At 32.8% G+C, this 144,179-nt stretch overlaps 9 protein-coding genes and 1 long non-coding RNA gene across 12 annotated transcripts; 6 read left to right on the plus strand and 4 right to left on the minus strand.

The window, feature by feature from the left end:
- Positions 1-6,879: 6,879 nt before the first annotated feature.
- LOC140183168 (secreted RxLR effector protein 78-like) lies at positions 6,880-7,254 on the plus strand. The gene has a single exon (XM_072231192.1). The coding sequence runs from the start codon at positions 6,880-6,882 to the stop codon at positions 7,252-7,254; it is 375 nt and encodes a 124-aa protein (XP_072087293.1).
- Positions 7,255-24,450: 17,196 nt separating this feature from the next.
- LOC112789569 (strigolactones hydrolase CXE15-like) lies at positions 24,451-31,405 on the minus strand. Its single transcript, XM_025831520.3, has 2 exons — positions 30,460-31,405; positions 24,451-25,000 (listed from the first exon to the last, which is right to left on the minus strand). The coding sequence occupies exons 1-2, from the start codon at positions 31,134-31,136 to the stop codon at positions 24,694-24,696; spliced, it is 984 nt and encodes a 327-aa protein (XP_025687305.1). The 5' UTR covers positions 31,137-31,405; the 3' UTR covers positions 24,451-24,693.
- An 8,731-nt stretch (positions 31,406-40,136) lies between these two features.
- Positions 40,137-44,555, plus strand: LOC112789570 (uncharacterized). Its single transcript, XM_025831521.2, has 5 exons — positions 40,137-40,587; positions 41,379-41,535; positions 42,554-42,604; positions 42,722-42,814; positions 44,104-44,555. The coding sequence occupies exons 1-5, from the start codon at positions 40,430-40,432 to the stop codon at positions 44,161-44,163; spliced, it is 519 nt and encodes a 172-aa protein (XP_025687306.1). The 5' UTR covers positions 40,137-40,429; the 3' UTR covers positions 44,164-44,555.
- A 773-nt stretch (positions 44,556-45,328) lies between these two features.
- Positions 45,329-50,225, plus strand: LOC112789571 (condensin complex subunit 2). 2 transcript variants are annotated; one of them, XM_025831523.3, is made up of 14 exons: positions 45,329-45,779; positions 45,877-45,981; positions 46,424-46,541; positions 46,766-46,839; positions 46,917-46,977; positions 47,066-47,266; positions 47,367-47,665; positions 47,787-47,931; positions 48,026-48,282; positions 48,373-48,403; positions 48,541-48,683; positions 48,863-48,973; positions 49,193-49,440; positions 49,848-50,225. In XM_025831523.3, the coding sequence occupies exons 1-13, from the start codon at positions 45,498-45,500 to the stop codon at positions 49,385-49,387; spliced, it is 2,022 nt and encodes a 673-aa protein (XP_025687308.1). In that variant the 5' UTR covers positions 45,329-45,497; the 3' UTR covers positions 49,388-49,440; positions 49,848-50,225. The 2 variants fall into 2 exon arrangements, with proteins under 2 accessions (XP_025687308.1, XP_025687309.1); XM_025831524.3 differs by having other exon boundaries at positions 45,357-45,779; positions 46,772-46,839.
- Positions 50,226-52,729: 2,504 nt separating this feature from the next.
- Positions 52,730-54,629, minus strand: LOC112789572 (uncharacterized). 2 transcript variants are annotated; one of them, XM_025831525.3, is made up of 3 exons: positions 54,119-54,601; positions 53,716-53,739; positions 52,730-53,261 (listed from the first exon to the last, which is right to left on the minus strand). In XM_025831525.3, exons 1-3 carry the CDS (start codon positions 54,324-54,326, stop codon positions 52,915-52,917), a joined length of 579 nt encoding a protein of 192 aa, XP_025687310.1. In that variant the 5' UTR covers positions 54,327-54,601; the 3' UTR covers positions 52,730-52,914. The 2 variants fall into 2 exon arrangements, with proteins under 2 accessions (XP_025687310.1, XP_072088507.1); XM_072232406.1 differs by lacking the exon at positions 53,716-53,739 and having other exon boundaries at positions 54,091-54,629.
- A 3,498-nt stretch (positions 54,630-58,127) lies between these two features.
- LOC112789573 (cellulose synthase-like protein B4) lies at positions 58,128-72,255 on the minus strand. Its single transcript, XM_025831526.3, has 9 exons — positions 71,832-72,255; positions 69,651-69,984; positions 67,685-67,813; positions 65,604-65,720; positions 65,279-65,491; positions 65,088-65,196; positions 63,022-63,209; positions 60,054-60,407; positions 58,128-58,904 (listed from the first exon to the last, which is right to left on the minus strand). The coding sequence occupies exons 1-9, from the start codon at positions 72,089-72,091 to the stop codon at positions 58,314-58,316; spliced, it is 2,295 nt and encodes a 764-aa protein (XP_025687311.1). The 5' UTR covers positions 72,092-72,255; the 3' UTR covers positions 58,128-58,313.
- Positions 72,256-84,894: 12,639 nt separating this feature from the next.
- Positions 84,895-88,221, plus strand: LOC112789574 (uncharacterized). The gene is made up of 5 exons (XM_025831528.2): positions 84,895-85,168; positions 85,378-85,520; positions 85,632-85,761; positions 86,619-86,810; positions 87,816-88,221. Exons 1-5 carry the CDS (start codon positions 85,022-85,024, stop codon positions 88,023-88,025), a joined length of 822 nt encoding a protein of 273 aa, XP_025687313.1. The 5' UTR covers positions 84,895-85,021; the 3' UTR covers positions 88,026-88,221.
- Positions 88,222-95,454: 7,233 nt separating this feature from the next.
- Positions 95,455-98,300, plus strand: LOC112789575 (WRKY transcription factor 6). The gene is made up of 5 exons (XM_025831529.3): positions 95,455-95,908; positions 95,987-96,064; positions 96,140-96,547; positions 96,813-96,926; positions 97,312-98,300. The coding sequence occupies exons 1-5, from the start codon at positions 95,588-95,590 to the stop codon at positions 97,966-97,968; spliced, it is 1,578 nt and encodes a 525-aa protein (XP_025687314.1). The 5' UTR covers positions 95,455-95,587; the 3' UTR covers positions 97,969-98,300.
- Positions 98,301-104,114: 5,814 nt separating this feature from the next.
- Positions 104,115-107,519, minus strand: LOC112789580 (uncharacterized). The gene is made up of 5 exons (XM_072232407.1): positions 107,389-107,519; positions 106,655-106,723; positions 106,434-106,487; positions 105,103-105,561; positions 104,115-105,002 (listed from the first exon to the last, which is right to left on the minus strand). Exons 2-4 carry the CDS (start codon positions 106,720-106,722, stop codon positions 105,219-105,221), a joined length of 465 nt encoding a protein of 154 aa, XP_072088508.1. The 5' UTR covers position 106,723; positions 107,389-107,519; the 3' UTR covers positions 104,115-105,002; positions 105,103-105,218.
- Positions 107,520-108,195: 676 nt separating this feature from the next.
- Positions 108,196-110,334, plus strand: LOC112773120 (uncharacterized). Its single transcript, XR_003816160.2, has 4 exons — positions 108,196-108,338; positions 108,444-108,593; positions 108,698-109,083; positions 109,179-110,334. It is a non-coding gene; the product is annotated as an uncharacterized lncRNA (long non-coding RNA).
- Positions 110,335-144,179: the final 33,845 nt, after the last annotated feature.

Genomic DNA, 144,179 nt, shown 5'->3' on the forward strand with positions numbered 1-144,179 from the left:
AACAAAGAAAATTAGTTATCGTATTACCTGTATCAAATTGATGATGGGTGGTAGCTCTAGTCATTTGTTTAATTGTAGTCAATTGGGCTACTCCTATGTTTGTAGTTAATCGAGTACCTCTACCTGCGTTTGGCATTGGAGTTGAAATTGGAGTCAGTTGATATGGCAACTTGTTTTCCTTGTAGAATCTGGTTGTGAAACCAAAATTGAAAGTGAAAAAGTATTTAATTCTGTTGGGGTTTCAGTTTTTAAATTGAGTACGTAGTGGGAGCAGTTTTTTATTGGAAGTAAATCAGTTTTAAAATATGTCGTGGGTTGAAAATGAATCAATTTAATACTCTGTCGTGAGATAAATTCTTTTATACAAAAATAAAAAATTGAGGACGTGGTAACAGTTTGTTATATTAAATTCAATGTGTAACAAAAATAAAAAAGAAATAGGGATAAAATAGGGAGAAGGAATTGGATTCCAAACTTTTCTATCCCATTATATATTGGTATAGATAAAAAAAGTTATTATGACAAAAATAAAAAAAATAGTAAATAGAAAATAATAGAAAAAATAGTTATTATAATAGAAATCAAAGTTGTCAATTATGCAATGGGACTATTTCAATTCGAAAAGAATAAAAGAAAATTCAAATCTAAATTTATTTGATACTAAATAAAATAAAATTACATAAAATATTATTATTTACCGTATAAATTAAATAAAAAATTACTAATATTTTTAAATAAATATTTTATACAACAATTGTCAAGTAGAACTCACTGAATAAAAAAATTGAACATCAAACTCCCATATTTTCTTTGTATATTGTTATTTTGTTATAGTATAAATAATAGTTTTGGAATTATCTAAATATTTTAATATAAATTAGTTAATATTGTCAAAGCTAAAAAATTTAAGAGATAAAATTAATATTTCTTCTAATGATTATTTTTAAAATTATAAATACACAATAAAAAATTAGAGTACATTAAAATAGTACAATAATAAAAAATAATTCAAAAGATAAAATTAACAAACTAATGGAATATATATACACAACTAACCAATGTTATTTGGACCAATTCTAATACTTGAATATCTAAAAACAGATTTTTAACATATAAATAATATTTTTTGAATTTCGTAAATCTTTTAATATAAATAATTTAATATTATCTGGACAAAAAAATTAAAAAATAAGATTAATATTTCTTTTAAGAATGATTTTTATCAAAATTATAAATACATAATAAAAATTTAGAGTACATTAAAATAGTACCATAATAAAAAAAATTCAAATATTAAATTAATAGTGTAAATTTTTTAAGTAAAGAATTAACAACAATAAAAAAATTCAAATATTAAATTAATAGCGTAAATTTTTTAAGGATGTCACGAGGTGACAGGTACGTCAAGTGGCCAAGTGGAGTAATGAGAGTTTTTCAGAGATAACTGACATTAAGTGGAGAAGTTAATTAGAGAGGGTAATACTGGAAAAAAAATTTGGACACCAAACCCATGTATTGCCATTATATATTGTTATAGATATTTAAAAAATTTATTCTTAAGATGAAAATAATGTAGGTTGAGAATTTAAAAGTACACTCGGTAGAGTACGGTAACATAGAGATACTGTAGAAATAATTCAAATTAAATGACGAACTAAATTGTAAAAAAAAAGTTAAAAAATATACCAGAATTATCTATTAAGTTTTTTTTACAGAATAAGAAAATTTAATAACAAATATATTATTAAACAGTGAATATATATATGTTTTTCTTATAATAATACAGTTATAAAAATTTTATATTTGTATGATATTATATTAAAAAATTATTAAACTATTTAATAATTGAAATTATAACGATGTAAATTACATTTAAGATAATATAATAATATTATTTAGGCCAATAATAAAAGAGTTATTGAATCAAAATTTAAGGAAAAATAAATTATTATTAATTAAATAAATATAAATATAAGATTCCTACCCATATTTGGATCGTTTGGTATATTACTTGAACCAGCTCCGGTGTTATTGTGAGTATCTGTATATGTAAAAAATTCATTATTAAGATGAAAATAATGTAATTTGATAATTTAAGGGTACACTCAAGAAATAGATTATACATAATTGGTACGTACTAAGAGTCCAGTAACATAGATATCATATTAAATAATAAACTAACAATATAAATTTATTACTGAGAAGTATAATTTAGAGTACCTGATATAGAGTATTGTTGAGGAGGTATATTTGTGATATCTTGTAATGGTGTTGCCATGTTAGTTGGTCCACTTGATGTATCGATTTGTTTTCCTCGTCTAATACTCTCTCGGTAACTGGCACACCTTCTGGCAAGGTGTTGCTGCCTCTGTGTAAAGACGCGTGCGCGTACCGTGCGCGCACGCGTGCAAGGAGTTAGGCTGTAGGCTTAAGGTTGGCCCATATGAGGCCTAACTCTCTGGTCAATGGCCTGGAGGTTGCACTACTTAGGCCTGCGCGTACGCGGCATGTACGCGTCCGCGCAAGTTGAATTGGGCCAGGGGCTTGAGGATGGCCCAGAGCTGGCTTAACTCTCTGGGGCTTGGCACAAGATCTTGCGGCAGCAATTCGACGCGTACGCGGCAGGTGCGCGTACGCGTGCTATTCCCTAGAGTTGTATGGCGCGCACGCACGTAATGCGCGGCAGCATGGAGGGAATTGGGCTCGAGGCACAACGCTGGCCTAGGAGAGGCCCAACTCTCTGGAATATGGGTGATGATGCATCCGCTCATGGACGCGTGCGCGTGCAGCGTGCGCGCGCGTCCACCCCCTCTTTTTTTTTTTTTTTGAATAGGATAATGCCTAAAAGCTCTACTTGCCCAAAGACTCCCCATGGTGCCTACAACTCCTTATTTAGTCAAAAACCTACACTTTCTAAAATGCAAGTTGGTTTTGAGATTTATTCCATTTCTACTAAGCACAACATACATGTTAATATTCTAGCTACTAATGTACACAAACAAGCTAATTATGATATGAAACCTACCTACAATGGTAACTCAAATCACTTATTAAACAAGGTTAGAAGAGAGTGGAAAGAGTTTACCATGGTGGGGTATCTCCCACCTAGCATTTTTAGTTAAAGTCCTTAAGTTGGACATTTGGTGGAGTCCTTGCTAGGGTGGCTTATGCTTAAACTCTTCTTCGAATCCCCACCAATGTTTGCACTTCCAATAGCCTCCGGGGTCCCAATTTAAACGTACAAGGCCTTCAAGGGGGCCTAAGCAAGTAACGAGGCCCTTAAGTTGATAGTGGTCTATGTATGTTCCGGGGTCCCATACTTTATTTGTTAACTCCTTTTCTTCTTGATCTTCATGCTTCCAATAGGGTAACAAACTTATTGAATTCTCCTTGTGACTCATACTCATCATCCTAATCCCTTTGAGACTCAAAGTTTGATATTCCATCCTTTATGCACCTTGATTCAAATTGTCCACCGACATCTAATCCGTTCTTACTCTCTAGCCCACAAAGAGCTCTAAGTTGGCCATCCGTTTCTAACAATGCATATTGATATGGGCCAAGAAAATTAAAGGATGAGATGATTACCCACTCAATTTGTGATGGGGACGGCGACTTAGCAAGGAAGATATCCAATGGTCTTGACATTGTAGGTTCCACTTCCTTTGGCTCCTCCATGATGATTTCCATCTTTTGATAACTTTCTTTAAATTCTTCTTGTTTGCTAACTTCCTTCAAACCTTTATTATTGATCAAGTCATGTGTTGGAGGTTGCGCACCCTCCTCAACATTGATTTCACATTCGATGGGGGAAGCTTCAACAAGATCACCATTATCACTTAATGTAAAGTTATTTTCGTTGATGGAACTTCCTTCTTGTTCAACCTCCTCTAGGTCTTCTTCCACCTCTTTATTTTCAACAATATTCATTTCCTCCGCTTGTTGCAATACATACTCCAATTCCTTGCGCTCAACTTGAGATTCTAAAGTCTCCCTCATACCTCCTTCTTTGGTTGCTTTCTCACAATCATCCGTGAACTCATTTCGGTTGTGATATGAATCCCAAGAATCTATCTTTTGACGGATGGTTGCTTGAAGTCGGTCCATTTCTTCCTTGAAACGATCCCTTAATTCTTGTTTCGCTTTACTAACATAAGTAGGATCATATTGCTCTTGGATTAATGGAAATTGATATGCTTCCATGGAGGTTTGTGGCGGAGAGGGGAATTCATGATATGGTTGGAAAGAAGATTCATCAAGACTTTGAGGTGGGAAGTTATTTTGGTTGTTGGTAGAGGGTGGAATTATACGGGACGTAAATTCTTGGAGGGTAGAGGTGAAACTAGTGAAGGCGGTTTGGAGTTCTTCTTGCTCTTGAAGAATGATACCAAGTGTATCATTCATGGGGATTTGAGTTGGAGGGTAAAAATGTTGGAGTGGTGGTGATTCAAGGGTTGCTTGTTCATAATCGTCACAAGGGTATGCATAGGGGGAATATAGATTTGGATCATATGTAGGCAATTGGTGGAAATAAGGTGTGGGTTGAGAATATGGTGTGTAGAATGATGGTGGTTGAGCGGTATAACCATGATAAGATTCATCATATCCATAGGAATGATATGCATTATAGGAGGGATTACCATCATAGTAACTTGAAGGGGAAGGTTGCCATGGTGATTGCTCATATGGATATGGCTCCCTTCCTGAGAATTCGTCTATCCCATAATGTGAGCCATCATTCAAGTTTTCATCGCCTACAAAATAGTCATAGTCATATCCAAAACCACAAGGACGAGAATTCATAGTGGCAAATAGAAAAAAAAACTAATAGAGATCTTAAAACTAACAAAAACTAACAAACAAACAAAAGACAAACATATTCACAATGTTCACATATTTACATTAACCAAAAACATGGCACTCATGCGCATTCCCCGGCAACGGCGCCATTTTGACAAATGGATTTTTGCCGGTATAGAAATTATCAAGTAATCAATCGTAGTATAGTCTAAACCGACGCAAAACCCATCATCAAACAAATCTACAATCTATAACCGAGAGTATTAGTCCCGAGTCGTTCTTCCCTAGGAATGCTACAAGGATGCATGTATTGGTTAAGTGGTCTTTTTGTGGTTTGAAGAGTGTGGCATAAAAGTATGAATAAAAGAAAACAACAATCAATCAATATTAAAAGCCTTGGCCAAGGTTGAACATTGGAAGTCCCATCACTATAGCTTCATTCAATTGTGATAACAAAGGAGTGTTGCTTTACTTAGTTAACCCCTAATCATAGAGGAAAGTCAAGTAAAAGTAATTAACTCAAGTCACAAGTCCTAGTCTTACCCTAGGGAAGTCTAGCTTTAGTGCACTCCAAGTCAATTAGCAATTCTCAGTTCTTAATCAACAATTGACATCCATTATTCAAGTGTCTCCAATGACTCAACCACTAGGCCAAATGAGGGGATACTACTCCATATCTAAAGTTGGCATTTTCTCAAACACTTGGAGAGCAAGAATGAAAGACATAGCAAAATGGAGAGAAAAGAATTAGGATCAAAGAAATTCAATACAAGAGATTAACAACAATCAACAATGAACAACAATGAAAATGAGACCTTCAATGAATCAATAGAATCCAATAACAACAAAGCTAAATCTAAGACTTATGAGAATTGAACAATTACAAACACTAATGAGATTAGAGAAGAGGATCTACAACATGAACAAAGTAAATTGAGTGTTGTAATAGATCTCACCAAGGAATGGTTGAGAATTGAGAAAATGAAGATGAATCCTAGAGAGAAGTTGGAGTTTCTCTCTCTACAAATGTAACTAACTAAAAAAATCTACCTAATGATCTAAAATTAGTCTATGGATGTGAATGTGTGTCAATCCCCCTCAATCCTTGGCTCTTATATGCATTTTGGCGCCAAAGTTGGTTGCTGAAACCTTCCAAAATCGCCAGGCACGTGTTGCAATAAAAGAATCACGTGCGGACTACGACGCGTGCGCGCACGGTACGCGTGCGCGTCCCTGGCTAATTCTGCAATGTGCGCGCGAGCGCCTTGTGCGCGTACGCGTGCTTGGCCGAGATCAACTCTTTGGCTTTTTGTGCTTCTCTCCACTTGCATGCTTCCTTCCTTGCTTCCTTTGATCCATGCCTAGCCTATTTCAATCCTGTAATTACTAGCAAACACATCAAGGTATCTTATGGAATCAAAGAGAAATCAAAATAAGGATTGAAAAGCATGTTTTTACACTTAAGCACAAATATGGGAGAGATACAAAACCATGCTAATTCATAGGCTAAATGTGACAAAAGGTTATCAAAATACTCTAAATTCAATACAAAACAAACCGTCAAATTGGGGTTTGTCAGTCAGCCACCATGAAATCTGATTTAGAAATATGTACATAAGGAACAAGGTTGCAAAGCTTACCAAAAGGAGTCCACTCATCATACCAAACTGATTTGTGGACATCTCCAATATTCCAATGAAGCCCTTCCTTGAGATGCTCATAGGCACTAATAATGTTCTTCCAAGTAGCCGATGAAGAATTTCTACTGTTTCCGTTCATACCAGATTGATTCCTGGGATATTTATGCTTCAGAACTTGTACCCATAACTTCTCACTATTATTTAGACAATCCCATACCAACTTTCCCAAAAGCGCCATGTTAGCACAGGAAGTATCCCTAATACCCAATTCTCCTACTTTTTTAGGAGATATGGTGACCTCCCACCTGACCAGGGGCATCCCTTTTTCAGTCGCTTGGCCTTTCCACAAGAACTGGCTCATCAAGGAATCAATTTTATTACATGCATTGCTCAGGAGATTATGCACTTCATGAGGAATACCAAGTCTCGAAAAGGGACCATGGCATTCAAGATTGATTTGGAAAAAGCTTATGATAGGGTAGACTTGCGTTTTTTGGAAGCTACTTTGGTCCGGTTTTGGTTTCCAAAGGCTACCATTAATCTTATATTGAATTGTGTGACTTCCTCTTCGTTTGCAGTTTTGTGGAATGGGAACAGGCTCCAAAATTTCAATCCGAAGAGAGGGTTGAGGCAAGGAGATCCTATGTCTCCTTATCTATTTGTACTCTGTATGGAAATGCTTACCTGCTTTATCTCTCATAGAGTTTTCCAAGGTTTGTGGAACCCAGTTGCAGTTTCTAGGAACGGTCCACGACTCTCTCATTTGATGTTTGCAGATGATCTTTTGCTTTTCTGTAAGGCATCAAAAGCTTAAGTAATAGAGGTCATGCATTGTTTGGATTTGTTTTCTAGAGCGTCAGGTTTAAAGGTAAATCTTCATAAGTCAAAGGCCCAGTTTTCCAAGAGGGTGTCGGAAAAGAGAAAAGAGGTTCTCTCAGGGGTCTCTAACATCCGGTTCTGCAATGATTTGGGTAAATACCTGGAAATTAACATCGGTCATGCCAGAGCTTCCAGGAAAATGGCTCAGGAGGTTATTGAAAAAATTTTGAGAAAGCTCTCCTGTTGGAAAGGACGCCTACTGAATAAGGCAGGGAAGCTTTGTCTTGTTAAATTGGTTATGGCCTCTATCCCAGTATATTCGTTAATTTGAAAAATAATGTTTGTAGTACTTTATCTAAAAACATATCTTTTTAAAAAATTATCATTTATATCTTAAAAAGATTTTTTTATTTAAAAAAATTAGCATAATAAACAAACAAAAAATATTTGTATATTATTATATTCAACTATAATTAATAAATAAAAAAATATATTTATATAAAAGATAAAATTAATTTTATTTTTTTAAAAGATATTTTAAAAAAATCTTATTTTAAAGTTCATCCAACAAGTCCATAATAATAATATAATCATTTTTTATCATGTCTTAATTAATTTAAATTTAGAACAATTTATGTAAATAAAATAAGTAAATCTTAAAATTACATAAATATAACAATTGAGAATCTATTAAATACGTGTATAATTATGTATTTATGTAAATTATTACAATATTACTGTAGTTTCACATCTTTACAAAATTCATCGTATTTTTCACACCGCTACATTCATACTGTGTTTACTGTCACAATTTATGAGCAGATAGAGCTAATATGCATACTAATTGGACGTAATTGTTAAGTAGAGTGACAAATTTATAATATCAAACAAAAAAATTGAAATATAAAGATAAAAAAATTTATGATTTTTTTATTTTAAATTTTTTGGTGATATTGTAGAATTTCATCATTGTTATTTTTGTATATCATGTTTATTATTGTTATTTTTTTATAAAATGAATTATTGACCCTATCAAATAGAGAAAATTAAATAAAAAAACTAATCATAAATAATAATAATAATAATAGTGAAAAATTAAAATTTACTAAAAAAAATACTAGAAATACAATTAAAAAAAATTTATAATTAGGGCAAATCACTTAAATAAATGAATTGAAAACCAAATTGACATAAATCTCCTAAAGTGAATAACGTTACGAGCATACCTTCAGATATACTTTTATGTAAATCGAATTTATTAAAACCGATTTAGACATTGTAGTAGTAAATTAAATTAATCAAATTCAAATTATTATGACTTGATATAAATCAAATGGAGTAGGTTCGATTTACTACCATTTTGAACTCCATCCATTGTAAATCGAAATCATTGGCTTTGAATTCTAACCTTGGTTTTCACCCCTAATAATTTGAATTCAAAGGATTCGAATTCATCACTAGTAAATCGAATGGACAAAGTTCGATTTACCTTGAACAAAAGCTGGTGGTAAATCGAATTCACTAGCTTCGATTTAATCCTTCTATACCTATATAAGGAATTCAAAACCATTTGCTTCGAATTACATTTCAACCACCAAAAAATCAAATCCATAGAATATTTGTGCAAAAAAAATGCTAGGATTGAAACTGTGAAAATGGAAGAAGATCCTAACCGTATTTATCGGTTAGACGGCGTTGCCTACATTGCTGGTTCGATCTACAAAGAGGTTAGTTTCTGAAATTGAATATCAATAATAGTTTGTAATGTTGAGTGACTTAGAATTTTATTATATGCGCTATTGTGATTAAACTATAAATGGTAGTTAGATTAGTTGTTTACTGATTAGCAATGCTTAGTCAAAGTAGTAATTAAGTAGATTAGTAATTTTTGAGGAGTTTAGGTAGGTTTCTAATGTTAAGTTAATAGGCAGTAGAAATAAGGCAAAGATGTAAATTAGTTTAATTTTTTAGATTTAACGTAATTTCTAAACTTTACGTTAAAGGCCTAGTAATTTAGTTAAAAATCTAGTTTAAAATTTATTTAGTTTGGATTGGTTAAATTTTTTAATAATTTAATTCGGTTTAATTTATCAAATTATTTAATGTAGTTTAATTTTAGGGATAAGTATGATTTTGGTCTCCAACATAGGGGGCTGAAAATTTATTTCGTCCCTCGCCTTTTTTTCGCTCCAAAATGGTCCTCAAGGTTTCAGTTTATTTTAAAATCGTCCGTTTTACCAATTTTATTTTTTATTAGCAAATTATCCTTTATTAAAAAATTATAAAATAAAATAAATATAGAATAAAAAAATAAAAAAATAAAAAAGAAAGGGATACAGGAAGGGGGGTGGGGAGAGAAAGAAAAGGGGGGCGCAGAAAAGGGGAGGGGGAGGAGGGGGGGAGAGAAAGGGGACCGCAGCTGCACCACCGCTCCGCCGCCCTGCCGCCCTGCCGCCCTGCACCACCACCATTTCTTCTTCTTCTTCTTCTTCTTCTTCTTTACCGCCCCGCCGCTCTGCCGCCCTGCACTACCGCACCACCACCATTTCTTCTTCTTTTTCTTCTTCTTCTTCTTCCCGCCGCCCTGTCGCCCTGCACCACCGCACCACCACCATTTCTTCTTTTCTTCTTCTTCTTCTTCTTCTTCTTCCTCGTCGCCCCGCCGTTCTGCCGCCCTGCACAACCGCACCACCGCACCACCACCATTTCTGTGAACTGTATTTTTTTGTGAAATTTCTGGATTTTTTGTGAAATTTGTTGTGGAATATTGATGTTGCTGAAATTTGAATTTAGAATATTATTGTTGCTGAATTTGTTGATTATTCATGTTGCTTGATTTTGATTTTTCAGATGTTGATGATGATGATGACCATGATGATAATGGTGGTGGTGGTGGTGGGTTCTTGTTCAGTTTGAGCTTTTGGTTGATTTTGGTTGATTTTAGGGAAAGTTTAGATGATGATGATGACCATGATGATACTGGTGGTGGTGCTGGTGGTTCTGGTTGGGCTTCTGTTCTGGTGGTGGTGGTGGTGGTTGATTTTGGGGTGAAGGGAGAAGGGTATTTTCGTCCAAAGGACGATTTTAAAACAAAATGAAACCTTGGGGACCATTTTGGAGCGAAAAAAGGCGAGGGGCGAAAAAAATTTTCAACCCCTATGTTGGAGACCAAAATCATACTTATCCCTTAATTTTATTAAATTAATAATTTATTTAATGTCTTGTGATAGTTCTAAAAGAAATTTTTTTATCGGGGTGCAGCCACATCGATGTATCACCAGCATGAGGAGGCAGCATGGTATGTTTTTCGACCTGCACATGGCCGACTTAGCCCACCTCACGAGACTCAACGACCACTGGTTTAGGTTGGATGAGCCGCTGGTCAATGCATTTGTGGAGCAGTGGTGACGCGAGACTCACACTTTTCATTTATTCAGAGAGTGCATGATTACACAGGATGTTGCGTACCATTTAGGGCTTCCCATCGACGGATATTACGTCAACGGATGCCTGACGAATTTCCAGCGGTTCGTTGATGGCGGGCAACCTGCATGGGATTGGTTCCAGGAGTTGTTGCGTGTGTTGACTCTAGTGGACTACATCGATAAGTTCACGGTGAAGTGTACTTGGATGTAAGAGATGTTCAGTCACCTTCTCTATGACGCAAATAAGGAGACAGTTAGGAGGTACACGAGGGCGTACATCATGATGCTATTATCCACCCAGCTCTTCGGTGACAAGTCCGGGACACGCATGCATATCCGGTGGCTACCATATGTAGCAAGATTGGAGGACATGGGTAGATACAGCTGGAGATCTGCCGCTCTGTCGTGGTTATACCGATGCTTGTGTTGTGTTGTAACACTCTTACTACCAGAATGTCATGCTTCCGGTTGTGTCACTCTTATATTAAGGAGTATTAGGACGACTTCCATATACTTAATAAAATATGAGCATTTGCAAAACTCGAGACTGGATAAACAATTTTTTTAAAAACTGAAAATACTTTTTGTTTGAAAAACGCACATACATATGTACAAATCAATCACAACCACTATATATATATATATATATATATATATATATATATATATATATATATACACACACACACACACACACACAATAACCAAGTACTTTATACAATAACTTACAAACATAACCATCAAAACTCCTAACCATCTTTACAAGATACAATGTTAATCGTGAGGGATAAATAAATAACAACTAAACTAATATACCAACAAAATCGTATAAGCAAAATGCGATTAAACTCTTCGTAAGCTTCTTCATTCATTTCCTGAAAAAGATAAAGTTGTAGAGGGTGAAAACCTAACCACACGGTCTCACCACAAAGTTTTAGAATTGTCATAAGAAGATATTTAATAAGAAAACTGTTTTCAAGCTCAGTGATTATCATTGTCTTATGAATCCTTTGAAAACCGACGGTTTAACCATCCAAAAATTCAAAACCTTTTTAAAAGAAATCAATTAATTATCCAGAAATCTAAAATTCGCTTTTATTATAAAAGAATAGTAAAAGTTTTCTAACAATATGATATGACCAACCTATTCTAAGCATAGGTTCCTTTTATCTATACTGAACCAGCTTAATATTTCATACTTTACTAAATCTTAATCAGAAACCAATCACGATTTCTGGCCCATCACATAATCAACCACGGCCTTCGGTCAAAACAATTCGATCAAATCAACAATCAAACATCATATTCGAAAACAACCATCAGCTTCACCACCACCAGCATGAGGGATCTCTCAGTTGTTCAAACACATATAGTACAAACAAGAAAAACACAATTAAGAAGCAGATACAACAAATAGCTCAGATAATAGTTAATAATAGATAAGCAATTATGCAAACCAAAACAAATTCAAATTCAAACAAAGCATGCAAATGCATATGATACATGTCTACCCTATGGTCGATGAGTCCCATCTATCGGTTATAAAGCCAAATCCGACACCTCTGGTAGCTAACCTTGGACAGAATACCACAACATGGAATAGCTATTACTCGTCTCCCCATGCCAGTGTTTCACCCAATCCAAAATAGGTATTACTCGTCTACTCAGGTAGGTGCCTCAAATTATAACCCGGGTAAGGATTACTCGTCTATCCACAAGCCATGGCTCGGATAGGAATTACTCGTCTATCTTCGGATAGGAATTACTCGTCTACCCTCAAAATTGCATCACACATAGGAATTACTCATCTATTCTCAAAGTTATATCTTGGATAGGGGGTTACTCATCTATCCTTAAAGCCATTCCTCAATATCATTCAATTCATTCAACAATCATACTTTAAAAGCAATCCTCATCATCCTTCATTCCTTATCATCACACCTCCCATTTCGTTCCTCAACAATTCATACTCAAAACATAATTCATTCTTTTCTAAATAAAGTAAAATCAAAACATAATCCTTTTCATAATAACTCAAAAATCGATTTATAAAATCCTTAAAAATCCAAATCTTTCAAATCAGCACTCCAAACAAAATTTTTAGTTTCTATAAAAATTTTGCCAACATCTCCTCTAAAATTTGGACTCTGCCACCCTTTTTGAGTCCCATACAAACATTCCTCAAACCCTTCCCAACCATTTCCAAATAACAAATCATTTCCAATAATCAAACCATTTCCAAATATCAAATCCTTTCCAAGTTTGTTTTAAATCAAATTATGATATTAAGTCTCTTCCAAACCAAACCAATTCCAACATTAAATCATTTCTAAAATCGACCCATTTCCAAAATCAAACCAAATTCTAATATTAAATCTTTTCAAAAGTTAACTAATTTTCAACAACAAAACATTTTCAAATCTCAAGAAAACTAACTCGGTGACTGCCAATTTAATAAAATCAATAACTCAAAATATTTAACCTTCTCAAACAGTCAATAATTCTACCAGAAAAAAATTATAATCATCTAGAGTAACTCAATTCAATCCATAATACTCAAGGACAAAAAAGCATATTCACAATATTCACATATATACAATAACCAATAACCAATAACAAGGCACACATTTGCAATTTTCCGACAACGGCGCCAAAATTTGATATAAGAAATTGTCGGTAAAGAATTTCTAAATGAAATCTCGTTGCAAGTATAGTTCTAAACCAACAAACAATCCTCAATCAAAATTTAATTTGTTTGTCATAAGTACAAACCCCAATAAAATAACCGAAGTATTTAAACATCGGGTCGTCTCTCAAGGAATTGCAGGAAAGTGTGCTCAATTATTGGTTACGGATTGTATCTTTTGGGGATTTTTGAATAAGAGACAAGAAATGCAAATGACAAGAAAGTAAATGAAACTCAAATGATAAAAAGGTCTTGGCAAGGGTTGATGGTTAAGGATCTTTATCCTTGTTACTAACCACAATATGATAATTGTAAGGATTAATCCTATTAAGTCATCCTCTAACAAGTGAAGGAAAGTTAAATGAGCTACATTAATCCTAGTCCATAAGTCCTAGTCATTCACTAATTGACTTAGTGAAAGCTAATGTCAATGGACACTAATTGTCCATCACTTGGACATTAGTAACTCAAGGTCACCCAAGTTACCATCCCAAGCTAAGAATAGAAAATCTACACTAAAATTCAACCAAGTATTTTATCAAACACTTGGAAGGCATAAAAGGAAAGTATGGTAAAATGACAAGAAATATAAATTCTAACAACTACCAAAAACAAGAAATTAACAATAACAAGGCAATTAAACAATAAGAAACATAAAACCTAAATTGCATTAAAGAAAATGAAAGAAAACAATAGTGCTCATAAAAATAACAAAATAAAGGAAATAACAAATAAAACTAAGAAAGCAAGGATGTAGTAACAAGAAATTGAAAAGGAAAGTAAATGAAATCAACAATTAAAATTTAGATCTAAGAGAAATTAAACTAAATCTAACCTAATTCTAGAGAGAAGAGAGAGATTATCTCTCTAGAATTCTCAACTAAGACATGATGAAAACTAAACTATGACTACTTGGTTCATCCTTCTTTAATTCTTGGGTTTAATAGCATCAGAAATGAGTTGGATTGGGGGCAAAATGAGCTAGAAATTGCTGGTCACGAGTTGCTTAAAATGGCCCACGCTGATCCTGCGATGCGTGCACGTAGAATGACGCGTACGCGTAACCAAACGTCCTGGCAACTATAGCAAATTGCATATCATTTTAAATTTCCAGATGTTAGCTTTCCAACGTAATTGGAACCGCCTCATTTGGACCTCTGTAGCTCAAGTTATGATCGATTTAATACGAAGAAGTCAGGATTGACAGCTTAGCGATTCCTTCATTTCTTCATGAGTTCTCCATTTTTACATGCTTTTTCTTCATTCCCTCAATCCAATCTTTGCCTTCTAAACCTGAAATCACTTAGCAAATATATCAAGGCATCGAATGGAATTAAAGTAAATTAAATTTATCAATTTTGGGCCTAAAAAGCATATTTTCACTCTTAAGCACAATTAAAGGAGAATTAACAAAACTGTGCTATTTTAGTGAATAAATGTAGAAAAAGTTGATAAAATCCTCTAAATTCAACACAAGATAAACCCTAAATATGGGGTTTATCAACCTCCCCATACTTAAACAATAGCATGTCCTCATGATAAACCAAGAAGGATAAGAAACGGTATGAATATTTATTCAAGGTAACTACCTATATGCGATCTATCTACATGAATGTAACAAAATGCAAAATGATTCTACATACTTGGTTAAAAGTAAATCAATCTCCAAGACATATATGAACAAGTAGGGCTAACATAGTATGATGATTCATGAATCCTACCAATTCAAATACCAAAAAATGAAGTTCAAATAGGCTTGCAAGAAGAAAGCTCATGAAAGCTGGGAACAAGGAATTGAGCGTCGAACCCTCACCAGAAGTGTATCCGCTCTAGTCGCTCAAGTGTATAGGGTTGATTCACTCAATTCTCTTCTAATCATAATTTCCAAATTTTGTTTTTCATCTAACAATCAACAATTATTCAATGCATGCATACATTTATCATGAAGACTTATTCATAGGTTGTAATGGGGTTAGGGTAAAGGTAAGTATATATATATATATATATATATATATATATATATATATATATATATATATATATATATATATGGCTAAGTAAGCTCGAAATTTGCATCTTTGATTAACCTAAGCTCTCACCAAACACATATAATAACCTATACAATTCTAATACAATATTTAGCTACTCATGATTCTCACTTTTTTTTTCACATACTCATGCATTCTCTTTAATTCACATTTCATATGCATTGTTATTGTTACTTTATTTTGAGGTATTTTTTGTCCCCTTTTTATTGCTTTTCTTTTTCTCTCTTTTTTTCTTTTATATATATATTTTTTTCTTTTTATTATTTTTTTTCTTTATCATTTTTTCTTCACATAAAGTATATACAAATGTATCAATGCTTATGGTTTTACATATTTAACGCATGAATATGTACCAAATCCTCAATATTTTCAATAAAAATACAAAGTACACTTTTACCTCAACCAATATTCCCAAGTTTTCCATACCCAAATGATACACACCCTCACTAGCCTAAGCTAATCAAAGATCTAAATTAAGGAACATTTATTATTTTTCACTTAGGGGTAATGATGTGCTACAATTAAGAACAAAAGGGATTAAATAGGCTCAAAATTGGCTAACAATGGTTGATAAAAGGTAGGCTATTTGGGTAAGTGAGCTAAATGAAATGATGGCCTCAATCATATAAATGCATTTATACATGAAATAATGGACATAAAGAATCAAACAAATCAAGGATTACAATCATAGAAAGAGAATAATGCACATAAAAATAGAAATAAGTGGTTATATGATGTAACCACGTAATTAGGCTCAAAACTCACATGCTTGTGTTCTTAACTCAAAAACCATGTTCCAAAATAAATTCTTTCAAGCAAGTTCAACAATTTTTTTTCAAATTGGTAGGGTGCCCTAAAATAGTTTCTTGGAAAAGAGATCATCACCCTAACCAAGTAGTCCTAACATAAAAAGAAGTGGTAAAGTATATACAAACTCTAACTAACATGCAACCTATCATGCAATGCAACAACTAGCTAACATTGGTGTTGAAAAAAGAAGTTGTTACCCACGGAGGTCGGTCGGACGACCTCCCCACACTTGAAGATTGCACCGTCCTTGGTGCATGCAAAGAAGAGCAAGGTGGACGGGTTGCTACAACTGATGAGTTTCTTCAAAAGGGTGTGCGAATGAACTTGTTTGTTGCCCCATTTTGAAGCTTTTCCCTTCCTCTTTGGTGGCTAGCTTAAAAGGAAAGAAAAAAAAAGAAAATTAAGCCTACAACAAAGATATCAAAGCAAATAGAACATAGGTGGGGGCTAATGCCAAATAAGAGTGGGATTCTCAACTACATGGTAGCTACAACATCTGAGTGAGAAAACAATATAAGCTAAGGCATATCAACTAATACTTGATGCAAAAGTAAAATCAAAGCATAAGTAAATGCCATGAAAGGTATGTTGAGCATCAAGTTCAAACAAGAAAGAATGGGTCATGAAAGACATTAAAAGTTCATGTCAATGCACAAAGAACACAAGAGTCATCAAATATTAGCATTGCTTTAAAAGTTTCATCACCCAACAATATCAAACAAGTCAAGAAGCACCAAAACTAACCAAAAAATTCTCAACAATTTAGTAGGAGAATTCAACACCAATGTTAAAATAAGAAACTTAGAAAAAAAATAAGGACAAGTTATAAAAATAAAATTAAAATGCAATGAATAAAAGTATGCAAATGTAATAAGTAAAAGAAAATGAAAGATGAAAAGAAAAAAAATAAAAAGTGAAATTTTATTTTATTATTATTATTATTTTTTTGAAGAGGGGGAAAAGAAGAAGAAAAGAAAAGAAAGAGAGAAGAAAGGAAGAAGAGAGAGTAAGAAAGGAGAGAAGAAAGAAGAAGAAAAGAAAAGAAAGAGAGAAGAGGAAAGAAAAAAGAAAGGAAAAGAAACAGGGCGCGAGGCGACGCGTGCGCGTGGGAGACAGCAGGGACAAGCGACGCGTAAGCGTCGCCCACGCGTACGCGTGTAACGCAGAAAGTACAAGTGACCCGTACGCGTGGGAGCCAAATTGTGTTATTTGCACAATACCAGCACCACTCCAACGCAACTCTCTGATTTTTGTACCAGAGTCCAAACATGGCAAACAACGCGTGCGCGCCGGCCACGCTTACGCGTGGCGCACCATTTTTTTTAGAAGCATAGAACAGAAACATGGCACTTTCCTAACCTATATACATTCTAAAGCACCCAAAATTCAAATTCAACAAAAATTGTTTTGATTCTTGAAAATTTTTCAAAGACAAAACTAAGAAAACTTGCACTTCAAGCAAAATGCAATTCAAAAACAACTAACCTACAACTTAAAGCATAAATCTACTCAAACAAACTAACAACCAAAACACTAAAATAAGAATATGCAAATAAGAAAACTACCTAACAATGGCAACTCAATTCATTCATTGATTATATATACAAGAGAATGGAAAGCGTTTACCATGGTGGGGTGTCTCCCACCTAGCACTTTTATTTATTGTCCTTAAGTTGGACTTATGGGGAGCTCTCATTGTCAAGGTGGCTTGTGCTTGTACTCTTCCTTGAACTTCCACCAATGCTTGAACTTCCAATAAGCTCCAAAATTCAAAATTAATAGCACCAAGCTTTGATGAAGTTCCACACAAGCTAAGGGCTCTCGAATTTGATCCTCATGTATTCCCGGATCCCAAATCTTGTTTCTACACCCATCTTCAAATTGATCATCATTATTCCATTTGGGTGCCATAATCTTGGGATTCTCACTCAAGCGACCAAATACCATCCTAGACCCATTCAATGTAGCATGATTCCAACCTTTGCATTTCAACCTTGACCTCTCAACCACAATGAACTTTGAATATTTTTTCCAACCACTAACCCTCTCTCTTTTACTCTCAATCCCACAAATATTCCTAAGTTGATCATCCGTCTCAAGCAAACCATATTCAAGTAGAATGAGAAAGCTAAGGGATATGAATTTTACCCACTTGAATGTTGTAAAGGATGATTGTGACTTAGGGAAAGAAGTATCCAACAACTTTATTGGCAAGGTGATTGCAAGCTCCACTCCCTTGTGCTCTTCTTGATTTGCCTCCACCTCTTGGTGAGATTCTTCAACTCCGCCTCTTCCTTTTGCTTGACAACTTCTTCAAAACTTTTCTCTTGGTAGCTTTCTTCCAATTCAATTTCTTCTTTATCATTTACCAAGGGTTTTGGAGGTTGTGTATCTTCTTCCTTGATCTCTATTTCTAGTTCAATGGGGGAGGATTCAATTGTAGATAAGAATTCATCAATGATTGAATCCATCTCTTGATCGACCTCTTCAAAGTCTTCAACCATGATATGCTTTGGAGGTTGTACACCCTCCTCAACATCAATTTCAAGCTTCTTGGAAAAGGGCTCCATGATTTTACATTCCCATGGACTTTCAACATCTCCTAAATCTTCAACCACTTCTTCCTCTTCTTTAACAAGCATAGCTTCCTCTCCATAAGATTTTCCAATCTCTCCTTCATGCTACGCTCTTCATTTGATTCTTCACATGTGGCCATGGAAGTGCTTTAGGTGCATGAGAATCGGGAGGCCAAAGTGTTTACTAACTTGGTCAAGGTAACCACGAATTCTAGTGTGCTCCTTTGCATATCTTCTTGCCTTTGAAGAATAAGACCAAGGGTTTCATCTATTGGAGATTGGGGTGGATAGGAGGATTCATTATTTGGAAGAAGAGGTTCATGATAGGAAGGTGGTTCTTCTTGGTAAAGGCATAGAGTGGCGTGTATATTGAGGTGGTTCTTGAGAGTATTAATGTTGGAAATATGGTGGTTCTATTAATTTTCTTACATAATGGTCACAAGGGTGAGGTAGAGGAGGTTGGTAATATGATGGAGGTGGATCATAAGAAGGTGTTTGGTGGTAAGGGGCTTGTGAGTAAGGTGGCTCAAAACTAGATTGAGGAGGTGGTTCATAGGCATATGGTGGTGGTTGTTGACAACCACAATAAGGATTACCACATCCATTGGGTTTGTATGAATTATGAGTTGGATTATACCTATAAGAGACCGGAGGGGGTTGTTGCCACGAAGAGTGATCAAATCCTTGAGGCTCCTCCCATCTTTGATTGTTCCATCCTTGATGCATGTTGTTATTGTAGTTCCCATTTTCTACAACATAATTTGAACAAAACTCATAGCCAAAGGGATGAGAATTCATAGTGAAAAAGACAAAATAAAATCAAAAGCTAATAAGAATTAATGAAAGCAAACTCCTAAAACTAGCAACAACTAACAAAGAAGCATATTCACAATATTCACATATATACAATAACCAATAACAAGGAACACATTTGCAATTCCCCGACAACGGCGCCAAAATTTGATATAAGAAAATTGTCGGTATAGAATTTCTCAATGAAATCTCGTTGCAAGTATAGTTCTAAACCAACAAACATTTCTCAATCAAAATTTAATTTGTTTGTCATAAGTACAAACCCCAATAAAATAATCGAAGTATTTAAACCTCGGGTCGTCTCTCAAGTAATTGTAGGGAAGTGTGCTCAATTATTGGTTATGGATTGTATCTTTTGGGGGGGTTTTGAATAAGAGACAAGAAATGCAAATGACAATAAAGTAAATGAAACTCAAATGATAAAAAGGTCTTGACAAGGGTTGATGGTTAAAGATCTTTATCCTTGTTACTAACCACAATATAATAATTGCAAGGATCAATCCCATTAAGTCATCCTCTAACAAGTGAAGAAAAGTCAAATGAGCTACATTAATCCTAGTCCATAAGTCCTAGCCACTCACTAATTGACTTAGTGAAAGCTAGTGTCAATGGACACCAATTATCAATCACTTGGACATTAGTAACTCAAGGTTACCCAAGTTACCATCCCAAGCCAAGAATAGAAAATCTACACTAAAATTCAACCAAGCATTTTATCAAACACTTGGAAGGCATAAAAGGAAAGCATGGTAAAATGACAAGAAATGTAAATTCTAACAACTACCAAAAACAAGAAATTAACAATAACAAGGCAATTAAACAATAAGAAATATAAAACCTAAATTGCATTAAAGAAAATGAAAGGAAACAATAATGCTCATAAAAATAACAAAATAAAGGAAATAACAAATAAAACTAAGAAAGCAAGGATGTAGCAATAAGAAATTGAAAAGGAAAGTAAATGAAATCAACAATTAAAATCTAGATCTAAGAGAAATTAAACTAAATCTAACCTAATTCTAGAGAGAAGAGAGAGCTTCTCTCTCTAGAATTCTCACCTAAGACATGATGAAAACTAAACTATGACTACTTGGTTCATCCTTCTTTAATTCTTGGGTTTAATAGCATCAGAAATGAGTTGGATTGGGGGCAAAATGAGCTAGAAATTGCTGGTCACGAGTTGCTTAAAATGGCCCACACTGATCCTGCGACGCGTGCACGTGGAATGACGCGTACGCGTAACCAAACGTCCTGGCAACTATAGCGAATTGTATATCATTTTAAATTCCCATATGTTAGCTTTCCAACGTAACTGGAACCGCCTCATTTGGACCTCTATAGCTCAAGTTATGATCGATTTAGTACGAAGAGGTTAGGATTGACAGTTTAGTAATTACTTCATTTCTTCATGAGTTCTCCATTTTTACATGCTTTTTCTTCGTTCCCTCAATCCAATCTTTGCCTTCTAAACCTGAAATCACTTAGCAACCATATCAAGGCATCGAATGGAATTAAAGTGAATTATATTTATCAATTTTTGGCCTAAAAAGCATGTTTTCATTCTTAAGGACAATTAAAGGAGAATTTACAAAACCATGTTATTTTTGTGAATAAATGTGGAAAAAGTTGATAAAATTCTCTAAATTGAACACAAGATAAACCCTAAAAATGGGGTTTATCAATGACCGCCCAGATACCCTTCTGCCGTTGTAGCATGATCTGAATCAACCATCTGCAACTATTTTCGAACTCCTTGCACTTGTCGTAGTACTTGACATAGTCTGATTCCATCATTGTATACTCAACCCCACGACGGATGCTATAAATCTTCATACATAAGACGACTTCTTCTTTATTCTGAAACTGCTAACTAACTTGAAACTCAGCTAGACCTGCGGTGTCCTGTGAATCTCTTGCGCCAAAATTGGATTGTACATCTGGTAACTCCTCTGGTCTTATTGCATCCAAGTCTAGAGTCGAAAAGTACGCGGGATACCACTGAGTTCCCGAGCTTAATGCTCCACCAAGACCAACATGAATACTCCTCCATATATCATCATCGCTGTCATCAGCAATCGTGGCGGACTCTACATCATCGTCCTCCCTTAGGATGTCTTCCACCGCATCTGGTTCTCCAACTGCCCTAGAAATTGGAATCATATAAGGGGTATTCACGTTAGCCCCTTGTTTTGTAATATCGTCGCAGTGTAGTGTAGATAAGCTGCAAAAGATGGAGATGCCACCATATCTCACACACACAAAATCACTAGTACAGATAAAGACACAACAAAAGGGGTTGAACTGGAGGCTGCTGCTGCCATAGGTACTAATTGATGATTCCGGTTCGATCCTTCTGAGCTAGAAACTACATCCACAAGCTTCGCCAATAGTTCAGAGATTCTCAACTCCGGAAACTGGCGATGACAGTGAAATAAAACTTGCATATCCTCATCACTGTCTATCACAAACGAGTCATACTTCACCCCATTCCAAACAACAGAAATCGGAATTCGAGAATATAATTTTTCAATCAGTTTCATTCCATGCAGATCCAATTTCTGTAGTATGGTATTATGAAAATCAACCAAACTCATAGAAGGTCTGATAAAGACGCTCAACGGATCTTTATCAGTAAACTTAATTTTCGATCACATTTTTTTTAATCATGTCTTTATAGTGCACAAGAAAACCTGAAAGCTATCCTCCATTAGGGGTGTGCATGGCCCGACCCGGCCCGAAGACCCGGCCCGGTCCCGAACACTTTTGGGGCTAATTTGGTGTGATTTCGTCGGGTTTAGGGCCGGGTATGGGTCTTAAAAATAAACCCGGTCATTATTTCGGGTCGGTCCGGGCCATATCTCGGGTCACCCGAAATCGGCCCGGTGGCCCGGTCATCATACACAATTAATATTTTTTGTTATTAGTGATGGATGATGGCTATTATTATGTGAAATTTAAGTATTGTAAACCTTAATATTTTGTATTACTAGTCATTATATATAAGATTATAAGTTAATGTTTTATATTTAAAATGCATAAGACTTTAGACTAATGCATAATCTTGTGTTATTTGTATTGATTTAAATATTTGGTGTTATTAGGCAATATTAGTATTGATTATGGTTATGCTTTAATTTTAGAGAAAAGTTGGTTCTTATTATATTTTCTAAGTGAATTTTACCATGTCAAATAATAGTTTGAGTCTTGGAAATTTGGATATTTTTACATGCTAACTTACAAGAAGGTATCAAGGTAATACAATGTTAACGGCCCGGTTTTCACTCGGCTTTTACCCGGTATAATCGTGGCCCGAAAGTGTATAGGTTTCATCGGGTCTAGGGTCGGGTTCGGGTCTAACAAATAGGCCCAGTATATATTTCGGGTCGGGTCTGGGTCACATCAAACCCGGTTTCACCCGACCCATGCACACCCCTATCCTCCATAGCTATTTTGAGTGTCACTCTAATATGAATTCAACATGTTGTTCGTATTTATATAGGTTGGACGTCTATTTTAAATCGAATTAAATTAATATTATTGTTTTTAAAGGATAAATCGAATTAAGTAGAGTCGATTTATCCTATAGTCTTTTCATGCATAAATCGAATTCATTTCATTCGATTTACTTTAGTGCATCATCATTTCAGATAAATCTAATCTAATAAAATCGATTCACTAGCATCATACCTAAATCGAATTTTATTAATTTGATTTATTAAAAAAATTCTATATCAAATATATTCAATTTGATTTATATATACATGGCTAAATCAACGTAAATGAATTTGATTTACTTTAAAATAGGCTACCATATCTTCTTAGTTTAGAGGATTCATGTAAATTTGGTTTCTAATTCATTTGTTTAAGTGAATTGTCCACATCTTAACATATTTTAGATTTAATGCATCCAACATGTGTTTATTCATTTTGGATTCACAATATTCAAGACATATAAAAAATTTATGTCTAGTAATAATTGTATCTAAAATGTGATTTTGTATTTAAATGTGTAAATTGTCTCAATTATGTATATTAAAAAATACTTATTTTATTTTTATATATATAAATTATGATATATATCAATTTTGTTTTAGAATAGTTGCATAATATTATAATTTTTTAATTTAATTAAGTAAAAGACTCTTGAGTACACGTATTTCTATAAAAGAAAATTTGATTTGTATTTTTTTTATTTTGTCAAAATAAAATAAAAATAAAAATATAACCCAAATACATCTTTAAATTTTCCGAAGCAAAAACACCAGGAACAAAAGCCTCTGTCTCTTTCAAATCCACGTGCCTTGCTTATGATCATGGCAAATCTTTGTTCCATTATTAGAAATATAAAATAAAATCCAGGGAAAGTGCTTTATTTGATGGAATTGAAGATGGAGACAAAGGTAACTGGAGTGATGAAAATTAAAATAGCACTTATTGCGTATTTATTAGAATAAGTAAATTTAATTGAACATCTAATATCAACAATCAGAGTGGCGCAGCGGAAGCGTGGTGGGCCCATAACCCACAGGTCCCTGGATCGAAACCAGGCTCTGATAAAACAGAGAGCTTTCCAAAGCAATTTTTTACCTGCTTATAACTTCCGCCAAATAATGAAATGTATAAATAGGGGGAGTTAACTCAGATGATATAACACAGCAAATAAAGTTCGACTAATTACATGTTGATTAGTGATCCATAATTCCATATCAATTGATCGAAAGATAACGAAGCTTTAGATCAACTCAATTGCATGGCATCATTTACTAAGATCCAAATTACATGGGAAAAGTTATTCAATTTTTAATACAGGAAAGTTTTGGTCTAATGCATATATGTATTCATAAAGTAAAGATAGATCAGTGAGACTTTTTTTATGACTAAATGAAATTCATCAAGACAATTTTTTGATAGGAATGATTCCAAGTAAACATACCCTAAGAAATAAAAATAAAACAAAGTAAAAGGGTTTTACTAAATTTTGAATGAAAAAGTTTTTTTAGTAGCTTCTAAATTCTTATTCATTGAGTATATGGAACATTCAAGTAGGAGCAATAGTGGTGTTGGAATCCTTGAAACTTAGGCAGAATACTTATTCATGAAATGTTTAATGACCAACATCAACTTCTTTGATGGCTCTGAGTTGGGATTAATGGTGAAGAAACCATGTTGTTGTCCTTCAAATTCTACATACTCAACATCTTTACCCAAATCCTTGAGTTTCATTGCATAATCCTCTGCCCTGTCTCTAAGCAAATCACTCCCTCCAACCACCACTAGAATTGGGTCAAGATCAATTGTTTCAAGACTCTTGCTAATTGGTCCAAATGGATTCACAAGTGGATGATCAGTGTTTTCCCCAACAGGTATTGAAAGCCTCCAAAACCTGTTCAATTATGCATAACAAATTCACTAGCTAGCATCAAAGAGTAGTAACACAATAAAGATGTCTTTGCACACTAAGACTTAGTTTGGTAAAGCTTTTTTCTTTTCAAAATAGTTTATAAAAGTTAATTTTGTAAAAGATGATTTCTTAAGAGTTGTAGGTTGTAGCATTTATGATTTTATGTTTGGTAAATCAAATTAAAAATAACTTTTAATAAACAGAAGCAACATCAATTGCGTTTGGTAAAATAGCTTTTAAAATTTAAAAATACTATAATAGACATAAATGTAAATATTAAATTTGAAAATTAATTAACATATGAGGTTATATTAGACTTTTAAATTTTGAAAAGTACAAATCAACTTTGAAAAGTTCTATCTTAGGTGTTTTCAAAAGTATTTGGATCTTTTAAAAACTGCAAGCACAAGCACATGATCTTTTTTATTTACCAAACACAAAATTAAAAGTTTGAACTTTTAAAAAGCACAATCACCTCTTTAAAAAACTTTACCAAATCAAACTTAAAATATTCACAATTTATGCACTAATTAATCACTCACAGTGATATTTGCATACTTATAAATTAACAAAAATATTTTAAAAATAATAAAAAATAGTCTAAAATTACTTTATTTTGTATTCAAAGATTATTATTAGAATAATTGTGTAATTTTATATATAATAAATGCATAATTATAAATGTTATGTTAAATAATAAAACTTTAATTATTATCTCTCTAGTATTACCGTAAATTTAAGTATTTATCGATATTTATTGTTACCTAGATTATTTCTTTATCAATAATAGGTTTACCATTGTAATTATTTTTTAGTGAGAGTACATAAAAAAAGTACATAGTATATAAGGTGTAATAACTCAACAAATATTTTCTAAAGGGGATTTTTCATTCTCTCCAATAATGAGAAGAACCTATCTCTCTCCCTCTCTTAATCCCTTCTAATTCATCAAACCATCAACATCACAGCTTGAACAGCTTAGGGCATGAGATTTTCTTCATGGTGCGGTGAGCGTGGAGAGCAACCAAGCTGTGAATCAAAAAAAAAAAGAAAAAGTTGTGAATTGAGATCAATCCAATTTTGCCATTCTCTTTCTATCCCTAATTTTTCTTTCGACATTTTCTTTCCCCCATTCTTACCTCTTCCTTCAAACTCATCCAATAGAGTTTGATGAGAGGCTATTTCGCAAGATTCTTTCTTGGTGAACATAGCTGTTCCGATCAACGAGTTGGAAGGAAGAAGATCTGAATCCCTATTACTCTGTGATTCATTGATTTCTCAAAATGGCAAACAAATCCTCCCATTGCAGAGGTCGTGGAGCTACATTGGCTTGCTCTCATTGCAACAAGCAAGGCCACACAGAAGATGTATGCTATAAGAAGTATGGGTACTCCTCCCACTTCTACCAATGGCAGCAACATAACACCACCATCAATCACGTGATCACTGAGGGGCATGATGATATACTCAATGACAAACAATTCCAGCTCAATTGTCTCCAAGAGAACATTGGAATATCAAGATCTGGATTTACTCCAGAGCAAAGATTTGCCTTGTTAGAGTTGATCAAAGACAAAAGTGTGCAGCAACAACCTCATAATGCAAATCAAATTTTGACTAATTCCATTCACACTTCCACTCCAGGTAAAACCATTGCATTACATTTTAATGCGAGAATTATGAGCATTATCACTCCAAAATCTGCACTATGGATCATTGATTCCGGTGCAACAGATCATGTGACTTTTGACTTAAAAGATTTTGCAAGTTTTCAAAATATTGATCCAATCAATGTGATATTGCCAAATGGAACCAAAACTGTTAGCACTATCATTGGCACAATCACATTCTCTAAATTTTTTTTTCTCAAAAATGTTTTATACATTCCTTCTTTTGATTTTAAATTGATATCTGTGTCAAAGTTAACCTCAAACTTACATTGTCAATTGTTAATCAATGATAAGTGTTGTGAGATACAAGATAGATCCACATCAAAAATGATTGGCATTGCTGAGTGTATAGAAGGGTTATATACAATGAGTAGAGAACCAGAATTCTCTCATTTTCCCCCTCTTCCAACAAAGCAAGCTTCATTGGCGGTAACTACTACTACTACTCATCCCACCACACCTTCACACAGTGAGCACAACAACATTTGGCATCTTAGATTAGGACACATACTCATGCATAAATTGATTTTTCTGAAGAAGTATTATCCTTTTATAGATAGTATTGCTTCAAATTTTCCTTGTGATTCATGTCATTTTGCAAAACAAAAGAAATTATCTTTTAATCTTAGTACAACTAAAATAAAAGATTGTTTTGATTTAGTTCATATGGATATCTGGGGTCCTATTTCTGTCCCTTCCAATGAAGGACATAGGTATTTTTTGACTGTGGTGGATGGTAAGAGCAAATTCACTTGGATTTTTTTTATGAAAACCAAATCTGAAGCATCACAATTGGTTATTAATTTTGTGAATTTTGTCAGAGTACATTTTGAAAAACAAGTTAAGTGTATAAGGACCGACAATGGGCCAGAATTCACTCTAAAACCCTTTTTTGCATCAACTGGAATTTTACACCAAACTTCTTGTGTAGAAACACCAGAGCAAAACGGGATTGTAGAGAGAAAACACCAGCATATTTTAGGTGTTGCTAGAGCACTGCTATTTCAATCAGGAATTCCACATTGTTTTTGGCAATACGCAGTTGCTCACGCCATTCACCTAATTAATAGGCTGCCCAGCACTAACCTGAATAATGCTAGTCCTTATAAGCTTTTGTATGGCAACTTACCTGACCTTTCATATTTAAGAGTATTTGGTTCTCTTGCATATGCCTCCACATTAACAAATTCAAGAACAAAATTAGACCCAAGAGCCAGAAAAACAGCTTTTCTTGGTTTTAAATTAGGAACAAAGGGTTTTTGACTTATTGATTTAAAATCAAAGGAAATTTTCATATCCAGAAATGTAATTTTTTATGAAACTCATTTTCCATTTTTACATTCCATTAGCACTGACATTTCTGAAGTGCCCATTCGTACTCCACAATGCATTGATCTTTTTCAATATGATACACTATCCACACATCATTTGCAATCACCCACACATACCACACTCATAGATTCAAATGAACATTTCTCAAGCTCAATGCACTCACCAATTTCCTCACACACCATTGCACCAATTACCACACCACACATTGATAATGCACCTGCATCACAACACTCTGACATCACACATGACTGCATTACTAGAAAGTCTGAAAGAGTCAAGAAACCGCCTGCTTATTTGAAGGACTATCATTGTTTGACAACCCACACAGCTCACTCTAGCAATGTTTCCAACTCTAACTCTTTATATCCTATCTCACAACACTTGTCATATGATAAACTAACCCCGAAATATAAGTCACTTTCTCTAGCCATCACCTCAAATCAAGAACCTAGCACTTATGAGGAAGCGGCTGCACATGAATGTTGGAGAAAGGCAATACAAGATGAATTGACAGCTCTAGATCAGAACAGAACTTGGTGTCTCACTGAACTCCCAAAAGACAAGAAGGCTGTGGGTTGCAAATGGGTTTTTCGGGTAAAATTCAATCCCGATGGCACCATAGAAAGGCACAAAGCGAGGCTAGTTGCAAAAGGATTCACTCAAGTGCAAGGAGTAGATTATGGTGATACTTTTAGTCCAGTTGTCAAAATGACTACCCTACGAGTAATGTTAGCATTAGCAGCGGCAAAGAAATGGCATTTGAAACAGCTGGATGTCAACACTGCCTTCCTTCATGGAGATTTGGACAAAGAAGTTTATATGAAGATACCACCCGGTTTGGCTGTGTCACAACCAGGTTTGGTTTGTAAATTGCAAAAATCTCTATATGGGCTTAAGCAAGCAAGCAGGCAATGGAACATTAAGCTCACTCAGACTCTTGTGGATGCTGGTTATAAGCAGTTTTTTGATGATCATTCACTCTTCATTAAGAAACAATCTCAAAGCTTCACTGCCATTCTAGTATATGTTGATGACTTGGTTTTAACCGGGAATGACATTGGTGAAATCAATTCCATCAAGCAAGATTTGGATGACAAATTCAAAATAAAGGATCTTGGTGATCTCAAATACTTCTTGGGAATGGAAGTAGCACGCTCTAACTCTGGAATTCACATTTATCAGCGGAAGTACACCATGGACCTTCTCAGAGATTTTGGTTATCTAGATTGCAAGCCTCTCTCTACTCCATTTGATTATAGTCAGAAAATTTCAAAGGAATCAGGTACCATTTTAACAGACAACACTGTTTACAGGCAGCTCATCGGCCGACTCCTTTACCTTACAAATACTAGACCCGATATCTCTTATGCTGTGGGACGTTTGAGCCAATTTTTGGACTGTGCAACAACTTCTCACCTACAGGCTGCTTTTCGTGTACTCCGATATTTAAAAGGCCGACCTGCAACTGGTCTCTTCTTCTCCTCTACTTCTAATCTGCATCTCACTGGATTTGCCGATGCTGACTGGGCTACCTGTGCCGATACTCGTCGCTCCATTTCCAGTTATTGCTTCATGCTTGGGAACTCGCTCATTAGCTGGAAGAGTAAAAAGCAAACCACAGTTGCCAAGTCCTCTGCAGAAGCTGAATATAGGTCTCTTGCTGTTGCCACTTGTGAAGCTAGTTGGTTATCTTTCTTAATGGATTTCATTGGCTTGCCGCTTCAAAAGTCTATCACTCTATTCTGTGACAACCAGTCAGCTATTCACATTGCCAATAATCCCATTTTTCATGAAAGAACTAAACACATTGAAGTGGACTGCCACATTGTTCGTGAAAAGCATTTGTCTGGTCTCATTCATCTTATGCCAGTTCGTTCAAAGGATCAACTTGCTGATTTTCTTACCAAAGCTCTGCCACCGGGTCCTTTTCTTGCCAATATTTCCAAGCTAGGATTGTTAGATTTACACAATTCTAGCTTGCGGGAGGGTGTTACCTAGATTATTTCTTTATCAATAATAGGTTTACCATTGTAATTATTTTTTAGTGAGAGTACATAAAAAAAAGTACATAGTATATAACGTGTAATAACTCAACAAATATTTTCTAAAGGGGATTTTTCATTCTCTCCAATAACGAGAAGAACCTATCTCTCTCCCTCTTTTAATCCCTTCTAATTAACAAAAATAAGAGTGTTAGCAATAATAATATAATCATGTTTAATGTTAATAAAAGTTTCATACCTTATTGTATTTCTTCTCTAATTTTATCTTTGGACAATAATTATGTCTTTCTCGATATCTTACAGACATCCATAATTTTACTATGATTACTCATCGGACTCAGAAAATCAAGAGTATGGTATTAGAGTGTGGATTATATTAAAATTGAAGTGATAAAATGAGTGTCGAAATAATTTTCGAAAATTTAGTATCCAAAACCTGTCAATGAGTTCCAAATTGAGAAAAGCATCTTTAGGTCCTTCAGCTTCTAATTTGGTTCGGATAGTTCCACCAAAGAAAGGTGCCAATAGAATATAGCCTTTCACCTGAACTGGCGCCAACTCCAGCGACTTGGAGCCGAGCCTAACAGCCAAATTGTGAGCTATGTTTCCACCGGCTGAGTCGCCCGATATGAACACTCGGCTGAAATCACCCACTCCATTCAACCATGGATCCGGCTTGTCGCTCACAGCTTGGGCTTGAAGCCACTTGATGGCCGTGTAGCCATCCTCAATTGCAGCTGGGAGCCGATTCTCGGGAGCGAGCCGATAATCTGGGGCAACGACCACGGCTTGAAGCTCAGAAGCTAGCCGAAAACAATAGTTTTGACAATTAGGCCACGTGCGGGAGCCGATGCAAAAGCCGCCGCCGTGGATATAGTAAAATATGGGAAGCTTGGAGCCGGAGTGGCACGAACCGGCTGGCTTGTAGAGCCGAAGCCAAAGGTCATGGGTAGGATAAAAAATGACATCTTTCCACAAAACGGTGCCGTCGTCTTGGACAGGAACATTGAAACTTGGATTGGAAGAACGCACTATAGAACCATCACTGTACACATGAAGAACACCACGACAATCATCCACTAAGGTGGGCTTGGAATCCAACGTGTTGGACATTTTTTCTCTTTGTGAAGCAAAAGGATGTTGGATGTTTTAAATTTTAATGGATCAGTTATGTGTGTAAAGTAGAGAGTATCAAAGGGAGAAGAAGAAAAAAAGAAATTAATAAAAAGATGCAAAGCAAAAAAAAAAAGTAGTTGGTGAATGGTGATGCATGATTTCATTGGAATTTTCTTAAGTGTGGTTGACATGTAAGACAAACGGCAACCGAGGTAAGAACTCAGAAGCATATGTGGCTCTTAGGTCAGGCATTTTCTTGTTGGATATAATCAAGTAAAAGTCTAAGGACTATAGGTTTTCTCATTTTTAGCTATCAATTAGTTATTAATGTTTTTTAATAGTGTAAAATTGTATCTAATAATATAAAATCACTCAATTTTTTTTTATGATTAAGTATTGACTAAAATTTAACAAAAGTACCGGCACTAGCACTCCTCATTAATCAATCATGCAAATGTTGTCACTACCTTAGTCATTCTTTCTTTCTTTTGTCCTTATGTTTTTAGTACTTGCCGAGTGTCTATCCAATTACTATTCAAAGGTACTCTATTTTTTCTAATTTTAAAATAAAATATCTAAAATTTATATAGGCAAATTATTACAAGCAATATTACACCATCATCATAATTTATTATTTTTAATTAGTAATTAATTAAAAATATTTAAAAATATTGATTAAAAATATGATGCTAAACTATTGGACTAAAAATATTGTGGAGTGCCGACTAAAAATAATGGTCATTATAAATTAAAATTACTTTAAAATTTTCTAATTGAATAATTCTCATATTTAACATTAATAAAATCAATTCTACAAGAAAAATTAAAGTTTAACCATCAATAATCAGTAAACAAATGGACAACCATAATATATGCACAACAAAAATACAATTATTAATTCAGTTATATATATAGAATATATATTAAAATATAAAATATATATTAAAAATAAATTAAATAATGTATTTATAAAAAAATAATAGATAATTTATTGATTAATTTAAAATGTACACATAACCTTTTTAATAAACTTATTTGGATATAACCTTTTAAAAGTCATTGGATTGATTAAATGATTACATCAAAAATAAATTTATATTCCAAAAGGCACGGATTAATATAAAATGATTATTTACATTAAAACTTTTTTCCGTTTCTGTTTGATTTCTGTCGTGATAAGCTTTTTGAATGGGTGAAGTTGGTTAAAGTTTGATGACTGGGGTTATGTGGGGCTAAATTTGTAAGAAGGCCAGATTGGAGTATCAATCTAACAGGGTTTAAGGGTTCTCTAAGTGGTTGTGGTCTATTAGTAGTCATTGTGTGATTGGAATTATGGGTACTCATTATTTTTTTAGGGCTGGTCTTTGAGGTTATTTGGTGTTTTTATTCATAAAGTTTGGCAAGGGAGACAGCCGTGACATAGGAGGTAAGTTTAGCTAAGAGTAGATCACACTTGAGGTAGTCTTGTAGGTTGGCCACAAACAAAGAAATTAACCAATTTTCTTTTAAACCGGACATTTGATTTGATAAATCTTCAAATTGACTATGATATTCAGCAATAGAATTCACCTACTTCAACTCTTTACTAGTAGCTTTACGAACATAAAATACATTTTGGCCAAATCGAGTAACTAATGCATCTAAGAATGAATCACAAGTATATTGAATATTGTTATTGATTTCCCATCTGTACCAATTATATGCAGATCCAGTGAGATGGAAAGAGATCATACGTACCCTCATATCTTCCAAAATCGCATACCACTCAAAGTATTCTCGAACCTTGAATATTCACTCTTCCACTCCATCACCATCGAACATAGGTAGCTCAACATTCATCCTTTTCAAGGTCAGCAGTAAGGGTTGAATTGGTGATCTCGATGAAGCTGGGTCCCTTCCCATGGTGAGTCACACTTGACCTCCTTCAGCTTAAGAGCTTCCTTCAACGTAACGTTGAGCTCTTTCAAGGTCTTTTCCATGGCGGTCAATCAATTGTCATTGGACGTAAATTTGCTCTTTAACTCGATGTAGCTTCGTTGCAAGGTGACAATCTCTGAAACTCCCATGCTTGAATCTCTCAATAAAATCACCAAATGATAGTTCTGATTATGTAAGAAGAAGAAGAATTGTATAATGAATTATATGTGAATTCAAATGTATAAAAGAAACAATTTGTAGGAATAAATGAATGAATGGACTGTGTATTGATGATTGAAGAAATCTACCGAAATTTCTCCTTCGAGTTGAGGGAGAAACTCCTAATAGATTCCACAATGAATTTTCATATTATTCCCCAATTCTGTTATCCATTGCTTTTATCATAAGTTTCACTCATTTTAACAAACTAGCCACCTCACCTCCCAAGCGTAATCTCCTACTGTGCATTCCATTAATTAGTATTGTCTTCCAACTATTTTGGGGCTTTTCTCACTCTCTTTGGGCCATCTCTCACCTTATTCACTACTTCTGGCCCAACCTCTTTACTTCTTGAACCCTTCTCAACATCCTCAAGTGGGTCTGGAACTCTTGCTATGCTATCAACAACTGTGATAGCGATGAAAGCAACACCTCCACAGCAGAAAAGCGAGGAGAACAGGGTGCGCCAAATCTGTTGGAAATTTCTCACGAAGTGGAGTCAGCGACTGGCTCCAAATATTCGAGATGCAGTGGCTGAAGTTGCCATCACGTCTGTCCTATGGTGGTGACGCCGCAACCTCTCATGGTGGCGGTCTTTTCTTGGGATCACAATGGAGTACGAGACAGTGACGGGTTACCGTGGCTAGCGGTGGATTCGGCATGGAGCAGTGTGAATGAAACTTAGGGAAGATGGAGAAGGAGCCATTAGAGCCGGACGGTGGTGCCTGGCTCGCCGACGACAAGTCTTCTGGCAACAGCACCGCACATAATAAAGAGGAAGAGAGGAGAAATAAGATTTGACTCTCCGTAGTTTTTGAATAATAGTGTAAAGGAAGAGATGACCCCTGAACTTGAAATGGGCCTTTATTTTCAATACCAAGTCTAACTAAAATTTACAAGTGGATCAAGTGCTATAAAAAACTATTTTAAATACATAGAATATCCATTTTTTAAACAATAGAATCCTAGTGTTAATTTTTTAACAGTAGTATAAAAATATTATCAAACAAACCCTGGTGGTAAATTTTCTAGGATTTGTTTGAGTACTTTGGTCTGCTAGAATTTTACAGGAAAATCCTAATTTTGTGAGCATGTCTCATAGGAGCTAATTAGGTAACAATGGCAGCACCTGCTGGCGATCCACTTCAAGGTAACAATGCTGATGTGACAGACGAAGACCCAGTCATTCTGTTTGATGATAAAGACATAAGAGAAAAGTTAGAAAAGTATTCGAATAGTCTAGTAGGCAGACTATTTTTAGATAAAAATTTAGTCCAGGAATATTGAAGCAACCTTGATACGATTTCGAGTCAACTGGTAGGTTTCAAAGTCATGGATCACGAAAAAAACTGGTTCCAATTCTTTTTTAAAAAAAAAATATGGTCTAATATAAATAGAAATAGGAGTTCTTTGACTTTTCAAAAACTACATATTGAATTTAAGAAGGTGCAATGAAGAACTGGAAATTAAAGATCAAGAATTTGCAATGGTTTCAACGTGGATTAAGTTATGGGGATTACCAGAACAATGTAAAATGAGAAGCCTGGGCAGAAAAGTAGGAGAAATGATTGGAAAAGTGCTGCAGACAGGTTTATTTTTTATGAGGGGTAAAGAGTGTTGAAGACAAAAGTGATATCGGACATTACAAAATCATTGAGAATAATAGTTAAGATTTCAGGTAGTAATCAGAAATTAATAGATGTGAACCTAAAATATGAATGTATTGGTAACTTTTGCTACTACTGTGATTTTTTTGGACATGAAGTGAGAAATTTCTAGCAGAATTTGGAGGATACGATGATTGGACAGTCAAAAATAGAACAGTGGGGTTCGTAGTTGAGATCCAAACAAGTGGAGAGAAAAATAGAAGACCAAAAGGAGAATCAAAACTCCAATAAATCTAAAAAGAAGAATGAGAGGAAACAAACGTCGAGAAAGTCTACACCAGTGAATCTAATCTGTGTTTTTGCCAACTTATCAGTTCAATATGAAAAATTACAAAATAGAGGAACTGAGGTAGGTTTCAGGCAACAAAATTGAAATTCAAAGGTGGAAAAAGGGGTAGGAGAAACTGGGGGAGGAAAAACGAGTAATGGAAGGAAGAGAACAAAACAAGATAAGAAATGAGAATTTGATAGAAGTTGAAAATTATGACAGCTTATTTTCCTTTGGAGCAACAAGCGGAAGTAAGGAGAGAAAAGGGAGTAGGAAGTTAAACCTGAAACAGTTAGCCCGAAGGAAGACAACTCTCAACTCAATCTTAGAGTCCAAGAGAAAAAATATGGGGGTTCAAGATAGTATGAACAAGAAGAGATTATGTCAAGAAGAAGCTATATGAGCAGGTAAGGGATAGGGTGCCACCCAATAAATGACACCCAATGAGGGATAAAGATGATAGTTTGGAATTGTCGGAGTTTGAAAAAATCTATGATAGTTCACAACATCCAAGGGATCACTAGATCCCATTCTCTTGAGGCATTGTTTCTATGTTAAACTAAAAATATTGCTTTGACAGTAGAGATGACAGTTAGAACAGCGAAATTTACAAATTGTTTCACAGCGGATCTAGTGGGTCAAGCAGGAGGTATGGTAGTTGCATGGAAAAAAGGTGTTAGTTTACATGTAATTGAGCAAGAAAGTTTTTTATTCACTTCAAATGTCTCCAAGAGGAAACCAATCAACAATGGGAGGCCATTGGGGTTTATTTAGCCATGGAAGAAGCAAAAAAAAGAGAACAATTCGAAAGAATACTGAAACAGGTTTAGATTGGGGATGAGAAAATTACTATGATGGAAAACTTTAATGCACTTCGGTCACACCATGAAAAGGAAGGAGGTCGAAATAAGGCAAAATCCTCATTCCTCAATTCAAGATCTTAATGATTTTATCAATCATGGTGAGTTGGTAGATTTAGGCTTCGAAGAAGGAAAATTCACATGGAGCAACCATTAGTTTGGAGGTAATCTAATTCGTGAGAGACTTAATAGGGTGCTTGTCACTAATGTTTGGAGAGTGGCTTGGTCGAATGCATTCGTGACTCATTTAGATTACACTAGGTCAGATCACAAACTAATCTTACTAAGTGGTGATAGACAAGAAAGGAGGTTTAAGAGAAGATTCCACTTCCAAGAAAGATGGTGTGAAAAAGAGGAGGAGGTGACATTAATTAAGGAGTCATGGAAGATAGAAAACCCAGGTCTCCAATGTTCAAGTTAGCTAAAAAACTAAAGACTATTAACCCTCGATTGGTGGACTGGTAGAGGAACTCTCACACTAATTTCCCAACCTAGACCTCACACATTCAAGAAAGGCTGTTTCTAAATATGAAAAGATAGCCATGTTAATCCTATAGAGATTCGGGTATTGGAAGCAGTGCTTGAGGAGTATCATGGAAGACGAAGAACGATATTGGAGAAAGAAATCCAGGGTTCAATGGTTGAATTGAGGAGATAGGAATACACAAAATTTTCACTCTAAATTCAAATCAAGATCAAGGAGGAATAAGGTGTAGTTATAGAGGATGAAGTAGGAAATTCAGCAACGCAACCGGATGAAATTGCTCAAACTGCATAAAACTACTTTGAGAATCTTTTTTCCTCGAACAATTCAGCTGACCCAGAGGAAAAGATTCATGATATGCCTAAAAAAATAGATGTAGTCACTAATAGAATATTGATTTGGCCAGTTTTGTACAAGAAAATAAAGTCAACAATTTTTTCTATCAACCCTTTCTCAAACTCTGGGGATGTGGATTTACTGCTAAGTTCTTTCACTTCTTTTGGGAGACAATTAAGAATGATGTGATCAGAGTAGTCAAAAGCTTTTTCTTAAGAGGTAAAATTTTGAAAGCTTTTAATTACACTTATATCTATCTTATTCCAAAAGTTGATAATGCTAGCACTATGAAGCATATTCAGCCTATAAGTCTTAGTAATGTTTTTTATAAAATTATTTCTAAGATTTTAGTCCATCGAATGCAAGTAGTGATGAATAGAGTGAGTAGTGACAATCAAAATGCTTTTGTCAAAGGAATACTGATTAGTGATAATGTTCTTATGGCTTATGAGTTTATGCATTTTTTGAAAAATAAGAGATATAGTGATTGTGACCTAGCACTAAAGTTTGATATGAGCAAGGCTTATGATAGAGTTGGATAGTCTTTTGTTTGGACGATGATGAGAAAGTTGGATTTTTTGTGACAAATGGTTAGATTGGATTAAGGAATGTGTGACAATGGTTTCTTACTCTGTTAATATGGATGATCAACCACATGGCTATTTTAGACCATGTGACGCAACCTTGTTTTCCCTACCTATTTTTTGTGTGTGCAGATGGTCTCTCTCATCTACTCCACAGAGGAGAACAGAGATAGGAGTTTTCTGGTTTGAGACTAAATCGCAAATGCCCCACAATCACCACTTATTTTTTGCAGCTGAATCAATTTTATTTAGTAGAGCTACAAAATAATACAGCCGAGGCACACTTCGTACCTTATAGACTTATGAGAATATGAATGGTCAAGTGGTTAATCTAGACAAGTCGCCTATTTTCTTCAGTAAAAATACTCCACTTCAAACCTAAGACCTATTAGCAACTATTTTTATGATCCTGCATATAGGGAATCAAAATAAGTATTTGGAGTTGTCGTCAGTTGTACAAAGGTCCAAGAGAGTTACTTTCAAATATATTAAAGATAAGATCAATCAAAAACTCCAACAGCAAAAATAAACTCTACTTTGCCCTAGTGATAAAGAGGTTCTGATAAAGACAGTGGCTACAGTAGTGTCCATTTATATATTGAGCTATTTTAGATTGTCTAATACTTTATTTGAGGCATTACAACGTATTATCCTACAATTTTAGTGGAGAAAAATAGAGAGCGCAAGATGCAATGGATAAGTTAGCAGATTACTGTAGACCTAAAAATCAAGAAGGCCTGAATTTCAAAGAAGGCTTTCAACTTTACAATGCTTGTAAAAAATAAAGTTGGAGGCTACTTACTAAGCTAAATTCACTTATTAATAAAGTCTACATAAGCAAATATTATAGATTCATAAATTTTCTGAGAGCAGAAATACGAAATAACCTATCATGGGCTAGAGGAGTATCATTGATGGTAGGAAAGTCCTGAAAAAAGGATTGATATGAAAAATTGCTAGGAAAAATGTGATAAGCATTTAGATAGATTCATGGATTAAGGAGTACACTACAATTATGCCTATTACTACCCAACACACATACAGAGTCCTTTAATGGGTCTTAGACCTAAATTTGTCTAATAGAACATGGAACTAGTCAAAAATAGCAAAATTTTTTGAACCAAAAATCGCAGAGACAATTATCAATATACTATTTGTGAAGGCGAAGATCAACTAACCTGGATGAGAAAAAGAAATAGTCCAGACTTGGAAGAGGAGTCTGTTATCAACAGGTGACAGACATATTTTAATCAAAACTGTCGAAGAAGTTATTCCAGTATATATACTTTCGTTTTCAAAATTTAGATTCTCTAGTGGAAGAAATACACAGGATTCTAAGACAATTTTGTGGGGTCAAAAAAGAATGGAGAGAAAGATGGCTTGGGTTAGTTGGGATTGTATGACCATACCCAAAAAGGAAGATCAATTGAGATTCAAGGATCTTGGAGCCCAGAACCTAACCTTGTTTGGTAAACAGTTTTGGCGAATTACTACTAAGCCTAATTCGCTACTTGTGCGTATGCTCAAAGAAAAATACTATAGATACACTAACCCCTTTTGGCAGATAAAGGAAACCAACCTTCTTAGGGTTGGCAAAGTCTACTGGCGGGAAGAAAAGTGGTAGAAAATGTTTTGAGATGAAGTATAGAATTTAGCACAAATGTTCGTATTTGGGAGGACCCATGGTTACCCCCACCATACTTTTTAGACTCAGTAACAACAACAATCCAGTAACAGACATCAATTGGCTACATGATTTACTTATAGTGGATGGAAGATGGAATAAAGAGCTAGTTGAAGCAGTTTTTTCCCTTAGCTCAGTTTACGAATTCTCTCTCTGCTACTAAACGACAATGGTGAGGACAAGCTTGAATGGGCCTGAAATAAGAGGAAGTAGTACGATGTGGTCTCAAGATACTGGTTGACTTATGATTTTTTTTCATGTGCCAGTTGAGCACCTTCTAACGATGATGATGAATTCAACGCTTTGGAAATCAATTATGGGGTTAAAATTACCATCTAAAGTCAAAATTTTTCTGTGAAGAGCAACCCCTAAAAAATTATCTGTACTCAATTTGATCAACCAGAGATTCTTAGATACTTCAATAATATGTCTAAAATGCAAAAATGATAATAAAACAATACTTTACGCTTTGATGTAATGTGGTCCTACTCTTGAGATTTGGTCTTTCTCTCCTTTTGTGAATGCTATAATGCAAATGGAACCATGGAGTTTGCAATCTGGTAACAAACGGTAAGTAGAGACATTGAAAGAGGATAATCTTCTATGACTCCTTACATCTCTGTGTAGAACATTGTAAAAGACAAAAAATTTAGAGATCTTTAAAGATGAGAAGTTGACAACAACAATAATTATAGAAATAATAAAAAAGTTCAAACAACAAATGACTAAAATTATAGAATACGATTTTTTTTGTAAATTTTCAATCTCTTCTTTTGTAAATTTTCAATCTCTTCTTTTAATTTTTTTACTAGTATTTGATGTTTATTGAAATAATTTTTTTTGTCTTTATTTTTATAATAAATATTGTATTTTTTTTAAACAAGGAATGCAATTATATATATATATTCAAAAAAAAAAGACGTCTTCGAGGGAGTTTTCATGAATTATTATAAAAAAAAGAACACTCATTTTTTCTTCGTTCCAAACACGGCACCCATATAGTCACCAAAAAAAAAAAACACGGCACCCATATAAAGTCTACGAAAAAGACAGAAAGAAAAGGCAATAGAAAATAGATGCGATGATTAATCCCAAATCCGAATGAAATTAATTGGTGGAAGGAGGAAGGTCTCCATCTGGCATTATTCCGACACGGCGCAGCACTACACTTAACTTGGAACCAACTCTCTCTGTACAAACTGAAGGAATCAATCTTCAACTCAATAATAATTATTCGAAATCGACAAGGAAAGCAAACTCAAGTGAAAACGATGGACAAAGTCATGACATTGTCCGATGCGGCGGGCTTGGGCCGACGGGCCGGTCCACGTTCTCCTTCCTCGTCTTCCATCCTGCCCTACAACCTCCCTCTTCTCGCCGCCCTCCTCGCCTGCGCCCTCGCCCAGTTCCTCAAGATCTTCACCACCTGGTCCGTACACATTCCTTTCTTTCCTCTTTTAACCCTTCAATTGTTCGACCTCACTCTCATAGTTATTCGTCCGTGCAATATTTCAACTCTGTTTTTCTCGTATCAATTAGATCAAGGTATTGCCCGCGAAAAGGAAGGGGGGGGTTGCTGTTCTTCATTTCCAGAGCAATAATTTACTTTTGGTTGGGTTTTACCACTGAAGATTAGTTAATTTAGATTAGCCTATTTTGTTTTGGTAGATGAATGTGCAAATCCATATTGGTGTGCTTGTATAGGTACTTATTGTGTTACATTTGGGCAAATTGGACTCACTTCCTTCAATGTTTACATGGTGCTTAGTCTCATTTCTTGTAGTATACAGAGGTATCCAATGTAATATTACTTAAATCTCAAGGATGTCATAGTCTATCTTTTGAATTGAAATGGTGTTGATGCATGTAAGTCTTGGATGAGGAATGTAATGTGTTATAATGATGACAAAAAGGGACCTTTTTAATAAGTCCTTGTAATACATACCTCTTACTTTTGTTTGAGAGTGATTGTGGATTAGTTACTCTCCCAATCCTTTTTGTTTCAAATTTTCGATGGTTTTGTGAATTTGAAGGTATGTGTGTACTTTGTAGGAAGCACAGTTTTCGTAGCATCCTTGAGCTTCATGCGTGAAATCAATCTACTTTGAATTTGCATTTTGGATAGTATACCTGAAAAATTTTATTGTTATATACCATAGTTCTGATGTATGAGGAATATGAGCTCATTTTTTCTCCCAAAATTTTCTCCTAGATACTCAGGTATAAGGAAAAGAGATGGGATACTAAAAGGATGCTTGATTCTGGTGGAATGCCTTCATCGCATTCTGCAGCGGTATCAGCACTAGCAGTGGCTATAGGTCTCCAAGAAGGAACAGGGTCATCCGCATTTGCAATTGCTGTCGTCTTGTCATGTATTGTATGTCAATCATCGCTGATAAATTCTTTTAGTTTTGCTCATGTTGTATTACTTTTTCTCTTCTGATATACTTTTCATTATTAGTTCTGATATGAATGGAGTATCGTTAACTTAACATATGTGCTCTTATGGTTTTATGTGTGAATGTTCTTTTATATGGTGTGTATTGTGTAATGAATCCGGATGCCACACTTGAATTCTTTCAAAACGTTAAGATACTCTATACCAAATTATTAACGTCCTCCAAAAATACATTCTGCTAGCAGATTCAGCATTTCCATTGTGATTTTCTGGTGGTTTTATTGGTTGAAATATGGGTAAATGACTATTTGTCGAAAAAAAATTTAGTTTCTAACAAAATGACTTCCAAAAGATTAATGTGACATCGTGGTACTTCAAAGATTTATTCTTTCTAACAAAATGTACCAAAAGATGGTTTGGTGCAACTTGTCGGAGAAAGTAAATCTTTGGGGAGCCACAATGTCATTTCAATCTTTTTTTGGGGGGGGGGGGTGTTAAAATGGTGATTTACTTGGTGAATATTTAATGGTATAAAGTATCTAGGTTTGGAATTCACTTCTTGTACCTTTCCCTTTTTTTTTTATGAAGCAATAGAAAGTGTAATCTTGTGTAGTATGCTGATTACCACACAGAGAAAATTAGGAATGGCATCCTTGAATAATGAATCATGATTCCTTATCTTTGTATATTATACAGTTTCATGTAGTTGGAAGAGTTTCTTTACTGCTCTTTCTATTTTATGTGTGGATTTAAACTCTATATGTTTACTGTCTCCATGGGATGGGATTATTAATCTGTATCCTTCATTTGGTATTCATCTCTTTGTTTTCTCACATGATTGTTCTGACAAACATACTGATAATTGGGGGCTTTTTTCTCTATCCGCTATTTATTTATGTTGCTGTTGTGATTTCCCCTCTTTTTATGGGTATCTTCAGCATTTCAATGTTTTCACTTCAATTGGATGGGATAATTATTTCTTATCTAACTTTGATAGGTAATGTATGATGCCTCAGGAGTTAGACTTCATGCAGGTCGGCAGGCAGAAGTAAGATTTTTTCCTTGGTAGCATCGCTTTCTTGCCTTGACATTTACCCTTAAGTTTTTATATTATAAATTGCACATATTGCTTTGTGGCACAAAATAACGTCAACATTCACTGCAGTTGCTGAATCAAATTGTGTGTGAGCTACCACCAGAACATCCTTTATCTAGTTGCAGACCTCTGCGTGATTCACTTGGCCATACTCCACTTCAGGTGGGTTCTTACAGTGTTTCCCTTTTATGTCTGGTACTTTGGTAACCTTAGGCTTCGATTCTTTGAATTCCATTGATGAAATAGCTTAGGATTACTCGCATGCCATTATGCAACAAATATTTAAGACTAACTCATGACCAGAACTTATTATTGTGTATTGTTTGCCAATTAAAATGCTAAAAGCCATCCCTTTCTTTACTGTGATTAATTTTCAAATTGCATGCATAACTTAAGCGTGAAAATTAATGCTGCTAGATCTAAGATCTTCTTGCAATTAAAACTAATCAAATTCTTCTTTATAGTCTTCCCTTTTTTCACTTTCCAGTAAAAAACGAATGAATCTCGACGATTTTCCAAGGCTGCAAGCTATCTATGCAGTTACTAAAGTAAAAAGTAAATTACACTGACCTTATATGAGATTAGGTAATAATTCACAAGTAACCATTGACCCTCTTTTCCAGTGGTCGGATAAGTACCTTTTGTCCCTTGACTTGTCATGCTTAGACCGATCTCTCTACAAGGGAGGTCAGTCTTATTGTCGTGCTTGTAATGAGGTCTGTGTACTGTTTACTGGAATGCTCAATGCTATGTTTCACATAATACAAGTATATCATATGTGATATCAACTAAACCTAAGGGCTAAGGAGATGTTGGTCCTTATTGTAATTATGTACAACTTAAAAGTAAATTAACGTAATTTACTCTTAAAAATTAATCCCCATCTAGTTCCTAAATTCTAATTGACTGTTGCTGCTTAGATTCCACAATTCACTTCACTTCATTTGTGCTACCAAATACTATGTCAGTTGTAAATTTTTATTTTGAGTGAACACTCAAATTGGTCTCCAAAGAATTTCAAACGAACACTTTGGCCCTCTAACAAATTTGTATTCTTTAGAAGTTTTCGCTAATTACTCCCGACGGATAGAGTAGTCCTTTTGTCAGTTTCAATTAAATTTTTAATATGCATGTTGGACAAATAAGTACTTAATAAATTTTATTAATTATAGGTTCCATAAAATATCACTATAAGACAAATTAGTCTCCATCAAAATGACAGAGAGACCAATCTGTCCGACAGGTGTAATAGGACTTCTAGAGAATAAAAATGTTTTAGAACGAAAGTGTATGATCTAAAATTCCTTAGAACCAATTTAGGTGTTTATTCTCTCTTTTCTTTTGTGGCCAATTTATTTGCTTGAATTCGACCAATTAGTTGGGATTATTTTATCTGCTTCTGTCTCATTAGTGAATGTGTACACGAATAACCACTCTTCTATTTTGAACAGGTTTTTATTGGTAGCATATTGGGATGCATAATAGCATTTTTGATGAGAGGCCCCCATTAATATTCTGTGTGATGATGATCGATACTAATTCTGTAATTCATTTGTCCAATCACAAGTGTTACTTCGTAGCCAACACAAAATCATCGTCCAAAGGGCATGAAAGCCTGCTGTTGTTCCAAGCTTCTTTAGGGTAAACTGGTTCTGATGGTTCACCTCGGTGTTGAGAGATCCTGCTTCCTGATTTTTTGGACGTTCCAACTTCTCTTGTATGCGTTAATTAGTTCATCCTTTAAGTGTTAACTATTGCAGTATAGGTTAATTTTTATTGAACACCATTTGATATAAACTATGGTCTTTCCATTGTGAAATTCACAAGCTGTGGAGGTTGGTTTTTGTGTTTGACTATAAATGTAAATCTAGTTTGTGATATATGATTATGAGATTGTCTATAATTGTGAATTTTGTTTTAATTATATATATGTAAATATCGTTTATATGTTCGGATTTATTGATCGTGCTTCTAATTATTTCACTCTTGTTCGAAAGATATTTTTTCCTAATAAGAAATTTTTTTAATGTACTGTTAATAGTATAAATTATAAAATGATTTATACAGCAATTTAGTTGTATTTTGTTTTTGAATGACCATTTATATTTTTGATGATATGACAAATACATAATTTGAAAGTATACTTTTTTATTTTTAAAATTTGTTAAAAATTTTAAAAATATTTATAAGTTTTATTTTGTTTTAATTTTGTTACATAACTTTTTTATTTATATCAAATATATCTTTATGGCTAATTTTCCAAAAATTTTTTGATAAAAATTAATAATTTTATAAGAACAATTATCAACGCAAGTAAATCAGAGATAGTTGTCATGTATTATTACTGGATTAGTCTTAAATTTTTTGAAAATTTAACTATCAGTTATATTTGATATAAATAAAAAATTTTAAAAAATAAATAAAATTTAGGAATAATTTTAAAATTTTTGACAAATTTTAAAAATAAAAAATATACTTTATCAGTTTATCTTTGTATAATTAATATCGTTGATTTTTTTAACAAGTTGGAATTTTGGAGTGTATATCATAATTAAGTTCTAAAATTGTATGAAGTTTGAAAAAAGTAAATGGACGGTCCTGATTCACTTTAAACTAAGCACATCAACGACTCTCTCCACGCTTCTTCTAAATCTCTTCTCCCAAACAGGTCCTCCTAGTTTGCAACTTTGCTCAGAGAAGAAACCTATCAAAATTCAAATTACGAAAATGGAGGGAAACGACCCCGTTCCACTTCCTCTCTGATCTGCTCCTATTCCAACCCCAAATTCTCAATTCCAAACCCTAATTCAATTCTCTTTTCTTCTTCTCTTCTGCTGTTGCTGCTATGGCGGAAAATCTAAGCCCGAACCCAACCATGGCCGGCCAGAAGCAGAGGCTTCCCATGGCCGCTCGCATCCAGTCCCCCACCAGCCCCTTCTTCTTGGGTTCCAATGATGACAAACTGGAACGCGCCCAGGCACGTGCTGCACGTGCGGCCGCCATCCGCCGCAAGAACGTCGCCGCCAACTTGAACTCCCAATCCTCCGACGCCAACTCCGACCCGTGCCTCAACAAGCAGCAGATCCTCGATTTGTTCAAGAACTGCATCAAGCTCGCCAGCGAAAATGTAAGACAGACAGAAAAAGAATAAGAAAAAGTTATACTAGTTGAACTGAATTGTGTTTTGATTTTTCTTCTTCCGAAAAAATGTTTCTTCGTTGCAGAAAATTAATCAGAAAAACACGTGGGAGTTGAATTTGATTGACCACATAACTGATATTATCAAGGCTGGAGAAGAAGATGGAGATGTGGAGACTAATTTTCAGAAGGTGCGTGTGTGCTTAATTCGTGCATACTCAGTTTTCCGATGTTGTTATAGCTAACTATTCGATTCAAAAAATTGTTATTACTGCGAAGAATATGTATGAGTAAGGTTATGTGTGCGCAAATGGGGCTAATTAGCGGCACATGTAACAATGGCTACAATAATCCATTAGGTATGTAGAGTTTGTCAATGTTTATATATCATATCTCAGTTTAATCATTTATAAAGTTTGTTATATTGCAATGATGCCACTAAAAGTAATTCCAAATCTATATGCAATGAGGATTGGTTCACTCTGCTTCTAGATTCTGCAGAACTTGTCCTTGTTTATGAATTGCACTGATGAACTACGGCAGTGATTGTACAACAATTTGGCAGCAATGGTTCTAAAATCTTAGTTATGCATGTGTAGTCTGTGTATATTCATTTTGAGTTTGTTTGTGCAGGCAAGCTGCACTCTTGAGGCTGGAGTCAAAATTTATTCGTTAAGGGTTGATTCAGTGCATTCTGAGGCATATAAAGTACTTGGCGGGATGAATAGAGCTGGCCAAGAAGCTGAGCAAGGTTTCAATTATCACCCTCTCTCTTCAAGCTTCAATTCTACTATTTCTGTTCTCCTCTTTCCTTCTTTGGCTTATGTAGTCAGTTACTGAGTTTACTTTGCGGGTGGGGTCTTTGGGGATTGCTCCTCTTAATCATTGTTTAGCAAGTGCTATAATTTCTAACTAACTATTGATTTTCTAATATTTTGTTCTGTATCGGTTATAAGGTTAAATTCATGTTGTCAGATGCAGATGCTACAGTGGAGGGTGATAACACTGAAAATGGAAAAGAAAGAAGCTGGAAAGAGACAGACAAAAAGGTAAATAATCTTTGGATCTCTGGACTTGTCTGGTTAATCATTATTTGAATAGTTGTAACAGTAGTTTGCTCATGCAGTTATCACCTTTGTCAACATTGGAATCATCTTTTGAGGCTCTTAACGTGAAGAAGTTTGATGGTGATTTCTAATCCCTTTTTATGGTCCATGTTTTGTTTGAAGTGTGTCCTGGGTTCTGATTGTGCTGAAAATGCATATGTTTTTGCAGCTGCATTTGTTGTGGATCCCCTCTACCGTCAGACAACGGCAAAATTTGATGAAGGTGGAGCCAAGGGTCTTTTAATGAATAATCTTGGTGTATATGGTGGATGTAGGGTGCTCTTTGATTCACTAGAGGTGCCTGCAAAATGCATGACAAGTAAAAATCAACATGATATATCAGATACTATCGATCTTTCTTTTGCCAAGGGTGAGTTACTTTTTGAATGATCTGGTGAAACTGCTGTTAATTACATCTAAATACATTCAACATAGCTGATGATAAGTTGGTGACTGACTTTTTGTAATAGATTGTGTTGAGCACATGGTGCTGGAAGTACGTATGAAGGATGAAATTTCTCCAACTCTCAGGACTATAGTGAACCAATTTGATGAAAGTAACAGAAGGCCCACCGATTTTCAATTTCATGGCCAAAATACAGCTGAAGAGATGGAGGTGCCTTTTGACTGTGAAATGAGGGCTGACACAGAAGAGCATGAGAACTGCATGGCCTGGAGTGATGATCATGATGAGCCAACAGTTGCTGATTTGGGATCTAATGATTTCGTATCCAATGATGCTGATCCAAGTTTTCCTGATTACCCTCAGGTTTCTTATGTTTTTCAGCCCTATTAATCTCTAATCATTGATTGCCTTGGATGAATTTTAAAAGTTTGCTATTGATATTTAGTATGGATGGACATATTTAAATAAATTCAAAATATTGTAGGAAAATGGGCTATTTTCTTCTCAAGACCCTGATACGGACGACAGATTTGGTAATGTCGATAGTTTCCTATTTTTGAGTCTGGGTTTTAGTTCAAAACAAAATGCATGGGCAGGCCCTGATCATTGGAAATATAAAAAATCTAAAGGTGCGTTTGAAGGCCAGCAACAACCTCTAATAATGCTTGTGTCTCTAAGTTTCAGATTTTCAGTATGGTAATTTCCTTAGTATCTGTTTTGTAGTCTCAGAGGTTCATCCTCCTTCTGAAAATGGATCAGCCCTAAAGACTAGGGCGCCAAGGAGTAAGAAACAGAAAGAAATTGATTTAGATTTCACAGTTTTCCTTGAGAAGGAAATGTTAGATATATTTAATCCTCCCAAGAATCCCAAAACATTGCTGCTCCCCGAGAGCAGAATCCCTTGCAATACAAAACTTCCGGAGGACTGCCACTACCAGCCAGAGGATCTTGTTAAATTATTTCTTCTGCCTGATGTGAAGGTAGTTTCTTCAAGATAGAAATTATTTCCAAAGTTCTTTTTCTGGAGTAATATTTATTTAAATCTCTGATAAGTTCTATTATTTTTCTAGTGTCTCGGGAGGAGGGCAAAAAGGCTCTCAGGTACAATGCTGTGCTATTGCTAATTTATGACTACCATAATTTCTATCTTCAGTATCATATTATGTTTGGATTGTCAATACATGCTTGGATATTTTTATCTTTCTCCTGATTTTATTTCAAATTCCATGCGTGTGTAGATGAATCTAGAGAACAATGCAATAATGAGTCATTCCCTTCCTGGGATAATGGAAGTTTTTGTGGTGGTGAGCCTGGTGATTATGAAGGTGATGTTCATAGTGACATAGAGGACTCTGACACTCTTGTTAGTCAGCCTCGTCAGGTGAGTTAGGAACTTTTGTTGAATATTTATGCACTAGTTATTGATATGAGACCATTTCATATATTATCATAGATGTTGATGAAGGTGTAATGGCGTTTGTCGACGCATGTACTACTCATCATTAGTCTTTAATCAAAATCATTGCAGTTAGAAGCATATGCTCATTATGAATAATACAGGTAAATAAAATTGAAGTCCAGTACGACAAAACTTCCAAGCAAGTTAATGTTCAGGAACTGAAAATTACTCTTTGGAACCATGTTCAAGAATCTGCTAACCTGTCTTTTGAGGTATGCTAATATTTCTACTCCATCACTTAAAATTCTTCCTCGCACAATGAGTTTGCTTCCTGATTTATGTTGCTATTTTGCACTGCTAACGGTACATATTTGCTTCACTATTCTATAGTTCAGTAGATAATGAATGTAGTTTCTTTCTGTCTTTGCTGTTGAGTAATTTCTAATTTTTGCATTGACATGATTTTTTTTAACCCTTTCTACATTGCATAGGGTAAAAAAGAAACAGTATCTTTCAGAAGTGTATTGGCCAACTTTCCTAGCGACTGCAATGCTGCTGCAACTATCAGTGACATCTCTCCCCATTTGTGCTTCATATGTTTGTTGCATCTGGCAAATGAGAAAGGATTGAGCATTCAAGGCTACCCCAGCTTGGATGATCTAGCCATATGCATTCCAAATATTTAGATTCTTCTTTTTTCACCCACTTTCCCTTGATTTGGGAATTAGAACATAGTCTGGTAGGTGACTCTTACAATTTCTATGCACTGTGCTTTGTCAGATAGATATTTTGAAGAATCTGCATTTCATTGTTTCCTCTTATTTAGATTCTTCTTTTTTCACCCACTTTCCCTTGATTTGGGAATTAGAACATAGTCTGGTAGGTGACTCTTACAATTTCTATGCACTGTGCTTTGTCAGATAGATATTTTGAAGAATCTGCATTTCATTGTTTCCTCTTTTATTCTCCAAAGCTTTTATTCTTCAGAAATTGCTTTCGTTTCCCCCATGTTCATAGACATCACATCATGGTGATGAACTTTCTCATTCAACTTTGGATGATAGTTAACAGTTTAACAGATAAATATTGTATTATAGAGAACGATTAAGTTGTTCAAAATTTCTCATTTCTGCTTTGAATCTTCAGGTGGGGAGTTTACATGTTAACCACGTTCAATGAAGCATTGAAGTTGCAAGTTTGCTTTTGCCTTGAATCTTGGCTGTGCAAATACTAGTTTGGTTACGGTGGTTTAATTCTGACCTTTGATGATGTTTAAATCTCCATTCATGCTCATTGTATTATTATATTATTTGCTTTCATGAGCATTGCCAGTGGTTGTGCAAATACGCCATTCATTCATGGATGTATGAATGGTTGTAATTGCCGCTAAATGCTACATTGTCTATAGAGTGGTTCGCTCTATGGTGTAGATTGAGATTTGAGAATCTGTTAGTATTATTGAATATCATTATTGAAAATATAGAAAGATTATTATTCTATCGAATAAATGACCATTTGTACCCATGAGAGATGAAAACGCTGACATTTGTACCCATGAAAGCTCAAAACTAATCTTGTACCCATGATAAATGCTGTCCGTCTGACAAAAGTGTCCTAGCTTGAATCTGAGCTTGGTTCGTGGGTTTCCGAACCTACGTGGCACTCCCACCCCCTAAAGCTCCCAGCAGCATCAGACAAGCCAAAATTTTCAACCAGCAGCATGAATCAAAACAGCAAAATTTTCAAACAGCAGCATGAATCAAAACAAACCTAAATCCATTATCCAACTCAAATTATTTAACAACCTAAGCAACTAACATGCATTTCTAACTAACCAAATTAAGCAAAATGAACTAAAAGCAATACAATGAAAGAAACATAACTCAACAAATGAAAATGGGAACCTGGGAAGCAGATAATGAACAGGTGAAGGGAAGATGATGGCTGAATTGGCTGGGGCAGAAGCAGCGGCCTGGTAGTGGCACTGCTTCAATTGCAGCAGCGGAGAGTGAACCCAGCCATGAAACAGGGGAAAACGGAGGGGATGGAAGACACATGGGCTGCACCCTGTTCTGGTCGTTCCATGGGAGAACCGGAAACGGGGTTGGAATCGCAACGGTGCTAGGCTGGTTTGCGATGGTGAGACGGGATGACAGAGAAGGAAGAAGAAAGGGGGAAAGGGGCTCATCGTCGGTGTCGCTGTGGCTCGTCGACGGCGCGGCGGTTCGGCCAGTGTGAGAGAGGGAGGAGAAGGTGGCCGGTTCGTTGGTGTGGCTGAGTAAGACAGAGAACACGCAAAGGGGAGAAAAAGGAAGAGGGTTGCAGTGGCTCGTAAAGGCCGATGGTGATGGTTGGCGGAGCTAGGGTTCAGACAGGGGAGTGGTGACGGGTTGGAACGCCGTAAGGACGCTGCGGAGAAGGTTGGTTGTCGCGGCTGTTTGGTGGCAGACGAGAGGAGACCCAAGAATGGAGAAGGTGGCCATGGGCTGCACCCTGTTCTGGTCATTCCATGGGAGAACCGGAAACGGGGTTGGAATCGCAACGGTGCTAGGCTGGTTTGCGATGGTGAGACGGGATGACAGAGAAGGAAGAAGAAAGGGGGAAAGGGGCTCATCGTCGGTGTCGCTGTGGCTCGTCGACGGCGCGGCAGTTCGGCCAGTGTGAGAGAGGGAGGAGAAGGTGGCCGGTTCGTTGGTGTGGCTGAGTAAGACAGAGAACACGCAAAGGGGAGAAAAAGGAAGAGGGTTGCAGTGGCTCGTAAAGGCCGATGGTGATGGTTGGTGGAGCTAGGGTTCAGACAGGGGAGTGGTGACGGGTTGGAACGCCGTAAGGACGCTGCGGAGAAGGTTGGTTGTCGCGGCTGTTTGGTGGCAAACGAGAGGAGACCCAAGAATGGAGAAGGTGGCCACTGCCGCTCTGGGCTTTGGTGGAGAGGAGGAGCTGGCGCTGTAGTTTCTGGGCTCAACGGAGGTGAGAAGAGGGGAAGAAGAAGAGAAAGGGGCGCGGCGGTGTGGGTTGTCGCCGGAGGTTGTGGTGAAGGGAGGTGGCTGTGGCGGTGCTGAGGTGGTGGTGAAAGATTGGCTCAGATATGGCTTTGCCGGGGGGGGGGAGTGGAAGTGCCACGTAGGTTCGGAAACCCACGAACCAAGCTCAGCCCAAGCCAAGGCACTTTTGTCAGACGGATAGCATCTATCACGAGTACAAGATTAGTTTCGAGCTTTCATGGGTACAAATGTCAGCATTTTCATCTCTCATGGGTACAAATGGTCATTTATTTTTATTCTCTCCTTATGTTCTGTTAGTATTTACTTTTACTTAAGTATATTAAATTAAGAATAAAGTATGTTTTTTTTTTCTTTTAACATTTGCGATTTTTTTCAAAAATATTCCCAATGTTTAATTTCATTCAATTTTGTTACTAATGTTTTTTATTTGTTCAAAATTATCTCTGAAAATTTTTAATTGTCTCTAATGTCTTACATGAAATCAACATCTAGAATTAATTTTGACACAAATCGAAAATGTTAGAAATAAAATTAAATGCAACTAAACGTTAAGAATAAATTAAAAAAAAAAAAGATCGCAAACGATAGAGACAAAAAATTTACTTTGCCCTTAAATTAAAAAACTTTTCTACTACTGAAAATAGAATATAAAACCCATAAGCTTTCATACTGGAGAAGTGTTTTCAAATCAATAAAGATGACATAGACGCGGAAATTATTTATATTTTTCTTTGCCAATCAAGAATTTTTCCTATCCACAAAAGAACAAAACAAATCAACGATTGCCCGCGTTCTCTTTATCAATATCACAACTCACAACACATGATCGAAAATCCATCTTAAACTTTCAAAGAAAATAGTGAACCACAGCTAAATTCTATAATGTTTCTCCTCTAATAATATATTATTATTACAGAAAAATTCAACAATATTTCGCCATTAGTAATATATAAAACTCCAGATGAGACATGTAAATCTTACATATTAGTATTACCACTAAAATCAGAATTATGTTGAACCTGCTTAAACAAAAAATTTTAGATGTAACATTAGCATTATCTTGCACAGTTGCATGTGGAAGCAATACCCAAAATGGGCGTTAAAGTTACAAACATCATTTGTTTTTATACACTTAATCTTCCATGAACAAATTTGTTTCTGTTACCAACACTTTAAACTCAGTTTCTTTGAGAAGTGTAACGCAATGCCTATTCTCTAAGCAGTTTAGTTTGTACATTTCCTTGAGACTTGGCAGCCCCTTCTTTCCACCCTTTCTGCCGTGCTCTAAGTTCCCACAATGCAGTCAGCTTCTTCTGAGCTACCAAGGTTAACTCCGCTTTCTCCCTCGCCTCCTCGCACGTCTCCATCCCTGAATTGCACTTGTCTGCTTCCTTTTGATACGAAGATGCGATCTTCTTCGCCTCGAGGAGTGCCATGTCAGCATGCTGCTGTTGTTCCAAAGCTTGGTTCTCCCTTAGCTTTAGTTCTTCTGACAATAGTTCGCCAAAATTCTTTTCGGTGTCTCCACTCACCTCCGGATCAGGCTTTGCACAATCTGTGTAACAATAAGGAAAAATGCAGATGAAGCTCAAATGAACGTTTTGGTTCTTTAGCTTTGATATCATTTTCTAGCAGAAGCTTATCATCATTGAAGTTTCTAGAGGGCAACAGCCAACAAAAACATGACACAACATATAATCCAAGCAAGTTTACTATAAATTAAGAATGCTAGAACATTGTAATTAGTTTAACATATGAGTACAGATTGGCATAAAACAAAATTATAAGGAAAAATTATATGTTCTGAAGTGACATTAGATTTTTTTCATCATAAAAGTAGATTCAGTTGATGAAAAAACAACAAACTTCCTAAATTCTTAAAGTAAGTCAACATTCAACAATGATAGCTTCAGCTCCTACCATCATACAAATCGGCATTATATAGAGAAGTTAACAAAATGGTTTAATTAATTGATTCGATGTAGTTCATCCAGAGAACAGAAACCAACCTCCAAATGAAGTGTTACTCAGACCTACAAAATCACATAGAAAGAAACATAATTAGTTACATGCCAAATGTGCAGTTGAACAAAGACAAGGTAGCAGCAAACTATAATAAAACCAAAAAGATATTTAATTGGAACTGTATTTACTACCAGAGACCAAAATAATTTGCCAATTTATCAGCATCATCATATGACAGATTGAAGTCAAGTAACAATGTCTTTCTGTCAAATTACTCATACTGGAGTAAGAAAAGAAAATCAATCCAACCCAGATCCAAAAAGTTCATTGATTGTGATCCAAACCCCATAATCCAATGACCCAATTAAGAAAAGCACAAACTTTTAACAAGATCATAAGATGGATAATCAGGAACACACGTGAAATGAGATCTGAAAAAGCAAGCACCTTGTGGAATTGAAAGTATGGGTTCGGAAGAACAATCACAGAGACAAGGAGCACAAGAAGGAGAAGAAGAAGAAGAAGAGTGGTTGACATCAAGCAATCCTTCCATTAAGTGCCAGTAAAGAGGGGGACCCACTATGTACCCTGCTATGCACAGTGCCACAACCCCTAAAGCAATCTTCAATATAACCCCCGTGTTGTTCGTAGCCATCTTTCTCTCTCTAGAGAGAGAAACAAACGATGATTGTGGTGTGGTAGTAGTATTTACTATTTAGGTGTCGGCAATTGGCAAGTGTTAGAAAGAGTAAAGAGGTTTGCGCTGCACTTGACTGGAAAGAGAAACCTGTCTTCATCTAATTTAAGGATTCTGTTAAGACTTAAGACAATGCAAATGATCAAGTGATATCTCAGATCGATATATCTAATTTCACGCGGTTTCACCGCGACTCCACCATTATTTACTTCTTTATCTTATGGAATTTCATTGCATTAAACACGAGTAAAAGAATTGTTCGAATTTAGGATCGCAAATCAACAACAAACTCTTAAATAAAATTTTAATCTATAATAAAAATTTTAATTTATCAAATTAAAAATATATCGTAAAAATTTTAAAAATAATTAAAAGAATTTAATTTTATTTATTACTGAATAAAACAGTTATATATATATATATTAACAAAAATAAAAAAATCCGTATCCACAACCTCTAAATGATTATGAAAAGATGATGTCATTTGAGTTATAACTCATTGACATATATATATAGTTAATTGTATAATATTTTATTAATAAAATAAATATTTTTTATATTATGTTTTAGATCTGATCTCTACGTCTTTCTTCGAAACGGTCATCAAACCTGATAATTTTAAAGTTGAGCCATTCTCACAACCCAAATACCAATCAATAACTTTTAATATCCTGATCCAACATTCAAATTCAAATTCATTTCTTATCTTAACTAAATAAAGATAAGATAAGATAACTATCACAAGTTATATAAAGAGGAGTCAAAGGCCCCACAGGTACTCACTCATTTCTCACACACAGACACACCTCTTAGATCCAGTCGCGTCGAAATGTCTTTACAGGTACCATCCCCGCTGCTTCAGAGCTCAAATCGCGCCATCATCAAGACCTGCAAATTTCCGATCTCTTACTCAACTTGTACGGATGACCCCCTGTACATTGGCAACGTCTGTGAAAACTTGCAGAATTTGGTGGCATGGCAGACGAATGCGGGGAGCAGCTTTCAAGCCACAATGACCACCCAAACTCACTAGAGCATGAATTGCAGAATGACGACAATCCCCACCTCACGAGAGGATAGCCAGTGTCACCCACGCCAAACCAAATTACAATCATAAAAAAAAATCACCGCGAGAAAGAAACCACAACTCTAACAAAAGTAGAACACTCGAGGGTTTAAGAGAGCAAGCGAATTGGATCACCTAAGAGCTCCAAGATCGGATGCAGACCTTGGAGGATCGGATCACCTCTAAGGAACACTACTAACCGAAACACATGAGTGAAGCGATCTCCCGGATCGTATCACGAAAAGATCAAAGAAAAGAGAGATCGCTAAACCGACATCACGGTAGGCGCCGAAGCAGCAGTAGATTGTGAGAATTTGAGCACCAAAGAGATTCCAAACAAAGAAGGAATAAACCCGTGAAAATGGGAGCCACCCTATTCACCGAAAAAGTCCTAAAGGTCAAGCTGCCAAAGGGTTTCGACAAACCAATTGACATGAAATACGACGACACTTAACGACCTTCGAAGCCAAGATGAACCTAGAGGGAGCAGCCGACGCAGTCCGGTGTAGACCCTTCCTGATAAAATTGGTTGGACCGACCATCAAGTAGTTCAACGCTCTCTCAAACAGTTTGATATTCTGCTTTGACAACGTCTCCAAGAAATTCATGATGCAATTCACCACACGGATTGCGAAAGAAAAACACCCGATCAGCCTGTTCGGAGTCACACAAAGACAAGATGAACTCACAAGAAAATACCTTGATAGGGTCCACGGTGAGTGCTTAACAGCCAATGGAATCATAGAGTTCGCGGCCAGTCTCTACCTAACCAACAAACTAATGAACAAGGACTTTAGGAAGCACCTCACAAACAACCTGATCTAGACGATGCAACAAATTCAGATCGTGGCAAGAGAATACATAAACGATGAAGAGGTAAGTAAGGTCGTAGCAGCCAATAAATGATACCACAGCAACACTGCCCGCATGAAACAATCCACAAACTAAAGAATCCGTAAAGTAATGATATCGGCCCCCTTCCAGGGAGGGAAAGTTAACCCCCAATTGGGAAGGACCCAACCAAATTGGTAAACTTTCTTTTTTTTTTTATGTTCTTTCTACTTTGTTTTAAGGGTACTCTTTCCTACCCAAAAACAACGAGAGATTTTAATCAGCCCTAGCTTGTTCAAGTTTCAATAAAGCAAGTTATCAATTTACAAAACATCATTTTCTCTTTTACGTTCATACCAACACAACAAATGGTACGAACAAAATAGCCACTTTGGAGACTGATCATCTCTGAAGCTAACAAAACGGATATCCAAATAAGTAAATGGCTATCCGAGGGATCGATTATCCTGATGCCAACAAAACAGATATCCAAATAAGTAAATAGCTACCCGAGAATCGATCACCCCGAGACTAACAAAACGGATATCTAAATAAGCAAATGGCTACCCGGGGATCGATCACCCCAAGGCCAATAGAATGGATTTCCAAATAACAAAACGGATATCAAAATAAGTAAACAGCTACTCGGAAATCGATCATCCCAAGGCCAACAAAACAGATATCCAAATAAACTAAATAAGCAAAGTATTGAAATCGACCCACCTAAAGGCCTAAAATAAGTTCACAATAACGGCCCAAAAAGGCCACACAAAACAAGCATGAGCTAACGGTCTTCCAACTCGTGAAAAGCTGAACTCACCAACATCCCGCCAATCGGCGCAGAATGATGTCACCCCCTTTCCAAGCCCCTCACGGCATCCCGATAATAGAAAACCAAACTCATCAACAAAAGCGGCGTTAAGGTATAAACTAATGACTTTCCAACTCGCGGAAAGCATAACTCACCAACATCCCGCCAATTGGCACAGGATGACATTACGTCCTTTCAGGCCCCTCACAATCTTCCGAACTACGGAGAACTGGGATCTCCAACAACTCAACATTGAGACCAAGCAAGCATGTTCTCATACTCTGGGAACAACTATTCCGGACTTGATCTTCGGGTCCTTCTTCGGAATGGTCACCGAACCTGGCAATTCCAATATTGGGCGATCCTCACTGTCCAAAGACGGATAATAATTTCCAATATCATGACTTAACATTCAAATTTAAATCTATTCCTTATCTTAGTTAAACAAAGATAAGATAAGATAATTACCACAATCTATATAAAAGGGAGGCAGAGGTCCCTTATGTACTCACTCATTTCTCACACACACCCCTTTTAGATTCATTCTGATTTGAGTATCGAAATGTCTTTGTAGATACTACCGCATCGCTTCAGAGTTCAGATCGTGCCAATATCAAGATCCGCAAATTTCTAATCTCTTACTCAACTCAACCCATATGGATAACCTCTTGTACATATTAATAGTATAAATAATTCTTTAGAAAATTTGATATAATAATATGATTATGTAAAATGTTTTGTAACGTTAATATATTAAAAATAAACTCTAAATAAGAATATGAAAATTTCTTTCTCTTTAATGTTTTTTAAGGTATTTAGGCGTGAGACTCTTACACATTTAAAAATTAATGATTAATCTCTAATTTTGTATTGATGACGATAAGAAATGGTCAAAATAGTTTTTCAAAAGTAATTATGTTTGTAGTTTATCTAAACATTTTTCTGTTTTAAAAAATATATATTTAAGATAAAAAATGGGTTTAAAAATATTAAGATCGCTCAATATTTGTTTAAAAATTAGAAAGATAAACACTAATTTGCAAGCAGTGTATTATAACAAGGATAGTTCTCTTAACTGAGATTCAAACCACTATTTCATTACATGTAATAAACAATCCTGTAAAAGAAGACAAATCATCAATAGATAACAATGATACATCATTGATTTGTAAACTTAAAAAAAATAAAAAAAAACAATATTTATATGTATGATGAATAACCATTCCAGACCATAAAATTAACCACTAATGGTCTGTGTCTGTGTACATAGACTCACAAAAAGAAATGCCAGTGTTGCTGACTTGAAAATTGTGGAAAATGGAATTCCATATTTGCCCCTTCTAAATATCCCTCTCAAAAATGGCCAATAGCAAAGAATCAAATACAAACTACATAACATGTCGCATACTGATCCATACCCATTATTCTTATTATTATTCCCACTCCTTGATCCCACTAATCCAATAATTTTGATGACCATTGCTGCCAATTGCATTAGCAAAATAGTAGTTCCTGGAACAAAAACTGAGGATTCATCAAATGTGAAGGTACCAGCATCATCATTAATGTTATTATCTAAGCAATCTTCACCATCATCACTAGAGAAATTTTGATCTTTCCTTGTAATGTCAAAGACAGTGTTGGATATTCTTAGAAGCTTAAGAATCAGGGCAAGAAATCCACTGAACCTAGCATTCATGATGTATATTCTTGACATTCTTTGATTGTTCCACCACTCTTGGATTGATAGCTTTGTTGCCAAGTACTCTAATATTGTATGTAGCATATAAATTACAACAAGAGTAATAGGAATTGATAGGGCTGGTCCCTGGATAGAAAAGAACACACATAAAAATTTCATTTATGCAACAATAATAAATTAATAATGCATTAGTGTAAATGGACAAATATTAAATAAAATGTTTTTTTTTCGCTCTAAAAGATTTTAGTAGTCTTCTGTGGCATCCCAATGTTAAATTCTATTACTTTTGTATTAGTATCAAAAAGATGTTCTAGAGACTAATGCTAGAAAATGAAACTTTTCTTCTTTTTTTTTTTTTTGAATTAAACTTCAAGTTTGTTAAGATTTTATGTTTGTTAGCATATTGATTGATTGTTAAGGTGTCTAGAGAAAAGTATAATAATTTTTTTGTAATTGAATACTAGTATTGTTATGAATTTATTATAGAATTTGGATCTTTTAAAATGAGAATTTCATTTTAAAATATAAGGTTAAGTAAAATAATTTTACTATTTCATCAAAGGAATTAAGAATGAAAATTTTTTCCATTTTATACGTTCTAAAACTGGAAATAATTATTTGTAATTGGAATGTAAAGTAAAAATATCATCTAAAATGAAAATTCTGGTGTAAATAATTCTTTTTTAAAGTTATAAGAGTCTTCACTTAATATAGAATAACTAACTGATAAAAAGAAGACATAAGACATTAAGACTGCATTTGTTTATGGGGACAGGACATTGAGATAGGGACACAGAGACATAAAATTATATTTGACAGATGAAATATGGACAGAAATATTGTGTTTATCCTGTTAGAAATGACACAAAAACACTAAAAAAGAATACAACTTCTTTTTTATTTTTTCTTTCATTATTTTTCTTAATTTTTTATTATTATATTTTTCTTCTCAAATGTTTTGAATGAAAAAAATGAGAATAAATTAGATTTTTATAATTTATCCTAATTTATCACTAAACAGAATACAAGAATATAAAATTTTGTATCTCTATTCATTATGTCTTATTTTTAGTATCTTATCTTATGGCGACAGTCTAAAAAAATAATTATTTTTTTGGACTTGCCGAAGAAATCATTAAATGAATGAATGTAGCCTGTTTTTTATTTTTTTTTGGTCAGCAATGTAGCTTTTTAGGTTTTGGTAAACAAGAGGTGACTAGGCCCCAAAGAAAAACAAAACTGAGTTACACATGTAGCTTGTTAATTAATGCATACCTGAGGCATGAAGTTGGAGTTGGTGAGGATGCAATAGGTAAGGAGACAAACATAGGAGGCTTCAAAAATTGGTTGGAAGCCCCAATTCATAATCCACATATAAGCCAAGAATTGCCTAAAATGTAATTTGCCAAAAATGGTGCAAACAAGTGGACTATACTTCTTATTAAAGAAGATCTCAATCATTCCAGTGGCCCATCTTTTCTGTTGGCCCATTGATGTTGGAAGCCCAATTGGTGCACAGCCTGTGAATGCAATTGGCTCTGGTGTGCAGAATTCAGATCTCCAACCCTTTTTATGGATTGACAGTCCAGTTAGAACATCTTCTGTTATTGATCCATATTTCCAACCAATCTGAAAAAGTTTTAAGGTTTTTGAAAATCAGAGCAATTACTAAATTGATAGAACTAAATCTTTAAAGGTTTGGTTCAACTGAAATTGAATTAGATTAAATTAGATATAATAAAATAATACATATTAAAAATAAATATTTTTTTAAATTGGTTTTCAATAATAATTGGACTAATTTACTAGTTTTTGAGTAATTTTAGTTGATTCTTTGCAATTAATTTTTTTTCCTAAGACAGATGGATCTAATAACTAGTTTCTATTGAACCAATTGGAGAGAAAAAAAAAATAACAATACTTTCTGGGTATTGGTGCCCATCTATCCACGTTATTTTGCAATAGAAAGTCTTTTTTCCCCAAAGAAATCACTTCTACCATAATATGATTCATACAGCATATCCTAAATTGTAAAAGCAATCATTTGTTCTTAGTTGTTAGTTGATGTCATTTTTTTAAAAAAAAAAGTTGTTTATATAGAAGTGACAAGGAAAAAGTATTGCAAAGTTGTTGAATTCGAAGAAGATTAAAACTAATAAAAAAAAGATAAAAATCATAAAATAAACTAATAAATTATTTTAGCTTTAAAATTACGTCAATGTCTTATTTTAATTTTGTTATAAAAATATCTTAAATGATATTATGTAAATTAAATCAATTAGATTCGATTTATAATCTTTCAATGTAAATCGAATTAATTGAATTCAATTTAGCATGTATATGGTATAACTAATACAATATACATATATAAATCGAATTTAGAATAACACATATATAGTAAATTGAATGAGCTTGATTCTATTTACTATTTGTAACAAATTATTTATATTTACTACTTTTAAGTATATTAATTTTAAAATATAAATGTCATTAAAAAATATCTTCCATTTAAATTCAAATAAAATATAAAAAAAATAAAACGAATAAAATTTATGCTTTGATGATTGTATGCTATAAAAAATCTAAGTTTAAGTTAGGCATAAATTTTATACTTAATTTTACAAATTAAATAATAATTTAATCAGTATAGTATTTTAATTATTGTTCAAATTGCATATTGTTATTTCTGACTCTATAAAAATTCAAATGTTAACTCTTATGCCACTTTAAAGAATTATATTTTATATTAATTTTTTTAACATCAAAAGTTTCGGTAATAATTTTTTAGATACTAATAAGTTAAAAGATAATTTTTAATGAATATTTAGAAATCGTTTATTGTTCCGTTTTAAATTCAAAAGTTTATAAAAATGTAGATTTTTTTGAACTAAAATACAAAAATTGAATTTCTATTCTTTATTCGTTTTGATTTTTTTTATATTTTATTTGAATCTAAATGAAAATATTTTTTTATTGACATTTATATTTTAAAATTAATATAGAATAAATAAACAATAATCTGCTATAAGTAGTAAATCGAATCAAATTGATTCAATTTACTACTGAACAACACATGTATTAAATTGAATTAAGTTAATTCGATTTACTATTGAACAATATATATATTAAGTCGAATCGGCTAGATTCGATTTAATATTAATATAACATATTATAAATCAAATCTATATATGTTATATTAGTAATAAATTAAATCTAATTATTTTTATTTACATTAAAAGAGTATAAATTGAATCTAATTGATTTGATTTACATAAAAAAAATTGAAGACGTTTTCGTAACAAAAATTAAAATAAAACATTGATATAATTTAAGACTAAAATAGTTTATTAGGATGTTTTACTCTTAAAAAAAATTACCAAAGTTCCGACGAAGTTCAAATGCATATATGTAATTTCCTTTTCAAACAAAGAGTTTAACACTACAAGGTACAACAAATAAAAAAAAAACCAACAAAAAAAGTCAAAATTAGGGGTGTATATAGTCTTATCTAATTCGAAGATCTAACCCAATTCTGAATATTTTAGAGGTTAATTTGGTGTGATTTCATCGGGTTTAAATCGGAAAAAAGGTCTTAAAAAACAATTTGGTCATTATTTTGGGTCGGGTCCGGGTCAAAGCGCCCGGCTTCACCGATCCATGTACATCCTAAGAAAGCTAAAAAAGATATATATATGTTTTAAATTAATTTTAATATTATGTTATATTAATTTTAAACTTATTGAATTATCAAAAACTTTTAAGCTTATTGTTTCATTTTTAATCACATTTGTTGAATTAAAAATAGATCAAAGAAGCATTAAATTAGAATTTATGAACTTCAAGTTTAAATATAGATATCAACTTTTCGGTAACAAATTTTTTTTTATAAATAATTTTTTTATAAATTATTGTTATAATTTTAAAGACCCAATTTTTATCCGATTTTGACTCAGTATAATTGTGGTCCGAAAATATTTAAATTTTATCGGGTATAAAATTAAATTAGAATCTAAAAAATAAACTTAATATATATTTACAATCATATCTAAATTAGAACAAACTCAATTTTACTCGATTCATAAATACTCTTAGTCAAAATACATCTTCAACTTCTTGGTTATGTTGATCTTATCATTAGTAACTATTGGAATCAACACAACTCCACTCTTTCTATAGATATATAATTTAACATGTATTTTATATATGGAATTGATTTGCAGAACGTAAATATGAAACTACTAACCTGATCTCCCCAGCCAGTGGCATATTCATATCCACAGCTAGCAACTTGATTTGCTGACTCAAGTGATTTGGAAATATTGATATCATGATTAGGGGAATATGTTCTTCCTTCCAAAACATCAGCAGCTGATTTCACAAGCTCTTCTGAAGCACCAAATTCTTGTTTTAGCTTCTTCTCTGACATGTTTCCTGAAAATTAAGTTATTAGAAGCTAATTAAGGTGTTTAAAAAACAATAATCCCAGTGATATGAAAGGAAAAATCTTAACAATAATTGCGTTTATTAGTGCTCGAAAATAGTTGATTTGAAAGGAAAAATCTTAATTTCTATTTTGCAAATTGATAGAATTTTATTTTATTTAAATATGCGTCCTAATTTATTGCAATTACAATACATACTATTGCGGTAATAGCCGCAACTGCTTTATTACAGTAGTAGTATGGTTCACAATTTAGTTTTCTGTATAAATTATTAATATAACGAGTTTATAAATTTTTCTTAAAATAAAGTATATTTTTTATTTTGTGGTATTTGTAATGTTTTTAAAAAGTATTTCTAATGTTTAATATTTGTTTTAATATTTTTTATATTAAAATTATTCTTAAATGTTAACTCTATATAAGATATTAGAGATACAATTAAAAATATCAAAAAATAATTTTAACATAATTGAATATATTAGAAATATGTAAAAATAAAATTCTAGAATAAAAAAATTTAAAAAGAATAAAATAAAAAATTAATTATCATTAAATATATTTTTTATTTTATTATTTTACCAACTTCTGTTTAGAAGAATTTGGACCAAAATATATACAGTCTGAATGGCTAAATTTGATATTCTAAACAAATTTTACTTATTATTCCAAAATCAATTCTAGAAGATAATAATTGATGACTTTGATATGCTTCACGATTCACGTGTTGACCTAGAAGCAAGGCCATATCAACATCAATAGAAAGTGACAAAAGGACCTTTTTGGAACACCATAATTCCATAAATTAAATAACTTTTTCTGATCATTAATGAAACTAATAATTTTATAGTCACGATTTTAAGGAATGGTAACCATAGAGAATATAGTCACAGCCAAAATTATGACCATAAATTGTCCTATAGTCACGGTTAAAAATCGTGGCCTAAAATATTAAAAATTAAAAATTATAACCGTGACCATAAAAATCGTGACCACAGGTAAAAAAACTGTGACTATAAGCTTTTGGTCACGATTAGAGGTGGCAAACAGGCCTAAATCCGCCGGGCCGACCGGCGTAGCCCGTAAAAAAAACAGGCTGGACTGGAAAATTGAGACCACCAAATAGTAAAATCTCGCCTAATCCGCACCGCTTAAACTGCGGGCTTTGGCGGGGCGGGGCGGACTTCCCCGCTAAGTTTAGTATTTTTTTGGCAAGGGGTATTTTTACAATTTTTTTTGCCAAAACCCAACTTCCCCTAACCCAACTTACAAGAGAATGAAGATGAAAATTGAGTGTTTTGGATTATGTTTATTTTGTTTAAGAGACAATATTTATAATTATGTTTTGGATTATGTTTATTTTGCTTTGGGAACAATATTTATAATTACAAAGACTTTAATGTTTGTGAATATAAAAATTATAATTTATTTATATTTTTAGAGATTATAATAGTTAAAAGTAAAAAACAGAAGACATTTTTTTATACCTTTATATATATACTTTTATAGTTAAAAATATAAAAAAAAGAGAGAATATTCTAGCGGGGCGGGGCGGGGCGGGACGGGGCGGACTTCTCCACTTGCCACCCCTAACCACGATGGAATAGGCCACGGTAAAAAACTGTGACCATAGATCTAAAATCGTAACGATAGATCTATGGTCACCTTTTTCACTAGCTATGGTCACAGTAACACAGTTTAGACATTTTTTTGTAGTTTATTTTTTATTTAAATTATTTTTTTATAGTAATTTTTAAATATTTAAAATTTTTTAACTTTTATACTTTTAAATTTAAAAATAATTATTTAACATATTTTAGCAATTAGAATATCTTTTAGGAATAAACACCAATTAGCGATAAGTGAGTACCTTTTTCTGCTTCATCTGGCGAAAGACCATAGATAACTTTTCTTCTATGGAAGCAGTTTGTTCCTCCATAAAAAGGTCCTTGAAGCCCTGCTAATCCACTTGCCACGTACTGCACCATTTAAATGCATGGAAGGGAAAAATTTAATGATTATAAAAGTACTTAATTATATTATATTAGTTATTACACTCACCTTAAAGAGAACCACCATTTGATTTCCAAGAGGATCATTCTTCAATTTACCATAAAATTGTTGGGGACACTGAACAAATGCAACTTCTTTTTGCCCCTTAGGATCAAGCAAAACACACATCGCATGTAATGCAATCTTTGCATTGTTTACAAACATGTCACAGTCCACGTTCAGAATAATAGGAGCATTTGTCATCAAACCGGACACTTTTGTCTGAAAAATTAAAACAATTAAGAAGCACTTTAATATACTGTATCTCTTAATTAAAATAATTAACTAAGTTCCAAAGCTGAAGATGGAAATGAAATGAAACAATGCTAATTACCAAAGCATTCATGGCACCCGCTTTGTAATGATGTGGATGCTTTGGCTTTTTCTCTCTTGATATGTAGATCAAATGTGGCAACCCTTCTGAATGCTTTTCCTTATTCTCCCATATGATCTTGTATATTCATATTGTAACTAACAATGTTAATTTTATTATTTTAACACATTACAAGAAAAATAGATTAATACTACCATTCTCAATGAACTTTTAAGATAATGATGAATTATATTTACCTTTGTTTTTCTAAAAAAATTGCAAATTAATCCCTGATAATCAAATTCTTATAATTTATCATTAATTTTGTTCTAAAATATAACTATTGAAGAGTTATGTTGTCTCAAGTTGAGTTGAAATAATTCGAGACGTGGTTCAAATTCATCTAGAAAATACACGGTGCCAACATTATTATTTGTTTAGTTTTAAAACTATTAGCTAGTTCATCATACACACACTTACGTACATATATACGAGTTAACATAATAAGTTATAATTAAATTAAAGTTAAGTTGAGTTAACATGATATATCGAATACTAACTCTAACTAAAAAATAGACTGATAGGCATTTTGTGTGTAAAATTGACTTTTATACGAAATTACTCAATAGTTTTACTTAAGTAGTCCGGTATAAGAAAATTTCTTTTTTCATATAATATATTATATGAATTTAATTTTATATAAAATAATTTTGTATATATTTTCTGTTAGAAACCAGAATTAATAGGAACAAAATAACACAATTATAATTTATGGACGAGAAAGATGAAACTAAATAAGAATATAGACAATAGTAAAAATAATATGACAATGCAAAGAAATTACATATATATGAGATTTTACTATTTTTTTTCTCTAAGTTTCACTCACTAATTTTATGCAAAAATATGATATACATTAGTAAATGCCTTAATCTTTATATATAATATTTTGTGGAGGTGCATTTAATTTAGTTTATAAGTTGATTAAATTGTGCACAAATTGCACAAGTGTGTAACAGAGTCTTTATTTTTCACGTTTATCTTTATCAAGTTGTAATATCAACTTATATAACAACTCATTCTTCGACTAAGTCAAAGATTGCAACTAAGCTAATTTATCTTTAAGTTACAAATTTTGATTAGAAGTTTGACTATGCAAGTTAAACAATTTACAAGTAGTTTTATGAATCTCCTAACTTGATAAGAATCGTTTGCATCATACTTGATTTTAAGACAAAGTTTAAGTTTTATATTGTTCTTTAATTTTCTTAAAATTTTATTATGCTTCACTTGTATCACTTGTGATATCTAATCATTTTTATTAGTTTCAAACTAAAAGAAGAATTTTATTTTTTTTTTCACATTCTCAATTAAATAATATCATATTATAATAAAAAAATTGTATTTAATATTAACTGACATAAATAATCCTCTAAATAAATAAATATAATTAACACTTTATTTGGATGTAGAAAAAAAATAAAAAAATAAAAAAGTAGAGTTATTTGTATTATATTTAGATGAATAGAAAATAGATGAAGAAAATAGAAAATTTTTTTTTTGTTTGGATGAAAAAAAGTGAAAAAAAATCATAATAATATACAATTACATTAATATTCTTATCATAAAATAAAATATAAATATTTTTATTTATTCATGTTTGATTATATTTTATAAATATTATAAAATATTATAATTTTATATATTTGATTTAAATTATTTATTTAATATATATAATATTTAAATATAAATTTTTATTATAATAATATATTAAAGTTAATTTATATTAATAATTATTAATAATAATATAATTAAAAATAATATTAAAAATATAAAAAATATATTTTTTTTATTTTTTTACTTGTAATGAAAAGAAATTTTTTTTTAATGAGATTCACATAATTTTTTTTTTTATTTTTTGATAATTAAACAAAAAATATTATTTTTTATTTATTTTTTTCTACTTATTTTTTCTCCAATTAAATGTAGAATAAATATTGTACAATACAAAATATTTTATACTGTGAATACATCAAAATTAGTCGATATGACATACTGTATAAAACTTTCTATTTTGGTGGATAATTGAGATATACACGCACCTTGATTATGGTGGGATGATTATCCCTTTGGGTGTTTAAGAAAACTGCAAAATCTCCATCAAGTCGGCAAGATGGAATTGATGTTCGGCAAGCTTCTTCTATTCTGCGGCTAAGATTATCATACATGTCCTGACAAAACACAACACATTATTATTTGTCTGCGGTCAGAATGGTCAGATAAGTGATAAATCTGACCCTCTGCACATATAAACATAAATCGCATGTGTTACCATGGTCTACAAGACTTCAACACATGTACATACGGTTACACATGTTCTACAACACATGCACATACGCCTAATCTTGTTTCCTACTTTTGTCCTTATATGTGGCCACCATTGACATACCCAAAATTTTTTATAATAAGAGTAAAAATATACTAAAATAAATTTTATTAAATATTAATATATTTATAATTTAAAAACACACAAAATATTTATAATTTAAAACTAAAATTATATATATACATTAGATAAAAAGAATAAAATACTTAAATAAATTAAGGAGCCACAAATATTATTTAATAACCCTAAAATAAAAAACGTTACGTAAATATTTCTATATATATTTATATAATTGAATTGATTTAATTCGAATTATACATTCTGGCACTAAATCGAATCAATTTGAATCAAATTAGTAAGATTATTGATAAATCTAAGTTATTTGATTCAAATTACCAATGGTTGATATTCGAAATATAGTCTATGAGTAGTAAATCGAATCTAATATTGAACAACGCATATATAGTAAATTGAATTAGCTTAATTCGATTTAGTACTGATACAGATTATGTTTTAAAGTTAATATTTAATAGTAGTAAATGTCAATAATCTGTATTAGTACTAAATCGAATTAAGCTGATTCGATTTATTATATATGGGTTGTTTAATAATAAATCGAATCAACTAGATTTGATTTATATATATGCTGTATTAATAGTAAATCGAATCTATATATTTATTCGATTTACTACTCATGGGCTATATTTCGAATATCAATCATTGGTAATTCGAATCAAATAACTTTGATTTACTAATAACCCTACTAATTCGACTCAAACTGATTTGCTTTAGTACCAGAACGTACAATTTGAATTAAATCAATTCATTTACATAGATATATGCATGGAGACATCTACATAACGTTTTTCATTTTGGAACTATTGAATAATATTGGTGGCTTCTTGATTTATTTAGGTGTTTTATCCCAAAAATTAATAATTTTATTTATAATAATTATGTATAAAAATTAAGGTGAATGTTATGATACTTAAAAAGTAGTGCTTATTAAAAAAGTTAAAAATTAATATTTAATTTAAAAGATATAAAAATAAATAATTTTTAAAAAATTAAAACTTATTACAAAAAATAAATTAGACAAAATTTAGACACCAACTCATAAGTACCATAGAATTGGCCAAAAATTAAAATAAGGAATACGAATAAAAATTTAATTAAAAAGTTTAATTAATTGCAGATAATATCAGTTAATTTTTTAAATTATTTTATTTATTTTAAATTTTAAATTTTATTTTTCTAAAAAATTAAAATTTCTATAATTAAAAAAGAAAAATTAATTAATATTGAATAACTAAAAGCCAATTTTTTATTATTTAATAGATAGATAATATTTTTTTTCTTATTTCAACCAAATTATTTAATAGTTTATAATTTTATTTTCATATAAAAATATTTTTATATATAGAAGTATTATATATATTCCAAAATTTAATTCATGCATGGGATGAAAATTATTTACACTGAATTAGAGTTTTAATTAAAAAATTCAATTTTTTTCAATATTCTAAAATTATTTTTTTAATTTTAAATTTTAAATCTTAAATAATAAATTTTTAACACTAAATATTAATTCTAATTTAAATTTCTGAAAAATAAAAGATAAAAAAATAATTTTACAATAAAAATTTGAGTAACTAACTATATTTGGTGTGAGCATAATATACCTTCATCCTTAGGCATTCTTGTTTGAATTGTTGTGTTGATAAGTCATGATCATAAGAAGCCACATGAGAGAAGTATTTAAATGGAGCTCTAACTTGGACATTAAATTTCTTACAGAAAGGAACCCAGTGTTTGGCAAATTTAGAAGCTTCTTGAAGAGCGTAGAAGGTGAGAGGGGAACACGCATCATCTGAAACATAACATGCTAGCTTGTCACTTGGGTATTCCATTGCCAACAATGACAAAACTGTGTTCACTGTCATTATCGGCGGTTCTAGCACCGGATCTGCTGTTGTCACAAACAAATCAACCGCCGGAAGCTCTTGCAATTGCAACCTACAATATTTATCATTTTAATTAACTTAATTTTATATTTAATAAATAAAATGGTAATTTATTGGGTAATTAGTGTCTAAATAATTTAATTCATTAGTAATAATAATAGAATTTAATTAAAGAATATCCTAAGAAATATTAATTAAGAGATAAAAATCATTTTTTCACTTCATTAAAAAATTTCTTTAAAATATATGTTAGGAAGACTCGTATGTATATATATTATCGAGAAATTTTAAATTAAGCATTTTGATTTTTAATAAAATTTTGGGTAAAACACTAAACTAATTTTGTTTTGGTCTTTAAGGTTTAAAGTATCCTATTTGAATTTAAAAAGTTTCATTTAGTTTCAATAATGTAATCCTAAAATTAAATAATTAACGAAATATCCTACATAACAGCAGTACAAGAATAAAGTCGATAATCTGAAAAATAAGTACAAATTTCAAAGACACAAAATCAACCGTGAATGTATCAATACATTTATTTATTATTCTCCTTAGTTATATAAAAATATTTTATTTAAATTGTAAGAAAAATAATAAATAAATATATTAATACATCTATCCGCAGTTGATTTTGTGTCTTGGAGCTTGTACTTATTCTCTATATTATCGATTTTATTCTTGTACTACTATCATGTAAGATATTTCATTAATTATTTAACTTTGACCTCACACTAGGACTATATTGAAACTAAATAAAACTTTTTTAGATTTAAATATGACACTTTAAACTTTGAGGATCACAATCACGTCTAACGTACTTTACCTTAAAATTTTATTCACTAAATTTTTAAAAAATTTTATCGAATAAATTGGTCCTTTTGTCAGTTTTAATTAAATTTTTGTTATAAAATAATTAAATCTAGAAAAAACTACTCAAATTAGTCTTTATTTAAAGTAAAAAAAAATTAATTTATTTGATAAAAATAATTTTTTAGAAGATTTATAATGAATAAAAATTTATTAAGATCCAAAGTCGGATTTAAAATTCTTTAAATACTAAACATTTTGTTCTATATTAATAAATCTATAAAATGGTAGAAGCTCTTGCACAGCTAGATGGAACCGAGGGAAAAAGATGGCTCGGTTCATCTAATTCCATAGATGAAGTGTACGTATCTGATCGAGTTCGGTTCAAATCAATATATGAAACATATATAATAATTTTATTTTATTAATAGAAAGAAGAAAGAGTAAAAACCAAACACATACACATGCACTATCAACAAGCATGCAAGCAACCAACAATACAATACAGTGCAACATAACTTTATTATTAATAAATGAGTGATAGTAATAGAGTAATGTTATACGGTAACTACTCACGCACAAAGAGTTATTTTCGTATAAAGATAATAAACGAAAATTCTTAAATAATAATTTAATTAAATATATTAAATTATTTAATAATTTTTAGTTATTATTATGTTAGATGTACAGTCAAATTAGCTAATAAAATTAATTATTAATATACAATATATATTAAAATATAAAATATGCACAATAATAAATTAAATTTTAAATATTTATATATAAATACATAATAATTAATTTTAATATGCAGAAAGATTTTGTTGTCTCATCTATTGTATGTCTGAGGATAAAAACAATTTTAATTTGTAGTATCTCATATTATATATACCACCTTTGTGTATACAAATCTTGTATATCTTCCGTTTTTAATATTCAAAATTATTAATAAAAAGTAAAACGAGATATAAAATTTGTCTTTGATACCATTAAAAGATGTATAAAATTTAGTAATGATCGATGCATAATAGTATTGAAAACAACCATATATATATAGAGCTACTGTTTTAACTAGATATATAGAAGTAAAACCTTTGCAAGAGGCGTTCTGGATATGTTTTAATAGTAGCAGGATTCCACTGTGTGGTGATGGTGAAAATCCAACCTAAGGTAAACCATGATTCGCATATCAAAACAACAAGCCAATGGAAACGGTAGTTGTTGACCAAAGAGATAACTCGGTCGCCAAGTAGAAGTAGTAGCAGGATTAAGATCAAGACATCTATTACTCTTTTGAAATTGTATTTGAACCTATGTTTTTCATAGAAGGGAAGAGATGTTTGGTTTGCCATTGATTCAACCTAATAAGGTGATGAGAGAAAAACTTATGTTTCTATTGATAGAGTGCTATATAATATAGCTGAATTGCTTAGTTTAAAAGGGCTATGATATATATATGCCTTATTTTATAGGAGAAAAATGAGTGGTATACGCCTCTAGGAATTAGCTTATCAAACAAATAATATAGTACAAAACATAACTTTTAATTAATAAAATTTACTGTTCATTTTAAAAATTTTAAGAGTAGAAGTTTTTGGAGAAATCTTCATAATTGAAAAATATATTTAATTTGTATTTTAAGAATATTCATAATTATATATATTGGTTTTATAATTTTTTAATTATAACTAATTTTTCATATTTAGATTTATTGTTAATTTATTATATTTTATTTGAATTTAGATTAAATTTTCATAAATGAATCTATTCTGCATATATAATAAAAAGACAAATATTATGAGAAAAATATAAATTTTAAATATACAAAAAATTAAGTGATTAAAGGGCAAGTTATTAATTAAATTTTTTGGATATCAAAATTATTAGAATATAATTTTTTAATATTGTAGACGTATTTACAACATTTACATATTTATAGAAATCATTACAGAGTGTAATTGTGTAAAATACATATGCAATATTAAAAATTATATTTTAATAATTTTGATATCTAAACAATTTAATTAAGTAACTTGTCCTGATTATAATAGTGATTATTTTTAATATATATTAAAATTTTTTAATAAATTTAAAAAATATGTAAGAAAATAAATATTTTTCTTACCAAAAAAATAAATTAAAGCAATATAACATTCCCCTTTCTCATCTAGAGATTAATAAGTGTAGTATATGTTTACTATATGTTGTTTTTTGAGTTTCAAAAATTATAACAAAATTAAATTTTGACTATCTAGTATGCTTTATTTTATATATATTATTTTTTTAAAGGAGTTGAATAATTATTGAAAGTTCTAATTTATCATTTTAATTATTTTTATATTATTTAATGAGTACAAATTTAAATATATATTATTTTTTAAAAAACATTATAAAAAGAAAAAAAAACCTTTTTATTTAGAAATTAAAAGAATAATAAAAAAATTAAAAATTTTCAATCATTATTCAGAAGGAGTTAACCCACATATTGTAACCAAATCGCTAGGTGTGGCTTAAGTTGGCGGCTCAATTGCAAAACTCCTCTCAAGATAATTTCTACAAAATCAATTGTGATGCTAATTTATCGTTTGATAGGAGTATATATTTGGTTTCGGATGCATTATTAAAAATTCTGATGGGGATTGAGTTTTGAATTGTTTGGAATCTATTCCACTTTAAAATGTCTTTATTTTTTTTGAAAATCTGTATTATCTCAATAAATATAAAGATTATGATCTTGTCAAGTACTGGAAGTGAGTCAAGCCAGCTCATGAGCTATGCCAGCTCGAGCTCGACTCGTTAACAGTTCGATAAGCTAAGCTCGTGAGCTGGTAAGCCAAGGTTGAGTTTGGAATTGAGCTCATAAATTAAATGAATCGAGCTTGAGTTTGGATAAGGTCAGCTCATTAGCTCGTGAGGTGGCTCGATTATATATATATTATAACAATCTTAATTATTTAATATTTATATTTATTTTTTATATATAATTTTAATATAGGACATAAATAAAAAAGTTATAATTTATTGATAGATAAATAATATATAAAATTGATCTTTTCAAATATTTTTTAAAATATATAAATTATAATTTATTGATATAGAATTATAAATTATGTATTTATGTTTCTCTTATTTGAGCCAGCTCGTGAGTTTTTGGTGAGTCGAGTTTGAGTTTAAGAAATCAGCTCGATTGTTAATGAGTCGAGTCGAGTCGAGGCATGAGTCAAACTCAATTTTCGTGAGCCGAATTGAGCTTGAACTTGACTCGACTCACTTCCAGTCCTACTTGTCACTAAAATTTATCATCCTTGAGAATAAGATATTTAACTCAGTGCTAAAACCAATACTAATAATCATGTGATATGATTCACTCCAGTAGATAATCTTCAACAAATTGTCTATTCGAATAGGAAGAGAGTTACTTAAGCGTGTATTTTTCTTTTTTCTTAGGATTTTTGAAAAGAAAAAAACCTAGGTGTGGTTTATAATAATAGCAAATGATATTAATATTTTTTAATACAATCTCTCATGCGGAAACAAAGCTAGCATACCACAAAAATCCAATGCCATTAAGTGGATTGGGACCGTAACAGGGACCGGCGATTTTAATTTAGATTGGGGACCTTATATGTGGAGATAATTAACGAATCACATGAATATTAGAGTCGTGAATAAAAGAAAGAAAAATGAGCTTAATTACGTAAACAAACAGGAGATTAGATTCGGAGATGGAGAAGTCGCCGTCTAAAGTGACACTTCGTTGTTAGCTGCCGTTACTGTATTTCCGTGCTCAATTATTGGCCTCCAACCTGTATATATATATATATACACAATCATATTTCGAATTAAACGAAAAATATAGACATTGACATTTTAGTCGAATTGAATTTGGTTAATTTTATGCTTTTATTATGTTATATGATGAATCATAGAAACCACATGCAGCATTTCTATGATCAAGATGACCTGCAGAGTTATGCCGTGAAAGAATACAGTGATAATTATATTTGTGAATTTTTTATTTTTTGGTACTGTGACATTAAAATGGTATTCGAGTGTACAAGTATTTTATATTAATAAAAATTATATTTAAAAAGTATATAATATATAGTTTAATCTGTTAATTATATTAATTTTAAGATGACCTACAAAGTAATGACGGAGTTTGAAATTTTTTTTAAGAAACCATAAATTTAACATAAAATTATATAATAATAATTATATTAAAATAAAATTTATAAATATAATTATTTTTTAAATTTGTTATTAATAAGATAATAAATAAATAATTTTATGAATAAAAAAGATAAAATAGTTTATAATGGTACTTTTTAAGTCTTGAGTGACTTAAAATCTTCAATAATTGAATCAGAACTAAATTTTTAACAATTTTTTTTAATGTAAATAACTAAACTATCCGTCAGAAAATCGTCTTCCATCTTGTTTCTTAGCTTTGTCTTCTTGTTTCTTAACTTTGTCTTCATTATTTTTATTGTTGAAAATGATCGCTCTGTAATAGCTGTAGAAACTAGAAGAGTTAATATCAGACAAATCAATCTATCAATCAAGTAATACACTTTCGACTTTTTTGTTTCTACTAAATATCTAGACAATTCATAAATAATTGATAAATTCTTCATTTCTGAATGTTAACGAGCATCAAGAATAAAATGTTAAAGTTGAAAAAACAAATTAATCTTCTCTTGCTTACTAAAGTCTTCGGGATAGAAATCTTAGCAATGTATGTTAAAATTTTTGTAAGCATCATTAGGCATGAGATCAGAGCTCAAATTTAGTAGATCCATTACTTGATCATTGAATCTACTATTCAACTCTTGTAATTGCTTATCAATTGTGACTAAAAATTCTCCACTCTAAAATAATGTTCAATTGTAATATGATCTTTTGGTGATACGAGCATCCCTGCCTTGCTACATAAGAAGCAATTAAATCAGGAATTAAAATATCATGTTGCTCAAAAAATAATTTCACATTTTTTAATAATTTCTCCCATTTATCATCTCTCATATATTTGGATAAGTGTTTTTGTAGAATGAACTAATTGTACAATATTAACTATATCTTGAGACTGCTTTTGTAAAGTTTAACAAAGAACATTAATTCTTCTCATAATATCTTTCATCAAATGCAAGATCAATACAAACTCAAGTGAGGTCAGGGTATTGTAAGCACTATCTACATCATCACATTGAGAATAAGTTGATCCATAAACAATAATCTTTTGTAAAACAGTCAACGTTGCACAATACATATTTATCAAACTGCAAACAGAAGAGAAATGAGAACTCCATCAAGTATTAACTGCTTATTTCAAAGTACCAATTTGATTTGTCCCTTTACTAGTTTCAAGTTCGTCAATCTTTAATAAATGGGCAATTTTATCTTACTTGATATCATGTAACTCATCATGTCGCTTACTAGAAGAACAAATGATGTTGACGGTGAAAGTCAATTTAATAAAAAAAAACTTATGCACAGGAATAAGCAGTACCTAATGCAAGTTATTATAATCGATGAGCAAAACAGTGAATATAATAAGTATAAGGACAATCTTTAAGAATAATGTTTGTAATCCATTCCATTCACCTCTCATGTTGCTAGTATCATCATATCCTTGACCACGAATATTAGAGACATCAAGACCATGTCAAGAAAGAATGTCACACAATTCATGTTTCAGAGTTAATGATGTAGTATTTTTAACATATACAAGATCAAAAAAACGCTCTTGAATAAAACCACATATATCAACAAATCTCAAAACAAGTGTCATTTGTTCTCTTTTGGATTCATTATGAGCTTCATCTATTTACTATAATGCAAAATTTAGAATCCCCAATTTCTTTACAATTATGCTTTTTCGCCTTGTTTGAGAGAATATACAAGAATTCGTTTTGAATTTGATGTGTAGTATACATAGCATTATATGGAGCATTTTTTAACAAAGTTCACTACAAGAAAAACACCCATTCAGGTACACTTGAAAAGTGTAGCCAAAAGTGAAAAAAATTATGCCTTAGACTACAGCTATGCTTTATGGGTTACAGCTACACTTTTTGGGGTGATTCCTATTCAGTCGTTGCCTATTCTCAAAGGCTACGCTTTTCTGCACCAAAGGCTACGCTTTTAGCGTTTGGAAATAGGGTGCGCTTTTCAAGTGATGCTGTCCAGGACCAAAAGTTACGTTTTTCAGCTTCCATTTTACCAGAATAGGCTACACTTTTTCTTACTACTGCATCACCTTTAAAGCGTAGCCACATTGTATACTATAACTACTTTATATAAGTGTAGCCTTAGGTCCCTCGTTTTTTTCTTTTAATTTTTTGTATATATATATACTAATAATTTTTGTACAACGTAATATTAACAATATGATTACATATAAAATTTTGCATTTTTAATTAAATGAGTTAAATATTATAAAATAAAAATAAATACACAATTATACAAAACTAAAAAATATTCTAGCAAAGCACACAGTAAATACATTCTAAAGATTTCGGGGTGGGAAGGAGGGAAAGAAAGCCTCAAAATGGCGCCGTCTGGGAGGGGTGGGTTTTTCTAAAAAAAAATTTGAAAAACTGTGACCATATGTTATTTTAAACCACTCCTAAAACCGTCATCGTATGTCATCTATGGTCATCCTTTTATAAAAATCGTGATTATAGACTTCTTTTAGGCCACTCTCAAAACTGTGATCATAGATAGCATTAAGTCACTCTCCAAAATCGTAACCATAGACCTTTTTATGTTATCCTTTCGTAAAATCGTGATCATAGATAGTTTTAGATCACCCAAAAAACCGTGACTATAGACCTCTTTAAGTCATCCTCTAAAATCGTGACTATAGACCCTTTTTTAAAAAATCATGACCATAGATTCTTTTAGGTCATCCCCCCAAAACCGTGACCATAGACACTTTTAGGTCACTCCCCAAAATCGTAACCATAGACCTTTTTAGGTCACATTTTTTTAAAAAATTGTGACCATAGACCTTTTTAGTCTAATCCTTTTTAAAAAAATTGTGATCATAGCCTTTTTTTTGTCACAGTAAAAAACCGTGATCATAGACCTTCTATGATCACGATTTTTTACCGTGATAAAAGAAATCGTGACCATAGACTCAAAATATTATAGTGTGCAAATAAAAAAAAGGCCTGAATTTCAACACATTTAAATCATGAGATTGAAAAAATAAATAAATCTATGTAATTTAAATCTTACACTACTAGTGATCAAGAGTCTAATTTTGTTATAGTTATAATTTAAGTAGTATAAATAAAAATATTAAAATAATGACCTAAAAAATCATATAATATTATGACTATCAATATAATATTCAGACCTAAATTATTTACCATGGATACATACAAGTTGTTATAACTTCACTATCGACTCATTTTCAATATTCTCATAATCTAGTAGAGACAATAAAGATGCTTTCATGATCTTGATAACACCAAAAACTATCTTTATATCTAAGTTCATAATTTCAAAATAGACACACAATCACAAAATATAAAGGAAAAAAATAAAAATCTTGCTGGTGCTTATGGAAACAAACAGTGCAAATTGTATTAATTGTTTTCTTATCAAACCAATATATTTTTCTGTAAAATTTACATAGTGTCACAAACGCTTTTTTAACTCATCCTTCATCATCTTTCTTTTAAAAATAGACAAAGAACAAACACACACAAACATTCATTCAAATTGTTCAATAACCACGGTCATCCAGAGAAATCACAAAACCAACATAACCAAAAGATTCGATATAAATTAAATGAGACCAGTAACATTAAAAACAAGACACTTTTAGAACATGGTTCTTATGCTTCTAGTTCATACACTTAATACTATGAATTATATGATCAAATAGCAGTTTCTTTACGTCCTATCACTTAAAGTTTGAAGCTCATAAACAATGGCAGAATTTTGTCAATATCAACAATCTACCAAAATTCAAATAAAAAATAATTACAGCATCACATTTTCACAATTGCAACAATTAAATTGGTTCCACATTTATGTTTTTATGCTCAAGCGACTGTGAATTTGTTTCCTATCTTATTTGCTCTTATTGAACAAAAAGGGAGATGATGCACAATTACAAATGACAAGCTGGTCTCATTGGTGCGCTCTCCACCAAAGGTCTAGTCCACTGTTATTAGAAGAAGCAATAGCTACTATAGAAGACAAGAATTTTACACCATCATAGTTCAATAGATTTAAACCCAACAAGTTAGTAGCTCAAAAGTGAGAATGTTTAATCTAACAACTAACACAGGAAAAAAGGAAAAGATAAACCGTTAGTTCTAATTCAATGTAATAGATATTTTAAAATCACAAAACAAGATCTACCAAATTGAAGCAAGGAGAATTAATAAAGCACATTTATTTTTTAAAATTTACCTATGAACATTATAACAACAACAACAACAAAGTTTAGTCCTACTAGGTGGGGTCGGTTACATGAATCAAACGATGTTATTGAGCTCAATTATGTATGATATTTACAGAGAGACCGTTTATATGTAGATCTTGTTTGACCACCTCATGGATGGTCTTTCTAGGTCTTTCTTTGTCTTTCACCCCTTATCCATCTTCCATCTTCCATATCATCCACCATCCTGACTGGGTGCTCTGTTGGTCTTTTTATTCTCACATATCCAAACTATTTGAGACGTGATTCTACCATCTTTTTCAAAATAGGTGCTACTCCAACTATCTCTCTTATATCTTCGTTTCTTATTCTACCCAATCACGTATGACCACTCATCCATCTCAACATCTTCATCTCTGCTACACTTAACTTATGTTCGTACTCCCCTTTAACCGCCCAACACTATGTACCATAAAGCATAGCCAGTCTGATAGCAGTGCAATAGAATTTACTTTTAAATTTTAAAGGCAGTTTTTTGTCACATATAAAACCAGTTGCACTCCACCATTTTGACCAACCTGCTTGTATCATATGATTTACATCATGCTCAATCTCTCCATTATCTTGTATGATGCACCCAAGATACTTAAAACCTTTAAATTTTTGTAGGATGTTTCCTCCAATCTTCACCTCTGTATTAGGGTTTTTCCTTCGGCGGCGAACTTACATTCCATATATTCCGTCTTGCTACGCCTTATGCATAAACCATACATTTCTAGAGCTTCTCTCTGTAAATCTAACTTCTTATTTAGGTATTCCCTTCACTCTTTCATAAGGAAGATATCATCGGCAAAAAGCATGCACCATGGCATAGGCTCTTGGATATGCTCTGTGAGTACTTCCAAGACTAATGTGAAAAGGTATAGACTTAAAGATGATCCCTGGTGTAATTCTATACCAATAGAAAATTCCTCTGTCACACCACCTTGAGTCTTCACACTAGTTGTAATCCCATCATACATGTCTTTAATTGCACGAATATATGTGTTCTTTATTCTTTTCCTTTCCAAAATCTTCCATAAGACCTCCCTTGGCACCCTATCATACAGTTTTTCCAAATCAATAAACACCATATGTAAATCCCTTTTATTACTGCCATACTTTTTCATCATCCTTCTTAACAGGTAATTTGCTTGAGTTGCGGATCTATCTGGCATAAAACTAAATTGGTTCTCTATTACTTGTGTCTCTTGTCTCAGCCTTCGATCTATCACCCTTTTTCATAACTTCATGGTATAACTCATGAGCTTGATCCATCTATAGTTTCTGCAACTTTGTATCTCCCTTTTATTGTTGTAAATAGGTACTAAGGTGTTCTTTCTCCACTCATCTAGCATCTTCTTTGAGCTTAAAATCTCATTAAAAAGTTTGGTTAACCAACTGATGTCTTTCTCTCAAGGCCCTTCCAAACTTCAATCGGAATATTATCGGGTCCTACTACCCTGCCATTTTTCATCCGCTTTAGAGTCTCTTTTACCTTGAAGTCTCGAATCCTTCAATAGTAGTCAAAGTTTTGATCTTCTTCCTTCGCGCATAACCGACCAAGGCTCAGAAGAGTCTTTTATCCTTCATTAAATAACTCATAGAAGTAGCTCTTCCACCTTTCATCGATCTTCTCCTCTTGAGCCAAAACCTATCCCTCTTTATCTTTTATGCACTTAACCTAATCCAAGTCTCTCATTCTTCTTTCACAACTCTTTGTAATTCTATATATACATTTTTCTCCTTTCTTCATGTCTAAAGACTGGTAGAGACTCTCATATGTTCTTGTTCTTACTTCATTACAGCCACTTTTGTCTTTTTCTTAGCCGCCTTATATTTTTCTCAATTATCTGTAGTGTGGCACAAAGACCACTCCTTAAAGAACTCCCTTTTTGCCTTTATCTTTTCTTGTACACTCACATTCCACCACCAGAATTTCTTATCTCTTGGTCCTATCCATCTAGATTCATCAAAGTTTTCTTTTACTATTCTTCTAATAACTTCTGCCATCTCCCTCCACATCTCCTATGCGCTTTCATCCCCATCCCACTTTGCTTCTTCTCCTACCCATCTTAAGAAGCTTCTTTATTCCTCCCCTTTCATCTGCCACCACCGCATTCTTGGGTTTTTCGTATGAGGTCTTTTTCTCAACTTTTGCTCAACACAAAAATCCATAACGAGCATCCTATGTTGTGTTGTTAAACTCTTGTTGAAAACATTGAGAGAGAAAGGGAGAGGGAGGAGACAATAGTAGTAGTGATAGAGAGAAGGATAGTTTGGAAATTTCATTAAATTTTTTAGGGTTTGGATAATTTTGCTTGCAAAAGTCATTTTTTATGGGTACAAATGGTAATTTTAGTCTTCTATGGGTAGATATGTCAGCGTTTTTAACTTTTATGGTAGATTACTCTATTGTATAATATGATTGTTGAGGATGAAAGAAACACTTATGCAAAAAATTTTGCTCAAGACTTAGGCCAATTTGAATAAACTTCTTAAATAAGTTCCTTTGAAAAAAGAGTTTAGAATATAAGGACTTTTATTGATAACAAATTATGAATAAGTTATTTTGTATTTGAATTTTTAGTTATAAAAGTACTTATTTTAAAGTTATAGCATTTGAATAAATGACTCAAAAAATACATTTTTTACACAATGAAAATAGATATTAAAATAACGATGATAACAAATACCTTTTAATATTGAATGTTGATTTTATATAACCTTATTACACTTGTTTTAAATTGTTTATACTAATAATTTAAACCAATCTCTTTCAAGAACTTTGTTTTTAAATTTACCTAACCAACTTTGTTAAAATGTATTTTAGGTCTATTTCGAGTCACTATATCTTCTTTACATATTTTCATGAATATAATAGTATTTTGTTCATTTCAATTAGCTTTAAATTTTCTTCCGGACTTGCCACTTTCATGAATTTGTTGAAGAAGAATATATAAAAAAAATTAAACAAATATTTCGTACATAAAGAGATACATAAAAAAGTAGAGAAATATTGCAAAATAAGAGAATGACCCTATTGAGAAAAAAATGGTGGAAGAGCAATACTTCTAGTAGAAGGAACATTGCATGAAATGGTGGAAGACTAGTACTTCTAGCAGAAGGAACATTGCATGAAATGGTGGAAGACTAGTACTTCTAGCAGATGAATATTGCATGAAAATATTGGTAGAGGACCAATATTTCTAGCAAAAATAGAAAACTATTTTTAGAAAGCCAAGAATGAAAGTAGCACAATGATCTCTTTTATTTTGAAGTCAAATTTTTTTTAATGGGCATGATAAAATAACTTATAAGAAGGAAGAAGTCATATTTTTTTTTTTACTTTTTCTAAAGCTTTTAATTAACTTATTTGGGAAGTTAAAAGCGTTTCTCAATAATGGTACCAAACACGCGTAATATAATTTTTTATAATCCAAAAGTAAAAAAAAAAAAAAACTAGCTTTTGCTACTTTTCAAACGGACTCTTAGAGTATGATAATGTCGAAAATGAGTTATCATAACCTCAACTGGGAGAGGAAGATTTTGCACAATACTACTCCAAAGAAATGTCCAACTTTAGAATAAGCAGCAGCGTTAATAATTGAAAGAGAACTTGATTGAACACATATGCCAATTTCACAATGCTTATTGTCAACTATAGAATTTAACTATATATTTTTCTTATATTAAATAATTTTATAAATTAATTTAATCTCAAATTATATATTGTGTATTATTATTATTTACGAAGTTATTAATTTTTTTGAATAGTAATATCTTTTTAATAGTAAATTATTTTTAAATTTATAAGTTTTAATAAATATTATTAAAAAAATAATAATTACATTAATTTTAAGTATTTTAATTAATTAATCAATTAAGTGGATACAATAAAAATTAAACTTAATTTCTCTTAAGAGAAAAGAGAATAAACTTGAAGTCTCTATTTATTATTTATGAGACAAAAATTGATATAAAATTATTTTTTATGACAAGTAGATTATAAATAAGTAATATGATGAGTTGTATTATAACTTTAGAAAAATACTACTTGTACAACAAAATTTAAATTTTGGTTAACTTTTAATATTATTTAATTATTTTTTAATTAAAACATATTCCTATTTTTTAGATACACATTTATAATTAAAATTAATTTAAATTTTAAAAATTAAAATTTCTCTAACTTCCTACTCACTTCATAATTAGTTATTGTTTCCTTCTTTTATGTTCCTTATCTCTGTAACACGATTTTCTTCTTTCTTCTATTTTTCTATCCCGTTCTCCGCTTCTTTCTTATAGTGGTCGAAATTTCTTTTTCAATTATAACACATATAAAATTATTAACTTATACAAAAAATATTTTTGAAACACATCTAAAATCATAAATCTAAAATTTAAATTTAAACATTAAAAACAATTGTAACACATCTAAAATTATGAAGTAATACACAAAATATTTCTAAAACACATTCAAAATCATAAATAAAAAAATTTAAACTCTTGCAGTGGCCGTAATTACAGATATAAGAGTGTTGACAATTTGAGGATTGTGATTCTTTAAGTTGTTCTTCTACCTAAATCATTTTCCAATGCAAATTAGGATGTTATATATGACATGCAAAATCAATGTGATTAAATAACTAAACAGATATATACATACGGTTAACTATGAATCACTTTTTCTTAAACACATCCAAAATACCTGAGGTCCACTTCCGACGAAGAAGGATTAGCGACGCTATGAAGACTAACGCGACGAGGAGTAGAACGAAACACTGAGCGGCAAGGAGGAAGGTGATGCCAAGGACAAACGAGGTGGACGACGGCGTTGCAAAGGAACGACGAAGTGGAAGAACGACGCTGGGATGACGCGGCAGCATCGAGAAAGACGGCAGCGCGGACGAATAATCACACGGACGAATTAAAATCTTTATTTTTACTGAATTTATATTTTTAGAAGTGTATTTAAATGATAATATGTTAATAATTAAAAATAATAAAATAGAAACATAAATTTTAATTTTTAATTTTATTTAATTTGTATTTTAGATGTGTTCTCAATTTTAAAAAGACATTAAATTTATTTAAATGTGTTTATTTTATTTTTTTAATTATTATAATAAAAAATTAAATATTATATAATTTTTAAAAGATACCTAGTTGAATTGATAAACTTGTAGTTGAGGGATGGATCATGATACTTGGATTGAATTTGTACTAGAAATTGAATTTATTATTATTTAAAAAAATCAAATAAATTCCGGAAAAAAAATTAAATAAATAAACAAGAGCGTTTATACAGCCCTAACTTTATTGGTCGAATTAAACTTATTAAACATATCATTTTCAGAGATAAATTCATTTAAACTATTTAATCCAAAAAATTTAATCCGTTTTAACGGTTCTAATATCTTCCAAACATAACTTATTTTTATAAATATACAAAAAAAGAATATATTTTAGTTGTCTTCTTAAGTTTTTATTTTATTACCTAAAAAAATTTATGTTTAATACTTAACTTATTTAAAAATTAAATTAAAAATTATTTATACATTCGTTTTTTCGTTGAAAAAAAGAGTTAAAATCTATATATAATTATTTTTATATAACATTAATAGTCAAAATTTTTAAATAATAATTTAATTAAACCTATTAAATAATATAATAATTATTGATTATTAATTTTATATCGAAATAATTGTACTTGAATTTTTAGTTTTGCTTTTGCCCGTGTATAGTTGACTTTAGAAGACTCTAGAAAAAAAAAAAAAAAAAAAAGAGAGAGAGTATAGCGAGTAGGGTTGCGTGGTTGAGTGTAGTGAGTGGGGAAGGAATGCTGGGTATTGTGAGAGCATCATCTAGTTCCAGATTGTTCTCTACATTTCGCAGGGTTTCACCCTTCTCTTCGCGCTTCTCCGTTCGCTCAATGGCTCACTCTACTCCCTCTTTCAACAAAATCACCATCCAAAGGGATAACACCGTTAGTCTTCTTTCCCTCTCCCTTTCCCATTCATTTTCCAGGTTTTCAGTTCTGGACTCGGAGTCTTTGTTTTATTGTGTACATCCACTTTGTAAATTGTGTTAAGCAAATTCTAGGGTTTCGAATGCAATACTACTCTGTGTATGCTATGCACCTGTTCTAAGCAAATTCTAGGTTCCTAATATGCGGTATCTGTTTTCAATTATTAGACATTTGATGCATACGTCGTTGGCAAAGAAGATGCTCCTGGAATTGTTGTTCTTCAGGAGTGGTGGGGAGTGGATTTTGAAATCAAGAATCATGCTGTCAAGATTTCTCAGCTAGGTCCTGGATTTAAAGCTCTTATTCCAGAGTAAGATAAGATTTGCTGATCTGAATTCTTTATCCGTTATATGATACTATAATCTTCAATTGGATAACTGATGATGAGTGATGAAAATTGAAATTGCTTCCATTGTTCCAGTCTGTATAGAGGAAAGGTTGGTCTTGATGTCGCGGAAGCCCAGCATTTGATGGATGGGCTCGATTGGCAGGGCGCTGTAAAGGATATAGAGGCCTCGGTTAACTGGCTTAAAGCAAATGGTTCAAACAAGGTTTGTTACCGTTAATTTGTTGTGAAGATGATCCTTGATGGATATGTTGATTTCTTCACTAGTTTTTGAATTTTGTAATTTTATGATCATTCCCTAGTTGACTTGAACCTACAAAAGCATAAATTAGCCTTAGCTTTATGATTTGAAGTAAATTAGTTTGAATCTTTTACTTAGGATGTGTAGCACTGAATGCTGGTTGCTGCTCAAAATTGCAATTTACTAATGATACCTCCATGTTGGTTACTTCTAGTTCTTTTTTTTAATTTAAATATAATGAGTCATAAATGGTTAGCCAATGAAGACATATGTTCCTTGGGGATCATCTTTGTTTCATTTTTATTTGAAGAAATGTTCATATTGTGACCTTGATAATGGATTCATCTTATTAGGTGTAGATTATGGGTCAGTTTGGATTGACTTTTGAGAAAGGTACTTATGTTTTTTATTTTTTTAAAAAAGTTTTTTTTTAACAGAATTTATTTTACATTTGGATAGGCTTTTTAAAAAGAGTTTTCAAGTATTAAAAACGTCTTTTGCTTCTGTTTTATTTTTAAAACAAGGTATTGTTAGCTTTTAGAAAAAGCAAATAATTTGCTTTTTTTTTAAATAAAAGTACTTCTTTAAAAGACCTCTTATGTTGTACTGTCCTGATATTTATAGAAATAGATGTTCGTTGATAGTTTGAAAGACGTTTGTCATTTGATTTATGTAGCTAATTCAAACTAGTGATAAAATATTTGGTTGTCATTGAAGTAGTAACAGTTAACTGCCAAATAAAAAAAATTCAATATCATTTTCCTTAAATTATGAATAAATAATGGACCAAGAGAATGTGAATTTATCTTTTCCCACAACAGGTTGGTGTGACCGGATACTGTATGGGGGGTGCTCTCTCAATTGCCAGCTCTGTGTTGGTTCCAGGGGTTGATGCCGTTGTAGCTTTCTATGGAGTTCCTTCTTCTGATCTTGCAGATCCTGCAAAAGCCAAGGCTCCTATTCAGGCTCACTTCGGAGAGCTTGACAATTTTGTTGGCTTCTCAGATGTCACGGTATGAGAATGTGTCTACAATACAAATTTCTGCTCTTTTTAATCACTTGCATGGTACTCAGATTATTCATATTTTGACTACCAAGTGTTTCCATTAAGAGCAATCTTCACTTTTGTTTAAATTACTTTTCTCCGATGAGAAGTGAATCATTGTATGCTTTCTCAGACCTTGGTAGGGAAGTAAGGAAAAAAAGGGATAATAGTGGAAGGGTCACTAGTTTTTTCTCTCTCTCATTCATTTGCCCAGTGTTTGAAAATTCTATCTTATTTTCAATGAGAACAATAGTAAGAGAAACAAAAATAAATTATAATCCTGTATTTTCATATTCACTTGGTGCATCAAGTGATTACATGGTCAACATTCTTTTTACGTGAGTAAACTGTATTTTCATTTTCACTTGGTGCATCAAGTGATTACATGGTCAACATTCTTTTTATGTGAGTAAAATTTCCCCCAAAAGGACCAAATTGTTATGGAAATGGATTCTCTCTATTTTTTCTTTCAATTGATGTTGTCAAGAGAAAACACGTGAGAGAAGATGTTAATTGTAAAATATTACACTTGAAAACATCAACTGAAAGAAAAATTTGAGAAGTCTATGGGTCAAACTGGACCATTCCATGTACGTTTTACCTCACGTTTATTTGGGCCAGGTAAAAATGGCATTAAACTTTTTATAGATGATTTTGATAGTAAAATTACTCATGGAGCTCATTCCTGAAAATTTCCACTCCATTTTTACCCCCCAAACCAAACAAAGGGAAACAAATTATTGGTAGACAATGTAAAAAAAAAAAATCTCCGTAACTAACCGTTGAATCATTTCTGCTGTTTGTCACCAATGCACAGTGCATTTTCAAGTATTTTCCAGTATTTAATTGCCAGCGAAGTTGTTTCATCCACCTAAAATAGTTTATGTGAGGAAGGGGAGATGGGATAGGACACTTGATGTAACAGGGTAAAGTTGTTCAATTTATTGTTTTTGCATTGTTTGTGTCTACTCAGGCTGCCAAGGCCTTGGAGGAGAAGCTGAAAGCATCTGGAGTTCCACACGAGGTACACATATACCCCGGAAACAGCCATGCTTTCATGAACAGGTCACCGGAAGGAGTTGAGAGGAGGAAGAGCATGGGGTTGCCTGATCAAGATGAAGGTGCAGTTCAGTTGGCCTGGTCTCGCTTTGAGTCGTGGATGACTAGGTACTTGTCAAGCTGAATTCAGCTTCTTATGTTACAATGCTATACTATCTCTAGTAATTATAGTAAGGAATATAAAATGGTTGTTATTCTTGTGAGTGAGTGACTATGATACTTGTTACTCTTGTGGGGTGTTTCCTGATATGAGTGGATGCATCTGTTGTGAAGTTTGGCTTAGGAATAATCATAAAATGGTTGTGGTTTTCTTGTAGTTAGTTAATGCGTAAAATATGTGTTTCTTTGACTAAGATAAATTCTATTTGATCATAATGTGGTTGGGTTGGACATAGTGATTAATAGTCATTGAATTAATTGAAAAGACACTTTTAAAAAAATTAAAAACAAATATAAAATGAAAATCGTTGTCATTTCTTAAATTAGATGGTAGCTGTTTTCCTCGAATTTTCATAGAATTTCTTGTCCCGAGTTCCAAAGATTTTGAGAATGTAAAATTTTATTTGGAGAGTAAACATGGAATATACAATTATACATTGATGCGTTCATGGTTTCGCTCTAATAAAATATCATTTGTACTATGTAGATTTTCAAATTATCAAGTAAGCCTTTTAACATACTATTAAATTAGTCAACTATATGTACATAAGACCAAATTAAATTATAGAACGAATTTTGTACTTTCCGTACTGGAGATTAGTATTTACTATTTAGTATTTAGGATTTAAAGTTTGAACCGAAAATTTTGGAGGTAGACTTGTATTTGGTGGCTCATTGTGGCAGAATGGCAGATTGGTTAGTCCTGTCTTGTCTTCTCTGTTGCACCACCACCAAAGGAATTGATAAACCCATACAAGCTTGAATTAGTTAGTAGGCAAAGCATTCCATGAGGATGTGTAATATATTGCAGAGAGTCCCCCGGCATAACTTTTATTTTTTGCAAATAGGTGCTTCATGACATTCAAAATTAGCTAATAGACCATATAATTGAATAAATGTCAAACATTGTTAAACCATTTTCCAAGTTTCCAATTTTTTTTTCTTGTCCGACACCTAATCAAGAATACAAAAGTTTTTCAATAATAATAAGTGCATAAAAAAACATTTTCTATAAAATTCTTTAAAACGCTTATTAGTAAAATTCTTATTTTATACATTATTTTATTGGAATAAAGTAATGCCAAGCTTTTTTGTTAAAGGTTTTAGGATGGCAAGTTCAATTAGTGTTTGAACAACGAGAGAAGGTATTAAACACGTGTAATTAATGGTATCATATTATAAAAATGATTAAAAATGATGTTTTTCAACTCTGCAGCAGCGTCTCAAGATATGCGTATTTCCTGAAAAACATTATATTTCGAGATTTCAATCCAATTTACTTTATACTAATTAAAAAGCTAAAACGCATTGTGAGTTAAAAATTAGACATAAATATGAATAATATTGGATTTAGGGTAGAGATAATTAGTTAAATTTTTAAGTTTATATAAGTAAAAAAGCTAAACATAAATTTAGTAGGTCTGAAAGTGATATACACGGTGGGTTAGGTTATAACTTACATACCCTTAAATATTTTAGAACATGTCATGTATATAAACTTGATTACTTTCTATATTTGAAATCCAGTGTCAGATATGATATACACACATAATCAATGTGCCGGGATAGATAGGTTAGAGATTCGAAATGAAGTTAGTACAACTAACTAAAAGAGCATGAATACATGATATCTCCAAAAAGAGATCAACGAAGTCATGATTATGCTTAGCTTGTTATATAGCAGGAAAATAGAAAGCATGATTATGTCGAAAGAAATTATTATTCTGTAGAAATCAACGAAGACCTAAATGATATAACAGTTAATTAATTAATATTATAGCTATAGATATAAGGAGTTAATACGGCAAGAAGTGGCTAGCTTCTTCTAAACTCCAGTGACTAATAAAGTAGAAAAAGGAACATGACTGATTAATTGAATCACGTTTTTTCTTCTATAGACCTACAACTTTCCATGCAGATCAAAACATCATACAAGCTACTTTAAGATTTCCCACAATGTGTACCTTCTTTCTTTGATTCTTTCTCCATTACAAAAGTATATAAAAAAAGTATTATATTGGACGGGTATACAACACATGCATTCTTTTAATGGTTTATGATGTAATGAGCAGTTTTAAATGAATGAAAAAAAAAATGTAACATTATATATATATATATATATATATATATATATATAATCTAAAATTTGCACATGGTGTCATGGTGAGAATCAAGCCAAGGACATCAGAACTAGCAATGCCTTGAGAGTTGGATAACCACTCAGCTGACAAAACAATTGTATTTTTACCTTTTCAATAATAATATTAATTCATATTCAATTAATTTATAATAAAAATTTCAATTATTCTACATCTTATCACAAATCACTTTAATTTTTTATTTCCTTGTTTGGATAATAGTAAGTACTTTATTATTGAAAGAAAACAAATTAAAACATATTTTATTGAAAATTTTTAATTTTCTACTATGTTATGTATATATTTATTATTCTATATCTTTTAAATTTTTTCATTATGATTTTAGAAAATTTTAAATTGTAAATTATGATTTACATTATTTTATTTTGTTTTATTTTATTCTCTAAATTTTTATTTTTATTATAATTTTACATATTTATTCAATTATTATTGAATCAAACAATTCAACCAATAATACATCCATTGATTTACATTTATTATCTTCATCATCGTCATCGTCATCTACTGATGAATGAAAAGATGAATGGAAGATCTCAACATCAAGTTGATGAATATAATGAATATTTTCTTTAACTTAAAACAAAAATGTTTTATGGTTATTAATAATACAATTAATTTAAATGAATTTACTCAACCAGCTAAGACTTCACTTTTTATTTTTATTATTGAGATTGGTATTTTTAAATAATATGAAGAATTGATGTATATTTTTTTTTGTATGGATGATCACAAATTTAAAAATCAGATTTGTGTATTTAAATTTTTTTTAATGTCACAAATTTAAGAGTCAAATTTATGATTTTTAATATATATAATTTTTAAAAAATACAAATCTGAAGGTCAGATTTGCATGTTAGTGTTGAAAAGTCCCATTTGTTTGAAAGCTAAAAAACATTATCTCACTATAAATAGGACTATCTAATTTATGCACTATGAAAATTTGACCCTCTGAATTATCAAATCTAAAGATCCGATTTATTATATAAATTAAAATAAAAAATTTTAAATTTATATAAAAAAAATATACCAATTAACTATGATACTCAATTACACTTCATTTTTTCTCTATTTCTAAAAAAATTAGCGCCACGACTTATTATGTATCCTAGAAACAAAACAAATCTCTTCACGAATCTTCTATTTTTAACAAATTGATCCAATTTAGCAAAAAATAGTTTCATTTTTCTTCTTATATATTAACAATAAATGTCCTGAAACTCGCTGATTAATTATCAAAATCAGAATTCTTTTTTAATAAAAAAAAGTAGAAATATTCTTCTTTTCCCTAACAAAATGAGAAATATATATGGATGATAGATTGGGGTTGTAAAGTTTTTGTGGTCTGTGATTTGTTTATTAGATACTTAATCTGCGAAGAGCGGGGAATGGAGTAAAGAAGAAAACAGAAAGACGGTCAAAGCAGAACAGAAAACACAAGAAAGTAGAGAGAATAAAAATTTGCTTGAACACCACGATTACAGCAAATCACGAAGGAAAAAAAAAAAAAGAAAAAGAAAAAGAAAAAGAAGGAAATGTTACTGCCGTTATAACAGATGGTGCGTATCTTGATTTACAAGGAAGAATTTTGTTTATCAGTGCAACAAAATTTGACCAATATTAGTATATTACATATGCACTTCAATTAATAAAAACTATTCATTTAATCGATAATATTAGAAAGATAATAAAAAATTAGATCAAATAGTCTAATAATTTTTTTGAGTGAGTTTTGAAAAAAACAATTTTTTTGAGTTATTTTTTTAAAAAATATTTTAGAAAAACAAAACTAATTTTATGTTGAATATCTCATACAAATTTTTTTTTATTTATTAATTATGTTTGGGTACAATAATATAAAAATATTTTTTTATTTAGTTACTATGTAAAAAAATATCTTTTAAAAAATTATTTTTTATTTTTTCTAGTATTTTTAGTTTTATTATTAAAAATTTATAAATATGTTAAAAAATAAAAAATATATTTTTTATTAAATTTTTTATCAACTTAATAATATTCAAATAAATACTAAAATTATTTTATTTAATATTTATTAATTTTAATTTAAGCTATTTAAACTGACTTTCTATTATTTTTCAAACATCATTGTAATTTAATAAGAAGTATTGGATTTGAACACATCATTAATATGAAACTATAAGAATTTTGAATCCTTTATTTACGCAAAAATAAATATCAGTCTGACAAAACTTTTACCAATAAACATAACACAACTAACATAGGTAGTGCTAATTTTATCAGAAATCTTAGGATTTGAATATTGAATATATAACTATATGCAAATATAAGTCTTTTGACAAATTATTGTATGTTACACGTATTCAAACAATCATGTTAAACTAAATTAATTATTTATATAAAACATGTGCTAAAATATAATTATTTATATAAAATATATATTAAAATATAAAATATAAATTAAAATTTAAAAATAAGTTAAACAATATATATATATATATATTTATACATAAATTATAAAATTTTAAAAGTTAGTCGAAGTATAAATATTAAATTAGTTCTAATAAATAAATTTTATTAATTTTTTTTGGTGACAAATTTTATTAATTTATATATACAAATTTTGATAAATAAAAATATAAATTATATTAATTTATATGTATAAAATCTAATAAATATAAATATAAATAATGTATTTTATATATATAAATTTTTATAAATATAAATATAAATTATTATTGATTAAATACTAATTTAAAATGATAATATTTATTAATAATATAATATTATTATGCTATAAATATAAATTTGGTTCAACATAGTGAAACCATCATCTTGTTCAAGCAGGAGACAGGGTTTGCAATCAAAGTGTCAAAGACCCAAAACCCCAGAAGTCAACTGTTGGGAAGGTCATAGGACCTACAAAGTGGCTGGATTATGTCAGAACCGTCCATTATTTATAATTAATTTTATTAAATAATTAATTTATTTTTTTATTTAAATAAATATTAATAATTTAAATTTTATATTTTTTAATAATTTATTAAATAATAATAAATTCTTAAATAAAATTTAACCTCACAATAAATTAATTCTTAACATATTAAAATAATAATAAAAATGTCCATTCATTCGCTCATTTAGAAGACTGAGGTGCTGGCCAATAATAATAGCGGCGGTGGTGACTTATCAAAAGGTATCAATCTCTTTTTATTTAGTTAAATTATAGAATAAAGTAAAATTATTTATTTATAGTGTAAACAAAGGAATTTGACCAGCTTAAAGTGTGTATGGTATATCATTGGAGAAAAATAAATGCTTAGTTTCAATTATTTGAAAAAAAATTGACATTTTAATTCTTTAGAAAAATTATACAATTAGGTCAAGGAAATACCAATAATTAAAGATAGAAAATTCAACCTGTTTTTTTATTAGTTATAAATATATATACATATATATATATATATAATTTTTTATATAAAATTATATCAAATATTTTCTATCTTAAAAAACATAATTTACGAACTTAATAAATTAGAATACAAAATTTTTTATCCTAATAAAATTATACATGAGAGTACTCTTGAAGTACCGTATTTATATTTAAACTATAAAAATATTATTAATATAATATTTTTATATATATCTAAATTATCTATTAATATTAGATCTATTAAAAAAATTTTACGTATAACTAATTTATATATATATATAGTGAATGCTACCTTATTCTCTTTAAAGTAACATGTAAGTTACCTTATTTGATGAGTCACATTCTAATTTAATGTTTATTTTAATGCATTTGTTATATGTTTATTAAAATATTAATTTAAAAATTTTCTTATATTAACTAAATTTTAAACTAAAATATTGATGTGACAAATTAAAAATAAAAACACAAATTAGAATTAAAAATAGTCACCAAAAAAATTAGTATTAAAAATTTTCAATTTAAAAAATCTATCGTGTCAAATAGATTTTTAAATTTGAAATTTTATTCTATACAATTTGGTTTCGAATTATACGAAAAAAAAGGAAAAAATTAAAACACTTTACATCTTGTTTTTTAAAAATTAATATAACTAGTTTACAATTATTTTTTATGAAGGTCTGAATTTTTATTAGAAATTAGGGATTTTGTGTGAAAAATAAAAGAGTAATATATAACATTATTTTTCAAATATTTTATTAAATTTCTAACAAATTTTAATGACTCGAAATCAATTTCTTATTTTTTTATTTTATTAAATAAATTAGTCATCCAATAAATTTTACTAAAAATTTAAAATAAATAAACATTTAAATATGACACATGAGAGAGGATAGCTTACATATTATTTTAGAATGGGTAGGATAACATTAATATATATATATATATTGGTATCTTATATCCTATGAAAACAATGCAAGTGCTGCATAATTGATGCCCTAGGAAACAAGAATCTATCATTTGGAAGCTTCTAAATTCTAAAGAAGTTTTTATAATTATATATATCCAACAAGTTTTCGATTTATTTTTTAACATTTTTTTTATTTTTAAATTACCAAATATGATTAAAAACTAAAAACTTTAATAATATTTGTAAATATTATTAAGTTAACTAACTACCCTAATCACTGTAACTATAAACTCCATAATAACATGCGTTTTATTATTATTATTGTTATAAGATTTCGACCACACCTTCATTCAACCCTACACCAATATTAAAAATGAAAGTAAAGAATTAGAGTTAATATAATAAATTAATAAATATGTCATATGTATATATTTCTTAAAAGATTTGATTGCTGAACTGAACCAGTCGACCATTTCAATTCAACGCTGTAATGGCTCAATTATCTGCTGATGGAAATGATTCGGATTTATTTTCTATATTTAATTTGATAATATATGGAGAGAAAATGAATGTCACATACACCTAAAATAGAAAAAAAGTGTTAGGAAGCTGCATAGACCAAATCAAAATACACTTGATTACGTAAAACACTCAACAAAACTTGTGATAATGGCCAACAAAATAAGAGTGAATTTATAAATGTATAAAAAAGCTAGACGTGGATACACATTATTCATACATTACATGTCAAATTGAAGGACTAAAAGCTTACCTTTGAACAAGGAGAAAAAAATGGGAAAAAGGAGAGTAAAGAGAAAAGAGAAAGAAGAGATTTGTGTTGAAAATATTCAAGGGTAGCTAGGGGCATAAAGGACACTTCACATACATATACATGTTTACTAGCACACTTTTTTGGTCCATGATTCATCTTTGTCAAGCTAGCTAAGTCTTAGTTGCCCTCTTTTCATGCCGAGTCCATTGTCTCATTTACTCTCTATAAACACAAACATTGCATACACACTCTTCCTCTCTCTCTCTCTCTCTTTCTCGCCATGGGAGGAGATGCTGGACTCTCCATGGATTCCTCCGATCCGATCCGGAGGTTCTTCCTTCGCAGTAATAGCCCTGTTATTCTCAACTCTTTTCCTGAACACAAGTGGAATATGAACCTCAACACGGATCATGAAACCGCCTCTTTTCAACAAGTCAACCTTATTAGTTCTTGTTCTTCGAATCACGATCATCACCACAACACGAGACAAGAGTTAGACTTCTTCGTCACTCACAACGACGACAACCTTATCGCCTCTTCTTCTTTCCCTGCCGCCGACCACGATGACAATCATCGTCATTCCTTGGAATTCAAAGTGAACGTGAGTTCTGCCACTCATTGCATTCTTTTGATTATAAATTGCTTTAACTAACTCATGAACGATGTGTTTTAATCATAGACTGGTCTGAATCTTCTCACTACCAGCACTACGGAGGACGATCACGTAAATTTGCAAGACAGAAGAACTAAACTTGAGGTAAATTAAATGAAATGAAAGAAATTGTTGATATTAGAGTACTGTTCAATTAAATAAAATAATTTTGTTGAATAGGAGGTAGGTGTAATTGAAGCGGAGATAGAGCGAGTGAAGGAGGAGAATGAGAGGATAAGGGAGATGATTGATGAGGCAAACAGTCATTACAGTGCGCTTCAGATGCACCACATGAATCTGATGAACAAGAGCAGTGATGATGAAAGAGTATTGGTTCCAAGGCAGTTTATGGATCTTGGCTTAGCAACAAATTCGCACAATTGTTCATCATCAAGATCAAGATCAAAATCACCATCAGGGAATAGTAGTGGTGATGGAGAGAAGAAGAGAATGAAAAGAGAAGAAAGCCCGACGAGGGAAGAAGAAGCTAACAAAAGTAGTCCAGCAAAACATAATCTTGACCAAGCTCACGAGGCCACTATGAGGAAAGCTAGAGTTTCTGTTAGAGCGAGATCAGAGGCACCTATGGTATATTTCTCATCTTTCTTTTTATTTATTTTATATCTTTTAAAATACAAATAATAAATTTAATACAAAATTATTTAAAGACCTAAATATCTAATTTATTCTAAAAGAAATGAATTAATTAATCACATAATTAGATCACATAGTATAAAAGTGCCTTTATTAAAATTATTAAACTCTATTAAAAAACAATATATGATATAAACCAGTACTGTTTGTGTGTTTGTCCTTTTTTGGAGGCTAATGGAAAACATGTTAATTGTGTCAGATAACTGATGGGTGTCAATGGCGAAAGTATGGACAGAAGATGGCTAAAGGAAACCCATGCCCTCGAGCTTATTATCGTTGCACCATGGCTTCCGGTTGTCCAGTTAGGAAACAGGTATGTATATATATATCATCTCTCATAATCTCTATCTTCGCATTATTTAGGTCAGTTCAAAGTTACTAAGAAAAAATTAAATGGATGATTAGTTTCGGATACAATTTATTAGGAGCTGATCCATGAATTGTTTATAGATATTACCTGCTCTAATTGTTTATACAATCAAGCTAATAGGGTTTTTACTTTCTTTAATTTTTATAATAAAATATTAATGTGACTTATTTTGTATGTATAGAGTGATTTGACGACGTTTATTATTATTATTATTATTACTATATAATAAAGTCTAATTCTTACTTTAGTATTCATTTATTTTTATTCCATAACAATAAATGAATACTAAATAAAAAAATATATATTTGGTACCATAAAACAAAAACAGGTGCAAAGGTGTGCAGAGGACAGAACAGTGTTAGTGACAACATATGAAGGGAAGCACAACCACCCTTTGCCACCAGCAGCAATGGCTATGGCGCAAACAACTTCCTCAGCCGCAACAATGCTTCTTTCTGGTTCATCAATGTCAACCAATGACAACACCACCCTAATCAACAATGCAACAAACTTCTTAGCAACAACACTTCTTCCATCTTCTTCATCATCATCATCAGCTGCTACTTCAACCATGGCAACAATCTCAGCTTCAGCACCATTCCCAACTATCACATTGGACCTTACTCATGATGACTCCCCCAACAACAACAACAACCCTTTTCAGTTCCCAATAAGGCCTAGTACAATTCCACAAATACCCTTCCAGATATTTGGTGGTAATAGTAGTCATAATAATAGCAATAACCAATCAAAGTTTTGTGGTCTACAAATGCCTAATAATAATAATAAAGATCATAGTAATAGTAGTAGTAGTAGTAATAATCTTGTTGATACAGTTGGTGCTGCAATTGCATCTGATCCAAACTTCACTGCTGCTTTGGTATCAGCTCTTAGCTCCTTTATTAGTGCTGCTGCTCCTACTCAACAAAACAACATTAGCAATAGCAATGACAATGGCAATGGCACACTCAACAACAATAGCTAGTTAGCAATGGTGGAACCAATAATTAATACTTGATCCCTTTTAAAAAGATTTTTTTATTTTTTATTTTATTCTAATTTGGTTGGTTATTTATGACCGCACCGTTTTTTTTATTATTTTTTATTCTCATTTATTGAGGAACTTGTTTAGGGCATTAAAGATTAAACTATATATTACTATTTGACAATTAGACAGAGATTCTTTTCTGATCTTTTTTTCTTAAATAATTTTAATTTTTGATTTGGTTAGGAGAGGTTCGATATTATTTATTCAGTTTGTATGCTCAAATAATTAATTAAATTTGTATAGCAAATCGAATGAAAAGTTCATACACAGAAGTGACCTCGTTAGTTTCCCATTTTGTTTATTTATTTATTGTAGGGTGATTATATATATGTTAATGGATTTTGATGCTTGTTTATTATTTTATCAATTCAACTAGATATCCTTTAAAAATCATAAAACATTCAGTCTTTTATTACAATAATTTAAAATTTAGAAAAAAATTTACTCCACTTTCCTACAAGATGCTAAAATGACATTCTCCTCCCCTCTATTTTATAAATGTACATCTCTCTCCCTTCTAACTTTTAAAAAACCTCTTCTTTAGTCCATTTAAAACTTTTTGTGTTAACTAATGTTAACTTTATCCATTTTTTAAGAAAAAAAATTATTTTTTAAAAAAATACCCATTAACAAAACTTTTATATTTTATCATTAAATTTTGCTTATCAAAATATTCTTTAATAAGTTATTCTTTTATTGATTAAATTATATTTTAACAAAAAAATTTAATAATTATATTACTTTTTCTAAAATACCCTTCAATAATTTTTTAATTATTAAATTATAATTTTACCAAAATTTTCATTAACAATTTTTTTATATTTTATTATTAATTTTTTGATATTTATATATATTATTTTAACATTAAATAAAAAATTTTAGTAAGATTATTTTTTAATATCAATATATATTAATTGTTATACATATTAATAGTGGTAAGATTTTTTTATTTAATGTTAAAATAATATATATTGATATAAAAAAATTTATAGTAATTATAAAAATAATTATTAACAAAAATTTTAGTAAAATCACAATTTAATAATTAAAAAATTATTGAAAAGTAGTATTTTAGAAAAAAATAATTTAATTATTAATTTTTTTGAAAATATTTTGGTTAAAATATAATTTAATTAATAAAAAAAATTTATTAAAGGATATTTTGGTAAACAAAATTTAATGATAAAAAATAAAATTTTTGTTAATGGATTTTTTTAAAAAATAATTTATTTTTTCTTAAAAAATGGATAAAGTTAACATTCGTTAACACAAAAAATTTAAAATGGATTAAAGAGGAGGTTTTTTTAAAAGTTAGAAGGGAGGAAATGTATATTTATAAAATAAAGGAGAGGAGAATGTCATTTTAGCATCTCACAAGGGAGGGGAGTAGAATATTTTTCTCTTTTTTAAAAGTTAGAAGGGATGAGAATGTACATTTATAAAATAGAAGGGAGGGAGTGTCATTTTAGCATCTCGTAGGGGGAGGGGGTAGAATTTTCTCAAAAAATAAAATAAAATAAACACATTTAAATAGATTTAGTATCTTTTTAAAATTGAATACACATCTAAAATACAAACTAAATAAAACTAAAATTTAAAATTTAAAATTTCTGTTTCAGTTTTATTATTTTTAATTATTAACAAATTATCATTTAAATACACTTCCAAAAATATAAATTCAGTAAAATTAAAGATTTTAATTCGTCCGTGTGATTATTCATCTGCGCCTCTGTCTTCCTCGGTGCTGCCGAGTCATCCCCAGCGCCGTTCTTCCGATTAAAAATTCTATCATAAATTCTTCCGATTCGCCATTTCTCTGCAATGCCGTCGTCCACCTCACTCGTTCTTGGCATCACATTCCTCCTTGCTGCTCAGTCCGCAGCTTCGTTTCGTCCTACTCCTCGTCGCGTTAGTTCTCATCAGTGTCGCTAATCCTTCTTCGTCGGAAGTGGACATCAGATATTTTGGATGTGTTTAAGAGAAAGTGATTCATAGTTAACTGTATGTATGTATCTGTTTAGTTATTCAATCACATTGATTTTGCATGCCATGTACAACATCCTAATTTGCATTGGAGAATGGTTTAGGTCGAAGAACTACTTGAAAAATTACAATCCTCAAATTGTCAATACTGTTATATCTGCAGTTACGACAACTACAAGAGTTTAAATTTTTTATTTATGATTTTGGATGTGTTTTAGAAATATTTTGTGTATCACTGTATAATTTTAGATGTGTTATAGTTGTTTTTTAATGTTTAAATTTAAATTTTAAATTTATGATTTTGAATGTGTTTCAAAAATATTTTCTGTATAAATTAATAATTTTAGATGTGTTACAATTGAAAAAGAAATTACGGCCACTACAAGAAAGAAGTGGAGAATGAGATAGAAGAAAGAAAATCATGTTACAGAGAGAGAAGGAACGTAAAAAAAAGAGACAATAAATAACTATGAAGTGGGTAGGAAGTTAGAGAAATTTTAGTTTTTAAAATTTAAATTAATCTTAACTATAAATGTGTATTTAAAAAATAAAAATATGTTTTAATTAAAAAATAATTAAATAATATTAGAGGCTAATCAAAGACTGAATTTTGTTGTATAAGTAGTATTTTTCTTATTTTATTATGAAAAATTAACTAGAACCAATTATAACGTGCTAATATCAATCAATTTCTATTGTAAAATTATTTTTTAAATTTTTTATTTTAGAGAATTTAAAATTTAGAGGTAGAATTTATGATATAAAATTTAAAATTTAAAATTTAAAATTTAAGATTTATTAGAATTTAGAATTTAAAATTAAAAGAATTAATTTATATTTGTTAAAACAAATTAACTTTTCAGTTAAATTTTTTATTATATATATGATTTTTGTGGTAAAAATATGATAAAAATAGATAAATAAGAATAGAGATTTATATATGAGAATATAGAAGTGTTCTTGATGATATTCTTATAAATAATACTTGATAATTTATGAGAATAAATTTTCTATTACACAAAAATAATACACAATAATTTAACACAAGAGTTAGAATAATATAAATTTATAATTTTTTTAGAATATATTTATAGACGAAGATTTTGAATTAAATAATATTAGAATATTATTTACCTAATTCACTTATTAATTAATAGAAATATATTATGAAAATTTATGTTTTATTAATTGATAATGTTCCATATATTTCATTATGTATAATAATACTCTATATTCTATTATGCATGATAATGCTCCATGATGACATCCACACTAATATCATTTTATAACCATTTTAATTAATTTTATTGATTTCCTTTATAATTTTGTTATGCTAATAGAAAGATAATCCAGAAGAGAAAAGAACAAAGAAAGAAGATTAAAGAAGGGAGATAGCACGGAGGCAGTTGTGTGTACATAGTGGCAATGAGGAAAAAGAAAATAAAGAAAGAAAGAAAGAAAAGGGTCTGAAGTTGAGTAGTTGATGAAGATATGTCACAACTTTGACGCGTATGGTTACTGTGATTTTGTGAGAGAAAAGGAAGACATACTCAGAAAGAAAGTGTCATGTTTAATTTTGTCTGTTTGTGTTTTCTCTAAATACTTCTAAATCTCCATGCTACTTATTTTGGATCCCATCTCAAAATTTCTACATCAACTACTACTTGGATTTCCCTCTTTCTTGATTATCTCCATCTTCTACTAGGATATGAAAAGATACTTTCCTTTGGAAAAAAAGTTGAATAATTCATCCCAAAAATATGAGGTGAAGGTTTTGCGGTTGTTGTTTTTGTTATTATTATTATTATTATTTGGGTAAATAAGTGAAGATTTTAATATAAACATCAAGTTGTTGTTCTTACTTATTTAGTGGATTTAATTAATATAAGCATACACCGATGAGATATAAGTTTAATTTGATAAAATTTTTTGAAGAAATGTTTATATTTTTCAAAAGTATAAATATTTTATTTTGCGTTTAGAATGTTTTTGATGGAGAAAGTATAATATCCTTAAAGCACGTACACAAAAGATTTTTGATGTAGGGTATAGATTGCTCCGGGATAGATTTGACCCAACATTAAATATAATTGTGAATCGGTATATTGTGTTCGGTTTTTTTTGGTTAAAAAAGGGTTTTGATGGGTTTTTTTGTTGGATTTGGCCAGATGGCCTGCACCCACAGCCCACCTAAAAATATTGTAATATAAACCCATATTCTCAAAAATTAGATAAATAAAAAAGTAAAAATTAATTATTTTTAAATTAAGATAATTTGATTCATATATGATAAAAATTATAAATTTAACCATAATTAATTACTTACTTTACATTTTATAATTCTTCTCATTTTAAAAGAATTTTTTTAAATAAAAATACTATATATATAAAAATAAACCACTAAATTAATTATTATATATTTATATATAGTAGAAATTTATGTACACTAAATTTTAGAAAAAATTAATAATTAAAAGTCGTTAGAAGATAATTTAGTACGTATTTGAATCAGCTTTTGTTAAAATAGAGTTTAAATGAAGGTGATTTTGTAGAATTAATTTTGGGTAGAAGTGAGTCTGTGACAATATGATTTATATTTGATAATTCTATACTAAAATTGATTTTTATAAAATAAATATTATTTGAATAATATTAGTTAAAATCACTTTTAGATAGATAATTAGTTAATTACTAAAAAAATATAATGTTAAATTATAATATTATTTTTTTAATATATTTAATCTTTTTATACTTCTTTTAGTATATTTTTTATATAATATTTTTTATAATATTCTATTTTAGTATGTTATAATTTTTTATTATTATAATAAAATTAATATTTATTTATTAAATTAAAAATAATATATAAAAATAGACAATTTTTTAAAATAAAAATTAATATTTATTTATTAAAATAAAAATAACATATAAAATAATATATTTTAGTATTTTTTATAAGTACTCTCAATAATATTATTTTGTTTACTGTTTTGAGTTCTAGTTTTTTACTAATTATATTTTTATTATTATTTATAGTTAATTTTTTATTTAACTTATTATTTTTAATAGGAACAATAATACATATTATAACAAATTAGAATATTAAAGAGTGAACAATAATTATAATAATAAATTTTACAATGTCAAATAAAAAAATATTCTATAATTTTTTTAGTACTCTTAGCATTTTTTATTTAGTATTATTTTGAACGGTAAAATTTTATTACTTATGACTTTATTATTATGTATGATTAGTTTTTTATTTACTTTATCATTTTTAATAAAATTAATAATTCATATTATAACAAAATTACAATAAAAAATTTAATTAAAAAAATAAAAATCAAAATATAAAAGAAAGTATTAAAAATGATAAAAAAAATTATAGAAAAAATTATTAAAACCAATAATAACAAGCAACAAACCTAAATACGTAAAAGCTATAATTTCTTGTTTCCAGTAAACTCACTCTTAGGATACAAAATTACGTCTACGTTCAGAGGAAAAAAAGTTGTCAAACATAACAAAAATAGCCTTTAAAAAACTTAAACGCACTTTTATCCTTTTCAATGTATTTGCCAAATACAGACTAGCAAAGTCTGCTCAGCCTCTCCGAAGTTACCGTCTCGTCTGCCACTAAATCTGGTGTAGGTGATTTCGACCTCAATGTAGTTGTGTGCAAAGATGAGTGTGTCCCTCTCACCAATGAAGTTACGGATTAAATAACAGTTAGTGACTATACTAACTAGTGAAGTTACATATTAAATAACGAATTAGAACTAAATCATAACCCCTCAATCATAACACAGGAAATGTATCTCATTATCAACCCATTGACCACTCATTAGAATTACACAGACATCAGTATCTTATGAAGCAATTATTATATAAGACAATAATCACATTAACATTAATTAACAAATACTATTTTACTGAAAATCATCTAGTTGCACAATCAAAATAAACTAATGCAGAGATAGACAATAGCTTATGAATTTATCATGATACTCAAATTGATGCAATTGAAATCAAGATTAAATTTTTGGTTAGGAGTTATCTCATATCTAATTGTTAAAATTACTTTTATCTTCCGACCATGATGAAGACAATTGCTTCACTTATTTATATATATATATAAAACAAAGCATACATAGTGAAGACAATTGCTTCACTTATCTCTTTGTTCATATCAATGATATAATAGTATATACACCAAGAGAAAAATACAACACTCCAAAGCAAATTTTTAAATGAATATTAACAAGTAATAACCACACCAATGATGTTCTGATCTTTTTGTAGTTAGCTAAATAGAAAAAAAAAAAAAAGAAAACTTATGCTTTAAAACATGCAAAGAATTTGGCTGGTGTAGGACCACTACTACAAAATTTTGCAATTGTTTCCTCTAACTCGATAAACTCTTCCTTCTTTTGAGCTTCAAACATTGCCTTTTTCTCTTCTGCTGACCTATGAATATCAGCTATCTTATTCTTCATATTTTCTGCATATTCTGCTTTCTTTCTTTTCAAGTTTTCCTGTTAAAACAATTTTGTTGGTAATGTCATGTGTTAGTTGAACACATACAAGTCCTTAGTAAAATTTAAAAAAACATTCTCTTTGCAAATGATAATCTATGCACCCGCCGCATGTTTTCCAGTTCTGGTCTTAGAATTTCCTTATTGCCTCTCGCAACTACTTTATCTCGTAACCACTTTAATATCTGATACGACCAGTAAAATCTTTTTGGGTTTGAGACATCCAATATCGGAAGAAGGTGCCACGGGTAAATAGTCTGCTGGCTTGTGGGGCTAAGAAACATCTTCAAAACCACCAGGATAAAGTATCGTCTAAAGGTCATCTTCTGTTGCTCGGTCTCCATTGGACAGGCAAAGACAAAGTCCCGCAGTTGTGTTGTAGTTTTTTTCTGGAACTCTCTCTTAATTGCCAAATGCGATTCATTTTTTTCTGCAATTCCGGGATTGGATCCCCTAAGTTAACGAGACATTGTACAACAATCAGTCAATGTCAACAAAGGAAAAACAAAAACAACGCATAGAAATTTTTACATCTTATATAACTTCGACTAACCTAAGGTATGCCGAATACACTGTCGATCAGTTCGGCGGTAACGCAAATGTCTCCTGCGTCGACCCTGTTCGAGTGCACGTCATAGGTCCTAGCTAGTTGGATCATGATGCTCTGTTTCACATGCCATAGCGGTACCGCCGCAAAAAATCAAATCCAATAGTCTCAATCTTAGCCAACTTAGCGTACTCATTATGAAGTTCCAAGTGGGTAAACAAGTTGCTAATGTAGTAAGGTGAGCATCGCATCTCTACTAATTTCTGTTGAGCAAAAATTAGGATCAGAATGACGTCAAAAAATATAACCAAACATATTCTTTTAATCATGTAAACAATGGAATACCTTTTTACCCATCTGATTTTGTGTTCAGCCAGTGTAAAAATGGGTTTGTTGGAGCATCGTGAAAATTTACTCACGCAGTATAATTCTAAGTTTTTAACTCTAACAAAAGAAACAGGTGACCTGTAGCCAAATAATATAAATAATAGCATAATCTTACCTTTCAATCGATATAACCTAAATGGCATCAGAAGATAATACTGATGTATCAAAGCCAAAAAGAAATTATTAGCATTGAAGATTCTATCTTATTTCTAATATCTGATATGCTTGGAAAGATTTATCAAGATCAAACCTCCAAATGTCCCTATAGTAACCATTTTTACTTTTGATAAAAAAACTAATTCATTCAAACAGAGCATCAACTATGAAGACCACTGTTCAACCACATACTGAAATAACGATCAAAATAAATAAGCGCAAGATCTATCAGATAGACCAACCATCCAATATCCTACTAAAGCGACTATCCAAATGGATTACAAATAATTATTAATAAACCAAGAGAAGTAGCACAGCCGTCAATTACAACCACACCAATCATCAATGTAAACTACTTTCACACAATGCATCAACTTGATAGCCCCAGAAATCAATTTTTTCATCCAAAAAAGGCCATGCGAATAAATAAATCACCAATTAGCTATCCAGTTCAGATATACTCCGATTGTAGCATCTAGAATGAAAATGTTTACTTAACAAACACAAATTAGATAAAAACTAATAAAAACTAAAAGAAAAATAAAACACATCAAATGTTTTCAAGAAAGCCTTCAACATAATAACATCAAAATAGCATTCACAGTCATCGAAATCAATTCTCCCAATTTTCCTGTATTAACATCATTTATCAAAACCAATGGCCTGATTACATACTGAAGTAACCATCCAATTAAATATGCCCAATATCTATGATAAAGACCAACCATTCAATCATATAATAAAAAAGAATGTTTAGAAAGGATAAAATGCAAAAAAGACACAGTTAAGGTTACCTTTTTCTACTGAGCACGAGATTCAGTGAAGGCCCTAAGCTGTTTTCTAATAGGCTGGAACAAAGATGAAAGTTACAAGAGTTAACCTGAATCTAAAAAGGCTTCAAATGAAAGAATGAATACAAAAAATAGAAAGTTGACATTGTGCTGTAAATCCATAGAAATCAAAATAAACGGAGTGAAAATGAATATCTAATGAACACTAGAGGAAAGGGATTCACCTCCTTGCAATTAAGGATGTCTGTCTTGTTAACACTTTGAATCTGGGATAGTGAGATTTCTCTAGCATCCTGAGGCACACACAAAAAATAGTGAATATTGTATACTTATCCTACTCCCTGGGACTATAAGTGAAAAATAATAAATAAAAACATAATCAAATTTGGTTTGAACAAAACAACAAAACATAATGATGCAGTTCAAGGCCCTCAACCGTTTCTTTATATCCAAATAGCAGATATTTCTTCGTTAGAGTCTCTTTAGTGCAATTTGGCATCTGGGGGTGAAAATCTAGTGGTCCAAGCCTGAGAAGAAAATTATTTAATTTTAATAACAGAACAATAATAAAAGGATCAGGTAATTCTTTGGGTAAAAACCAAAAGCAATATAGGAAGAATTGGAAATTGTTGTACATGCAAAATTGAAACTAAAAAGACCTTACAAGACTGACCATCCAATACCTTACTAAAGTAACTATCTAACAAATATCAACCAAATTTTAACAATGGTCAGCTAGTTTACGTCACATTGCATACAAAGGTCCGCACAGGGAGGGATAAATCATTATGAATTGCAACAATCTCAACCAACATCGTTCCACATGCATCAGAATACTAAAATTGCACCTAATACTTTCTCACCATGTATAATCAATCATATCAGCAGCAAAATCTATCTATAATACAACATGCAGCAGCGATTACGAATCGGGAAATGAACAACTCAATCCACTTACCGTGGATGGTTAGCATAGTTCTGGTTATGATGTTCGTGGTGGTCCCGTGAATGGTCCACGAGCAGGCGGCGAAATTTCCAGGATCGGATGCTCCGCTGCGACCAGTGCGACGGGGACGATGGAGACAACCGCGTCCGCGCGAGGAGAATGGCGCAGCTGCTCGGTTCGGCCGTGACGGCTCACTGGGCTGCAGTTCGGGTCGGAGGCGTAGCGCGCAGGGGCTGGGCTGCAGTGACGGTGGGATGTGCAACGGCAACAGGGCGAAGGACTTGAGGCCAGGGAGGAAGGACGCTCGCGAAGAAGGGTCGTCGTTCGAGGTTGCAGGTTTCGGCGCACACGGCTCTGTGTCGTCCGGGGTCTGTGCAGCGAATGGGAGGGGTTTTGGTGAGGGAGGCAAACCGTGAGAGCCAAAAAGGATTGGGTTAATGGGGAAAATTTGAAAATAGGAGTAAAGTAAGGTAAATTAAAACTAAACAAGCCATTAGAAATTAGTGTTATTGAGAGTTAATTTACTCTTTTAATTTAAATTGGATCCAATAAAAACAGTATATTATAGCTATTGTATATATTTCATTGTCTCAGGACTCGTTTCAACTGTTTGTCTGCACACTTTTTTTTTCCTTTCAATCTTTTATTTTTGGTATTTATGTAAATCAAATTTAGCACTTTTTCATCCTATGCATTACATGAATATTATATTTTTTAGATTAAATTTGTATTCGGTTCTTTCAAAACAAATAATAATAAAAGAAACAGAATCACGTGTTGAAATGAATATTTATCTTGTTGTACATATTACTATTTGCTAGTTTAGGTTTAGAACTGCACCTTCCCATTCTTTTCAGTTCAAAGCCAAAACTTTAGCTTTCAGCATAGCAAGTTTCTAAATTGAGCAAATTCTTACAAAGATGAGCACTTCACAGGGTGTTATACTGTTATTACATGCAAAGGTATATTATTCATCATTATATAAACATTAAGCATGCATGTAGAAATCAATTAATTTTCATGTTATTTCAAACATGATATTATGCAAAGTTATTTGCTGTTTGCAGCTGCAGTGTGCTGGGGATTAGGAATGGAAGTAAAGCTTGAAGAGATTCAAGTTGATCCGCCGAAATCAGGCAAAGTTCGAGTTAAGATGCTTTGTGCTAGCATCTGCCACACTAATGTTTCAGGAATTCAAGGATCTCCATATGTTAATGGTTTCCCTCTAGATTCCATATTCAAATACTGCATTGTATTTTATCAATGATAGAATTTCATCCATGAACATGATGAATTGGTTTTAAATTTTAATTAATTGCAGTGTTGTAGAGACAGTTGGAGATGAAGTGAAAAATCTTAAAGAAGGGGATATGGTGACTCCAACATATAATAGGAGAGTGTGGACAGTTATCAATGGATGGAGCGAGTAGTTTGCTTCTAGTTTTGAGCCTTGATGAGTTTTGAAAATGACCTTGTAATGCAGGCTATAAGCGGAGCGAAAATGCTGGGGGCTACTAAGATAATAGGGATTGACACAAATGCTATGAAGAGAGAAAAGGGGAAAGCTTTTGGAATGACTGATTTTATAAATCCTCAAGATTCTGATAAACCTCCATCATAATTGGTGAAGGATTTGGTGTGGATTATTCTTTTGAGTGCACTGGAGTTGCATCTTTGATTAGTGAATCCTTAGCAGCCACAAACATGGTTAGTTTCACTTCTGTCAAGTAATTCAGCTGTTTGATTTCATCAAATTATTATATGATCCTTGCTTCTTCTAATTACTGCTTTGGAACACGTAGGGAACCGGTAAAGCAATAACAATTGGCGCGCCAAATGAACCTATTGTGCCTTTCAATCATACAGCAATTCTGGCTGGCAGAACTCTGAAGGGTTCTGTTTTTGGAGGTCTAAAAGCCATGTCAGACCCTGAATACATTGATGAAAAAGTCTCACAATTATTTAATGTATTTGGACTATTTATTTACATTTTCGCAGGAGTTCCCTCTTCAGGAGCTATTCACCCATGAAGTCCTATTGACAGACATAAGAAAAGCATTTGATCTATTCAAAGAGCCAAATTGTGTCAAAGTTGTCATCAAGATATGATTTTCTGGCAATTGATGGATGTAAAATTCAAAATTATGCAGCTTCAGATAGTTTTCTAGGAGCATATTCTGCTTTAAAAATCACACAAGTTGCAGTCTGACAACTATTCTGTGTGAATATAAATAAAGAATAGTTTGATGCATGTGTGTATAAGTTGGCAGTCATTTTACTTCACCGTTGTAATGCAAATAAAAAAAATTTGTGATATGCAACATAACTTTATCCTAGTGCACAATGTGCACTCATAAATATTTTAATAAGTAAGTTGTTCAGTTCCTACTTTGAAAATTATTCTTTCAGGCAGTAACTTTGCTAATGTAAGCTCCTAATTGCAGGAACAAGTGAACAATGCTATATGATTGACTGAAAAAAATTGTGTGACTGAATTCATTGTTAATTTGTCATCATACAACAAAATTAGACATACTCTTTGAGCTTGTCATCTGATTCTCTATTCTAATCTATTGTATACAACAAGTATATGCTAATCTATGTCAATCTCTATGATCTGAGACTTATAGCCCATTCAAGCGAGAAGTGATTCGTTGGAAGACATGTTCACTACAAGGAATAGTGAGACCTCCCATGGGATGATCATATCCAAACTCTTCTTCAGCTTGACTCAACAAGTCTTGGAATGAAGGTTGGTTCAAGTATGATACGGGGATCACAAAACGCTTTTGATTCTCTCCAACATACACTGCAATATACCCTTTTGGGAGTTCCACAGATTTTGAAGCTGCTTGGCTAGCTGAGAATGATGACGCCCTTCGAATAACAGGTAAACGGAAGCCCATTTTTCTGTATGTATGTAAGTGTTGATGCTTAAGAATGCCAATGAATTGTGTTGTTTCTGAAGACAGAAGGAAATGTATTTATAGATTTTAAGATTCTTTGGAAGATTATTATTTCCAAGATAAAATTATTGTTGAAGTCATTGCAGGATTGCGGGGTATACACATGGTGCTGTCTTAGAAGTGGTTAAGAGTGAATGCCCCCACCTTCTCAAATGAGATAAGATCAAACTGAAGCCATATATTGGTTTGTATTAATTGGTATTCCATGCTTTTGTAAACATGCTTTAGACATGTCACATTTTGTTCTTGATGGCTATATATCATATATCCATATCGCTTTATGGACATGTTTTAAGACATCTCATATGAATCCTTTCACGTACTGATGTACCCTGTGATCTGTTTTCTATTGCAATAAATGTATTCATATCCACTCTGCATCATTATTAGACAATTTCCACTGATTTAGTAGGTTACCCATCAGTATGAAGAGCCAACTTATGTGATATGTCTTAAGCATGTCTGCAACATAAGTAGTAGTCCATTAAATCAGCTTTGTATTTAACCATTTATTAACTTCTCAGTTGTCTCTTTCAAAAGGTGGCAACATTGTTTGGCAAGAACTCTCAAATCTAAAGTAATCTTTCATAAACACAATGAAGACACTACCATGTGATCTTCGTTTCGCCCTTGTCTCAAAGTAGGCCTTATCGAATGGCTAATTTTTCAAAAACTTAAAGATGGTATATCTATATATAGACGGTTACCCTTGCACTCTAAGGCAACACAAATCAATAGCAACAACAATTCTTCTTTACACCCTTTGTGATCATTTGCATTTTTATTAGTTTGAAGCAAAACAGATCAATGGGATTTCGATTACCTGCTATTAGAAAGGCATCATCTGCTGTAACCCAAGCAGCATCAGTCCCAAAAGGCTATCTTGCAGTCTATGTTGGAGAGAAAATGAAGCGGTTTGTGATTCCTATTTCCTATTTGAATCAACCTTCATTTCAAGATTTACTAAGCCAAGCAGAAGAAGAGTTCGGATATGGTCATCCAATGGGTGGTCTCACTATTCCTTGCAAGGAGGATGCTTTCGTGGATCTCACGTCTCGCTTGAATGGACTGTAGTATAATCCAAGGAAAACAAGACTGACTTAGATTAATTGAGAGACAAATTTGGACAGCAGGCACTTAGAATTTTTCTTTTTTACTTCTTTTCTATTGGAAGATACTAACTACCATCTCATTGAGATGTCAAGGATGTAATATCAGAAATTTTTTCCCAAGTTCAATGAATTTAAACACCTTATCCCTAAGGACTTGTATACTCTATTTCTTTGCATATGATCTTCACTTTTGAATGCATCTAAATAGTAAATCTTTACTGCTGGCAAATGAATCTCCTGCTTATGATGAATAGCTTTACTTCTCTAGATAGTAAAGGCAGTCACAAATTATAGTCAATAATTTTAGCCATGTAGAAGAGAGAAGACTAAATTATTTCTCTGGGTAGTAGTTATTTGGTACTAGCAAAAGAACTGTCATGTTGAAATCCATATAGATCATTCTCTACATCTTCAGTTTTGCTATTCCAGCAAGCTAGCTAATTTGTTGAAACAAATCAATAACTCTTGATTACTTAAGCCACTTGGGCAAATCTATTAGTTTATGCTATTACCACATATTCACACTGTATTCTCTCCCAGATCAGAAGCTCACCAACTTTGATTGTTTCACTTGAATTTGACATCCCTCTAAAGCTTGTCTTCCTAATTTTTACAATGATTTACATCTTGCTTTACTTTATACATATAAAACTGTAACTACTAACTAGTATATTTGAAACCATTGCAGAATTGTACTCTTAATTTTCAATTTTATGAATGAAATAGATTGCTCATTTTTATGGCCATATTTTAAGATTCCAATTTCATATAATATTAGTTGGATAATCACTGAATCTGTGTGGATTGCAAATTTGCAATTCTTGTTATTGTTCTTCAAAAATTCTTGGCAATTTGGACATGTTTAATTTTATTATGATATTGTTGCATATATTAGAGACCATTCATATCAGACAAAGGCAAACAAATTCTGACAATGTCATGCTATAACTTCCTCATTTAACATTTTTATACTTTCAAATGAATGATACAAGGAAGAGACCAAAATGGACAATGTTTATAATAAAAGAAAGAGCCTTCTGTACAAAATTTGTCTCAGCTAAGCTATGTCAGTCTGTACTAGAACAATTTACTGCCCAATCAATTGAGAAGTGAGGTTTAGGAATTCTTCCTCACTGCATGGAATTGTGAGACCACCGGTTGGATGTTCATATCCGAATTCTTCTTCTGCTTGATTTAGTAATTCTTGAAATGAAGGCTGGTTCAAGTAACATACAGGAATCACAAACCGCCTCATCTTATCTCCCACATAGACTGCAAGATAGCCTTTTGGAACATTAGTCCCTTTTGATGCAGAAAGTGATGCCTTTCTAATACCTGGAATGCGGAATGCCATTGTTTCTTCTTGTTGATCGAAAGAAAAAGAAATAGATTGTTCTTGAAGGATTTGTATGAGAGAAATATGTGATTTCTGAAATTTGAGGAGATGCAACTGATTTGTGTTGGTTGAGAACACAAGAAGAAGTGTATATATAGTTGCCATCCTGAAGAAATTATTGAGATGAAGCTGTAAAATGGGGTCTACATAGTGACAAGGGTTAGCAAGGGATCACATGGTATTGTCTTGGAGGTCTCTTTCAAAGATTAGGACCAAGGAAGTTAAGTGAGAGAACACATCCCACCTTCTAAGGTAATTGCTAAGTAGCTAATATATGATATCCACTTGAAATAATGAAAATCTACACAAATTCATAGGTGAAGGATGCTTCTTCAAGAATTGTAGTTGTACTTAAGGTACTCCTTGAGACATGCTTTAGACATCTCACAAGCTTCTTCAAATTGACAATACAACTGATAATGAAATCTGTTGATCTGAGGCCAGAGGAGAACCGATATGATCCTCAATTTTTCAGTTACACCAGACTACAAACCACACACCATGAAATTTGCAAAACATTGCAATCTGTTGGCCTACCCTCTACAAGGTGGACCTTGAATTATGTAGTTTAACAAGCTGATACATATGAAAGTCCGCTGAGACAATACCATGTGAACTCTTACATGCCCTTGTCTCCTAACTGGTCCTATCTGATACCCTTCCTCCACCAATCATTCTAATATCGGTCTGTTTATAACATATCCTTTTATCTATATATATGTTCATGGTTGCAAGCATTTAGCACCAACACAACTACACAAGTCATTCACATCCTAAAGCAAAAAAAAAAAAGAACTCAAAAAATTGCATCTTATTCACAAGTCATATCTAAGACTAATATTTCATCAACGCATACATACAACAATGGGTTTTCTTTTGGCTGGTATCAGAAGAAAGTCATCATTTACTGCAAACCAAGCAACTTCCAAAGTTGTGGAAGTCCCGAAAGGCTATCTTGCAATGTATGTTGGCGAGAAGATGAAGCGGTTTGTGGTTCCCATTTCTTATTTGAATCAACCTTTATTTCAAGAATTACTAAGCCAAGCAGAAGAAGAATTTGGATATGATCATCCAATGGGTGGTCTCACTATTCCATGCAGTGAGGATGCTTTCTTGGACCTCACGTCTCGCTTAAACTGACTTAGCACAAGTCCTGCCGAAGGAGACTGGCATAGATTAGTTGAGAGTGAAACTTATCCTTTTTGTAACAAGAATTGAGAGACAATTTTGTGTAGCAGGAACTATAGAATCTCATTGAGATGGCAAGGATGTAAATATCAGAATTTTTCCTCCCAGTTTTAATGAATTTATAGACTTCATCTCGAAAGATTTATAGACTTAAGTGCTTTCCATATGCTCTTCACTTGTGCATTCCTTGTGTTTCTGCTACTGTTGTATACAAAAGTTTGCATTAACTTTATGAAATGCTGCTAATTTGCTTCCAAAACCCCCCTTTCTAACAGTTGGCCTTGGATCTGTAAATTGCTTTATGACATGAAGGACTGAATCATTAACTGATTTTCAGTCATATGGCTAAGTTAAATATATTGGATCCAAGTTTATATTATTAAATGTTCCCCTCATTATTATTATTATTATTCTTTTGGGTTGTGAGTTCTGAAATTTGCTGCAATTGATCTTATGATGAAATGTTCTATTCCTCTAAATGGACATATTATCACTTATTATGATTGTTTATCATATATAAATAGTGTCGTTGCCGAAATCCAAATAGATAGATATTTCTATGCAGCAACTTCTGTTTTGCTTTTTCATCCAGCTAACTAAAATTGTTCAAATAAATCAAATGACTTTTGAAGCATGAATTTTTAAGCAGGCATTAGGTTGTTCTCAAAGCCTGTACATCCGTTTTCAATTACAAGGGAGTGCCTCTTCCTCTAAGAAATCTATTAGTCCTTCACATATTTACTTTAGTAGTTTTAACAAATTGTAAAAGAAACTTTATTCTGATATTGCCACATATATTAGAAATTATTCAGGTTGAACAAAAAGCTGTATAAGCGAATAACTTTCTCATTCATAAAACATTTTTACATTTTCAATGGAATGATACAAGGAAGATACCAAAATTGACAATCTTCAAAATAAGAGAAAGAGCCTTCTTTACAAAATTTTGTCTCATCTAATCTATGTCAGTCTCTATTAGCACAATAAGAATTAATTCAGATGAAGCTGTAAAATAGGGTCTACATTGTGAAATGATCACATGGTATTGTCTTGGAGTTCATACATCATATTCATACCCCACTTCCTGACATAATTGCCAAGAAACTACACATATCAAATCAAAGACATCTAAATTAAAGCTGTTGTACTAAAGATACTGAATTAGACATGTTTTGGACATCTCACATGTTTCTTCAGATTTAGAATTGTTATTGACAATGGAATCGGTAAACCATGTCCACAACCTGATTTATATCTCTGAAACAAAGTGTTCTGAGGCCAGAAGAGAACCAAAATTAGACACATGATAATGATCCAATATGAACCTCATTTTTAAATACACCGGGTTATTAACATATCCCTTGGAATTTGCAAAACCATAGGCAACATGATCGAATCAAACTTGCTGTTTTATACATAAATTTACTTTGAATTATCTAAGACAACACCATGTGATCTCTTTTATGACCTTGTCTCCTAATAAGTCCCATGGCAACCATCTCTTACACTTTTTCCACCAATCATTCAAGTGGCATTATGTTTATAGCATATTCTATTATCTATATATATGCTCAGGGTTGCAAGCAGCAGCAACACAAGTCATTCACATTCTAAAGCACAAGAAACTCAAAAGCTTACATCTTATTTTCATTTCTTAGACTAGTATTTCTTCAACACATACAAAAATGGGTTTTCGGTTACCTGGTATTGTAAGAAAGGCATCATTTACTTCATCTTCAAAAGCTATGGAAACTCCAAAAGGTTATCTTGCAGTTTATGTTGGAGAGAAAATGAAGCGGTTTGTGATCCCCATATCATACTTGAACCAGCCTTCATTTCAAGACTTGCTAAGTCAAGCTGAGGAAGAATTTGGATATGATCATCCAATGGGTGGTCTCACAATTCCTCGTGAAGAAAATATGTTCTTAGATATCACTTCTCGCTTGAGTTGATGCAGCACCATAAAGATTAGGCTGACTTAGAAATAGATTACATAACACAAATTTTGTAACAATCTCTTAACCTGAGAAAGATTTTCTCCATTTTTTGTTATCCTACTATACATCTCAATGAGAAATTTATGCACACAAACATTTGTCTGCCATTTTCTCCTTAAATCTAAATGTATTGTTAAGTTCAAAGGCAATGACAAGCAGAAAGTGCTGTTCATAAAATCAATTTTCACTATGTTGTACAACAAGTGCAAAAGAACCAGCAGGTAACTTTTATGATGATAGTAAAAAAAAGTTATGAAAAAAAAAGGCAGTAACTAAGTATGAATTTGCATAATCAGATAATCTTAGTTTCAATAATGATAGCTTGTTTGGTCAATTCAATTATTCAATTATCACTATAGGATGATTATCAGCTTCAAGGACCAGTCCCTATATTTACCATGTCCCATTTTGCTTTCATCTGTCTTTGAAATCTGTGTGGACCCTTCCCAGTTTGAACATGGTGATCACTGAAATGCGGCCTCTGAAATGACAATTGGGATTGAAGCTTATCCATATTTTAGAAAAGATAAAATAAAATAGAAATATTAATCTAGTTGTAATAATGCATGATAATGAATTATTTGGCTTATGTTTGTGCAATTGCCTTTGATAAAGAAATATTATGACAATAAATAATCAAGTGTATAATTATCAATCGTGAGAATAATCTTTTAAATAGATTTATGTGGTGTTAATTTCTATTTCTTAAGTATTATGTGTCAAGCTTTTAACAAAATTCAGGAAATATTATTTTGCAATGATGATTAAATTGGAAGAATATGGGAACAACAGATTAACAAAACAATTTTATTCTGTGTTGCAGAGACCATGAACCTCATTTATTGTTGTAGAATCTAGTAACAAATTGGCTAAAACTGTTTCAATAGAAATGTGTATTTTGTTCCATGATCAACTCAAGGACAAATAAGGAACTATAGTCTCTATCGAAAGCAGATAGTCTGATGATATACATTAAGTGAAACTTGAAAATGCTACTGATGAATAAATTTGATTTCATTCAGATTTGAGCACAAGCTAAATTTGTTTAAATAATATCTTGTCATGAATTTCTCATTTATCAAATGATTGATACAAGGAAGAAATCAAAATATAAAATCTCAAAAGGAAAGTGCCTTCTGTACAAGTTACTCTCAACTAATCTATTCTCTATTAGCATGATTTATAGCCTACTCAACTGAGAAGTGAGGTTTAAGAACTCATCCTCCTCGCATGGAATTGTTAGACCGCCATTCGGATGATCATAACCGAATTCTTCTTCTGCTTGGTTTAGCAAGTCTTGAAACAGAGGTTGGTTCAAGTATGATATAGGAATTAAAAACCTCTTCATTTTATCTCCAACATAAACTGCAAGATAGCCTTTTGGGACATCATTGCTCTTTGTTGCTTTTCTAATACCTGGTATGCGGAAAGCCATTGTCTTTTTAGGAGTAAGAAATAGTTGAGTTTTTCTAAAACTTGTAATACTTGAGGATATGTGAATGATTGGTGTTGCTTCAGAACACAAGAAGTGGTGTATATATAGTTGCTAGGATCTTCAAACCAATTTCCTGAAGAGAGAATCATGAATAAGATAGGGTCTACCAATTGACAATGTATTATGCATCACAAGAAATCACATGATACTGTCTTGAAGGTGTTAGGAAGTTCAATGAGTGCATACCCCACTTCTTCATATAATTGCCAATAGATTAGCCTCTTGAAATTAATGAGCTCTACATCACAAGAGTGCATACCTTACATAATGCTTCTTTCATGCATTATACTACAGCTACTCCATTAGTTAGTATACATGCTTTAGACATCTCTCATGTTTATTCAAATTGAGATTGCTTCTATTAATGAAATTGTAAACCTTGATTATGACCTTATCTATTAGCTTTGATAGTGAGCCAGTATGAACCTCAGCTTTTTCTAGTACACCAGATTATAAGCAGTACCAACTGGAATTTGAAACCAAGGGGAAACATGTTCCAATTACACTTCCTCTTGAATATATATGGTGTACCTAGCATTTGATTGCAAGTGGCTGCTTTATTAGCCATTCCTTTACAAGGTGGGGTATGCTTTCTCAAAAACTGCTTAATCCTTGATAGAGGCCTCTAAGACAGTACCATGTGATCTCTCATGTAGTGATGTGTATGCATTCCTATCATTGTCAAAAATCTTTTACCTTAGAAATAGTTTTCCAAAGAATCTTAAAATCTATAAATACACTTGCTCTTGCCTTCAAAAACAACACAACTCATTGGCAATCTTAAGTGTCAAACACTTAAAAACAATTCTTCTTAAACTTGGGAAATTTTCCTTGCTGTTATTCTTACATGCATCTTTAAAAAAATGGGTTTCCGTTTACCTGTTATTCGAAGGACATCGTCATTCTCAGCTAGCCAAGCAACTTGTAAATCTGTGGAAGTCCCAAAGGGGCATTTAGCAGTGTATGTCGGAAAGAAACAGAAGCGGTTTGTGATCCCCATTTCATACCTGAACCAACCTTCAATTCAAGACTTGTTGAGCCAAGCGGAGGAAGAGTTCGGATATGATCATCCTATGGGAGGTCTAACAATTCCTTGCAGTGAATATGTCTTCCAACAAATCACTTCTCACTTGGATTAATGATGAATCTCACACTGCAGGAGACTGACATAGATTAGTATACACATTTTGTAGAATAGGCAACTTGTAATTACACATTTTTCTAAGTAAATGAAAGAAGAATGACCATTACTATGACAACAAGTTCAAAGTGTTTCCTCTTTTTTGGTTTTATCTTCTTCTCTCTACAAACAGAACATCATGCAGTATCTAGTAGTAAGCTGCCTGGTGTAAGAAAAACCATACTTCATTGTTCATTTGTTCTCATAGATTGCACTAATTCAAAGTATATAAAATCATAATATTTTAAATAAAAGAATATGCATGGAAAACTATAGCTAAAGAAATTTCTTACACCGGATGTATAGCTCATTTATTTATATATGTCTGTTCTCTTATTTCTTTATTGAAGTTTTATCCATACCTTAATATTTTCAAAAAGCATGTTATGTGTTGCACTTAACAGATTTATGTGCTATTTTCGTCGGCTAACAGAAGTTTTACTTGATAAATTTTATATTAATTAGGCTAATAAGGGATTTAGACTTTGTGATTTTAGTGAGGTTCAACCGAAAAAAACTATTCACCTAGTTCCTGCTTTCTGTAGAGAATATACTTGTTACGATGGGTAACCGGAGATTAGTGGGCTGGACTTACTGGGTTGGCCCAATCGTCTGAAGGAGGGAGCCCTTTGGGTAGGTTCGCGTCTAGGAGCCTCCGTCCGACTTGTGTGTGGGAGAAAGAATGGAGGGTGGTACCTGCAAAGACACTCCGATGCCTAAGTCAGCAAGGGTCTAAGCAAATTTGGAGAGTATTGGAACTTAGGGATACCTGAGGGGTGTCAGTGTATTTATAGTGGTGAACCAATAACCACCGTTGAAGTAGTTCCACTTTTTAAGGAGGATAACCGTCCCTTTATCATAGGGAAGTTGAGATATGACTCCTGGAAGTGGGTTGAGAGATTTTAGGGACAGTTACTTATTTTAATAAGTGTTATCTTGCCAGCTAGCTCTCGTTCCCGACTTCCTCAGGGGGAGCTTGTGTCGAATACGACCTCTTGTGAGGAGATCGGTTACGGGGGGAGGCCAATCTATGGATTGGGCATTTTTTATCTTATTTGGTCCTGTGCCTTAGTGTTGGGCAGGGTATGAACAGTGCCCCTACTCGAGTCCAAACCTTTTTATTGAGTTGGGCTCGAGTATTGAACTCGGGCTTGTAGCCGACTTGGTGAGGAACCGACGTGATTTTTTTTAAGAACCAACGTGATTCAGAATTCCTCAACTGTCGCGTCTAATCAAACGTTGCGTCTCTTCAGAGTTTTAGCATTTACACGTGGGGAGCAGTTACATTGGCAACAACGCATCTCTTAAATGATTATGTCATTTTACTGTTATGCCCTTAGCGTGTTTATAAATACTTTCCCTCTCTTCCCTTATTTTGTTTCTGAAAACTTTCTCATTTGCACCTTCTGTTCGGAAGAAGAACTCCTTCCCTCTTCGAGTGCTTTGACTGTTCGTCGCATCTACCTTCTTTGCAAGCAAAATGTCAGTTCCTTTTCATTCTCCTCTTTTAGAAATGCTTTTATTTGCATGTTTTTTATTTAGAGGAGTATTGACTGTAGGCCTAGTGACTGTTTGTTTTTAGAAACTTACTTTAGGCCCTTTAGAGACCCTGTTTTTGATTCTTTTCTCTTTTTTTCTTTTGTAGGCTTCGTTCACCTTTTTACTAGAAAAAGATGTTTTCTTTAGAGTCTCTTTCACTGTGGGTGGATGACACCATTCTTGGGGAGAGTCATCTGGTAGATACTGACTACATTACCGACCTGCGTACCCATCATAGGATCTGTGCCTTTGATGAGGATGAGCCGAAATATGAACTGATTGTCCCAAGTCCAGAAGACCGAGTTTGTTTTGGGAAGCAGATACGGACCCTCATTTCTTCTTTATGTATGAGAGCCTTTTTACCCGCCTGGGTACTTTTCTTCCTTTTTCTGAATTTGAGATCGTTGTTTTATCTCATTGTCGTGTTGCCCCTACCCAACTTCACCCCAACTCTTGGGGTTTCATGAAAATTTACCAATTTATTAGCCGCGCATTATATTTTCCAACTTTTTTGAAGATTTTCTTCTTTCTTTTCCATATGACCAAGCCCTTTAGTGGGCAGAATAATAAACAACAATGGGTATCCTTCCGGGCCATTCAAGGTTGGAGAGTTTTTACCCTTTTTGATGAATCTTTTCATGACTTCAAAAATTTCTTTTTTAAAGTTCAAGCCGCAGAGGGTCACCACCCCTTTTTTCTGGACCAAAATTCTTCTCCCCGTTTTTTCCTGTACTGGTTAGAGGCCTCTCCTGTGAAAAAAATATAGCCTAGATGATCTGGACGAGGTAGAGGCGGCGATTGTGGGGTTCTTCTGAGAAGTTTGGGGAAGAGCCCCTTATCTTGATATAAAAAAGTTCCTCTAGGGGTCTCCGACCTTTGTACAGACTCAATTGGGTAGCTTTGCTTTTCGATTGTTTCCCGACTTGATTTTACTACTTCCGACTTGATTTATTTTTGAGATGTCATTTTCGACTTGTAGACTGATTACTTTATGGTTTTTGTAGAAATGGTAAAGAAGAATTCCAACTCCTCCTATCAAAGAGTCCAGGATGCCAAGACGAGATCTCGCGCCAGGGTGAGCGCTGCCAGGGCTGCTGGCACTCTTCCTCCTCCTCCTCTCCCTCCTCCTCCTCCTCCTCACAACTTGGGGACCCTCTCCCGACCTATTGTGATATCCTCTTCTACTTCTTCTCTTCCTTCTCATCCGCCCCGATCTTCTCCTGAACCGGAAAAAAAGAAGCGCAAGACTTCAGAGTCTGGCTCTTCTTTGGATTGTGAGGCTAAATTTAATGGGCCTCAATTCGTTTGGAATCATGTCTATCCTCATACTCGCATAAGTATGAATGATGCTTCCGTTCGAAACCATCTTAACATTCTGGTTCAGGAGAGCGTCCGGACGGCCGAGGTATGTACCAAATTGCTTGATATTTTTTAAAAGACTCCCTTCAACTCTTTGGGTTCTTCCCAAAAGGTTGAGGAGCTATAGGAGAGAATTTTTTTGTATCAAGCGGAAGAGAAGAGGCTTAAGGACGAGGTCGCTGAGTTGAAGGAGGAGAAGGATCATCTCTAGGAGAGGGAGAAGAGGTTGATGGGCCAGTGCGCCATGGCAGAGGGCCTGAAGAAGAAGGCAGAGCAGAACTACATTAGGCTCTTTGGGGAGAATTTGGATTTGAAGAAGGAGTTGACGGGATGTCGAGAGGCCTTCCAAGAGCTGGAGGATTCTGTGGCTGAAGGTTCAGAAGAGGTGCGGAGGATCTTCAAGGAGCAGGTCGGAGTTATTGTTCCCGACCTGGATCTTTCTTCATTGGACCTCGACAAGATCGTGGTTGATGGGGCCATTGTTTATCCTCTCCGACCTGAGATGGACTCCGACCTGAAGACTCGGGGGCAAAGAATAATAGAATCTCCTCCACGACCAGAGGATGTTCCGAGTTCTTCGGGGGTTCCTTCTCAGGATCCTGATCAGTCTGCTCTGTCCTCCCCTGGTGTTGTTCCGACTTCTCTCCCTGGTCCTGGTGGTGATGGCCCTTCTCCCGATGGTGGTAATCTTCCTTCCTCTTAACTGATTGTGGCTATATGGGGGCCCGGCCTATGGGTCCCCTGTTTTTTAAACAATTTTATATTTTGTTTCTTTATGGTGGTGGTTGGTACCTAACATTTCTTGGTCCTTTGTGACCGTAAACAAAAATATTTAAAAATACTCTTTTTTAAATAGGGGTTTAGGATATCTTTGTTGTGTGCATGCTTTCTATTTGGGTTTTGAAAAACATTTTTGATCTTGTTTTGCCTTTTTTGAAAACCATTTGTCTTCGCTGGCTGTCTTTTGTCTAAGTTATTTTAAAATTTCTCGAAGACTTGTGACAGCCCTTGCCTTTGGTTTGATGGATTTTCTTATCTTTTTTGGTATTCCTTGTACTCAATTTTTCTTTTATTGAGTTTCCATAACTTAGGTTATTTTTGCGATACATTTCATTTCTTATCGGTTTTTTCGACTTGTAAGTCGACTAATTTCCGAGTTCTTTCATGATCTACTTTTATAACCTCTTTACACCAACTTGTACCTCGTCATTTTATCCTGACGACCATCTAAGTCGGTTCATGGGATTTTCAAGTTTTGTCGAGCTTAAGTCGACGCGTTTCATTGAGTGAGAATAACGTAAAAAGAAATTTATAGAGATATGAAAAAAAAGATCTTTATTTATTTGCGAATGTACTTTTTTGCTACTAAGGGTTTTGACAATTTGTTCTCCCTTAGCCCCCACTTTGATGCCTCATTAAAAACCCCCATCAGGAAAACCCTTTCTTTGGGAAAAAACCATGAAGTTGGGAAAAGAGTACATAAGGGAGTGGAGTTCGCTTTTAACTATAGTACATTTTCATATTACAAGCATGCCACGACCTAGGTAGCTTGGCGATGTTTAAGTTGGTCACCTTATAGTAGCCTTTTCCTAAGACCTCACTAATTTTGTATAGTCTTTTCCAATTAGCAGCAAGCTTTCCATCCCTAGATTTTTTGACTCCAATATCGTTTTTTATCAAAATCAAGTCGTCTGGGGTAAAACTTCTTCGAATGACCTTTCTATTATATCTGTTTGTCATCCTCTGTTTCAACGCTGCTTCTCTTATCTGGGCTTGTTCTTGGACTTCAGGGAGTAGTTCAAGCTCTTCTTTGTGCCCCTGTATGTTTCCCACCTCGTCGTAGAAGTTCACCCTTGGACTTTGCTCGTTGATTTCAACCGGTATCATGACTTCTATGCCATAAGCAAGTCGGAAGGGTGTTTCTCCTGTGGCAGACTGAGGGGTAGTCCGATAAGCCCATAGTACTTGTGGGAGTTCTTCAGCCCAGGCTCCCTTTGCATCTTGCAACCTTTTCTTCAACCCTACCAGCATGACTTTGTTGGCTGCTTCGGCTTGTCCATTTGTTTGTGGATGTTCTACCGAGGTGAAATGATGCTTGATCTTCATACTGGCTACTAGGTTTCTGAAGGTTGAGTCATTGAATTGAGTGCCATTATCAGTGGTAATGGAGTGAGGTACTCCATACCTTGTGATGATGTTTTTGTAGATAAACTTCCGGCTTCTCTGGGCGGTGATGGTGGCCAATGATTCTGCCTCAATCCACTTCGTGAAGTAATCTACCCCCATTATTAGGTATTTTACTTGTCAAGGCGCTTGGGGAAAGGATCCTAATAAGTCCAATCTCCATTTTGCAAAAGGCCATGGAGAAGTTATACTAATGAGCTCCTCGGGGGGAGCAACGTGGAAGTTTGCATGCATTTGGCATGGCTGACACTTTTTCACAAATTCTGTGGCATCTTTCTGTAAGGTCGGCCAGTAGAACCCGGCTCGAATAACCTTCCTGGCTAATGACCTGGCTCCGAGATGGTTTTCGCAGATACCATTGTGGACCTCCTCTAAGACTTCTATTGTCTTTGAGGTTGGGACGCACTTTAACAATGGTGTTGATACTCCTTTTTTATAGAGGATGTTTTTTTTCCAAAGTGTAGTTTTGTGCTTCCCTCTGGTCTTCTTGGCCTCTTTTTCCTCCTTGGATAGGATGTCAAACTTTAGGTATTCGACTAAAGGGTTCATCCATCCGAGGTCTAATCCAGAGATTTCAAGGTCATCTTGCTTGGCCTCTGTTTTTACAACAGAGGGTTTTTGGAGAGTTTCTTGGATCAAGCTTCTATTATTTTTTCCTGGCTTGGTACTCGCTAACTTGGAGAGGGCATCTGCTCTGCTGTTGAGATCCCGAGCTATGTGTTTGACTTCGGTTTCTACGAAGCACCCAAGATACTCCAATGTTTTGTCTAAGTACCTCTTCATATTGGGGTTTTTGGCCTGATACTCTCCATTTATCTGGGAGGTCACCACCTGAGAGTCGCTGAATATCACTACTTTTGTTGCACCGACTTCTTCTGTCAGCTTTAATCCTGCAATCAAGGCTTCGTATTCTTCCTGATTGTTGGAAGCCGAAAATTCAAATTTGAGGGAGACTTTTATTTGTGTTCCCCCTTTGTTGACCATTATTATGCCTACGCCACTTCCTGTTTTGTTTGAGGATCCATCTACATATAGCTCCCATGTAGTAGATTTTTTCTCTTGGTCTCCTGCATATTCTGCCACGAAGTCGGTGAGGCCTTGGGCTTTTATTGCCGTCCGAATTTCGTACCTTAGGACGAACTCGGAGAGCTCTATTGCTCATTAAACCATTATGCCCGTAATATCGGTCTTCTGTAGGATTTGCTTCATGGGCTGGTTCGTTCGTACCCTTATTGTGTGTGCTTGAAAATAAGGTCGTAGCCTTCGTGAGGCTACTACTAAGGAGTATGCAAATTTCTCCAGTTTTTGATACCTTAGTTCAGGGCCTTGTAGAACTTTGCTGGTGAAGTATATAAGATGTTGTCCGACCTCGTCTTTCCTTATTAGAGTTGATGCTACAGCTTTGTGTGCTATGGACAAATACATGATGAGTTCTTCCCCGACTATAGGTCTAGTCAGGATTGAAGGTTTGCTTAAAAACCTTTTAAACTCCTGGAATGCTTCTTTGCACTCAAGAGTCCATTCGAACTGGCATCCTTTTCTTAGTAGAGAGAAGAGTGGTAGGGATCTTAGTGCTGATCCTGCCAAGAACCTGGAGAGAGCAGCAAGTCGGCCATTCAACTATTGGAACTCCCTTAGGCAAGTCCGACTTTTCATTTCTAGGATTGCTTTGCACTTGTCGGGGTTTGCTTCAATTCCCCTTTGTGTCAGCATAAATCCCAGAAATTTTCCAACCTCTACCGCGAAGGTGCACTTTGCCGGATTCAACCTCATCCCATGCAACCTTATGGTGTTGAAGACTTGCGAGAGATCTGTCAAGAGGTCAGTCTCCTCCTTAGTTTTTACTAGCATGTCGTCCACGTAGACTTCCATTAAATTTCCAAGGTGAGGAGCGAACACCTTATTCATCAGCCTTTGGTATGTGGCTCCGCATTTTTTAATCCAAAAGGCATGACCACGTAGCAATAGTTTGCTTTAGGCGTGATGAAAGATATTTTTTCTTGATCCGGCTTATACATCGAAATTTGATTATATCCCGAGTAGGCATCCATAAACGACAAGTATTGGTACCTTGAGTTAAAGTCTACTAGGGTATCAATACTGGAAAGTGGGTATGGGTCTTTAGGACACGCCTTGTTCATATCAGTGTAGTCGATGCACATCCTCCACTTGCTGTTTTATTTCTTGACCAGCACTACATTTGCCAGCCATGCCAAATACTTGACCTTTTTGATGAAGCCAGCTTCTAAGAGGGCTTGTACTTGATCTTCCACCACTTGAGCCCATTCTGGTTTGAGCTTCCGTCTTCGCTGCTGTACAGGTCACAATCCGGGGTATACCAAAAGCTTGTGGGACATTAGTTTAGGATCTATCCCTGGCATATCGGAGGCCTTCCAGGTGAAGAGGTCGTAATTATCTTGTAGGAGCTTTATCAGCCTCTGTTTCAGGTCTCCCCCTAGGCCAGCTCCTATGTTGGTATTTTTTCCTTCCTCTTTTCTGACCTGTACTTCCTTAATTTTCCCCCTAGTTGCGGCCGCAGCTCTTCTTTAGCTCTGACTCCGCCGAGCTCTATGGTGTGAACTTCTTTGCCCTTTTCTCTCAGGTTCAGGCTTTCATTGTAGCATTTTCTTGCCAATTTCTGGTCACTCCAAATGGTTGTTATTCCCTCTAGTGTTGGGAATTTCATGCAAAGATAAGGCGTGGACAACACTGCTCCAAGCCAATTTAGGGTAGTCGGGCCGATTAGGGCATTGTAGGCTGACCCTACATCGACGACTATGAAGTTGATGCTCAAAGTTTTGGATTTTTCTCCTTTCCCAAAAGTCGCGTGGAGGGGTATAAATCCTAGTGGTTTTATTGGTGTATCCCCTAGTCCATACAGGGTCTCAGGGTAAGCTCTTAACTCATTTTCATCCAAACCCAGCTTATCGAACGCTAGCTTGAAAAGAATGTCGGCTGAACTCTCCTGATCTACCAGGGTTCTGTGAAGATGGGCATTGGCAAGGATCATGGTTATCACCACTGGGTCATCATGTCTAGGGATGACCCCTTGCCCATCTTCTTTAGTGAATGAGATGGTTGGGAGGTCGGGAGCGTCCTTTAAGTGTTTCTTGCGAGATGACTTTGTGAGTCCACCTCCCCAAAATTCCCCTGAGATCATATGTATATGTCTTTCTGGGGTCTGTGGTGGTGGGTTCCTTCAGTCACCGTCATCTTGCTTTCTTTTTTCATAATTGTTCGACCTTCTCATGAGATATCTATCAAGCCGACCCTCCCTGGCCAGCTTTTCTATCACATTTTTAAGGTCGTAACAATCATTTGTTGAGTGACCATACATCTTGTGGTACTCACAGTAGTCGCCGCGACTTCTCCCCTTTTGTTTTTTATGGGCCTAGGGGGTGGTAGCCTTTCAGTATGGCAAATTTCCCTGTATACATTGACTAGAAAAACTCTTAGAGGGGTATAAGAGTGATATCTCCTAGGCCTTTCAGGGCCGACTTCCTCTTTTTTCTTGGGCTCTCTTTCTTTCTCCTTCGACGAGTGAGAGCGCCCAGGTCACCAGTTCAGCTCTCGCAGTCTGGCATTTTTCTCCATGTTGATGTACTTCTCGCCTCTTTCCTGTACATCACTCAAGGAGGTCAGGTGCCTTTTTGATATGGACTGGGAGAAGGAACTTTTCCTGAGTCTATTTATTAGGCCCATAATTACTGCCTCTGTGGGCAAGTCTTGAATCTCTAAGCACGCTTTGTTGAACCTTTCCATATAGTCCCTTAAAGGTTCCCCGACCTCCTGTTTCACACCTAAGAGGCTCGGTGCGTGTTTTACTTTGTCCTTCTGGATGGAGAATCGCGTCAAGAACTTTCGTGAGAGGTCGTCGAAGCTAGTGACCGACCTTGGTGGAAAATTGTCGAACCACTTTATCGCTGCTTCCGTGAAGGTGGTTGGGAAAGCTTTGCAGCGAGTAGCATCAGAAGCGTCGGAACTTTTGCCCTCATTATGTCCTTATTGAATGGGTCTTCTCCTCCCAAGGGGGAATCTTCTCGGTCGCTAAGAGAGCTTCGACTTTTGAGAGCGGATTCCAGCCTTAAGAGCTTTTCTTCTAGCTCTTTTCGTTGCTCTATCTCATTCCTCAAGTTTCTCTCCGCCTCTCACTGTCATTCTAACTCCTGCTCCAGCTGCTCCAGGCGCCCTTGGTGGCCGTGGAACAATCCCATGAAGTCGGCTACATGGGGCTGTCCTTTTCCTGATTCGCGCCCTTCAGAAGAGTTTGCCTTTGGGTCTTTTAACCCAGAGGTACCTTCTCTATGCTAGTTGTTCACCTCTTAGTAAGGGGCTATGTCCGCGTCGTTGTTCCTAATGCCCATATTCTCTTGCTCAGAATCGGACGCTATGTGGCCATCTTCGGGTGAATTGTCTGCCATTACTGGTTGATCTCTCGCGTCTCCGACAACGGCGCCAATGTTACGATGGGTAACCGGAAATTAGTGGGCTGGACTTACTAGGTTGGCCCAATCGTCTGAAGGAGGGAGCCCTTTGGGTAGGTTCGCATCTGGGAGCCTCCGCCCGACTTGTGTATGGGAGAAAGAATGGGGGTGGTATCTGCAAAGACACTCCGATGCCTAAGTCAGTAAGGGTCTAAGCAAGTTTGGAGAGTATTGGAACTTAGGGATACCTGAGGGGTGTCAGTGTATTTATAGTGGTGAACCAATAACCACCGTTGAAATAATTCCACCTTTTAAAGAGGATAACCGTCCCTTTTATCATAGGAAAGTTGAGATATGGCTCCTGGAAGTGGGTTGAGAGATTTTAGGGGCAGTTACTTATTTGAATAAGTGTTATCTTGCCAGCTAGTCCTCGTTCCCGACTTCCTCAGGGGGAGCTTGTGTCGAATCCGACCTCTTGTAAGGAGGTCGGTTACGGGGGGAGGCCAATCTATGGATTGGGCATTTTTTATCTTATTTAGTCCTGGTCTTAGTGTTACATCAGGGTATGAACAATACTAATCTACCTTGTGATATATTGAAACCATATTTCATGCCCTCCAAGTGCAGAAGAAGTTGGGATATAGTCACAAAATGTGGTCCTCTCTTGGCATCCTATCCCTTTATTTAAGAGGTTATGTGATATCTGCAACATAAGAAGTAATCCATTAAATCAGCTTTGTATTTAACCATTTATTAGCTTCTCAGCTGTCTCTTTCTAATGTGGCATCAGTGTTTCGCAAGAACTCTCAAATTTCAAGTAACCTTTCATAAACACAAGGAAGATAATACCGTATGGCCTCTCATTAGACCTTTGGTGGTCTTGGATTTATTAACTGCTTTTGAAATGTAGAAATTGATTTCCAGTTATATGGTTAAATAAAATAAATTGGATTCAAATTTGGATAATTAAATGTTCCCTTCACTTTATTTTTCTTTTTTTGAATTCTGAATTCTGAATTCAATATTGCTTTTTTCATGGTTTTATAACCACAAGAAAATTGCTCAAGTTTGTGACATTCAATCATGGAATGTCTCAAGCTTGGAATGCCTCTTCCTTTACTTTTAATATAAGAAAACTGTGAGTTCTTAACAGATTTTCAATTGTACTTTCAAACAGCTATTCGAAATTCTAATTTAAATGAAATGAATCATCAACTTCAGTCAATGTCTTCAAAACAACGTTGAATTTAATTTTGACTTGCTGCATAAATATTAAGAGATCATTCAGCTTCAACAAAAGTCAAAAATAAAAAGTATAGAAAAAAGTTAACAAGTGAGATGCAATAACTTTCTCTCATTCATTCATTTTTACACTTTCAAAGGAGTGATACAATGAAGAGACCAAAATGGACAATCTTCAAAACAAAAAGAAAGAGCCTTCTGTACAAATTTGTCTCAGCTAATCTATCTCAGTCTCTATGAGCCAATTTACTGCCCACTTAATTGACAAGTGAGGTTCAGGAATGTATCCTCGCTGCAAGGAATAGTGAGACCGCCGGTTGGGTGATCATAACCGAATTCTTCTTCTGATTGGCTTAGTAACTCCTGAAATGAAGGTTGGTTCAAGTAACATACAGGAATCACAAACTGCCTCATCTTATCTCCCACATAGACTGCAAGATTGCCTTTTGGAACATTAGTCCCTTTTGATGCAGAAAGTGATGCCTTTCTGATACTTGGAATGCGAAAAGCCATTGTTATTGAAGATTTTGTTTGAGAGAAGTATGTGAGTTCTAATACTCGAGCAGATGCAACTGATTTGTGTTGGTTGAGAACACAAGAAGTAATGTATATATAGCTGCTATCCTGAAGACATAATTTTAATGCAGCTGTAAAATGGGGTCTACAAAGTGAGAAATGATCACAAGAGATCACATGTACTGTCTTGGATATCTCTATCAAAGGTTAGGTCTCTATCTATCCACTTGTACTTGTTCTAAAGCTACTCCATCAAACATGTTTCTTCAGATAGACATTTATAGCTCTGAAACACTGTTATGAGGCCAGAAGAGAACCAAAAGTTGGTCTCACAAGCCAATATGGACCTCAACTTTTGAAGTACACCAGATTATAAACAAAACTCCGTGGTATTTGCAAACCATGGGCAATTAGATTTTCTCTTGCATCATGAGTTACAATTTTTTGGCCTACCCTCTATAATGAGGACAATAGCATGTGATCTCTTACATGCCTTTGTCTCCTAATATGTCCCATCTGATAGCCTTCCTCCACCAATCATTCAAGTAGCTACATGTTTATAACATATCCTTCCATCTATATAAATATTCACATCCTCAAGCAATAAGAAACTCAAAAGCTTGTATCTTATTTACAAGTCATTTCTAAGACTAATCTTTCATCAACACATACAAAAATGGGTTTTCGTTTAGCTGGTATCAGAAGAAAGCTATCATTTAATTCAAACCAAACATCTTCAAAGGCTTTGGAAGTCCCAAAAGGCTATCTTGCTGTCTATGTTGGAGAGAATATGAAGCGGTTCGTGATTCCCATTTCGTATTTGAACCAGACATCATTTCAAGAATTACTAAGCCAAGCAGAAGAAGAATTCGGATATGATCATCCAATGGGTGGTCTCACTATTCCATGCAGTGAGGAAACCTTCTTGGACCTCACTTCTTGCTTCAACTGACTATAAGTAATTCCAAAGGAGACTGACATAGATTAGTTGAGACACAATTTTGTAGCTATCATCTTACTGAGATGTCAAGGATGTAAATATATATCAGAATTTTTTTGCAATTTCAATGAATTTATAAACTTCGTCACGAATAAATTATAGATTCAATTTATTGGGTATATTCTCTTTAATTATGTTTATTCCTTTGTTGTGTTGCTACTACTGTGGTATTAAAAAAATGTCTATTAATTTATAATGGAATGCTGCAGAATTTTACTTTCTAAAACACATAAGCACTCCACCATGAGAGAAGCATATGGTTAAATTTCATAAATTGGATTCAAGTGTGGATTTCGGATATTCAATGTTACCTGCATTTTGAGTTATCGTCATTTATTTAAGATACACCAAGTTATTTCTCTAGAATACTATGAAAGTAGTGTCATTGATGAAATCCAAATTCTATCATTCTCTGCTGCAACTTCTTCCAGCCATCTAACTAAAATTGTTGAAAAGTAACTCTTGATTGGTTAAGCCCTTGATTGAATCCTCATTGACACACAGCAAATAAGCAAATCATTGGAGTTCTTGAAATTCTATCAACATAAGGGATAGATTTTATCAGACAACCGTCAGAGCTAGTCTCTGACTCTCTTCTTCTTCTTCTATTTTCTTCTTTTAATTTTTAAAACAACAGCAGGGAAGTGCTTCATCTTCCTTTACTTTTAATATAAGAAAACGTAGTCCTGCCCTAAACAGATTTACAATAGTGATTTCAAACCACTGTTAAGAATCTGGAACTTAAATGTTTGAACGAAATGAATCATCAACTTTTGCAAATATAGTTTAAGTTTTTAACAGGAACTTAGATCTGATATCTTTGCACAAATAACAGATAATACAGAATAAAACAAAAGCCAAAAGGTAGTTTTAACAATGAGATGCAATAACTTTCTCATTCATATAACATTTTTACACTTTCAAAGGAATTATACAAGGAAGAAACCAAAATGGAAAATCTTCAAAGTGAAAAGTGCCTTCTGTACAATTGTCTCAACTAATCTATGTCAATCTCTGTTAGTTGTTTATTGGACACCCAACTGAGAAGTGAGATTTAAGAACTCATCCTCACAGCATGGAATTGTGAGACCACCAGTTGGATGAGCATATCCGAATTCTTCTTCAGCTTGGTTTAGTAATCCTTGAAATGAAGGCTGGTTCAAGTAACATACAGGAATCACAAACCGCCTCATCTTATCTCCCACATAGACTGCAAGATAGCCTTTTGGAACATTAGTCCCTTTTGATGCAGAAAGTGATGCCTGTCTAATACCTAGAATGCGGAATGTCATTATTTCTTCTTGTTCAAAAGAAAAAGAAATAGATCGTTCTTGAAGGATTTAATTGAGAGAAATATGTGAGTAGTGATACTTGAGGAGATGCAATTGATTTGTGTTGTTTGAGAACACAAGAAGAAGTGTATATATAGTTGCCATCCTGAAGAAATAATTCAGATGAAGCTGTAAAATGGGGTCTACAAAGTGAAATGATCACAAGAGATCACATGGTATTGTCTTGGAGGTCTCTTTCAGGAATTTGAAAGTTAAGTGAGAGTTCATACATCATACCCCACCTTCTGACATAATTGCCAAGAGATTATGCATGTCAAATCAAAGACATCTACATTAATGCTTGTTCAAGCATTGTAGTTATACTAAAGATACTGAATCAAACATGCTATAGACATATCTCATGTTTCTTCAGATAGACATCGCTATTGACAATGAAAGCTGTAAACCATGGCCACAACTCTGAACCAAACTTAGGCACATCCTCACAAACCAATATGAACCTGATTTTTCAAGAACACCAGATTGTTAGAAACATATCCTTTGGAATCCGCAAACCATAGACAACATGATCTAATTTGTGTTGGCTTCCCTCTTCATAAGGTAGATTTTGAATTATGTACTTATAACAGGTTTCAGAAAATCCCCTAAGACAACACCATGTGACCTCTTAAATGCCCCTGTCTCCTAATAGGTCCCATTTCTTCATAGCCTTCCTCCACAACCAACCATTCAATTACCCATTTTATTACATATCCGTCATCTATATATATGTTCATGGCTGCAAGCATTTGGCAACAACACAAGTCATTCACATCCTAAAGCATAAGAAACTCAAATACGAGTTGCATCTTATTTACAAGTCATTTGAAAAACTAGTCTTTCTTCAACACATACAAAAATGGGTTTTCGTTTATCCGGCATCGTAAGAAAGGCATCATTTACTTCATCTTCAAAAGCTATGGAAGTGCAAAAGGGTTATCTTGCAGTTTACGTTGGAGATAAAATGAAGCGGTTTGTGATCCCTATATCATACTTGAACCAGCCTTCATTTCAAGATTTGCTAAGTCAAGCTGAGGAAGAATTTGGGTATGATCATCCAATGGGTGGTCTCACAATTCCTTGTGAAGAAAATGTATTCTTAGATATCACTTCTCGCTTGAGTTGATGCTAGCACCATCAAGATTAGGCTGACTTAGAAATAGATCAACACAATTTTTGTAGCAATTTCTTACCCTGAGAAAGATTTTCTCCATTTTCGTATCCTACTGAAACTCAATGAGAAATTTATGCACATAAACAAATGTCTCCCATTTTCTCCTTAAATCTAAATGCACTGTTAAGTTCAAAGGCAATAATAAGCTGAAAGTGCGGTTCATAAAATCAATTTTCATGACCTGGTTTACAATAAAAGAAAAGGAAAGCAGCAGATAACTTTCATGATTTAATATGATGATGTACTTCTAAGTAAAAAGGTTATTATAAGAAAAACAGTAACCAAGTATGAATTTGCATAATATTAGTTTTAATAATGTGAACGTTTTTTGTCAGTTCGATTATCCAATTATCACTGTAGGATGATTAAACAGCTTCCAGGATCACGCAGCATCCTCACATGTTTGGTTTGCGGGCCACAACAAAATTATATGCAAGTGACTGGTTCCTCACTGATCCATATTCACCACAAAAGCATTTGAAGATATCTTAATCCACTTGTTCATTGCTATATTTCCTTCTTTCCAATAATGTCAGTTTAACAAATCAAATAAACTTTAGATCCAAAATAGCCAAATAGACTAAGGGCCAGTGACTTGTATAACAGCTGTCATGAGTATGAAGCTAAAACCATTATCAAACTTTCCACTTTTGGTCTTTCTTGGTATGATACAATGATTCTTACAAAGATTCAGAATAATCAAAACGAATCTAACTGTTGTATGAATCTTTATCCAACAAAATAGAAGGAATTCAATGCATGTATAAGTCTAAAGCATATCTACTAATAGATTATGTATGGTTTAATGCATGGACATATTTTTGGTGTCACTTATGCTAGCATATGTCTTTTCTTTCAAGAGGGTAATTTGTTAGCCACTAAAAATGTCATTCCTATATCATTCTACAACAAATTCATTTCCCAAACGCTCAAACATACATTGTGCAAGGTAGAATTAAAATAAATTCAAAGTCCAGAGTAGCATCCAAATCATAAAAATAACAGAGAAAACAGTCCATCCCTAGAACTATCAAATGGCAAAACTCAACTGTCCTTAATAACAGAAAAATGGTTGGGGAAATGAAGAAAAACCAACCTTTCCAAAACTAACTCATCCCCAAGATAAAAAAATAACATCAATAATCAAAAGCAAACCTTTTTCTTTTTTGGACATGAATATATTCAATAAGAGCAGCGATTTGCACACAATTTTATAAAACACAAATTGACAATGAATTCAGTCACTCAATTATTTTCTGTTTGTCTAACATTTTCGACAAAATAATTATCTCATCTTTCAACGCTTGAGCAGCTTGTGCAAAGCTACTTGCGTAAAATCAAATTTTACTGTTCACTCTTCTGATAAATTTCAAAGCATCAACAAGAAACATCAGAGAGAAAAAAGACAGTATTTTGGACACAAGAGATCCTTCACCACATTTGGAGCCAGAAACCCTTCGCCAAATTTTAAGCTCATAGGGTTTACTATCAAACTTCAATATTCATGGGTCAAAGAAAGCCAAATAACATCATTTTGCAACATAAGGGTCAATCATGTCATCATATCCAATATACTCAGGCCATAGGGACTAAGATCCTTCACCACAATTCAATTTCATAGGGCCACACATCATTATATCCGATATTTTCGGGTCGGGTCATAGCGACTAAGATCCTTTGCCACAATTCAATTTCATGACTAAGATACTTTGCCACAATTCAATTTCGTAGGGCCACGCATATCATCTTATCCAATTCAATCACGTCATAAGGACTAAAATTCTTCATCAAAATGATTTTATCGGGTCATAAGGACTAAAATCCTTTATCACAATTCATACGGCCACATATGATTACGTTTCAATATAATTGGACAGAAATAGCCAACTATATTACCCTTCCACACATTTCAATTTTCTAGGATCATATGCATCATGGACATTATCGCACAATTTTATCATCAACATATCATTACACAATTTTTTAAGGGACAACATGTTATATGATCCACATAGTAAAAAAAAATCATCGCAAAAGAATTGAAAAAATTCTGCAACTAAGTTGTCATGCTGTAAAAGTCAATCATATATCATTCTGCCACAAATTTTTTTTCCAAAAGGGTCAAATATACATTATGCAAGGTAGAATTGAAATATTGAAATAAATTCAAAGTCCAGAAGAGAGAAAAAACAGTGCATCCAAGAAATATCAAATGACAAAACTCAATTGTCCGTAATTCAATCACAGAAAAACTAATCTTGTCCAAAACCAATTCATTCCCAAGATAATCAAGAAGTAACAACATAATAAAAAGCCAAACCATTTTTTCTTTTCTTGCACAAAAAAAGCCATCTTTATAATGGATTCCGACGTTAAGCACCAAAAGGCAAAAGATTTTCAGGGGAGGGGAAAGAGTGGGGGGAGAGACATCTTTATAAAGAGAACCAACAAAAAAAGGGGGATCATCCCCATTACCGAAAGTCCGAAACGTGCAGATAATAAATTTCTTCACTCACCATTGTTGATTGATACATTCTTTAAAACCCTAATCAATCAGATTTTGCAAAAGCACCATCAATTCTCCTCGCATTTACCGTAGAATTTGTTGAACCGAGCCTCCGAAATTCAGCCACAGTAGAGCCTTGATCCCATTATTCAAAGTTATAGCAGAGAAAGAAAGAACCCAGCAATTGGGAAAGAAGAAGAGAAAATAAAGAACAATAGTACCATAGAAAACCAAATTTAAGAGGAACAAGAACCCCTTATTAAAAAATCACAACTAACGTAGGAAGTGCAATTGAGGAGTGAGGTTGAGAAGAGTTTCGCATTCTTATATGTTTGTCAGTGGCGGTGTTTTAGGTTTAGTGCACTGTGTTTAGAAATTTAATAATTACAATTATAATTTATTCTTTCTAATCTTCTTTTTTTTTCTTTCGTAGGTCAATGACTAATTGAGTTTAGCATTTATTTAATTTAATTACCGAAAGGTCTTTCTCTTTTTTTTATTTCTTTTGAAGTTATTTACTATCACAATTAATTAATTAATTAACTAGTGTATGTTTTTGTATAAGAATATACATAAAATTATATAAAAATTTGGTATTATAAATTTAAACAAAAATTATATAGTAATTATTACTATAAATACTTTATAACTTAAAAATATTAAAAATAATTAGTATTTTTTAATCAATTTGAATTAGTTGAATCGTCATCTCATTTGTCTGTTTAAGTAAGTATTTAAGGTTCAAATTTCATTTTGTGTATAGTAATTTATTGGCTAGCGGTAAATTTTTAATGAACAGAACATCAATACGTGGTGAATTAGTTCTTGATCTTAGAAGTTAGAAAATCCATAAAAAAATAGAGTAATTACCCAAATCAGTTCTCAAGGATTTTAAAATCGAACATTTTAGTCCCAAGAAAAATTAATACACAGATCAATCCCCAAGATTTTACTTTGGCAGACAAATCAGTCCTCAGTTCGTTTTCTGATAAAGTAATTATCTATATCAGTCCCCAAAGATTTTAAAAATGGACATTTTAGTCCCAACAAAAATTAATGTACAAATCAATCCCAACGTTTCTCTCTGATAAACATAACAGTTCTCCGTTTAAAAATAAAATAAAATAAAATTATTATTATTATTATTATTATTATTATTATTATTATTATTTGTACAATAATACTGTACTATATTTTTTTCTCTTTTTTGGACAAAAATAATGATAAATTTATTCATTAGATTCTTTTATATATATATATATATATATCACTCAATAATAATAATAATAACAATAATAATAATAAAATTATCAGAGATTATTCTACATTCAAGGTTAAAATTATTTGATATTTTTGTATTTAATATAATTAAAAGATGTGTTATGTAAAAAAAATATGTTTATACTAAAAAATATGTTTAATTTGGATTTATATTAAATACATATTTTTTTAATACAAATATATTTTTTAAAATAGTACATCTTTTGATTATATTAAATACAAAACTATCAAATGGTTTTAACCTTTAATTTCTTGTAAAATAATCTCTAATAATTATTTTATTTTATTTTATTTTTAGACGGAGGACTATTATGTCTAACGGAGAGAAACGTTGGGGATTGATTTGTACATTAGTTTTTTTGGGACTAAAATGTCTGTTTTTAAAATCTTTAGGGACTGATCTGGGTAATTACTCTGCCGAAAAATGAACCGGGGACTGATTTGTTTGTCAGAGTAAAACCTTAGGGATTGATCCGTGTATTAATTTTTCTTGGGGACTAAAATATCTCATTCTAAAATCTTTGGGGACTGATTTGGATAATTACTCAAAAAGAATAGTATTTGTCTTTAAAGCAAAACAATTTCTCATTGATAGCAATAGTTATGGAGATTTACCTTTGTTGAAATTTACTTGGGACAATTTTATTTATTGGTATCGTATTTATTTTTGAAATTAAAATAACCATATTTTATAACATGATTTTCAAGTTTTCAAACTTATAGACTTGTGTCATTACAAAAGCTATTAGATTAATTAATATTTTTTATAATATTACCATAACATCACCTTTGAGTGTTAGTTAATGTGAAGAAAAATCAATAACAACTTTTGTTATCAATATATAAATTAGTATTTTCTAAATTGATAAATACATTTTTTATATTCTTACAACATTTTATTTGATAATATTTGTCATTAAAAAATAACAAATGACCACACTATCCTACAATATGATGTACAAAATAATTTCTCATCTTAAAATTAGTTATGGTTAGTGAGATAAAATTTAAATTTTTTTTATTTTCTTACCCAAATTTGAATTTAGAATTAATTAATAACTCATCCTTTTTTTAATTTCAATAACAAAATAAAATCAGTTAGATGCAAAATATATAGAATTTATAATCAATAATATATATTAGTATGTAAATAAAAATATATAATGTATTAATTATTTATTTTTTTAATAGAACTAATGTATAATTTATTGAGGGTTGATTTATTGTTAAAATTTTTTTATAAACTTTGTAATATGTGAAAATAGTAATCTTATTTTTATTATTATTTAAAAAATTATTCACAATTTTTTAAAATTTTAAAATTTTTTATAAACTTTGTAGTATGTGAAAATAGTAATCTTATTTTTTTATTATTATTTAAAAAATTATTCACAATTTTTTAAAATTATATAATTAACTTATTATTTTTTTTTACTAAAAATATTATTTTTTACTATCTATATATTTTTTTAATACTAATAAATAAGTAAATATTTGTACTATTATACTTATTATCCTAGATTATGACTTAAATTACTTATTTTGTATATTAAATAAAATAAATAATATCTTATATCGTAAATTTTTGAAATATTAAGAGAAAAAATTATGTAATAAATCTAATAAATAGTCACTACAAAAAATCAAAAAATATTTTTCATATATAATAATTTTTAATAATGTAGTGTCATGTATGTATTAGGATTATCTATTCTAATTTTGTGAGTGATTATGGTTATTTTACTTTTTTGTTATGTTAGTAAATAATATTTAAATCTAAAAGAAAAAAATACATTCAAAACGAGCGAAAAAAGCACACACATGTGAAACGAGCAAAAAATACGCACGCGTGCGAAAAGAGCGAAAAACACAAAGAATAACACACACATGGACGTGTGAAAAGAGCGAAAAATACACATAAGTGCAAAACGAGTGAAAAACACGCACACGTGCGAAACGAGCGAAAAATACACATTTGTGAAACTAGCGAAAAACACAAAAAAACACACACACATACACGTGAGAAACAAGCAAAAAACACAAAAAAAAAATACAGACACGTGCGAAACAAGCGAAAAACACACACATGCGAAATGAGCGACAAACACGCACACGTGCGAAAAGAGCGAAAACAACACACGCGTACGAAACGTGCGAAAAACACAAAAAATTCACACACACGCGCGCAAAACGAGCTAAAAACATAAGTACGTATGAAACGAGCAAAAAATACGCACACGTTCGAAATGAGCGAAAAACACACACACATGTTCGAAACGAGCGATAAACACGGACACGTGTGAAAAGAGCGAAAAACACACATACGTGTGTGAAACGAGCGAAAAATACAAAAAAATGCACACTCGCGCGAAACGGGCGTAAAACACAAATACGTACGAAACAAGCGAAAAACACGTACACGTGCAAAACGAGCGAAAAACACAAAAGAAAACCACACACACGTGCGAAACGAGCGAAAAACAAGCACACGTGCGAAATGAGCAAAAAATAAAAAAAAAAGCACACACACACGTGCGCAACAAGCGAAAAACAAGCACATGTCCGAAAGGAGCGAAAAATACGCAAACGTGCGAAACGAGCGAAAAACACAAAAAATTAAAAAATAAAAAACACACACGTGCGAAACGAGCGGTAAATGCAAAAAAAACACATACACGTGCAGAATGAGTGAAAAACAGAAAAAATAAATAAAAACAAACACACAAGTGTGAAACGAGCGAAAAACACGGACACAGGCGAAATGAGCGAAAAATAAAAAAAACACGCACACACGTGCGAAATGAGCGAAAAATACACACACGTGCGAAACCAAGCGAAAAGAGAAAGAAACAAAAAAAACACACACACACGTGCGAACGTGAAACTAGCAAAAAACACACACGTGCAAAACGAGTGAAAAACACAAAAAAACCACACACCCCCGTGCGAAACGAGCAAAAAAACACACACGTGCAAAATGAGCGAAAAACAAACACACGTGCGAAATGAGGAAAAAACACCCATGCGTGTGAAACGAGTGAAAGACACAAAAAAATAAAAGATATAAAACACACACACACACGTGCGAAAGGAGCGAAAAACACACAAACGTGTGAAACGAGCGAAAATCACGCACACGTACGAAACGAGCGAAAAACACACATGCGAAACAACGAAAAACACGAACATGTGCGAAAAGAGAGAAAAAGCACAAAGAAAAACACACGCACACATGCGAAACGAGTGAAAAACACAAAAAAATACACACACGTGCGAAACGAGAAAAAAACACATATAAGTGCGAAACGATCGAAAAACACGCACACGTGTGAAATGAGCAAATACCACAAAAAACACACACACATGTGCGAAACAAGTGAAAAAAACAGACGTGCGATATTAGCGAAAAACACAAAAAAAACACACACACATACACGTGCGAAACGAGCAAAAATAACACTAAAAAACCACACACACGTGCGAAATGAGCGAAAAACACACATACGTGTGAAAGGAGCGAAAAACAAGCAAGCGTGCGAAACCAGCGAAAAACACAAAAAAACATATGCACACACGTGCGAAATGAGCGAAAAATAGACACACGTGCGAAACGAGCGAAAAAACACACACGTGCGAAATGAACGAAAAACATAAAAAATTAATAAATAAAACACACACGTGCGAAACGAGTGAAAAACACAAAACACACACACACACGCACGTGCGGAACGAGCGAAAAACATACACACGTGCGTAATGAGCAAAAAACACGACACGTGCGAAAAGAGAGAAAAAACACAAAGAAACACACACACACACATGTGTGTGTGAAATGAGCGAAAACCACACACATGTGCGAAACGAGTGAAAAACACGCACACGTGCAAAACGAGAGAAAAACACAAAAAAACCACACGCACATATGAAACGAGCCAAAAACACACACGTGAGAAATGCGCGATAAGCACAAATACGTGCGAAACGAGCGAAAAACACACATGTGCGGAACGAGCGCAAAACACGCACACGTGCGGAACGAGTGAAAAACACAAAAAAAAACACACACACGTGCAAAATGAGGAAAAAGACACACGCGCAAAACGAGCAAAAAACACGTATCTGTGCAAAACGAGCGAAAAACAAAAAAATAAAAAATAAAAAAACACACACGCGAGAAACGAGCGCAAAACATACATGTCTGAAATAAGCGAAAAATACAAAAAAGCACACACGTGCGAAACGAGGAAAAATGTAAAAAAATTAATAAAAAAACACATACACGTGCGGAAGAGCGAAAAGCACACACACGTGCAAAACGAGCGAAAAACACGAACATGTGCGAAAAGAGCAAAAAAAAAACACACACACACACGTGCAAGAGCGAAAACCACACATATGTGTGGAACGAGCGAAAACATGCACACGTGCAAAACAAGCAAAAAGCACACACGTGCGAAACGAGCGAAAAACACAAAACACACACACACACACACACCCGTCCAAAAAACACACACGTGCGAAAAATAGCGAAAAACACGCAGACGTGCGAAACGAGTGAAAAACAAAAAAATAAAAAATAAAAAAACACACACGCGAGAAACGAGCGAAAAACATACACTTGCAAAACGAGCGAAAAATACAAAAAATTAATAAAATAAACACACACGTGCGAAACGAGTGAAAAAGACACACATGCGGAAAGAACGAAAAACACAAAAAAAAAACACACACATGCGAAACGAGCGAAAATCACACACATGTGCAAAACGAGTGAAAAACACGCACACTTGTGAAACGAGCAAAAACACAAAAAAACACACACACACCCCCTGCAAAATGAGCGAAAAACACACACGTGCGAAACCAGCGAAAAACACATGTGTGTTTTTTATTTATTTTTTGTGTTTTTCGCTCGTTTCGCACGTGTGTGTGTGTGTGTGTTTTTCTTTGTTTTTAGCTCGTTTCGCATGTGTGTGTTTTTTATTTTTTGTGTTTTTCGCTCGTTTCGCATGTGTGCGTGTTTTTCGCTCATTTCGCACGTGTGTGTTTTTCGCTCGTTTCGCACGTGTGTATCTTTTTTTTGTGTTTTTCGCTCGTGTCGCTCATTCCGCACGTGTGTGTCTTTCTTTTGTGTTTTTCGCTCGTTTAGCACATGTTTGGGGGTGTGTGTGTGTGTTTTTTGTGTTTTTCGCTCGTTTCCCACTTGTGTGTGTGCGTTTGTGTTTTTTTTTGTTTTTTCACTCATTTCGTACGTGTGCGTGCTTTTCTCACTCGTTCCGTACGTCTATGTGTGTGTGTGTGTGTGTGTGTGTGTGTGTGTGTGTTCTTTTTGTATTTTTCGTTCGTTTCGCACGTGTGCGTGTTTTTTGCTTGTTTCACACGTGTGTGTTTTTCGCACATTTCGCACGTGTGTGATTTTTTTGTGTCTTTTACTCGTTTCACACGTGTATGTCTGTGTTTTTTGTGTTTTTCGCTAGTTTCGCACGTGTGTGTGTTTTTTTTATTCTTTGCTCGTTTCGCACGTGTGCGTGTTTTTCGCTAGTTTTGTAGTGTGTGGTTTTTGCTAGTTTCGCACGTGTGTATGTGGTTATTTTTGGGTGTTTTTCTCTTGTTTCGCACGTTTATATGTGTGTGTGTGTGTTTTTTTTAATTTTTTGCTAGTTCAGACGTCTGTATTTTTCGCCCGTTTCGCATGTGTGCATGTCTGTTTTTCGCTCGTTTCGCACGTGTGCGTGTTTTTTGCTCGTTTACCACGTATGTATGTTTTCCGCTCATTTTGCACGTGTATGTGTGTGTGTGTGTGTGTGTTTTTATGTATTTCGCTAGTTCACACGTGTATTTTTTGCTCGTTTCGTCCATGTGTGTGTATTTTTTTGTGTTTTTCGCTCGTTTTGCACGTATGTTTTCCGCTCGTTTCGCACGTGTGTGTGTATGTTTTTTTCACTCATTTCGCACATGTGCGTGATTTTTTCTCATTTCACATGTGTGTATTTTTCGCTCGTTTCACACATCTATGTGTGTGTGATTGTGTTTTTTGTGATTTTTTAAATTTTCACACGTTCGTGTTTTTCGCTCATTTCACACGTGTCTCTGTGCTTTTTTTTGTTTTTCGCTCATCTCGCACATGTGCGAGTTTTCGCTCGTTTCTCATGTGTGTTTCTTTTTTTATTTCTTGTGTTTTTTACTCGTTTCGCACGTGTGTATGCTTTTTTCATTTCGCAAGTTTGTGTGTTTTTCGCCCATTTCGCACGTGTGCATGTTTTTCGCTCGTTTCTCACATGTGTATTTGTTTTTCCTTATTTATTTTTTGTGTTTTCGCTTGTTTCGCACATGTGTGTGTGTTTTTCTGCATTTCACTCGTTTTGCACGTGTGTTTGTTTTCCGCTCATTTTGCACGTGTGTTTGTGTGTATCTTTTTATTTTCTTATTTTTTAGTGTTTTTCGATCGTTTCGCATGTATGAGTATTTTTCGCTCATTTCGCACGTGTGTGATTTTCGCTCGTTTCACACGTGTGTGTTCTTTTCGCTCGTTTCACACGTGTGCATATTATTCGCTCATTTCGAATGTATGTGTGCTTTTGCTCGTTTTGCACGTGTGGGTGTGTATTTTTTTTGTTTTTCACTCGTTTCGTACGTGCGTGTTTTGACTCGTTTCGCACGGGTATTTGTTTTTTCTTATTTATTTTTTGTATTTTTCGCTCATTTCACATGTGTGTGTGTTTTTCGCTCGTTTCGCACATGTGTATTTTTTTATGCATTTCACTCGTTTCGCACATGTGTGTGTTTTCTGTTCGTTTTGCACGTGTTTGTGTGTATTTTATTTATTTTCTTATTTTTTTTTAGTTTTTCGCTTGTTTTGCATATATGGGTGTTTTTCGCTCGTTTCGCACGGATGTGTGCTTTCACTCGTTAT

The sequence above is a fragment of the Arachis hypogaea genome, chromosome 3 (genome assembly GCF_003086295.3).
Source record: "Arachis hypogaea cultivar Tifrunner chromosome 3, arahy.Tifrunner.gnm2.J5K5, whole genome shotgun sequence".
Taxonomy (NCBI): Eukaryota; Viridiplantae; Streptophyta; class Magnoliopsida; order Fabales; family Fabaceae; genus Arachis; species Arachis hypogaea.

Coding starts and splice junctions, on each gene's coding strand:
- LOC140183168 (XM_072231192.1), top strand. CDS start 6,880: ATGGCATTCAAGATTGATTTGGAAAAAGCTTATGATAGGGTAGACTTG.
- LOC112789569 (XM_025831520.3), bottom strand. CDS start 31,136: ATGTCCAACACGTTGGATTCCAAGCCCACCTTAGTGGATGATTGTCGT. Junction 25,001..30,459: donor AATTTGGAACTCATTGACAG/GTTTTGGATACT, acceptor ATAATTGAACAG/GTTTTGGAGGCTTTCAATAC.
- LOC112789570 (XM_025831521.2), top strand. CDS start 40,430: ATGGACAAAGTCATGACATTGTCCGATGCGGCGGGCTTGGGCCGACGG. Junction 41,536..42,553: donor CTGTCGTCTTGTCATGTATT/GTATGTCAATCA, acceptor TAACTTTGATAG/GTAATGTATGATGCCTCAGG. Junction 42,605..42,721: donor ATGCAGGTCGGCAGGCAGAA/GTAAGATTTTTT, acceptor CATTCACTGCAG/TTGCTGAATCAAATTGTGTG.
- LOC112789571 (XM_025831523.3), top strand. CDS start 45,498: ATGGCGGAAAATCTAAGCCCGAACCCAACCATGGCCGGCCAGAAGCAG. Junction 45,982..46,423: donor TGGAGACTAATTTTCAGAAG/GTGCGTGTGTGC, acceptor TTGTTTGTGCAG/GCAAGCTGCACTCTTGAGGC. Junction 46,542..46,765: donor TGGCCAAGAAGCTGAGCAAG/GTTTCAATTATC, acceptor TCATGTTGTCAG/ATGCAGATGCTACAGTGGAG.
- LOC112789572 (XM_025831525.3), bottom strand. CDS start 54,326: ATGGCTACGAACAACACGGGGGTTATATTGAAGATTGCTTTAGGGGTT. Junction 53,740..54,118: donor CATACTTTCAATTCCACAAG/GTGCTTGCTTTT, acceptor GTGATTTTGTAG/GTCTGAGTAACACTTCATTT. Junction 53,262..53,715: donor GAGTAACACTTCATTTGGAG/GTTGGTTTCTGT, acceptor ATTGTTACACAG/ATTGTGCAAAGCCTGATCCG.
- LOC112789573 (XM_025831526.3), bottom strand. CDS start 72,091: ATGGCAAACCAAACATCTCTTCCCTTCTATGAAAAACATAGGTTCAAA. Junction 63,210..65,087: donor GCCAGATGAAGCAGAAAAAG/GTACTCACTTAT, acceptor CTTAATTTTCAG/GAAACATGTCAGAGAAGAAG. Junction 58,905..60,053: donor ACTCCAACTTCATGCCTCAG/GTATGCATTAAT, acceptor TTTTCTATCCAG/GGACCAGCCCTATCAATTCC.
- LOC112789574 (XM_025831528.2), top strand. CDS start 85,022: ATGCTGGGTATTGTGAGAGCATCATCTAGTTCCAGATTGTTCTCTACA. Junction 85,169..85,377: donor CCATCCAAAGGGATAACACC/GTTAGTCTTCTT, acceptor TTCAATTATTAG/ACATTTGATGCATACGTCGT. Junction 86,811..87,815: donor TTGGCTTCTCAGATGTCACG/GTATGAGAATGT, acceptor GTGTCTACTCAG/GCTGCCAAGGCCTTGGAGGA.
- LOC112789575 (XM_025831529.3), top strand. CDS start 95,588: ATGGGAGGAGATGCTGGACTCTCCATGGATTCCTCCGATCCGATCCGG. Junction 95,909..95,986: donor CCTTGGAATTCAAAGTGAAC/GTGAGTTCTGCC, acceptor TTTTAATCATAG/ACTGGTCTGAATCTTCTCAC. Junction 96,548..96,812: donor CGAGATCAGAGGCACCTATG/GTATATTTCTCA, acceptor TAATTGTGTCAG/ATAACTGATGGGTGTCAATG.
- LOC112789580 (XM_072232407.1), bottom strand. CDS start 106,722: ATGCTAGAGAAATCTCACTATCCCAGATTCAAAGTGTTAACAAGACAG. Junction 106,488..106,654: donor ACATCCTTAATTGCAAGGAG/GTGAATCCCTTT, acceptor TCTTTGTTCCAG/CCTATTAGAAAACAGCTTAG. Junction 105,562..106,433: donor CTCGTGCTCAGTAGAAAAAG/GTAACCTTAACT, acceptor ATTTGGCTACAG/GTCACCTGTTTCTTTTGTTA.